Source organism: Heptranchias perlo, chromosome 34 (assembly GCF_035084215.1).
Source record: "Heptranchias perlo isolate sHepPer1 chromosome 34, sHepPer1.hap1, whole genome shotgun sequence".
Lineage (NCBI taxonomy): Eukaryota > Metazoa > Chordata > Chondrichthyes > Hexanchiformes > Hexanchidae > Heptranchias > Heptranchias perlo.
This window is the reverse complement of record NC_090358.1, coordinates 9919224-10063402: the sequence shown is the minus strand read 5'-3', so window position 1 is coordinate 10063402 and position 144179 is coordinate 9919224. Positions and strand designations below refer to the sequence as shown.

Below are 144179 nucleotides of genomic sequence, written 5' to 3'. Positions count from 1 at the left end.
GACCAGGATCCCATACAAACGGTTTCTAGGAAAGTGTGTCAGAGACTGCAGATATGGTGGCATGGCCAATCAGGGTATATTGGAGGTTGAGATGCCTGGCAAACCTTATTTGATGCAGTGCCACTGAAAGAATGGCGGGTTTCTCTTCAGCCACTGAGGCCGCACACTCCCTCCCTAAACCCCTCTGCCAATCCACCTCCCTTCAAACCCACATCTTTATCCCAGCTTTTGGTCATCCCTCCAAATATCTCCTTCTTTGTCTTGGGAGTCCATTTTTTCCTTACATTCTGTGAAGCACCTTCGGGCGTTTTTCTTTCCTCATTAAAGATACTATATAAATGCAAATTGCTGTTGATACATGCAAACCCTCTTAAAGGGACCCAATGTTAGCAACACTTGTGCCTGCTGTGGACTAGCTTACAATCTTATTTATTTTTTAAAACAGAATATTGTGAGTGAGGTGATTTAGTGGCGATTGTCACCTCACACATCAGAACTTCCCCCAGTCTGGTAAATTCACTGGTACACTGGCCCCTCTCAGTTCACTAAAATTACTTAGAATTTTACAGCTCAGAAACAGGCCAGTCGGCCCAACAGGCCTGTGTTTATGCTCCACACGAGCCTCCTCCAACCTTACTTCATCTCACCCTATCAACATACCCTTCTATTCCTTTCTCCCTCATGCACTTATCTAGCTTCCCCTTAAATGCATCTATGCTATTCGCCTCAACCAATCCATGTGGTAGCTAGTTCCACATTCTCACCACTCTCTGAATAAAGAAGTTTCGCTTGAATTCCTTATTGGGTTTATTAGTGACTATCTTATATTTTTGGCCCCTAGTTTTGGAGCCCCACCCCCATCCCCACAAGTGGAAACATCCTCTCTGCGTCTACCCTATCGAACCCATTCATAATTTTATTAAGACCGCAATTAGGTCACCTCTCGGTCTCCTCTTTTCTAGAAGTCACACAAACAAATTTCACAATAATAACTTGGCATGTTGTACACAAATGGCTTAATGCCATGTATTGTGACATTAGTAATGAGCGTTTGAATAAAATTCCTTTGCTCACTAACCCATTTTAAATGTTACAATAACGGATGAAGGGATTTCACACAAACCCCGTCCTAAATTCACACAGCCAGGTTCCAACACTTTGCACAAGGAGCTGACCTTATTTTAACTAAAAACTATATTTGCAGGATTGATGTTTTTTAATCGATTAGAATGGGTAATGCTGATGTGAGTTAGGTATTTATTCAACTTAGCATGAGTTAAATAGCTCAGAGCTAGAAGGCAGAATTAACAAGTGAGGCTACAGAGTGGAAGAATTTTTTCCTCACACAGTAACAGGCAGGTGAGAGAGATTCCTGGAAAAAGCAACTGTGCTGATTAACATCTTTAAAAACGAGTTGGCTAAACGTCTGGTAAGGATGGGACTGCAAGTTTCGCTCAATTACCTTCAAGGTGTAGGGAGACATTTCGCAGGATTCCCTGTCTGGACAGTATATCCCACTGGTTACTCAGCACTCTCAGGTGATTAACAAGTGTGGCAGAGTGCAGGTTGAGAAAGCGACTGCTGAGTGTCGTTTCCTCATTCTCCACTTCCTCACTTGTCCAAAGATTCAACTATTTCCCCCCTTCAAAAATTGTTTTGCTGACAACAAGCGGGAAGAAAGTGAGTATGGGCGAAACTTGCTTCACAGCAGCTCATGCTTTTAGTTGAAGCAACTATTGTCACACCACTCCTCTAGAATCAAGACTTTAATAATTTTGCCAGCACCACCACTGCTATAAACATATTATCTCATCTGAACGAGAGACGGGTGCGGATGTACATACTCATTTCACTAAAGATTCACTCCCCCTGGCTAATGGATGGAATCAGCCACCACTAAATCACCCAATGAATTGTGATATGTGCAACACTTACTGATTCCCACAAAAGCCAATTAAGGATTGTCTAGCTGAATGATCCATTCTGCTATATAAATGCACATTCCATTAGATGTTAGCTACAAATGTCTGGAAATTTCCAAGATGACAAAAGTTTATAAAATTAAACATTTCCTTCTTGCTAAAGCAAAAGCAAAATACTGCCAATGCTGGAAATCTGAATGCTCCAATGCTCCCCCCTCCTCTCTTGAAGATACTGACTCATCTTGGAGGGTACAGTTCCACTGGGGTTCTGATGTCCTTCAAAACCTTGTCCATAGGCACCTAGACAGTGAATGACTGCAGGATATTCAACCATCACACTGGGACTGAGCCTGTTTTCACCCCACGTCCACAAGATGTGCAATTTCTAGCTGGGTCACTAGATCGCAATCAGTAGCAGGAAGCCCTCCCTAGCCCAGGGATCCTGAGGCCAATTGTAGCATTCCTACTACTGGCCAAGCTGAAATCACATTTGAATAAAAGTCCCTTAGTGAGGGAAATCACATTGGGGAAACTGGTTTGGAACAGCTGTTTGAGCCTGTACACTGTGAGGTTAGCGCCAGCTTGGCTCAGGATTAACCCTTTTGCCTCTGATTCAGGAGGTGGTGGGTTCAAACCCCAATCCAGGCACTTAAGCACATAATCCAGGCTGTACTTCAGTGCAGTACCGCAGGAGTGCTGTATTGTTGAAGGGACTGTCTTTTCGATGAGATGTTAAAAGGTAGCCCCCATCTGCCTGATCAGGTGAATGTAAAAGATTGCATGGCACTATTTGAAGAAGGACAGGAGCAGGTGATTTGGCGAATATATCTCCCTTACCAACACCACCAAAAACAGATTATCAGGTCATTTATCTCATTGATATTTGTGGGACCTAGCTGTGAGCAATTTTGCGGCTGTGTTGGCATACATGACAATAGTACTAAACTTTAAACTCATTCATTATCTGTGAAGCACTTTGGGAATCCTGAGGATATGAAAGGTGCTATATAAATGCAAGTTCTTTTGTTCTTACCTATAAGTGCCAACTTTCAGGGAACAAAAACAACAAAAAAGAATGAAAAGAAAGATTTGGATTCATATAGTGCCTTTCATGGCCTCAGGATGTCCCAAAGCACTTCACAGCCAATTAAGTTATTTTTTTAAGTGTAGTCACTGTTGTAATGTAGGGAAACAATATGCACACTGCATGATCCCACAAACAATATATAATCTGTTTTAGTAATGTTGGTTGAGGGATAAACATTGGCCAGGACACCAGGGAAAGCCCCCCTGCTCTTCTTCGAAATAGTGCCATGGGATCTTTTAAGTCCACCTGAGAGGGCAGACAGGGCCTCAGTTTTACATCTCATCCGACATATTGAACCTAGGACATCTGCCTGTCTCAGAACCACAGCAGATGGCTGAGCTATTGAGGGAGCTCCAAGGAACATTTCTTAATTATCTTTGAATGAACTTTTCAAAAGAAGTGATTTTACTTCAATTTTGCTTTTGATGTAGAACACTTGTTTCAAGAGTGAAAGATGCTGGAATAAATTGATTGAATAAACATTTTGAACAGACTCATCTAAAGTCACTTGAAAAAACACCACACAAAAAAAAATCTGTCGTTAACTGAGATTGAGACATAAATAGTCAGAGAAGCAGCTGGAAAACATGTTTTAAAATCATTTACAGTGATCACGTGCTTATATTAATCCCAAATAAATATCCCAGTCTGGCTACGCAGCCCCACCTAATGAGATTACAGGCAAAGCCAAGATCATGCAACCTGCTATCTTATTTGATTTGACTTTCAAACCAATGGGATGTCACCTCTGATCTGCAGTCCAGAGTGTCGTAAGCTCATGATTGACAGGATGGAGTGCAAGCAGGCACAGAAATAAACAGAAATCGGGTCCCATTTAGTTCACAAACTGACTGAGGGGAGAACGCAATACAAAAAAAGCTTTTAAATTGTGATTCATGAAGTGTCGGCTGAAAGGAAAAGAAGGAACTGTATCTGCTGAGAATCTGAAATAAAAACAGAAAATGTCAAATACACAGCAGGTCAGTCAGTAAATGAAAGAGAAAGGTCGGATTAATGTTTTAGATGGAGGTCCTTCACCAGGAGCTGAGAGCCACTGTGATCTGCAGGACAGTGCAGCTTAATCTGAATCGTTCTGGCCCAATGAAATGGGGTGAGAATAAGTTGGTTGGCAAAAGGAGCATTCAACTGAATTGCACAAGTCAGGATGCCCCAGGTCTGATTCCCTAGTCTATGCTAATTTCAGTCGGCATGGCACCAGGGGCTACAATTGGCCTCAGTGTCACTGAGCCAGGGAGGGGAAAGAACAAAATCAGCAACCTCCTCCTAATTGTTAACCAGTGATCCCATCTGAAAAGTGCACTTGTGCGGGCATTGGTTGAGTCAAGATTAGGTCTGGGTGTGATGCCCTCCACGGTTCAAGAGCTTGTTGACACTGCCTAGCCTTACACGTGCATAACGGACCATTTGAGAGAGGTACTGGAGGGTTTTATTCTGGGTAAGATAAATATCAAATCCAATAGAAATCGTACCAGAAAAAGTGGTTCAGAAGCATTACTGAGCCCGACCGTGTGAGAAAGAAGACAGGAGTCAGAGCTGGGCTACTCACTGCCTGCGCATGACTGTGAATTGGTGATTATTTAAGTGGAGTTAGAGAGCAACTGCTATATCCCCCGACTTTGGGTCCTCATGTATAGAGAAGCTGGGGTTATTCTCCTTAGAGCAGAGAAGGTAAGGGGAGATTTAATAGGTGTGTTCAAAACCATGAAGGGTTTTGATAGAGTAGATAAGGAGAAACTGTTTCTAGTGGCAGAAGGGTCAGTAACCAGAGGTCACAGGTTTAAGGTAACTGGCAAAAGAACCATCGATGTGATGAGGAGAAATTTTTTTATGTTATGATCTGGAATGCACTGCCTGAAAGGATGGTGGAAGCAGATTCATTAATAACTTTCAAAAGGGAATTGGGTAAGTACTTGAAGGGAAAGAATTTGCAGGGCTATGGGGAAAGAGCAGGGGAGTGGGACTAATTGGTTAGCTCTTTCGAAGAGCCGGCACAGGCACGATGGGCCGAATGGCCTCCTTCTGCATCATTCTATACTGCATATTGAGTCAGCACACTTCTTAATGTTAAAGAATCATCTTTTCAAAAATAAAAAGAAAGATACTTGCATTTATTTCACATCTTATCACATAATCAGAAATGTTTCAAAGTTCTTCACATACAGTCAATTACTTTAACATGCAATTGTTTTGTGAGTCAATGCAGCAGCCATTTTGCGTACGGTAAGATGTCGCAAACAGCAGTGAGGTGAATGACCAGTTAATCTGTTTTTGGTGATGTTGGTTAAATAGAAGTACATAGAAATTACAACACTGAAAGAGGCCATTCGACCCCAAACAGTCCATGTTTGTGTTTATCCTCCACATGAACAATAATCCTAATTCCATGTGCCTGTTCTGTTCTCATATCACATTAATCCCCTTTCCTTCAACCACTTATCTAACCTATTCTTGAATGTTAGCATGGTCTTTGCTTCAATCACCAACTCCGATGGTGCATTCCACAGACACAACCCTCTGTATAAAAAAAGTTTCTCCTGCTCTCCATCCTAAATCTCTTACATTTAATCTTACATCTATGTTCCCTTGTTCTAAACTCCCTCAATCACTGGAAAGTCTCTTTCTATCTATTTTGTGCCATTCCCTCATAATTTTAAACACCTTTATCAAATTGCCCCTTAATCTTCTCTGTTCTAACAAAAACAGGCCCAATTTTTCAAATCTTTCTTCAGAGTTATATTTCCTCATGCCAGGTAACATTCTACTGACTTGTCTCAACATCCTTCCCAACATCCCAAAACTGCACACAGTGCTCCAATTGTGGTCTTACTATGTAGGTTCACCATTACATCTTGACTTTTGTATTCCATACCTTTTGCCATAAAATCCATTATTCTATTAGCTTTCTTTATCACCTTGTCCATTTGACGTGCTACTTTTAATGTGTCATGAACCTGAACCCCCAAATCTCTCCGCTCTTCCACATCACCCAGCCTTCCATGATTCAAAGTATAATTATCATGTTTATTTTTTTTACCAAAATGTACCTCCTCACGTTTACTGACATTGAATTCCATCTGCCACTTTTTGCCAATTCCACCAACTTATCAATAGCCCGCTGAAGCATCGTTTGGGCCTCAGAAATTTACTATGCTTATTTTAGTATTGGCTGCAAATATGGACACGATTCATTCTAACCCTATACCCGAATCATTGATACACACAGTGAACAGAAGCAGTCCCTGAACAGTATCTTGTGAGACATTGCTATCGATTTCCAACCACTCTAAGAAACTGCCCTTAACTCCTACTCTCTGTTGCTTCCTTTCTAACCATTTTTTAATTCAATTTGCTACCCTTCCACTAATTCCATACTCTTTAATCTTCTCCATTAATCTCTTGTGTGGTACCTTATCAAGGCTTTCTTAAAGTCCATGTACACTACATCCTTTGTATTTCCCAATTCACCATATTGGTCATCTCCTCAAAGAGCTCTATCAGGTTTGCCAAGCACGATCTTCCTTTATGAAATCCATGTTAGCTGCTTCTAATTAGTTTTTCTTCATCTAGATATTTAGTAATTTCAACTTTAATTAAAGATTCAAAAATTTCCCCTATCACAGATGTTAAACTAACTGGTCTGTAATTACCCGGGAAAGCTGTTTCCCTTTTTGAAAATGGGTACTACATTGGCCACATTCCAGCCCTCCAGCACACGCCCACTCTCAAAAGAACCCTATGGAATATAACTTCTAGGGCCTCTACTATTTCTTCCCACATTTCCCTCAGAATCCTTGGATGTACTCCATTAGGTCCCGGCACTTTATCCTCCTTTAAATTAACTAATTTCTCTAATACCTTCCTTTCATTTATTATATTATCTCTCGTCTTGACTTTAACCAATTCTGGATTTACCTCCTCTCCAATATCCTTCTCTTTTATTAACATTGAAGCAAAATACTCGTTAAGTATCCCTGCCAATTTCTGCATAACCTCTACTAACTCACTATACTCTCGTCTCAGAGATCCCAATTCGCATTTAACAATTCTCTTTTTACTGATATATTTGGAGAATACTTTACTGTTCTTTTTATTACTTTTTGAGATTCTCTGCTCATGCACTCTGCTTCCTTTCCCCTTATCCCTTTCTTAACCTCTTTCCTTATTTTCTCGTATTCTCTCTTCTTTGTATCATACCTTCGCTCCATATATCCTCTTGTTCAATGTTAGTTTGTTTCTAACTTAATTTATTCACAGCATTCTGAATCTTGAAGGAGTTTCCTTCTTTAAATGATATATTTTTATTTTCAATCTCCTTTTTAAAAATACCATTGTTGATTTGGTATCCTTTTTGCCAATTTCTCATTCCGCCTCACCTTAACTAGCTCATTCATCTTTCTAAAGTCTGATCTATTTCAAACTGGTGCCCATGCTTTTGTACTAACTTTTTCCCTTTCTGTTTAGACTTTAAACCATATCGCATTATGGTCACTACTCCCAAGGTGCTTGGCCTCATTTATATCATCTGCCTGTTCTATTTCATTACTCAAAACTAGATCTGCCAACGCCTGTCCCCTTGCAGGCATGTGAACATATTGCCTGAGGAAGGAGTCCTGCACACTTTAAAGAATTCCATTCCCTTTTCTCTGTGTACTCCCAATAAAATCTCCTAAAACAAATTCATTTTGTCATTTCTACTCATCTCCCTCATCTGTCTACAGATTTCTCTTCTTTTCCCTCCCTCAATTAGAGGGTCTGTGGTAAAACCCACTAATGTAACAATCCCTTTTTTGTCTTTGATCTCCACCCTCCTTCACCAATATTGCCCTCCTCCTCCTTTTTAGAATGTTTTGTCCCTCCTAACAATATTGAAACCCAACGTGTTTAGATTGCACTCCTGCCCAGTTTGCAACCAAGTTTCTGTAAGTGCTATGAAATCTATGGGACAGATTTTGCTGTGGTAGGGCATCTAACGGCATCTGCCATTAGTTAGACTTGCCCTTGCAAGTTTAGGTTATTTAATTTTTTGCGTGGCAAGTTGCTGAAAGTGCGAGCTGATAATGTCACAGCGAGGGAAACAGGGCATCTGGGACCTGAGTGAACAGGGCAAGCAACTGTATATCTCCTTAACCAGTCAGATTGAAGGATTGAGAAATAAACAGTGCTTGGACTGAGAAGGAAGTGTAAATTAGAATGGGTGAATTCAATGTTCAATGTCAAATCAGGTACAGAAGAGGAAATAAAGAGAGGGAAAGAAAGAAAGAAAAGAGACAGAAAGGAAATGTGAAAAAAAATTTTAAAATCTCCAAAACAATTAATGCCTGAAGGAATGAAACTCCGTACTTGTATTAGTTAATTTTCAATGCAGAGAGGTTGATTGGCAGTAATTAAAAATTATCACATCATTAAAGGGTACTTACAATTGTAATGATGAGACTTAGCTTTCTGTGGTATGTTTAGTTTGTATCTACCACGCAAATACAGCAACTTCACGCCGTTCAATGCATTTCAATGGTGAGGCAGACAGCGAGATGCCATTTTCATGAAGCTAATGGCGGGCGGTGTAATCCAGACAGCAACTTTTGGATTTCCGCGTTTAACTGCGCATCTGCCCCTCGCCTGAAGTTGCTGTAACATTTGCGCACAAACAACAGCACATGCCATTAGCCTCACCGTTATTTTGACAGCAAATTCTGGGCTTATATTTTTCTGTGACATAATTGCTTCTAATTATCCCACTCTTCGAGGTTACAACTCTTAAATACATCAAGGAATACTTTTTAATGGGAAGAAAAAAAAGAAACAATTACATTCTATTACGCTGCCCGATTGGAAGACTTAACGTTTGTGATTATGCAAGTGAATTTTAGCGGAAACTTGAACGGTGACCTAGCCAGTGCATTTTAGGCGTAATTTCTTGATTGCGACCAAAGCAGAAACTCTACTCTGCTATGTTTACTGCCAATATGGAGACTAGGCTGTCAATGGTGATAGGTTTGGCACGGTTCAGTCTTACTCCTCCAGTGTTACATACAAATCAGCACCCAAGTGGGAGGGAGCTCAGTTCGCAGCTGTACAGATGCAGCCGTTAACTCAGGATGCTCCTGCAACTGAGTCCTTTCACCAGTCCGTGTCAGCTCGCCTCGACAGCAGCTCTCTAGTTCATGTTGCCGACACTCCCCATTTTTCAAAATAAATATTCAAAAAGATCAGCAAGGAGAGAGTTGGGAAAAAAAAACCTTGAATGTACAACAAACTGGTATAACTCTCACTGTTTTCGCAAATGGGATTCTCAATTGTGACTCCAATTCAACTAAAATGAGAAAAGTGTCAGAAGTACAGGGCAGATCAGTCTGAACTGTAAAAAGGAAAAGAAAGGGTAAAATTTCACGTAGAGGCCCTTCATCAGAGCTGTTCAAAATCTTCATCAAAATCCAATTCAATCTGCCTCGAAGTCTAGTCCATTGAAAATCTGTATGTGACTGAACTGCTAAGTTGGGCAGGAGCTACATGGAAAGCCCCAGAGCAGATGTGATGATGCACGTGGCAGACAGCTCAAGTAGCTGATGAATTTTGATCAATCTCTAACATGGTGTCCTTTACTTCGTTAACTCATTCAGGCTCCTAACACAAGTAGGGGCATTTAGATGATGCTCGTTCCCAGGAGTCGGCTTCAGGGGCCCTGGTTGTTATCATGTGGTATAGGTACGAGATGAGAGCACAAGATCCTATTTCAGCTTTATTTGACAAACAGATTACTGGGAATGGGGTTATAAATGAAACCTTCAGACAGCAGGTGAAACACAGAGACATACGGCCTGTGGCAGGTATCCGAGATTGACTTCGGCTTAACAGGTTGCACATCTGATCTCTGAGTTGATTAAACCATTTGGAAACCCAAGGCCTCATGTTATACTGATTGGTGCCATGTTTACGCCGTGTGCTGGGCCTCAGATATTGTTCCTGACACAAGAAACATCTTTTAGAATTAGTGTCCAATGATGAACGCACCAGCGAGCCGCACTCCGACAAAATAAACTAACTGAAAGTTTTACTCAAGAGAATTTATAAATGCTGAAAAGCCCCAACTAGGTCTATAGATGAATGTAAAATAAGGGTCAAAGAGAGCTGCCCCTGATGGCTCAATGTGAGTTCCCCACCCTGTGTGGGACTGAATCATACAGGCCAAGGAGGTCTCGGCTTTGACCACTGGTCTGTGCTGCGTTAGCTGAACCCAGTTGGGGGCATGAATGTTGGCCTCAGTGGCTTGGGCTTTAAAGTGCGTAAAAAAAAATCAACCTGGATTCCAACTCGTATTGCTATTAGGTGACCCCCTCGCCCCCACCCTCGCCAGAAAGTACATGTATACACATCAGGTGAGGACATAGTTGACTTCATGGTGATGCCCCTTACAGTTGAATAGCCAGCGGACACACTTTATGGGCTAACATATGAAGAATGGCCACTTGGTTGAGTACTAGAAGCCGCCCAGTGACACAGGAACCCATACCCCAGGAAGGGCCAGGCAGAAGGAGGTAAAATTAGAGGGGGGGGATATCTTATAAAGCTTTAGCACATTAAGAGTCAGAGCAGTTGTGGCCCAGCATAATATTCTGAACAGTTTCAGTTCCATTAACATTTTCAAAGCCTTAGTGTTTAATCCCATGGAACCAGCCTTCAGCTCATTAATATCTGACAGGGATTCTGAGCAAATAAAATTATTTTAATCCAGGAATCATTCAGGCATAAAATTAGGATCTTAAAAGAAATCGAATTTTAACTTCACATTTCAAGGATCTGTGATCAGTATTGTTTTAATCCTTCAACCCCTGAGAATTCACAGGATTAAAAGAACACACAAGGAGGAGACAGGAGCAGAGCTGGAGAGAGACATGTCGTGATTCTATAACAATGTCTAAATATACTTATTGCCGAGTAACACATCGTTCCATGGGAAACCTAATGGAGAGCACTGAAGCTGATCTCTGTGTGTCACCAGGGATGCTAGCTCAACTGGCACAGTCCCTGACACTCAGCTCTCCCAGTCTCACCATTGCTGTTGTGTCCAGCTAATTGTCAGTTGTGCTTCTACTAGAATTAATTGGCTTTAGGTTCCAACCATCACACTCATTCTACTCCAAAACAACACCTACAACTTACATTTATTAACACTTTTAACGTAGCGAAACATCCGAAAGCCTTAACAGAGGAGTACCGATAAAGACCAAGACATTTTTGAATTGCTTTTACGTGTAGTTTTCATTAAAAGAAATTAATTACAATGCCCTTCCCCCCCCCCACCCCACCCTCTCCTGAAGGCACTGACTCTTGCTGGGTGCACTGAACATGTTCGCGAACCTCACCCTAGAGGCCATTCTTCAAGTGTAAGCCTAGCTGGTGAGTGTTGGCAGGTTACTTCATCGTGGCCAGGAGGCCTCACAGCCGAGTCTGTTACTGTCCTCACCCAACATCCACACACAAACACACTTTCTGGAAAGCAGGAGTCGGAGCCCCAGTTGATTTTTTGTGGCCCTCCTTAGCCTAAGGACACAGAGGCCAACTATAGCCCCAATCACTCCCCCCACCGAGCCCCCCCCAACCACTCAACCCCATTGCCCTGACTGAAATCAGTTGATTCAACAAGGACCAAGGATTGAAGCTGGAACTTTTCTGGTCTGTAGCATTCAGTTATACATTAGGCGGTGCATTTACCCACAAGAGTATCTTAGGCCCTTGTGATCATGATACAAATTGGCTCCTTTTCCCTGGTAGGAAGATCCATTTAATATTTAAATAACTGACAGATATTAATCAACTAGAGTTATTTGGCCTTTTCTCCAACAATCCATAGCTGCTCTTACCACTGAGTGTTTTTTGAGTTGAAGCTGTAACATATTTATATGTCCTGCTCCTGCAATGAAAACTCCATTTGACTCAAGTTCCTTCTGTACTGAGCTCGTAACTTCCTTCCTTACAAATTCCATGTAGATAGTAAAACATCGAACAATGGTCGTATTAATAAAGCTTTTCTACACAGCCGACGTTCCTGAAGGAATACCCATCCTGCAAGTCACTCAAGGTGGACTTTTTATTGGCCAGTTCACTTCTGGTCAACAAACTCCTTTTCGTTCCCATATTCTGTGTTCCTGTAAATATTTTTGTGATCCTGCATCACATGCAAAGTTTTACAAATTGGGCTGGACTCAGGCAAGAAGGCAAATTCAATTCCAGGACTTAAACGTCTTTCTCCATTATAAGGAGACACTTACAGAATTCTTTTGTCATTGGAGAAAGCAAATTGAGAGGGAACGTGCTGCAGGCCTTTAACATATTGAGAGACAGGGAGGGATGGTGCAAGCAGCTGCTTAACTTCATCTGTGAGCACAAAACCAGAGCGGGCCAGAGGATAAAATTTAACAAACCGCTAGTGTTACTAGCGATTAGATTACCCCCTGGACAAGATAAAGCAATTAATGCTCAATCAATTAACTCCTTTAGAAAAATCACTCGATAAATATCTGATTGAGAACAGGGCTGAAGGTTTATAAGGACACAATGGTTGGTGTTTTCCTTCCTATACTCGCCAGTCCATGAGTTTCCGCCCTGTAAAGTGAATGGAAAATCGTAAGCTGGTGAGCACAGACACTGAAAAGCTTGGCTGAAATTGCTAGCTTGGCTGAATTGCTACCACCCTTGCCTATGAGTCAGAAGGGTTTGAGCCCCACTCCAGCACTTGAGCACGTAAAGGGAGTGCTGCATTGTTGAAAGCGCTGTCTTCCAGATAAGATATTAAGATGAGACTTAATTTCCTGTTCACTTAGTCTTTACGGATCCAGGGCACTATTCGAAGCGAAGCAGGAGTTTTCCCAGTGCCCCGGCCAATATTCCTGCCACAATCAACACAACCCACAAAACAGGTTAACTGATTATTCATCTCGTTGTTGTCTGTGGGATCTCTAGAATGAGAGGCAATAGATATAAAATTAAATGTAAGAGATTTAGGACAGACAGCAGGAGAATTTTGTTTTAAACACAAAAAGTTATGAGGCTGTGGAACGCACTTCAGGAGTTAATAATTGAATCAGGGACCACATCAACATTTAAAATAGGTTAGATAGGCGTTTGAAGGAAAGGGGAATAAAGGGATATGGAAAGAGGGCAGGCACATGGGATTAGGACTACTGCTCATGTAGAGGATAAACATTAACACGCACTGGTGGCATGTTTCCGGGTTGTAATTTCTATGTAATTCTATGTAATTTTGCCATGCGCAAAATGGCTGTCATGTTTGCCTACATAACAGTTAGTGTAATTCAAAGTAATTTAGTATGCATGAAGTGGTTTAAGATATTTCTGTGAAATATGTTGATGCTATTTAAAGGTCTTGTATAAATGCAAGTCTTTCTTTTACTGCAGAGTGAAATAGATCAAGTACTTCCTGAGACACAGTGGTTCCTGCCCCGATTGGGTGGGGACAATAGAACATCACCTGTAGAATGCATCTGAGGAAGTGATTCTTCAGTTGTACAGAGCCTTGGTCAGACTCCATCTGGAGTACTGAATTCAGTTTTGGACACTGTACCCCAAGAAAGGTATTGGCCTTAGCAGGGAGGAGGGGGTACTGTGCCAATTTATTCACCAAAATGATACCAGGGATTAGGGGTTGAATTATGAGGACAGATTACATAAATTTGTTATGTATTTCATTGAATTTAGACAGTTGCAGGTTGTTCAAATCGAGGTATTTAAAATGATTATGGGATGAGGTAGATACAGAGAAACTATTTCCTCTGGTCAGGGTGGGGGTGGAATCCAGAACTAATCTTAAAATTAAAGCTAAGCCATTTAGGAATGAAATCAGGAAGCATTTTTTTCATACAAAGGGCAGACGAAATCTGGATCTCGCACCCTGAAAAGGCTATGGATGGTGGGTCAATTGCAATTTTCAGGATAGAGATCGATAGATTTTTGATAGGTAAGGGTATCGAGGGATACGGATCAAAGACGGGTCAATGGAGTTGAGGTATAGATCAGCCATGATCTAATTGAACGGTGGAACAGGCTCGAGGGGCTGAACGGCCTTCTCCTGTTCCTATGTTGCTATATTCCAATCACCTATCCACTGCCCCTGGATGAACCCACGTAAACAATACTGTGGCAAATCCCATAGCATTGTCAGTGGATAGAAGTAAATGGAAGCAGAATTAGTTTTGTGTATAAATTTTTACACGAATTTATTACATTCTGTACAAATTTAAAGGCTGGTCTGAAATGGCTGCCGGTCCTTACGTGTCCAGCTTCCAGGAGAAAGCTTTTGTCTTTGACTTACGTACAATATTAATCTGCTAAGGAATACAAAAAGGCATGATTTGGGTGGTGTGAAAGGTGTCTTCCTGGGAATTATTTACCTGGAGATGGTACTGCAGAGGAAATGTTAAATTATTAATATGCATTTTCTGATGTACATCCATAACTTGCCTTGGATTCCAGCTAGTTCAAAGGCAATTGAGACAATTAAGGCTCCAGAAAGAGAGAGCTAGAGATAGAGAAATGTAAGGAGTCGCACAACACCAGGTTATAGTCCAACAGCTTTATTTGAAATCACAAGCTTTCGGAGCTTTGCTCCTTCGTCAGGTGACGAAGGAGCAAAGCTCCGAAAGCTTGTGATTTCAAATAAAGCTGTTGGACTATAACCTGGTGTTGTGCGACTCCTTACATTTGTCCACCCCAGTCCATCACCGGCATCTCCATGTCATAGAGATAGAGAGAGAGAGAGACCAACTGGAAAATGGCATGTAGATAATACAATCTTTTAGAGTGGCTTGAAGAATAATGCAGACGGTACTATAGATCTAAGGATTGTGAGAGTCTTAAAGGATAAAAAGTCGCTGCAGGAACAGGAAACTACAGGGCTGCAGATTCTAGTATATGGGGGCAGGGGGGGTCATGAGGTCTACTTATGGGAAGTATGGCAAAGCATTGCAAGAGGGAGTTCCTCATCCCATCATTGCTGGGTTGTCCCAGGTAAATATTATCAAAAGTATTTAATTGGCTGTAAAGCACTCTGGGACATCTTGAGATCGTGAAAGGTGCTATATAAATGCAAGTCTTTCTTTCTTTTTCTTTCTTATTACCTACAGAATAGAATGTGATATTTAATTAGCTATTACAGTTTAATTATCCATCTAATATTTTACATTGTGCTTCAGTGGAAAGGTTCCTTTGACATCACTCAACAAAACATCCTGACTAAGCTGGCAACACAAAACCTTCAATAAAAAAACAAGATTTTTTAGGAACGGGAAAGGTCATTAAATCCAACAGGCCCAATGCTTTTTGACAGACCAATCCCACACACTCACCTTCTCATCATATCTCTCAATGCTTCCCACTCCAGAAACACTAATTGTCTTTTGAGCCCGTTTATTCCATCCACTTCAATGTTTTTCCCTGGCAACTTATCCCACAACCCATTTACCTTTTGGGTGAAAAAGGTTCCCCTCAACTTTCTTTTTTTACTCCTAACTTTGCAATTTTTAAATTTGTGTCCGGTAGCATTTAAACCCTCCGCTGTTATGGATCCATTTTCTCCATTCCCTTCGTAATCTTCAAAACTTCAATTCTGTCACCTTAAAGTATCCTCTTTTTCAAAGGAAAAAAAGACCCAACCTCCTTAATCATTCTCAGATCTTACAGTCTGCAGACTGTTCGTCTCTGTCCCCTCTCAAGGGGAATAACTGCGGTAAATGCAGCACACACTGTACAAACACAGCACCAAATGACTGTCAGCGATGATTGAGTCAAACCATTCTGACATGGCCTGAGCAGGAGTGTCACCATCTCTCACCATTTAGAAGCTAAAAACAAAATTCCTTTGAGGCTGTACTGAATGAATCAGGTGAAGGGGGTAAGCAATTCTCAGATACAGATTCAATTTCATATTAATAAAAGTTCACCAATCTGTTCAGGAATGGAGATATCTTTATCAGAAAATGAGACTTTCATAATAAACCAGTGCAGCCAACCGCAGAGGAAATGGAGGAAATTTCTAACCGTTGTCAATATCAGAGAGGTGTCCTGTCTTTTACATTATTCTGATTAGAACAGTCTTTAAACCAGGCCAGGAACATAGAAGATGCACCTAAGCTTTCCAGGGCCTAAATTGTTCAGCTGTTCTGGCAGACTCCAGCTATAACTCCAGCGGGAGTCCCGCCGAACCATGGATATGTTGGGTTAAGGTTTGCTAGATAGGTGCTTGAAGGTAAAGGGGATAAAGGAATGTGGTAATTGCCTTGTAATTCTATGCCCTGGAGTTTCCTGTGGCTCACCCCAAACAAGGCCACTGATGTGTAATTCCTGTGTCCTCAGCCTCACAGGAATCTAGTGCAAGTTTGGAGGCCTGTACTCATACTGGCATCCTAAGGGGCAGAAATGAACCTATCTTGGGGGGGGCGGTGCAGGGAATCCAAGCTAGGATCACGGCCTGGACCCCCAAAGAATTCAAAAAAGTGATTTTTTTTTACATGCAGCCCCCTTACTTAAAGGGCCATTGGTTTGGAGCCATAGCCTTTTACAGCACAGAAGGAAGTCATTTGGCCAATCAAGTCCGTGCTGCCTTTTTGAAAGAGTAATCCGAAACTAATCCCAATGCCCTGTTCTCTCCCCATAGCCCTATATCTTCGTCTGATTGAAATATTTATCTCATTTTCCCTTAAATGATGCAATGGTCTCTGCCTCAACCATTCCCTGTGGCAAAACATTTCCAAGCTCCAGCAACCCTCTGCATAAAGGAATTTCTCTTAACCTGTATCCTCACTCTCTTAGTAGCAATTTTAAATTTGATGAAAAACCTTCCTAAGGATAAAACTGTGAACAGCAGAAATCTGAAGTAAAAGCCGAAATGTCCGTGCGTCAGTTTTCCCACAGTGACCCAGTAGCAGATCAGGTAGAGGTGGCAGATCCCCTTACCTGAAGGACATTAGTGGGTTTTTACAACAATTCAGCAAAAAGCCAGGAGGTTATGATGAACCTTTATAAAACACTGGTTCGGCCACAACTGGAGTATTGTGTCCAGTTCTGGGCACCAAATTTTAGGAAGGATGTGTAGGCCTTAGAGAGGGTGCAGAAGAGATTTACTAGAATGATTCCAGGGATTAGGGACTCTAATTATGTGCACAGATTGGAGAAGCTGGGGTTGTTCTCCTTAGAATAGAGAAGTTGAGAGGAGATTTGATAGAAGTATTCAAAATCATGAAGTGTCTGGACAGAGCAGATAGAGAAAAACCGTTCCCAATGGCGGAGGGGTCAAGAACCAGAGGACATGGATTTAAGGTGATTGGCAAAAGAACCAAAGGCGACATGAGGAAAAACTTTATTACACAGTGAGTGGTTGTGATCTGGAATGCACTGCCCAAGGAAGCAGATTCAAACATGGCTTTCAAAAGGGAATTGGATAAAATTTGCAGGGCTACGGGGAAAGGGCGGGGGAGCAGGACTAGCTGGATTGGTCTTGCAGAGAGTCGGAATGGACTTGATAGGCCGAATGGCCTCCTTCTGTACGGTAACCTCTCTATGATTTCATGGTCATTTTTTTTCTGGTTCCAGTCCATAAATTACCAGATTCACTGAATTCAAGTTTGCTACGATGTACTCTTGTCTTGTCTTGGTAAACAAATAAACAGAATATTCTGGGACTACAGAGCAGATTGGTCACCATTCGAAAGGGAAAAAACATTAATTGATTCAACTGATACCTTTCATCGGAAACACAGGAAGGATCCCACGTCGAGGCTTTAATCTGCCTCTCCTCTCAGGTGCATGTGAATCTGCTATGTATCTCCGGAATGTTTTGTTTGTCAAAAACATAACAAGAATACATCATATTAACGTATCACTGGGACAAAACTGATGCAGGGACACCCCTACAACTATCCGTCAATGGCCTCCCCCTCCCCCAAGCAGGAAAGAAAGTAAAAAACTTTACTAAAAGCAAAGCTCGGACATTTTGAAAGCCTTTGGTTGTGGTTTGAGGAAGAAGCAGAGACACAGCCTCTCTCATCCTAATTCACATTAAATTTTAACGCCAATGCTTTTTCTGTGTTGTTCCATGAAATAAGCACTGTGCACAGTGCTTATTTCAAACCACAACCAAAGGCTTTCAAAATGTCCGAGCTTTGCTTTTAGTAAAGTTTTTTACTTTCTTTCCTGCTTGGGGGAGGGGGAGGGCATTGACGGATAGTGGCTTCCAATCTTGTAATGTTAATGCATCCCAAGACGGCACAGGAATTAGAAACCACAAAACAGTTTCTCTTCAGTTTGTACTTTCAGTTTTAAAACATTTCGAGAAGTCAACTCATAAGGGCCCATTTACTGAGTCTGCACTGCTGATGGGAGGTCTCGCCCACCAGCTGCATGGAGCAGCGAATCGCACGTGTGCTTCCCATGGTTTCCTATATGCGAGGGACGATTACCCACCAGCAGCATGAACTTGGAAAATTGTTCACAGGAAATTGTTACAGGCCTATGTTTTAAGGTTTGAATTGTGAGCATTAATTATCTACGGTCCTTTTCCTCCACCCTGCTTTCTCACTGTATTGAAATCAAGACTCATTGTCCCATCTTCTTTGCAAGCACGTCAAAATTGTAGAATTCCTTAGCTTCATCAGTCTTCCCCGTCCACCTACAATCTACTGACTTAGTATTACCAAACCACTACTTCCTCATCAATCTCATCTTGTCTCCTAATCTTCTTGACCTGGTGATGTCCTGCATTGTGGACCATGGCCCACACTTGAGTTTTTAGAAAGACGACCTCAGCATCAGGACATCACACGCTGTGGTCAAGGGTGGCTAGAGAAAGGAAACAAGAAGGAAAAAAGTCATGAATAAAAACGTTTTTTTTTTAAATGTGACTGAATATTTTAACCTTTAGCGCATATTATAAAACAACAGTTGGTCTCCCAAAGTTCTCGGGTCTGGATTATATTTCTGAAAGAATCAGCTTTCAATCTAATGGTTTATGAAATCAATCATCTGACTTCCTTGGTTGTTGCCATGGCGCATAACTCATTCCTGCCCTATTACCGTGTCCACTGTCACTCAGCTGGAAGAGTTCTATGGATCAAACCCAGCTGAACCACAACAAGAGATATTTTTGCCACTCTTATAAATTACAAACCCAACCACCCGCTGCGTAAAAAAATTATAGCTTTCTAATCATTAACCATCATCACATCCACCGCACACTACCATTTATCTCATGCTCTTATGAGCCAGGAAGAGGGTTCAGATAAACAAGCTTGTTTCGGATATGTTTATCATTAGAGGGGTATAATGAAAACACATTTACTGTGAAAATAATGGTGAGGCTAACAATGCTCCACCGTTATTTATGCACAAATCGGATAGCAACTTCTGGCAAGCACACATGCATAGTTAAACGAAAAAATACAGATGTTGCTGTCCAAGATGCGTTGCTCCTCCATCAGCTTCATAAAAGCAGCACCTTGCGGTCTGACTCACCATTCAAATGCATTAACGGTGTGAAGTTCCTGTACTTACATGCTAGATACGGACTAAACTCGTCACAAAAAGTTTGGCCTTGTCCATTCCAATCTAAGTACCCTTTTAACAACGTTATAAGTCTTAATTACTGCCAAACAACCTCTTTGGCACTGAAAATTAACTTTCACAAGTGTGGAGTCTCATTCCTTCAGCTTTTAATTGTTGTTGGAGTATTTTTTAAATCAAATAACATTTTTTTTTACTTTTTCTTTCTGTGTCATTTAGCCCTCCCTCTTAATCCAATCTTTCTTTCCCTCTCTTTATTTCGCTTTCTGTACCTGATTTGACATTGAATTCACTATCCGAACTTATACTTCCGGGTTCAGGCTCTGCGGAGTTCATTAACGATTCTTCAATCTGATTGGTTAAGGAGATAGAGAGTTACTTGCCCTGTTCACACAGGTCCCAGATGCCCTGTAGAGGGCGCCGCACAGTTTGGATCGCTAACTTACAACAACTTTCAGCGCAAAACCTCATGGGAAGTCTACAGGCAAGCCCACCATTCGTTCACTGCTCACAGTAAATTCTGGCCCATTGAATCTTTGGTTTAATCCGTATTAACTTTTAACTAATGACTTATATTTATGATATCTTAAAGCACTTCACATATGGTGAATTACTGAAGAGTAGTCCGACTGTTATGTAAGCAAACAACAGCAGTCACCATGCGCACAGCAAGATCCCACAAACAACAACAAAATGAAAGACCAGTTAACCTGTTCCTTGGTGGTGCTGGTCGAGGGAGGAATGTAGGGCCCAGACACCAGGAGAACATGCTGCTTTTTCTTCCAATAGAACCATGGGATCTTTAATCTTCACCTAAACAGGCAAATGGGGCCATGGTTCATCATCGCATCTGAAAGCCAGCCCTTCCAACAATGCAGCACAGCCTCAGTACTGCACTCAAATTTCAGCCTAGAATAAGTGCTGTAGTCCTTGAGTGGGGCTTGAACCCACAATATTCTGATCCAGAGTCTAGAGAGTCGATTTTAACCCCCCTCGCCCAGCAAGAATGATGTGTTGGGAGGGGTTGAGATCAGGCTGAGTCCACTTACCAGCCTGAGGCCGCAGTGTTCCCACTCAGCGAGATCTTATCTACAATCACTTTGAAGTCGGCTGAGGCTCTTGCTGCAGGCAAGCGAGGGCCTCATTTAAATTCAAACGTTGCGTCCCGATGATTTCATCGGTGCCACAACGTAATGTTTACGAAGACTCAGGGGGAGGCCCGCCCAGTGTCAAAGCCGCCAGAGCAACCTGACCACATGCAGCAGAGCAGCCAGAAGAGGCCAAGATAAGTAACATTTCTGATTGTTTGGAGGAACAGACAGAAATCCTCGGGCCTCCTTCGCCCCACCCGTCCCTCTCCTTCCCCACACCAGCATCTGTTTGGGAAACCTCCCCCCCAGCATTTATCTCATGCTGGGAGCCGTTCCCTTACGTCCCCAGCGGCAGCTAGCTCCCGCCTCAATTCCCGCTCCCGCCTGCTGGCCAGTTAATCGATCCGGCCGGCTTCGAGTGGGACTCTGGGAACATTTATTGAAATGAGGTAACGCCCGTTAAGATCAGCCGGGTCTCCACATCCCCGGAAGCCCCAATCGGGGCCTGGAGTGCTACCACCTGAGTCAAACCAACGTAAAATATCAATATACAGTAATTTGTTTAAATGTTTTTTTAAATTAATGTACACAGCTAGCATATTGAATCATTTTAAATAAATATTGGAAAACTTTGCTCATTAATCAGGTTTGGCCATTGTCTCTTTTACATGGGACACATTAGGGTAGATGTTGGTCTGGGGTGGTTTTCGAACCAAGAGGCCCGATGATAGATGGAAATATGTCCTCAGGTCTCCTCAGTATACCTGGTGCTGGTCATGTCTCCACAGGAAGCTCCCCCGAGCTAAGAGATCAATGTCTCCATTAGGGAGTGGGCGCATAACCAGAGGACATTGAAGAACCAAAGGGGAAATGAGGAGAATTTTTATGACACAGCGAGTTGTTATGATCTGGAATGTACTGCCTGAAATGGTGGTGGATGCAGATTCAATCGTAACTTTCAAAAAAGCATTGGATAAATATTTGAAAAGGAAGAATTTGCAGGGCTATGGGGAAAGAGCAGGGGAGTGGAACTAATTGGATAGCTCTTTCAAAGACCCAGCATGGACACAATGGGCCAAATGGCTTCCTTCTGTGCTGTAAGATTCTATGATTCTATAAATGTCATGCTGCCTGCCTCACCAGAAGCAGCCCTCAGGCAAGTCCGGGGAGGGGGGATTGGAGTGGGCTACAGGAGGGGAGGGGCAGCCACCACTCCTATGGAGTCAGAGGCGCACCCTGCTCCTCCTGGCTCGATAGAAATGCTTTTTTTAAATTAATATTAACCTTACCTTTCGTTGGCAGCCACCGGGGCTGCTGATGAATCCTGAGCCAGGCCCAATGTCTGCCTATTGTCTGTGACTAATTTCAGTAAGTGGCCCCTGATTTACATATTTAAAGGGGCTAACACCGGTTATAGACACGTTAAAAAATGGCCCCACAAATGTAGCAGTCCCACTGCTAAATTGGTATGCTTTGTGCCCATTTTACGCCCAAAAAACAGGCACAATGCATACCAATTTCTACCCCATTGTGTTCCACAGGTGTTGAGAAATCCTGCAAACAAGTCAGTGGTATTGCAATTGCATCATCAGATTTGGCTTTGCAAACTCCCAAATGTTCTCATAAAATTAAATTCTCCTTGATGGGAATCATGCCAGATCTCTTACGTCTGTTTTCATGTTCTGCCTCTTGTTGGCTTGTCGTCAACTGTTGCTTTTTTCCCTGAATCAGTGATAATTATTTTATAATACATATACTACCATCCAACCAGCCCCTATAATTTAGCTCCAACTGTAACACCCTCCGGTGAGTCATGTGACATCATTGAGGCCTCCTGCAGGCTTCAATCAATGAGTTTTCAGGAGTGCTTTTAACTCCCATTTTAATTGCTTCCATTTTAATGGAAGAATAATATATATCATTAAAAAATATGGCAGGCAGAGAATGAATCAAAGTCTGCAATTTAATCTGATAGTTCAAATTACATTCAGAGACTATAACAGTTTTGCAGCAATATCTGACTCCTTCAGTACGATTATGGCCCGGTTACTCTAGAATTCTGTACATCATGTTATTGAAATGTCTGCTGAGCTGCAGGTCTGCCAAACACAATCCAGTCCATTCACAGAAAGGAGAAAGTGACGGATTGAAAAGCAATCAGAAGGATTAGCACAAACACAAATATTACTTCTTATAATGCCAGAGATTTTTTTTTTCTTATTGATAAACCCCAGGTGAAGGGACATCAACTAGATTGAGAAGGTTAAAAAGGTCCGGGGACAGACCGAGTTAGAGTGGCAGACGGCAGACGGTGCTATGGGCTTGCAATTTCAGGACCAGCACTCCCCACAAGCGTCACCCCTCCCTGGGAATCAGGTCTTTTATTTTACCAATGAGGAAGGTGGAGAGGGTTATACTGATGAAAAATAAATTAATTAATTACTCTCCCCACATTAATAATATTTATTATTACATCATCATTTTGATTAACACAAGACTTGGAACTACTAGCAAAAGTTGATGGACCACTAACTTTAAATATCTGCTCATTCCTACTCCATTACCTCAATGAACGATGCTTTCATAGGAGACACACTGAAACCAATCACAGTGCTTTGATTCAAGACCCCTCTCTAGAGATGGAGATGTAGAGTGTGTATCATTGTCCTTTTTAACATTTTAGGAACATAGGAACACAGGAACAGGAGTAGGCCATTTAGCCCCTCGAGCCTGTTCCGCCAAACAATGAGATCATGGCTGATCTGTGACCTAACTCCATATACCTGCCTTAGCCTCATATCCCTTAATATCTTTGGTTAACAAAAATCTATCAATCTCAGATTTAAAATTAATAATTGAGCTAGCATCAACTGCCGTTTACGGAAAATTTCTACCACCCTTTGCGTGTAGAAGTTTTTCCTAACTTCACTCCTGAAAGTCCTGGCTCTAATTTTTAGGCTATGTCCCCTAATCTTAGGCTCCCCAACCAGCGGAAATAGTTTCTTTCTATCTACCCTATCAGTTCCCCTTATTATCTTGAAAACTTTAATCAAATCACCCCTTAATCTTCTAAATTCCAGTGAATACAATCCAAGTTTGTGTAATTCTCTTTATTTTGTATGATTCAGTATCAAAGTCTTGGATGAAAGGTGAGGTCATTCCTAACGAACCTAATTGAATTTTTTGCAGAAGTGACTGAAGTAATGGACAGGGGAATGTCTATGCATGTTGTTTATATGGACTTCCAGAAGGCATTCGATAAAGTCCCTCATAAGAGACTGTTAGCTAAAGTTGGTGCTCATGGAATTGAGGGCAAATTATTGACCTGGTTAGGAAATTGGCTGAGCGGCAGGAGACAGAGAGTAGGGATAATGGGCAGGTACTCAAATTGGCAGGATGTGACGAGTGGTGTCCCACAGGGATCTGTGTTGGGGCCTTAACTATTTACTGTATTTATTAGTGACTTAGATGACAGGATGGAGAGCCACATATCCAAGTTTGCTAATGACACAAAGATAGGCAGCATTGTAAGCAGTGTAGATGAAAGCATGAAATTACAGAGAGAAATTAATAGATTAAGTGAATCAGCACAACTGTGGCAAATGGATTTCAGTGTAGGCAAATGTGAGGTCATCTACTTTGGACCTAAAAAGGATAGATCAGTGTACTTTCTAAATGGTAAAAAGCTCGAAACAGTGGAGGTCAAAAGAGGCTTAGAGGTCCATGTACATAGATCATTAAAATGTCATGGACAGGTACAGAAAATAATCAAAAAGACTAATGGAATGCTGACCTTTATATCTAGAGGACTAGAATACAAGGGATTAGAAGTTATGCTACAGCTATACAAAACCCTGGTTAGACCACACCTGGAGTACTGTGTTCAGTTCTGGGCACCGCATCTTAGGAAGGATATATTGGCCTTGGAGGGAGTGCAACGTAAATTTACTAGAATGATACCTGGACTCCAAGAAGAGATTACACAAACTAGGGTTGTATTCCCTGGAATTTAGAAGATTAACGGGTGATTTGATCAAAGTTTTCAAGATAATGAGGGGAACTGATAGGGTAGATGGAGAGAAACTATTTCTGCTGGTTGGGGAGTCTAGGACTAGGGGACATAGCCTAAAAAATAGAGGCAGGACTTTCAGGAGTGAAGTTAGGAAACACTTTTACAAACGAAGGGTGGTAGAAGTTTGGAACTCTTTTCTGCAAACAGCAGTTGATGCTAGCTCAATTGTTAAAGTTAAATCTGAGATTGATAGATTTTTGTTAACCAAAGGTATTAAGGGATATGGGGCGGGTGTATGGAGTTAGGTCACAGATCAGCCATGATCTCAGTGAATGGCGGAACAGACTCGAGGGGCTAAATGGCCTACTCATGTTCCTGTGTTCCTAAATTGGCTGGAGGGAAGGAAATAGGTTTATAGTGCAGATATTACCAGGCTGCTGTCATGTGCAGACCTCATCTCCTCCCACACCGCCCCCCCACTCTCAAACTTCAACTGCTGAACACAGTGACCATACGCCTTTATGGAAGATCAGCCAATGCAAGAAGCCATAAGGCCTGGCACAACTCGGGGCCTTTAGGAGAGGACAGAATATCAGAGGGCAGAGAGAAAGTTTTTGTTGATAACATACTGTCAGCCATCTTGGAAAGTGCTGCTTTCAGAATAAAATATTGCAATAATCCGGACTCCTCCTCCCAACTGAAAATCTACCTCCATAAGGGTGCTTACAATAACAGCGAGGAGAAAATCAAGGATTCAAAGTCAATCAGAAGGATTAGCACAAACACAAATATCACTTCTTATTGTCAGGGATTTTTTTTTTCTTCTTGGAAAACCAGGTGAATGGCCAGGGCCACCAACAAGGTTGTACAGATCAGAAAAGAAGATTAGCTAAACCATAAATTAGGATCTGGGTGACACCAAGTTTAGGAATTAAAAGCTTGTATATTGTAAGAAGCTCACACCGAGACGGAGAGAGAGAGACACACACACAGATTTTGCATTTTTTTTTGTAGTTCTGTGTGAGTAGAAATTATTTTATTTAATCTACAATACCCAGTTTTGCTTGGCTGAAGCAGTTTCGCAAGTATGAAAGGTACGAGATGCTGGAATCAGAAAAACAAGATTCTACCCAAGTGAAAGAATATAAATAATTCACCATGACCACCTGTTTTCTTTTGATTTTTTTTAATTCATTCTAGAATGTAGCTGGAGGAGGTTGCTGGTGATTTGCTGCTGTTAATTGTGCTGCTGGAGAGTGAGAGAGGAGTTCAGCCATGATGGTGAATTAGATCCATCTTTTGACAAGTGTGATAGCTTTTCATGTTTGAAAGGACATTTGGAGATCGCTGTCACTGGCCCTGTGGCTCTGAGCACAAGCTTGGACATGAGCTTTATCATTCCTTGAGTATAATTGTCCTGAACGTGTTTATAATGGTTAAGAAAGAGTTAACATTATACGGACTGCAGCACGCAGATACATGGGGGGACTTTTAACCCCCGGAATAGGTGGGAGAGGGGCAGCAGGGGTTAAATTCTTAAAATGTGAAACCCGAACCCAACCCACCGCAAACGCGCCTACCTCCAGTTTAACCGGGGCGGGTAGGGGGACGGGCGAGCAGGGGGACGGACGAGCAACCTGCTCTCGAGATTCCCAGGGCTCAGGAAACCCGGCCGCTTAAAGGTGGCGAGAACTGTCGGATCCAGCAGTATGTACTTTTCCAGCACTGCTCGTGGGTCAGGAGGAGCAGGAGTGCTTCCCCCCCGGACCCCCAAGCAAACCTGCCGTGATCGGCCTCCCTCCCCGCGATCCGTGACGCCCCACACCCCTCCCGTGATCTGATCCCTTCCTATGATCTCCAGATCGACCCCCCCCCCACCATGATCTAATCCCCCCGCGGTCTGATGCCGACCTGCGATCTCCCCCCCACCTCCACCGCCATCTCTTCTACCCCCACCTGATCTCTCCCTCCCTTCCTCCTCTCCAGTGGGGGATTTCCTCTGGTAGGGGAATGGAGAACAAATCTTAAAATCTTAACATTAGAGCTAGACCATTTACAATAACAGCAACAACAAATTACATTTATATAGCGCCTTTAACGTAGTAAAACGTCCCAAGGCGTTTCACAGGAGCGATTATCAAACAAAATTCTTCCCACAAAGGTTAGTAGAAATCTGGAACTTTGTCCCCCAAAAGGCTGTGGATGCTGGGATAATTGGAGCTTTCAAGACTGAGATTTTTGTTAGGTAAACGTATCGAGGGATATGGAGCAAAGGCGGGTAAATGGGGTTAAGGTATACACCAGCCATGATCTAATAGAATGGCAGATAGGCTTGAGGTGCTAAATGGCCTGCTCCTGTTCCTGTTTTTCTATGGTATGTACTTATGCAGCCCAAAAAAAAGCTTGAACATCCCTCGAATAAGAGACACCCTCCTGAAGTAGAGATGGAGATTACTCAAGGTGGAGCTCCTCACAGTTAGACCCTTGCCACACCACCCTTGGGTTTCTTAAGGCTGTTACTGGGTATAAAGTTAACATTTCTTTTTCCATTTCCTCTGCCCAATTGTCCCGAAACTTGATGATATAAAGCTGAAGCCAGACACTCGTGTGGAAATTCTTTTTATCAATTGATCATTGATTAGCTCAGAGACTGGAAACACACAGAGAGGAGGTTCCAGCACAAATGGGAACTCCAATCACTGAGGTGATCTTAATGAACAATTATTCCATGAAGTCTTGCTTTAAAGGCATGACATTTTTGCAAGACAATTTTTTTTAACTAAAGCTACAATTCATCTCCTCACTTGGAGCAGAAAATAAAACATCAAACATTCAACAAAATACTCAGTCCAAACAATCAGTTCCTGATAACGGTTCAGATGACCCGGTGTCTTTTTTTGGCAAGAGTGGGGTCAATATTAAATTTAGACTGTGTACTCAATCAACGGTTCAATGAGCAGATTAATAAAGATGCCAATAGGCTGCATAAGGGATGTTGTACATATATTATGACACCAATAATATTGTAATAATTTGATAGCTATTGGCAAAGATATTGGGCCTTTGAGAAATGAGAAACCATTTGGGTGAACCACAGATTGTTTCTGTTCTTATCTATGATATAGGTGAGATTGTAGAAAAGTTAAACCTATTCAGTTCTTGATGTCATTCCTGGGACAGTTGCTAATGTCACTCCTGCACAGTTCCTAATGTCACTCCTGCAACCGTGCATAATGTTACTCCAGGAACAGTTCCTAATGTCATTCCTGGAACATTTCTTAATATCACTCCTGGAACAGTTCCTAATGTCACTCCTGGAACAGTTCTTAATATCACTCCTGGAACAGTTCCTAATGTTACTTCTGGAACAGTTCTTAATGACACTCCTGGAACAGTACCGAATGTCACTCCTGCAACCGTGCATAATGTCACTCCCTGGAACAGTTCCTGTCACTCCTGGAACTGTTCCTAATGCCACTCCTAGAACAGTTCCTAATGTCACTTCATGAACAGTTCTTAATGTCACTCCTGGAACAGTTCCTAACGTCACTCCTGGAACAGTGCGCAACATTAAATCCGTGAAGAATAGAGTCCATGATATGCTCTGCCCTGTATCAATCGTATTTACCAATTGGCTTGTCAAACAGATAAAGCCTCTAATGTGATGCTGCATACATTTTCCTCGTCACCACTGTGTCGATTTGGACGTACATGTTGACAGTTCAGAGGCTATAAGTTTCAGACGAGTGAGAATGAATGTCTGATGACTTTTCAGTTTCTTGTTCAGTGGCCTGCCAATTCACATTCTTATCCTTTAATTGCTTCCCAGCTACCTTTCACTTATAGTTCTATTTTGGTTGAACATCACTTCTGGCGGGGACCGAAAATATTAGATTTGAACTCAATTTCACCTTAGAAAGTATACGTTTCATGACTGAGTCACACCTCACCCAATGTACCTCTATCTGACTAGCAGATGTAGTCAGGGGAAGACCGACAGTCATTTCACATGTCTGGATGTTTTATCCTCTATATACCCCTTTTCTCCCCTTGAATAGTGCCATGGGATCTTTTACATCCATCTGAATAGGCATTTGGGGCCTTGGTTTAACATATCATCTGAAAGATAGCATCTCAGACAAGGCAGCACTCCTTCTATACTGCACTGAAGTGTCAGCCTATATTATGTGTTCAAGTCCTGCAGTGGGGCTTGAACCCATAAAGTCTGGATTCAGGAGGTAAGTCTGCTACCACTGAGTCGAATAGACTGAGGACACACCTGTACAGGCTTGTTTTTTTTATTTAAACAACTTCATTACTTAAAATAAAGTTTAGATCTTGCAAACCACAACAATAAAAAGGGGGAATAAAGAAACAATGATTCTCAAATGGTGACAAAGTTCCAATTATACTACGTCCAGTATTAACAATATCAACAGACGAATTGAAATTATTCTCAAACCAGTAAGATTCATAAATCCCTCTGCACCAAGAGCACTTAGGCATGGAGTCTCCAAACAGGCTGGGCTGAATCAAAACACAACTGACAGCTCCTGGGAAAAAAGGCAAAATTTTACATCTATTATATCCATCTATAATATAAACCCATTGCAAAGTTTCCTGTCTGTCACACCTCAAGTGTCATGTTCACATTTCCATGTCATATTTCAAAAAAGGTATAAAGAAACTCTCCAGAGACACAAAATACTGGAGCCAGAGTATCTGCAGTTTCTTAATTAACCTCTATCTCTCAGCTAGGGGTGAAATTCCAATGGCCCTACCGCATTATTGGAAGAACAGGGCCTAAGCCTGCTGACTCAGAGAATGCCAATCCCATGCCAAATTGTGGGGACTAGGCTATTAGCATGATCAGGGCAGGCACATCATCTGTGCCCACTCCAACAGAGGCTTGAAATGTTGTAGCAGTGCCAGGCTGCACTGAGGTCTCCCATTTGCCAGTCTCACTTGATGAGCAAAAATTCATAATAAGAGTATTTGGAAGATTAATTGAATAGTTTACCATGCTCACTGATGCTGTATGATAATGTTCCCCTTGGTACTTTGGGCTTATCTCAAAGTTACTGCTATACCCAGGAATATGAGTAGCATTTCATCCTTCCCCAAACAGTAAAGAGTGCAAATAACAGACAGAAGTTCTGTCTCTGTATCATAAACTAGTTAGAACAAAGTGCACAACTTCACCCAATGACTCAGTGGGTAAAGCAACCGCTCAGTGCTGGACTAAGCCACACAGACCAGCAGATCTCAGTTTTTATCCAAGGTCTTTGCTGAGTTAGCTGATCTCAGCGGGATGGCAATAGGACCATCACAAATGGCCTCACCTTTCCTCAAGGGAGAAGAACAGCCAAAATTCTGGCTTCTGATCACTATTCGGAGACTCCTGCTGGAAAGTGCATGTAGGAGAGGATAGGATCAGGCATAGCTGTGATACTTTCGCAGTCAAATAGGCAAGAGTCACTGTCTAGTCTCACATATGATAAATGGCCTCTTGGGCGCCCAATATCCTTGGAATTATACTGCAGCAAGAATCAACAGCTTCAGGAAAATGGGGATAAAATTAGGGGGCGGAAATCAATATGCAAGTGGGAGGCCAATTCTGAGCTATTTTTCATGCTCCACTGTTCCCTGATGTGGAAATCGTAATTAGCAATTCAAATTGTCAAAAGTCATCAGGCACTTCCACAGATAGGCTGATTGTTCTTGACACACATAATGATGAATTTATTAACCTACATGGAAATATCCAACATGATAGTCATTGTTCTGACTGATTTGCCTTCCTCTCTTCTTTCTGAGCTCCTCTCTCCCCCTTTGCGTGAGCATGTACATCAAAAGATAACATCCATGTGAATGGAGAGAACATGGTACAGATCTGTTGGCTTGTGCAATGTACCCAGAGAAGGCTCCTTGGAGGATCCAGCAACAGATCTGGTCATGTCTGAGGGACTTTGCTGTCATGTTTCCTACTTCATTGGCTGTGCTGAGATCGTGAAAGGCGCTAAATAAATGTAAATCTTTCTTGTCAAAACCTCCCGCATCCAGAGAGTAGATGGGGAGGTTGACACTTCCAACATATATCTCATTCATTAAAAGTGTAAAAAATTATAGAATAAAATTCCATATTCAGCCCCTTGAGCCTGTTCCTCCAACGGACCATCTATAATCTGCTCCACTGTGCCTCCTCCACTCTAACTCTTCCCTTGTCTGGTCTCAATAAACTCTCTGTACACATCAACAATTCTCTTTTAAATATGCATCACTGCGATGAGGTGTGATGCTGCAAGAATTGTACTTTATGTCAGCTGCCAATAACGTCTTAATTTGGAGTCAAAAATCCAAAAGGAAGGAATCAGCAATAATTCAGCGCAATTAAAAAATGGACGGAGGACACTGAGAATTACAGAGCAGAAAATAAGTAGCACAAGCCACACTGGTATTTAGGGCACCAGACAGGATCAGTACCCAGCAATTAGCTGACCCATCTGCACTATCAGTGGTGTCCTGATGGTATGAAAGTTTCAGCATTGAAAATCCCTTAATGGAGCTCTTCCTTTTCTGTATCATGTAAGTGGGTGATGCATGAAAACTCTACCCGTGGTAGATTTCTACTGGCTTGTAAAATTTCGCAAAAACATTTATTAACATCTATATAGATTTTCAATTAATTTCTTCTAAGCTTGGGTGTGGTGTCTAGTTTATTGTTGCTATTGCTTTAAGAATATTTCATGATCATTACATCCTGTCTAGTTGTTATATCAATAATCTACATAACTGAGTATTTCCCTCTGTACTAGCTTAATCCACAGACAATTATCCTTTGTGTGAAAAAGTTCTGCCTGACCACCCTGCTCACTCCTAGTCCAGTCATAACTGAAACAGACAAAGAGGCTAAATCAAAAGCAAAATACTGCAGATGCTAGAAATCTGAAATAAAAACAGAAAATGCTGGAAAAGCTCAGCAAGTCAGGCAGCATCTGTGGAGAAAGAAACAGAGTTAACGTTTCAGGTCGAAGACCTTTTGTCACAATTGGAAGATGTGAAAAAAGTTAAGGTTTTTAAACATGTGCAAAGCCAGGGAAAGGGCGGGGAGGAGAGGAAAGAACAAAAGGGAAGGTCTGTGATAGGGTGGAGGGCAGGAGTGATTAAATGACAAAAGGGATGATGGTGCAAGGCAAGGAAGGTGGTAATGGGACAGGTTAAGAAACAAAAGATTGGTCAGGCGTGGCTATAAATGGCAGCAGCAGAACCATTACCAGCACTGGCTGTCCAATCTAAGAGTTGTTGAAGCTTCCTTTCAGGTGTCAAGGACCGCAAGCTTCAAAAACTCTTAGATTGGACAGCTAGTGCTGGTAATGGTTCTGCTGCTGCCATTTATAGCCACGCCTGACCAATCTTTTGTTTCTTAACCTGTCCCATTACCACCTTCCTTGCCTTGCACCATCATCCCTTTTGTCATTTAATCACTCCTGCCCTCTCCCCTATCACAGACCTTCCCTTTTGTTCTTTCCTCCCCTCCTCCCCCTTTCCCTGGCTCAGTACTTGTTTAAAAACTTTAACTCTTATAACATCTTCCAGTTCTGTCGCAAGGCATTCGACTTGAAACATTGGGGGCGATTTCAACCCTCAAGAACGGGTGGGTTGGGGGCGGGTGGAAGTTATAAATAGTTCGTTTTTTTGGGTCGCAACCGCAAAATTTTCAGACTTTGCATTCCCAGTGGGAAGCCTATACTTTTACCCGCCCAAGTTAAACCCGGAAATAAAGCCGGGTTATGGTCGCAGCCCAAAAAACAACTATTTTCAACTCCCACCCGCCCCCAACCCACCTGTTCTTGGGGGTTAAAATCACCCCCATTAACTCTGTTTCTTTCTCCATGCTGAGCTTCTACAGCATTTTCTGTTTTTATTTCAGATAACGAGGCTACTTCCTTTAGGCCATTATACTGCTGCGAATGGCAGCACCAGACCAACTAGTACCACAACTAAAGTGTCAGCTATGGCTCAGATGGTAGCACTCTTGCCTCTGAGTCATGAGGTTCTGCGTTCAATTCTCACTCCAGAAGCTTGAGCACAAAGTCTGGGCTGGTACTCCAGTGGAGTACTATGATGTTGGAGGTGCTGTCTTTTCGATACAATATTAAACTGAGGCCCTCTCAGTTGAACGTAAAAGGCCCCATAGCACTATTTTGAAGAGGAGCAGGGGAATTCTCCCCGGTGTCCTGGCCAATATTTATCCCTCAACCAACATCGCTTAAACAGATTATCTGGTCATTATCCCATTGCTGTTTGTGGGACCTTGCTGTGCAAAGCCCACTCCCTCCACAGACCATGTTGGGTTGCGACCATTCCTCACTTCATGCTTTCTTATCTTCCTTGGAGTCCAAACAATGCAATAACTTCCTCGACCCCTCTGGAGTGTGATGCATTCAGAGGCAGAAGCGTTTTGTACTTGCATTGGGTATAAAAGCGTCTTTGCTTATCTAAAAATCACACAAGATCCATCTGCAAGAGAAGAAAATTGGAACCTGTTCATTTTCTTTGAGCCAGGTTGAAAGATATTGGTGATTGCCAGAGGTGAGTTTCAACTGAAAGCTTGGAACCAGAGCCCATAGGTGACAGTGAACGTTGCCACGTGTTAACAGGTACAGCCGCTTTAGCTAATGAGTTGTTATAAGCCTGATAATCAGTTGCTGCTCTTTCATGGATCTACAACATTGACTCCTGAACATAGAGTTGAGGAGGGGACAGCTTGAGAATGAAAATGGAGAATGTTTTGAGAATACAAAGAAACATCAGTCACCTGAATTTACTTAACATTGTTCATCTTGTTCATTGCGAACAAAAAGAGGTATTACATAGAATTACATACAATGTATAGCACAGAAACAGATCATTTGGCCCAACTGGTCTATGCCAGTGTTTATGCTCCACACAAGCCTCCTCCCACCCCTCTTCATCTAACCCTATCAGCATGACCTCCTATTTCTTTCTCCCTCAAGTGTTTATCTAGCTTCCCCTTAAATGCATCTATGTTATTCGCCTCAACTACTCCTTGTGGTAGCGAGTTCCACATTCCAATCATTCTCTGAGTAAAAGTGACAAGGAGTATGAGAGGCCATATAATACCTTCACCAGGTACCTTCTGGCACAGTGTTACATACAATATTGCTTAGTAAGCAGCAGCAACTATCTCTGTGGTTAAAAATTTTTGGGTCAAGCACATATCAGTGCTATAGCTCACTAAAATGAAACAATTGATTGTCTGCCCATCACGCGAGTCAATATTACCGGTAACAAAACCTCTTGAAACCTTTCTTGTTTATTGTTGAAATTCTATTCATTTCAGGCAGCTGCAGGCTTAATATGTTCAGAGAGCATCAAGTACCTGGAGTGTAGAGATGTAATGGACAGAATGGAGAGAGAATAGGAACGAGCACATAATGAAGATGTGCGCTGTTACAGGACATAAACCTAAGCTGTTTCCATTGTAAACGTTAAAAAAAAACTGGATGTACAGGTAATCTGAAGCTCCTGCCATTGAAACACACCTGCAATTAAGAAACATGTTGGCCGGTTTAACAGAGTACAAGAAAACACGGGGGGAAAGCTCCATTCGGCCCATCAATACCACTGCTTCTGCACCTGATGTACAATCTGCCCCATCATTGACTCTACTTGCCTGTTTAATTACCTGAAGGAAAATTGTGTCAAAATACTTCTTGAACCTCAAAGGTAATCAAGGAAAACTGCAGAATATTCATTCATCTCACATCTCCATTATTCAACCATGGCCTGCTGCTCTCCATCAACATTTGTTCCCCTCCTCGCCTTTATGTCCTTGCAGGTCAGGGTCCATTGTGTTGCAGGGAGTATTTGATCATCTTAGTTTGTGCTGATCCCTATAACCTCCAATTCCATTCCCTAACAGAGCCTAGAGATTCCTGGAGGCCTCTTCCACCTCCAGAAGCACAGTGGGTCAGGTCTCCCTTCCCCCGCCCTGGGAATGACCCCATCCCAAATCGCAGGGAGGGGGGGAGTGCATTTGCACAATAGGGGCAGGCACCCACACCATTTATAGTGTTACTATAATCCTCCTTAGATATGGGGGTGGTGCCAGAGGACTGGAGAATTGCAACTGTTACACCCTTGTTCAAAAAAGGGTGTAAGGATAAACCCGGCAACTACAGGCCAGTCAATTTAACCTCGGCGGTGGGGAAGCTTCTAGATACAATAATCCAGGACAAAATTAATAGTCACTTGAACAAATGTGGATTAATAAAGGAAAGCCAGCACAGATTTGTTAAATGCAAATCATGTTTAACTAACGTGATTGAGTTTTTTGATGAGGTAACAGAAAGGGTTGATATGTGGTTGATGTTGTGTATATGTCCTTTCAAAAAGCGTTTGATAAAGTGCCACATAATAGGCTTGTCAGCAAAATTGAAGTCCATGGAATAAAAGGGGCAGTGGCAGCATTGATACTAAATTGGCTAAGTGACAGGAAACAGACAGTAGTGTGAATGGTTGTTTTTCGGACTGGTGGAAGGTATATTGTGGTGTCCCCCCGGGGTTGGTACTAGAAGCACTGCTTTTTTTTGATATGTATTAATGACTTGAACTTCAGTGCACAGAGCACAACTCCAAAATTTGCAGATGACACAAAATTTGGAAGTGCAGTAAATAGTGAGGAGGATAGTCATAGACTTCAAGAGGACATAGACAGGTTGATGGAAAGGGTGGACACATGGCAGGTGAAATTTAATGCAGAGAAGTGCGAAGTGATACATTTTGGCAGGAAGAATGAGGAGAGGCAATATAAACTAAATGGTACAAATCTAAAGGGGGTGCAGGAACAAAGAGACCTGGGGGTATATGCGCAAAAATCTTTGAAAGTAGCAGGACAGGTTGCGAAAGCAGTTTAAAAAGCATACGGGATCCTGGACTTTATAAATAGAGACATAGAGTACAAAAGCAAGGAAGTTATGTTGAACCTTTATAAAACACTGGTTCGGCCACAGCTGAAGTACGGTGTCCAATTCTGAGCACTGCACTTTAGGAAGGATGTGAAGGCCAGAGAGAGGGTGCAGAAAATATTTACTAGAATGGTCCCAGGGATGAGAGACTTCAGTTACTTTGGTAGACTGGAGAAGCTGGGGTTGTTCTCCTTAGAGCAAAGAAGGTTAAGAGGAGATTTGATAGAAGTGTTCAAAGCCATGAAGAGTTTAGATAAAGTAAATAAAGAAAAATCGTTCCATTGGTGGAAGGACACAGATTTAAAGTGATTGGCAAAAGAACCAAAGGCGACATGAGGAAAAACTTTTTTACGCAGCGAGTAGTTATGATCTGGAATGCATTGCCTGAAAGGGTAGTGGAAGCAGATTCAATCGTGGCTTTCTAAAAGGAATTGGATGAATACTTGAAGGGAAAAAATTTGCAGGGCTACAGAGAAAGAGCAGGGGAATGGGACTAACTGGATTGCTCTTACAAAGAGCCGGCATGAGCTCAATGGGCCAAGTGGCCTCCTTCTGTGCTGTAACTATTTTATGATTCTATGATTTTATTAATGACATTTCTGGGCCTAGGGTTAAGCACTAGTGATTCAGTACTAATTCTAAAGCATGTTGTTAGGTTGTTGACTGTGTAGGGGAATCTTTACTCTGCATCTAATCTCAGCTGGAGCTGAGTTTGAAGGGACAGTGTAGAAGGAGCTTTACTCTGCAACTATCTCATGTTGTAACTGGCCTGGGAGTGCTGGACGTGGCAGTTTGAAGAGAGCTTAACTCTGCATCTAATCCATGCTGTACCTGAACTAGGAATGCTTGATCTTAACTCTTTGCATCAGGTACCAGTTTGTGAAAATAGCAGGTACAGACATGTTCATCTCATTTGTTATTTGTTTTCCAATTTCCTCCCCTGAAGGTGTTGACTCCTTGTTAAGATATGGGTTCCAGGGGTGTAACCTTTTATGCTGTAACCATTCTATAATTCTACTGAAGGGCCCCACCCTTTGGGAGCACTGGAATTCTGGAGTGGCATTCCCATTGGTGTTGGGGGGGGGGGATGTGGAGATGCGGAGAGCAAGCTTGTCTGGCCAACCTGGCCGAAGAGCAAAAGTTTTCTGGCTCGCTGTTCCTGTGACAATTTGCAGCTTTCCTAACGGCAACCAATTCTATAAGATCCGCTGGCGTGGGATATGGCAATGTGGGCCCCATTTACAGCTGTTGTACTAGAAAGTACATATATATAGCGCATCATATAGAAGATAAATGTCTTTATAGAGAACACATGGTCCGTGAGATCTCATGGATTGGTTTCGATCGTCTGAGGAGGTCAGAAAGGAATTTTCCAGAGTGCTTTTTCCCTTTTTAGCCCTGTTTTTTTCCCTCCGTTTTGTTGCTTTTCCCTGGAGGTTACTTGGCGGGGCTGGGGGAGTAGGGGTGCGAGGGAAGGGAGGGAGAGGGGAGTGTCTAGTCATGATGCTTCAGCCATCGATGGTGTGTGGGGCAGGTTTGATGCACCAGCTGGTCTGTCCCTGCCAATCAACTGCGCCTGCTGCATGTGTCGTCAGATGGAGGGGAAGTGGGCAGGAGAGGGCCCGTCCCCTATAAATTTCCCAGAGGCGAGAAAGAGGCAGAAACAGGTTCCGCCCCAAATCCCTTCTCCCCTCCCCGCCCCGTGCCCTCTGCTCAAATAACACCAATTCCACGCCGAAAATGGGCCGGGGCAGACTTTTTAGCTTCAGATATTTATCCACCTTTTCAAAGAAATTGTTCAGCCTCAGCTGCTCTTGCTGGGAATATGATCCATGGGGATCGAACAGTCTTTTACTCTGTCGTCTCAGTTGAGATGTGTTCACTTTAAACCTGTGCCTCTAATACAGTGTTCACAGTCTGAGTTAAATACCCTGCTTACAACTACGTCTGACAGCCATGAGTAGCTGCTTTTATATTGTGTTTGTCACACGAGTGCCACTGACTCCCACAACGCAGGCCTCATGTAGGCAGTTGCACCAACATAAAATTCTTTGATTTGCCAAGGCGGGTAGCTGGGGACACCTGTGTTTTTTACTGGGTTACTTGACGAATTTGGCAAATTTACTATTGTGTTGCTAACTGCCGTGTGAGATCTGCACACCAGGAGCCAGCAGCACCAGGACGGCACGATGCCATATAAAAGCAACTTATGTCACTGAATCTGGTTGTTGAACATTAAAGCACAGCTTAGCAATTTCAGCAAACATGAAAAAGGTAATGAAAATGGCAGCCAGTGGAGAAACATGGCAGCATCTCAGTCAACTCATCAACCTCACACATTCCCAGAGAGAGAGAGAGAGCGGGAGGGAGAGAAAGGCAGAGTGGGAGGAAGAGAGGGAATGAGAGAAAGAGAAAGTGGGAGAGTGGGGAGAGAGAGAGAGGTAAGAGAGAGTGGGAGAGAGAAAGTGGGAGAGAGAGAGAGGCGGGGGGGGGAGAGTGGGAGAGAGAGAGAGAATGAAGGAAAGAGAGAGTGGGAGAGAGAAAGTGGGAGAGAGAGAGAGGCGGGGGGAGAGTGGGAGAGAGAGAGAATGACGGAAAGAGAGAGTGGGAGAGAGAAAGTGGGAGAGAGAGGGGGGGAGAGAGAGAGAATGAAGGAAAGAGAGTGTGGGAGAGAGAAAGTAGGAGAGCGAGGGAGGGAGACACTGATATTCAAACAGAACATTAGGGGCCTTAAACAATAAAAAACATATGAATTGAACAGTGATTGTTTAGAAGTTGTACACTTTATACGGAATGACTACAGCGACATGATTGAACAGACCCCCCGAAGTGGCTCAGTGTTAATTATAAGGAAATGAGTGATGAATCCATGGTAATTATGTAGTGATTCTTTGGTAATTTTCTACAGCATGAATTGGGAAATGAGATGATAATGCAGACATGTTTCTGTGCTAACCATGAAGTAACCTAGTGGTTTTAGTCCAACAAAAAAAAAAGAGATAGTGCTGCATTTAGTTCTGGGAGGCATATAAGCTCCAGTACCCCTTCCGAGTGACCACCGTGCGAGCCGATGCAGCAAGTGTCAGTAGGCTATTTGACTCCAGGAGTCATCGCAATTGAGTCTGATCTTGTCCTCACCAGACACGTACTTTCTAGGAAGTGCAACCATGGTTAATGTTTCCTCTGCCTAATCCAGGGGTGCAGAGGTCAAACACCAGCACCCCTGCTACTGCCCCAGCTGAGATCGGATAATTCAGTACAGGCTGGGTGTTGGAAACCTGGACCTTCCCAGTCTATATGGTTCACTACCTCACCGGATGGTGCAGTTAATAATTTGTATGGCTCAGTACCTCACCAGATGCTGCAGTTAATGATTTGTATGGCTCAGTACCTCACCGGATGGTGCAGTTAATAATTTGGATGGCTCAGTACCTCACCGGATGGTGCAGTTAATGATTTGTATAGCTCAGTACTAACACACTGAAACACTGGCAGAACGCAACATTGACTCTCTAGTTTTAGATTAATAAAGGAATTCAGAGAGGCAGGTTATAGCCTGTTATTTATTACTGGGAAGGTGTTACCCCTTTAGTGTGGCATTATGCATAAATTAACAATTGAAATTGATTCTTCGGGATATACAGATTGAGAGTAAGATTATCTCACTGGCCTGTACACTTGGGCCCTCCCCATGCGAACCTAATTGCAGTAGTATTCACGTGACAAATTCATTTTCTTGGTATCGCTGAAGGATAATTCATAGCCAGCGCCATTAGGGATCGTTACATTAAAATGAGGGCAAGGTCCTGCAGGAATGCCGCAGGCCGAATTATGCAGAGGGCGTCTGAAGATTTCAACCTGTCTAATTCTCTGGAAAGGACTCGGGAGTAATCAGTGATTCCAGGAACCAGAAACCAGTGGGCCACAAGAAAGGATAACGGGAGCTGCTAACTGTGCCCAGAGGCAGTGAGCACTCAGTTTGATTGGTAAGGGGGGCAGTGCCTGCAGACAGTTTAGACAGCGCCTCTGCTGATTAGGGTCATTATCGATTAATCATTCAGCCAGGGTTTGTGTCAGGCGCCGGGCTGACTGAGGTGAACAACCTCTAAAAGTAGTGTCTGAAGGGGGAAAAAAACGAACCCTATCATTAGCTGGAAAAACCTTAAGAGCAAGTGTTTCTAACAGAGCTTGACCGTCATCCGCAAAACGTGCTTAATTACCCACACTCTCGAGCTGCTAAACAGTGTGGGAGAAGAGAAAAAAACACACAGCCACTCAGGTCAGCAACGTGGAAATGGATGTTGTCAGCCATCAACCTCCCCCTGCAACCTCGCGGGCCCCATCAATAACTCCACACCAGTCACCGAGAGCTCTATTAGCTCCTGCCTTATGCTCCAAATAATGTATAATTAATGTCATCTAGAAAAAAATATATAGGACCAGAGATTAATTCCCTTCAGAAGTTTTGATGGCTTGTTTTTCTGAAGGGAATTCTCTGCCTCTTTACAAGGGTGGTTGAATTCATTTATGGTAAAACTGTGGTGGGGGGATGGGTTGGAGTTTGAGGGTGAGAGGAGGGGAGGGATTGGGGGTGAGGGCATGTTGAAGATGGGGATTGGGGTGAGGGTGTGTGAAGATTAGGGTGAGGGTATGGGAAAGGGGGGTTGTGAGGGTGGGGATTAGGGGTGTGGGGATTGGGGGTGAGGGTGGGTGGAGATTAGGGTGAGGGTATGGGAAAGGGGGGTTGTGAGGGTGGGGATTAGGGGTGTGGGGATTGGGGGTGAGGGTGGGTGGAGATTGGGGGTGGGTGGGGACTGGGGGTGAGGGTGGGAGATTGGGGGTGAGAGTGTTGGAAGGGTGGGTGGGGATTGGGGAGAGGATGGATTGGGGAGGGGGGTGAGGATGGGGATTGGGGTGGTGCGAGTTCCCCCAGTTTTTTCTCCCCTCCTTTCTCGAGGACACTGACTCTTGCTGGGGTGCAGTTCAGCAGGTCCCAGCCATCCCTCCCTGCCAATTTGCTGGCCTTCCTGTGTCAGCCTGGACAACGATTGTCAGCAGGATATTTTGTAGTGACCATCAAATCTAGTTTCAAACAAATTAGCCATAAGCAGATGAGTATGAGCAAAGTACTGACTGAAAGGGTTACAGTAGCCTATCGTTGTGATTAAAATTGTTGATTCATTGTTTTAATCCTCTGCAAGCCTTCAATCTCATGCGTTGGCCGTGTAATGACCTGCACTGCCCTCTGGTGGTCAGTCACATCAATAATTGACTTACAACTGAGCATTTCATACTTTGGGTTATTCAGCGCTGTTGAAGAGACAGGACGGGTCAGCACACTATAAGTAGCAGATACTGAGACTTTCTGATGAATTTGTTTCTAGGTAATTTCCTTTTTGAAACTGGAATTCTTTCAATGTTTTTGCTATATTTCTGAAAGGCATGGCACGCCATCAATGATGGAGTTGCCCTGTCTGCAGTAACATTACCCGCTGTTGGCTGATAGTCAGATGATGTCGTATCAGTGGCATTCATTCTCAGAAAGTCACAGGTGGGCCTCTGTCCATCTATAGTGCAATGACTCTCCTAATTTAGCAATCTGTGATCCTCCAGTTTGAGGCTGTTATATCCCTTCCTCATCTCTCTTCGCACCTTTCTCTTATCACAGCACTGGATGGCTCCATGTGTACATGCACCTTCCAGTGTGGTACTGAGCCATGAGGACCAGAAAGGTCCCAGATTTGATTCCTGCTTTGTGCTGAGTTAGCTAATCTCCGCCAAGGGTTTGGTGGAGGTACTAGAATTGGCCTCAGGATCCTGGGGAGGGGGAGTGGCAAAAAAATCAGGCCATGTTCCCACTCCTGGTTATTATCTATTGACTCCTGCTGCAAAGTGCTTGTGTGTGGACATGAGATGAGAACAGGACCAACCTCGGCTGTGATGCCCCCATTCAGTGTTGAATATCCTGCTGAAACTCAATGTCTCAGCTCACACATCAAGAATGGACACTGGGGCGAGGTATCGGAGGGCAATTGGTGACAGTGGAGTTGTACTGCATCAAGGGTCAGTGCCTTCAGGACGGCTGTGGAGAAATTTGAGGGGGAAAAGTAGAGAAGGAAACACAATGATGGAGTTGCCCTGTCTGCAGTAACATTACCCGCTGTTGGCTGATAGTCAGATGATGTCGTATTAGTGGCATTCATTCTCAGAAAGTCACAGGTGGGCCTCTGTCCATCTATAGTGCAATGACTCTCCTAATTTAGCAATCTGTGATCCTCCAGTTTGAGGCTGTTATATCCCTTCCTCCTCTCTCTTTGCACCTTTCTCTTATCTCAGCCCTGCTTGCTCCCTCCCGTGGCTGCTGGTCATTGCTTGTCGAGCTCCACACCAGAGGAAACAAAACATTGCAATCCTTATTCCTTCCTCGAGAAAGAGCAAATGCTGATAAGAGGAAGTTTTCATGAATAAACCGCAAATGATTCTTCCCCCAATACTCTGTAAGCGCTGTCCCCAACTGCGACTATCACAATGTTAAATCATTGTACTTGGGGAGAGAGGGTTAATGTTGGTAACAGGATGAAAGGATCAGTGTAAACATTGCATGGTATGTGTTTCAAAGATCTTGCTGCTAATCAACTCTTTTTTTTAAGAATTTAGACATAATGCTGTTGCTTTGTTTGAATTAAAATGCCTGAAGTCTCTAATCAAACTGCAGATGTGAGCATGAACAGTGGGCTTCACCGTGGCCTAAAAGACAATTAGGTGCCATAAACATCTCTGATGGAATTTATATGCTGCTATAAACTGAGACGACAAATGGGCAGGCAGGCAGAGAACTGCTCTGTGCTGCAACGTTGTAAACATATTGAAACAGAATGTGTTTATGATGTTGTTACACACAGTGAACAGAAAACTCCGCCCCCCAACACACATTAAATAGCAGAAAGTTCCCTGCACGGCGATATTTTAAAGAATATTTATTCTTTCCCCCTAGCAGAAGTATGGTAAGCTACGCTAAATCACACACTCACCTCAAGGTCTGCCAACATTGATTATTTAACTTATTTCATTGGTCCATGTTGATTATTACTTGCCTAAAATAGAAATGTTGATTTTTAATGATTTAATACAATTCTGTTCCTAATAGGCAGTAAAATATTATTCATGAATTCTGAACGCTTTTTTTTCATAGCTTTGTCTTTCAGATGAGACATTAAAGTGAGACTCAATCCGCCCTCTCAGGTGGAAGTAAAAGATCTCTTGACACTGTTTGAAGATCTGATGTCCTGGCCAACATTCATCTCTCAACCAACACCATCAAAAATGGATTATCTGACCATTTATGTCATTGCTGTTTGTGGGACTTTGTTCTGCACAAATTGGCTGCCACATTTCCCTACACACCAACAGTGAATAGCAGACATCTCAAAGCACTGCACAGGCAATGAAGAAATTCTGAAGTGTAATCACTGTTGTAATGAAGGCAAACGCAGCAGCCAATTTGTGCACAGCGCAATCCCACAAACAGCAATGAGCTAAGTGACAAGATAAGCTGTTTTATTTGAAGGATATCAGGAGAATGGTCCTGTTCTTCTTCGAATAGTGCCATGAGATCTTTTATGTCCACTTGAGCAGGTAGAAAAAGCCTCGGTTTAACATCTTATCTGAAGGACTTTAGGGAGAGAGTCTGCATACAACTTATTTCTGTGCATTAACAATCAAAATGCTGCAGATGCTGGAAATCTGAGACAAATTAGTTTTTTGAACTGCATTCTGTAGGAGCTTGATGGCAGGATCAAAACAGGCTGGCCAAACAAGTACATAGCATAATATGTCTCAGAATGAATAATCAGAGCAATCAGCTGATCAAACAACAACAACTTGCATTTACATAGCACCTTTAACGTAGTAAAACATCCCAAGGCGCTTCACTGGAACATTATCAAACAAAATTTTACACCGAGCCGCATGAGATATTAGGACAGGTCAAAGAAGTAAGTTTTAAGGAGCATCTTAAAGGAGGAGAGAGAGGCACAGAGGTTTAGGGAGGGAATGCCAGAGCTTAGAGCCTAGGCAACTGAAGGCACGGCTGCCGATGGTGGAGCGATTAAAATTGGGGATGCGCAGGAGGCAAGAATAGGAGGAGTGCAGAGATCTCGGAGAGTTGTTGGGCTGGAGGAGGTTACAGAGTTAGGGATTGGAAAGACTCAGCAGGTCAGTCAGCTTTTGTGGAGAGAACAGAACAGTTATTGTTTCAAGTTTGCACCCTTTTAGAGAACTGAAAAAAATTAAAAACATACCGCATTTAAAGAGGAACAGAATGCTGTTATGTCACTTTTCCCTCCCCTTCCCTTATTCTATTCTTTTATAAATGATGTTCATCTGTAATTTTTTCCAGTTCTGATAAAGGATCCACACCTGGAACATTAACATGTCTGTTTTCTCCACGGACGCTGATTAACCTGCTGAGTGTTTCCAACATTTTCTGTTTTTGTTTTGTTTCTGCTTAACTCCATAAGATCAATGACAGCAAATATCCTGAAGTATAATCATTTGCCTAAAATGGTGATTTCCAAACACCTGCTAAACACAATCCTCAGCAGGTTATAATCATAGAATCATAGAAAGGTTACAGCACGGAAGGAGGCCATTCAGCCCATTGAGTCTGCACCGGCTCTCTGCAAGAGCAATCCAGCTAGTCCCATTCCCCCACCCTTTCCCCGTAGCCCTGTAAATTTTTTCCTTTCAAGTATTTTTCCAGTTCCCTTTTGAAGGTCATGATTGAATCTGCCTCCATCACCCCCTCGGGCTGTGCATTCCAGATCCTAACCACTCGCTGCGTAAAAAAGTTTTTCCTCATGTCACCTTTGGTTCTTTTGCCAATCACCTTAAATCTATGTCCTCTGGTTCTTGACCCTTCCACCAATGAGAACAGTTTCTCTCTATCTACTCTGCCTAGACCCTTCATGATTTTGAATACCTCTATCAAATCTCCTCGCAACCGCCTCTGTTCCAAGGAGAACAACCCCAGCTTCTCCAGTCTATCCATGTAACTAAAGTCCCTCATCCCTGGAATCATTCCAGTAAATCTCTTCTGCACCCTCTCCATGGCCTTCTCATCTTTCCTAAAGTGCGGTGCCCAGAACTGGACACAATACTTCAGTTATGACTGAACCAATGTTTTATAAAGGTTCATCATGACTTCCATACTTTTGTACTCTATGCCTCTATTTATAAAGCCCAGGATCCCGTATGCTTTTTTAACCGCTTTCTCAACCTGCCCTGCCAACTTTGATGATTTGTGCACATAAACCCCCAGATCTCTCTGTTCCTGTGCCCATGAGATACAGGGCATAGTGACTTTGTGCGCTGCAGCATAAAATGTGGCACAAGCCAGGATCCAGCACTCTTATAATAAAGACGGAGCTACAACTGAGAGTCTTTAACAATGCTGTGTGTATTTACAATAATGTGACAGTTTAGAGCTGACTAAAATGGTTACAGTCCCATATTTATACCAGTTAATACTCAGCACACAGGTGAGCAATCAAGTGGTTTGTATTCATGATCATGAGGGAAGGGGTCAGACGGTGCAATAAAATACCCTTTTGAGGAAAATGCCCATGGTACATCTAATGGATCAGCCCGTTATTTAAATTAGGAAGGAGGCAGGATATTTGGCTTAAAAACTCTATGCCCTTACCTAGCACTTAACCAGAAAATACTCACTATCTGAGCTTACACACTAAGAATGGCTCAGTCCTGTCCACACACACGCACTTTCCAGCTGGACTCAATGGATGATAATCAAAGCAGGATCCCCAATTGATTTTGCCCCTCCCTTATCTTGGGTACTTGGACCCCTTGTACCTGGAGGTAGCATTTGTGACTCCTGACTTTCACCTGTAGTTTCTTCTCCCCCTCCCCCCCACTCTTTGTTCAGTTCTCTCAAGGGGGCATACTTATCTTGCACGTTATGCAGAGTATACACCCTAAACATTAACTTGTCTTTTGTCTCGCAGACAAAAAAATAGATCATGGTCTCCCCACTATGGTTTTAACCATGTCTCTGTTTAATCACATCCGCCTTCTCAATGATGATTTAGCCCTCAGGATGTCACACCTTTCTCCTCACACTCCTGCTGTTTATAGGTGTTATAATGGTCCTTGCACAATTTGATTTATACCTTTAATGTCTCAGATTCTTCATCCTGAATCTTTGCCCCATTCTTATATTTTGTTTCTGTTTTCACCCCCTCCTTTCCTGAAGGCACTGACTGACTCCCTGAGTGCTGGTAGCTTTCTGACCCTAGCCGAAGAGGTCACAGCCATAGGGCTGGAAGCACAATCCCTGAAAGAACTGAGAAATACAAGGAGTAACATGGACTGGCCAAGCTCAGAAGCAGCTTGCAAAGGATAATAGGATTGTTTTTTAAAATATAAAATCGACCAGCAAATCCCAACCAATGCCAGCAAATAACCATGAACCACCACAAACCCCAACAAATCCCCATAAATCCCAACAACTCCAGAACACCCCCATAAACCACAACAAACTCCAGCAAGCCCCCATAAACCACAACAAACTCCAGCAAGCCCCCATAAACCACAACAAACCCCAGCAAGCCCCCATAAACCACAACAAACTCCAGCAAGCCCCCATAAACCACAACAAACCCCAGCAAGCCCCCATAAACCACAACAAACTCCAGCAAGCCCCCATAAACCACAACAAACCCCAGCAAGCCCCCATAAACCACAACAAACCCCAGCAAGCCCCCATAAACCACAACAAACTCCAGCAAGCCCCCATAAACCACAACAAACCCCAGCAAGCCCCCATAAATCATAACAAACCCCAGCAAGTCCCCATAAATCATAACAAACCCCAGCAAGTCCCCATAAACCACAACAAACTCCAGAACACCCCCATAAACCACAACAAACTCCAGCAAGCCCCCATAAACCACAACAAACTCCAGCAAGCCCCCATAAACCACAACAAACCCCAGCAAGCCCCCATAAACCACAACAAACTCCAGCAAGCCCCCATAAACCACAACAAACCCCAGCAAGCCCCCATAAACCACAACAAACTCCAGCAAGCCCCCATAAACCACAACAAACCCCAGCAAGCCCCCATAAACCACAACAAACCCCAGCAAGCCCCCATAAACCACAACAAACTCCAGCAAGCCCCCATAAACCACAACAAACCCCAGCAAGCCCCCATAAATCATAACAAACCCCAGCAAGTCCCCATAAATCATAACAAACCCCAGCAAGTCCCCATAAACCACAACAAACTCCAGCAAGCCCCCATAAACCACAACAAACCCCAGCAAGCCCCCATAAATCATAACAAACCCCAGCAAGTCCCCATAAATCATATCAACTCCAGGAAATCGCAGTAACGCCCGTAGCCACTGTGAATATCACAACCAACTCCAGCAAACCCATGGAAATGTCCTGAGTGCAGGAATATTTCACAACCTTTCAGATTCTTTCTCCTTGTTCTTTGGGAGAGCAGAAGGGAACAGTGACTGAATTTTTTATGAAGGTAATTTTTCAGTTCATTGGAAAACAATCACACTAAATAAGCCTCTGCATATGATATTTTAGGCTGAGACGGTGATTCAATGCTATCATAATTACATTTTTACAAGGCTGCATAAATCAGTTCTTAGAACTACTGAAGTCGAACACTGCCTCCATCCCACCTCCATCCTGAGGCTCCATGTAATTACAATGGCAATGTACAAACGAAACTGGTTACATCAGTGAATTAGTGGCTGTGACACAGAAGGGGCCTATTCCTCCCTCCTTGTCGCCATGTCCTTGTCATTTTGTTGAACCTAACCAGGCGATTGACGAAGTTTCGAATATCATGTGCTCCTCAGTGATTATGGATGATTTTTTTTTTTGTTTGAATTCCTGATAACTCAACATCGATTGACAAAGGAAAAAGAACTTATTACAATTTTTTGTTCAGTAACTCACTGCTATCTTACAAAACTCTACTTTGCAGACTGACCTGTCCACATTGCTGCAGGAGTTCCTTAGGGCAGTGTCCTAGGCCCAATCGTCTTCAGCTGCTTCATCAATGACCTTTCCTCCATCATAAGGTCAGAAATGGAGATGTTCGCTGATGATTGCACAGTGTTCAGTTCCATTCGCAATCCCTCAAATAATGAAGCAGTCCGAGCCCGCATGCAGCAAGACCTGGACAACATCCAGGCTTGGGCTCATAAGTGGCAAGTAATATTCGCGCCAGAGAAGTGCCAGGCAATGACCACCTCCAACAGGAGAGAGTCTAACCACCTCCCCATGACATTCAACGGCATTACCATTGCCGAATCCCCCACCATCAACATCCTGGGGGTCACCATTGACCAGAAACTTAACTGGACCAGCCATATAAATACTGTGGCTACAAGAGCAGGTCAGAGGCTGGGTATTCTGCGGCGAGTGACTCACCTCCTGACTCCCCAAAGCCTTTCCACCATCTACAAGGCACAAGTCAGGAGTTTGATGGAATACCCTCCACTTGCTTGGATGACTGCAGCTCCAAAAACACTCAAGAAGGTCGACACCATCCAGGACAAAGCAGCCCGCTTGATTGGCACCCCATCCACCACCCTAAACATTCACTCCCTTCACCACCGGCGCACAGTGACTGCAGTGTGTACCATCCACAGGATGCACTGCAGCAACTCGCCAAGGCTTCTTCGACAGCACCTCCCAAACCCGCGACCTCTACCACCTAGAAGGAAAAGAGCAGCAGATACGTGGGAACAACAGCACCTGCACGTTCCCCTCCAAGTCACACACCATCCCGACTTGGAAATATATCGCCGTTCTTTCATCGTCGCTGGGTCAAAATCCTGGAACTCCCTTCCTAACAGCACTGTGGGGGAACCTTCACCACACGGACTGCAGTGGTTCAAGAAGGCGGCTCACCACCACCTTCTCAAGGGCAATTAGGGATGGGCAATAAATGCCGGCCTCGCCAGCGACGCCCACATCCCATGAACGAATAAAAAAAAACCTGGATGCCTAATTGAAACATTGCCACAGCACTTCCTGGTGTTATGGGAACATCCCTAAGTTACTTACTCAAACTGATATCTAATTATTTTCGATGTCTCAATGAATGTTCAGTGTTACCTTATTTCTGTTTCCTCCCCCACCAATGCTGACTCTGGCTGGGGTACAATTTCATGGGTGCTGGGCGCACTTCACCCATGTAATTATTCTTCATGTGTCTGCCACAAATCCCAGCTGACCCTGATCCTATCCTCACCTGATATCCACATACACGCACTTGATCAGGAGGTGGGAAGCCTGGCTGATTGTTTTGGCTGAGATTAGCTAACTCAGACCAAGGGTGAAACATGGGGCTGTCCGGCTCAGTCACACACCGGGTGGACCATTTACCAACGGAGCCACCGAGTGCTATTTTCTTTTCCCCCTCAGATTTCTTTATGTCTCTTGCAACTGCACATAAGAACATAATAGGAGCAGGAGCAGGCCATACGGCCTCTCAAGCCTGCTCCGCCATTCAACTCCACTTTCCCACCCGATCCCTATAGATCCTGAATAAAAGAGCAAAATGTAGCCTCGGGTGATTCAGCAATCCTGTCACTCCGGCTATATATTATAGTAAGTCACCCGTGCCTTGAGAATCGATAGCTCCTGTGAGCAGTTTTCCCAATAATGTCAGCAACACTTAATGTGCAAAAGACACTGTTTTTAATATCGACTCAGAAGACCCAACGTTAAATCTGAATTCTGTCTTGTTTGTTTATTTTTTTACTGGGGTCCTGATAGGTGATCTCCTCTAAATAATCCATTTCTGTTCTGTGACTCCATGTCCAGCTGCGTATTACAGGACCGCAGTCTTTAATGTGAAGTTAGGAGTCCCGCATCACTTCCATCGCAACTACATTGTCGCCATGTTTTGCCAAACCGCAGACAAGGGCAGGATAGTGATGGGGATCTGGAGCTCTTGAGGTTTGCTTTTCTGATCATTAAAATTCATTGGAAGTATTAATCACGTGGGACGCGAAAGCAAACTGCAACAGAAGCTGGACTTTTTGCATTTTTAATTGGAAGGAAGAAGTGATAGGTCACAGCGTGACACTCGTGACAAATCCCACCAGTTTCACCTGACGGCAGCGATTTCCCCTGTTAGTTTCTCCTCTCATTTTAATTTTAATCAGCGGTGTGTTCTAACGTGCTTGCCCTCCTTCCTCTCTCTCGTCCCAACTGAAGGAAGTTTCCAGCTGGCCACTGTAACACTTGGCCGTACAGTCGGCTTGTGTTCCGCTCAGCCACACCGTTTAAAAATGAGATTCAGAGTGAAATACCCACACCTGGTTGAAAATTATCTCCCGGAACGGACCCGTGATTTTCAGCATTCTTTGCTGTGCTAAATCACTTGCCCCCGGATCGTCAACAGGTGTTTGGTGTCCAGTTTATGTTTTACTAATTTCTGGACAGTTCACTCAAAACCCGAACAGCTCCTGTCCCACCCAAAACCGGAGATAGAATTACATAGAATTTACAGCACAGAAACAGGCCATTCGGTCCAATCACTCCACACCAGCCTCCTCCCACTCTATTTACTTCAACTCACCCTATCAACATAACCTTCTAGTCCTTTCTCCCTCACATTCACATCCAGCTTCCCCTTACATGCACCTATGCTCCAGTGGAGCATAAATGCTGACATAGAGCAGTTGGGCCGAATGGCCAATTATTGTGCTGTATACTCTATGTAACTAAGCTATTCTCCTCAACCACTCCATGTGGTAGCGAGTTCCACATTCCTTATTGGATTTATTAGTGACTATCTTATATTTATCTTATAGTTTTGGACTCTCCCAAAGGGTGGGAGAGACCAACCCAGACTCTAAATTGGGTTATTTTCACTCAGGATTTATTTTTACTGTTTGTGTTGCCATTTTACTTTGAAAATAAAGCTCACAGAAATATATGTTACATTTACTATGAAAATGGCCAGGTGTGAAATTAAAGCCGCAAGATTATGTCCTTAAGCTCCTTCTCGGGGAAAAACCTGCTGTGTGAGAAGTAGTTTACAGTATTTGGATTAATCTGAATTTAACTGGATCGGCTGGAACTCTGCAGCAGGAATCACCAAGCATTGAACATCCATTTGCAGTTCTGAGCTAATTGTATCAGCTCCTTAAACTAAACAGTGCACAGTGTAAATGGACCCTGTGAACCGCGCCATGCATTGCACAAGAGAGCTGCAGGCACCAAACACATTTCAACAAGGAAACTTTGAAAAGTATTGCAGATTACAGCTTCATGTTATGTGTGGAAGCTTTCTGGTCTCATGTGTAACACACAGAGGATTGCAAAGGATTAGGTCTCCATGGGTTAATAAGTTTAAATTTTCCCCCTCCTGTTTGCAACACTCTACATCTAACCTGTGATTTTTCTGTAGGGAATTTATGACGAATTCACTAGAGCTCCTTTATATGTGGGTGGCCATTCCACAGTGATCAGGTGGCACATCATGGCTGCTACATCAATTTCAATCCACCATCTGACATGAATTATGAATCAAGATGTCAAGAAGTTGAGTGTTTATGAACTGAAGATAATTTAAATTTAATTTGAAAAGATATTAACATCTGAATTGTTTGTTCAGCAGAAACAACTCACCTCAGCCTGTAAATCAAAGCTCCTACTTTTTTACATAGAAAAAAAATCAAAGGCATTTTGACCCATCAGGCCTGTTCCTGTAGAATTCTACCCGTAGGCCTATTGAACTTGTCCTTTCAGGCACCCTAACTCTCAGTCATTGTGTTCGTCCCTCTTGTATCCTAACCCTTGGTGGAACAGGCTTGAGAGTCTGAAAGCCTACTCCTGTTTCTATGTTCCTGTGTTCCTTGGCTCATCAAGCTTGTTCTAATATCCTAACCCTCAGCCCATTGAGTTCGTCACTCTGGTCCGCTAATTCTCCCAGAATTGCATCCAGCCATATTTTGAATGATCCTAAAGTTTTTGTCTCTGCTGCCCAGCCTGGCAAATGCTAATTGCGCCGCATAGAATAAATCTAGAGAAAGAATGTAAACCTTAAATGGTAACATTTTAAATGCAGCAGAGGAGCAGAGGGAGCTTGTTGTGCAGACACACAGGTCATTAAAAGTAACAGCGCAAGTTGATATGGCCATAAAAAAGACAAATAATCCTTGGTTTTGTATCTAGAGGCATAAAATGCAAAAGAAATGAAGTAATATTGAATTTGAACAAGATCTTGGGTTAGACCACAGTTGGAGCATTGTATGCAGCTTTGGGCACCTCATTATTGGAAGGATATAAAAGCAATGGAAAAGGCGCTTCATAGATTTACTGTTATCAGTGGTGGAGCCAGTGAGGGTTTGGAGGGAAATCAATTCCCCCCCAATCATTTTGAGGTCAGCCAACACTGCTTCCAGGAACCTCTGTCACCTGTCCTCATTCTCCAGATTCGACCTGCAAATTTATGTGGTTCCCAACTCGGCCTTCAGACTAAGTAAGTCAATTACCCAGTTCCCAGCCGGGTCCCCTTCCTGCCAAGTTGGCCAAATATTGAGATCCACAGCTCCCAGTTGACAAAACCTAACTCCGCAACTGCTGGTATATTACCAGGGATAAGCAGTTACAGTTATGAAGAGAAACGTACAAAATTAGGGCTTTTTTCACTAAAGCTGAGAAGGTTAAGGGCAAACTGATAGAGGTCTTCAAGATGATGAAGGGTTAAAACATGGTAAGTAATGATAGATCATTTCCATTGATCTGCAAGACAGTAACGAGAGGGTACAAATTTAAGGTAATCAAAAGAATTAAAAAGAGAAGTTAGAAAAAATGTCTCTACACAGAGGGTGGTTAGAATGTGAAAATCTCTGCCAAAAGTCATTGTTGAAGCAGAGTGCAATAAGTGCTATTAAAATGGAATTGGGTAGGTGCTTGAAAAAGAGGACTATTAACATGCATGGGGAGCAATCTGGAGAGCGGAATTAAACTAGGTGGCTTATGTGGAGAAAAGAATTGGCACAAAGTTGCTGTTTCTTTGATCTGAATCCCATTCACTTTCAAATGTACTTGGTCATCAGATTGGACATGAGAAGTCTGGTGGTGGTGTTATCTGTTTTTTATGAAGGGTGAATGATTCCATTTCTAAACCATTGTAAAAAGAAGTTAGTTGGTTCTATTATCAAGTTAAATATAGTGACAGGGCACTATACCTGTCACTATATTTACAGGGCACGTGATACTCTGATGATCTCTGCTAGATTGACTGGGGCAGTAGAGGTGAGCCAATCCCCAGAAAAAGTGAAGAAACAGTTGAGAAAGCATCAGTCTTCCATTAACTCACCTGCACCTCCTGGGAAGCTGAAGAACCTCACTGGCAAGATTCAGGTGAGAGGCCACTGCCTAGCCACCCCCTCATCTGCATTGTGCACTGGGGACAAAAGTGGGGTAAATTACATCTCAAAAAAGATCAAATGTGCTTTGGGTGGCCGATGTCACCACATACTGGTGCACAATGTGCTACACTACAGACTAGATAAATCTGTGCTGGGGGGTGTACAATGTGTTACACTGTGGGCTAGATAAGCCTGTGTTGGGATGGTATACAATGTGTAACACTGCGGGCTAGATATGCCTGTGTTGGGATGGTATACAATATGTTACACTGCGGGCTAGATATGCCTGTGTTGGGATGGTATACAATATGTTACATGGCGGCCTGGATATGCCTGTGTTGGGATGGTACACAATGTGTTACACTGCGGGCTAGATATGCCTGTGTTGGGATGGTATACAATATGTTACACTGCGGGCTAGATATGCCTGTGTTGGGATGGTATACAATGTGTTACACTGCGGGCTAGATATGTCTGTGTTGGGATGGTATACAATGTGTTACACTGCGGGCTAGATATGCCCGTGGTCTCCAAAAGTCCTGTCCCATCATTGTATATCTAACCCTGCTCCTTATCGCTATCCAGTGACTCCTGCTAGAAATTGTGTGTGTGTAGATGCTGGATGATAACTTCTGGAGCATAGGCTCCCTAAATATCTTCAATAAACCCTAACAGCTGCTTAACAATATTAGATTGCAGTGAAAGTAAAGAACATTTCCTGACAGCTTCAAACATGCAGTATTCATGAAACAATTTGTACATAAGCTTTTAATATTGTTAATAATCGTTTTGCAGAAATGATGACAGCTAAGCACATTCTTTGCCTACCCTTGCATCCCTTCACCATCTACCCTGGGAGGTGCAGCATTGTGATGCACCGTGATACCATGTATGTAAATATAGAAATGGGACTTCATAGCTTGCAAACAATCACTCTTGAAGAATTTTTAATGACATTTTTATGTACTGTATTACAGAATGAGAGGGAGAAGAGACCCATCTAATACATGACTGGATAAATGTAGGGATTGGAACTCTGGGTTCATTTTTTGTTGAACAGTGAGTGATACTTTTACAGAGATCATTAAATGTATAACTCACTTCTAGCAGAATCTACCATGTTGATTAATCCAAGACATGCATTTCCTCTCTTCAGCCACAAGATGGAGACTGTTTCTAGACTCAGTCAAGCAGCAGACACTTAGTCATTCAGTTTCAGCCTCAAATAAATGAAGGGTTTTTATTCAATGAGAAAAATTCAAGATTTTCCATTTTTTCCCCTCTTCCACAATTATATTCAGCAAATCAACAAAATGTACAGAGCTGCACCTGTCATGGCCTCACCCCTCCCTATCTCTGTAACTTCCTCCAGCCCCTACAACCCTCTGAGATCTCTGTGCTCCTCCAATTCTGGCCTCGTGCGCATCCCCAATTGTAATCGCTCCACCATTGACTGCTATGCCTTCAGCTGCCTAGGCCCTAAAATATGGAATTCCCTCCCTAAATCTCTCCGCCTCTCTCTCCTCCTTCGAGAAACTGCTTAAATCCTATTTCTTTCTGTCCTAATATCTCCTAACGTGGCTCAGTGTCAAATTTTTGTTTGATAACGTTCTGTGAAGAACCTTGGGATGTTTTACTACCTTAAAGGTGCTATATAAATGCAAGTTGTTGTTGTTATTGTTAGGGCTGCATTGAGGAGCACTGGGGCTCAGGGACAGGGGGCTGCAGTGGGACCCTGAGCAGGGGGCTGCAGTGGGACCCTGAGCAGGGGGCTGCAGTGGGACCCTGAGCAGGGGGCTGCAGTGGGACCTTGAGCAGGGATGAGGGAGACAGGGGTCTGAGGCTGTAGTTCTTTGCTCATATCACAAAAGATGGGTTTAAGACAGTTTGCACAGTTCTCCTTCCACTACTGTATCACTCGCTAGTGACTGAAAATGCTTCATTAAAACCATTAAGTACAATATTCTGTTCTATGACACCCCAAGTCACACCGTGTCTACAGCACAGAAACAGGCCATTCGGCCCAACTTGTCTATGCCAGCGTTTATGCTCCACATGAGCCTCCTCCCACACCTCTTCATCTAACTCTATCAGCATATCCTTCTATTCCTTTTTCCCTCATGTGCTTATCTAGCTTCATAAGAACATAAGATCATAAGAATTAGGAGCAGGAGTAGGCCATAGGGCCTCTCGAGCTTGCTCCGCCATTCAATAAGATCATGGCTGATCTTCGACCTCAACTCCACTTTCCTGCCTGATCCCCATATCCCTTGATTTCCCTAGAGTCCGAAATAAGAACATAAGAATTAAAAGACAGCACCTCCAACAGTGCCACACTCCTCACTACTGCACTAAAGTGTCATTCTAGATTATGTGCTCAAGTCTCTGGTGCCTTCCCCTTAAATGCATCTATGCTATTTTCCTCAACGACTTCCTGTGGTAGCTCGTTCCACGTTCTCACCACTCTCTGGGTAAAGAAGTTTCTCCTGAATTCCCTATTGGTTTTGTTCATTTATGAATACGTAGAGGTTGTTTTACACCCCATTACTCCACTCTAGGCTACTGCCCAATGAACCTCCAGTCTTACAAATAGAAATCATATGGGATCGACTACACAGATTGTCCCAACAACTTGTGTCCAACGTGACTGCACCTCAATTCGATTAAGGCCCCTGTCACTCTCCCATTATTCTATATATAAACCATCTGAACCCCCTGATTGGATCATCTCATTGGTTGTTACACACCGTTCTCCACATTTCTTTGCCTTTTAATGGTTATTAAATGACTTCAGTGAACTTTCTCTCAATCGTTCGGTTTAACTCACTGACTCACTGAATTCTGGTTACCTGCAGCAAACTCCTCGATGGTCATCAGCGAGAATGGGACGAGTGTAACGGCCTTGCCCAACACTTTCTGCTTGCTCACATGGGGTGACTGACAGCTGCTGCCTCTGGCATTCCACCTCCGCCCTCCGGACCACCCCAGTAAATAGCCAAATCTCTCGGATGCTGAGCGTGTCTCGTTCCAGCAACGCACAGATTGTATCCAGATTGACATTACAGCTCAGTGCTGAGTGCATTGGTACAGAACAATCTGTGACAGATCAGCTGTGTGATAGATGTTAGAGTTTTACATAGTAAAGTGTCTCAGGAGTGAGGGCCAATTTGCTCTTTGCTTTTTTTCTCTCTCTGGCCAATTTAAGTATGCTTACATTACAAACTGTTCCAGTCCAGCTATTCTCTCAAGCTGAACCAGACCATTTTGCAGACTTGGCATCCTCTTCAACCTTAAGCTGAGTTTTAAACCCCACATCCAATCCATCAGCAAGACCATTTACTTCCACTTGTAACAATGCCCACTTCTGGTACTACCTCATCCACTCCACTGCTGAAACCCTAATAAATGCTTTTGCCACCTCCAGACTCAACTCCTCCAATGCTCTCCTTACTGGCCTAACATCCTCTATAAGCTCCATCTTGACCAAAACTCTACTGCATGTACCACACTAAGGCTCACTTGCCCATCAGCCCTTTCCTCGCTGACCTACATCCCCAAAGTACTAACATCAAAATCCTTATCCTCATCTATAAATCTTGCCATGGCCTTACACCACCCTATCTTTGCAATCTCCTCCATCCTCTCCCAAATGCTCTGTTCCTCTGACCCATCTTTCTGTGCATCCCGCCTGCTCCCTTTGCCCCATGATTGGTGGCAGAACCTTCAGCAGCCTCAGTCTTACTCTCTGGAACTCCCTCCCCTAAACCTCTCTGCCCTTCTCTTCACATTTAAATACCTATCTCTTGGATTAAGCTTTCAATCTCTCTCTTCTTAGCAGTGTCCGTTTCCCTTATGCCTCGTTGTGAATCACTTTGGGACATTACGTGACATTAGAAGCTCCACAAAATGCAAGTTGTTGTTGTCTCGAGTGAGTGACCTTCATGCCAGCTTCTGGGCTGAAATATGTCATGTGTAGACCTAATAATAAGTTGCTTTTTTTATGGCAGGAAACATGCGCTAATGCTCGCAGGTCCTGTCACGCAAAGCTTTGCACAGCCGAAGGAAAGCTCAAAGTGTACATAGAATTACATAGAATTTACAGCACAGAAACAGGCCATTTGGCCCAACTGGTCCATGCTGGTGTTTATGCTCCACACAAACCTCCTCCCTCCCTACTTCATCTAATCCTATCTACATATCCTTCTTTCCTTTCTCCCTCATGTGCTTATCTAGCTTCCCCTTAAGTACATCTATGCTATTCACCTCAACTACTCCATGTGGTAGCAAGTTCCACATTCTAACCACTTCCTGGGTAAAGAAGTTTCTCCAGAATTCCCTAATGGATTTATTAGTGACTATCTTATATTTATGACCTCTAGTTTTGGATTCTCCCACAAGGGAAACATTTTCTCTACGTCCACTATATCAAACCCCTTCATAATTTTAAAGACCTCTATTACGTCACTCCTCAGCCTTCTCTTTTCTAGAGAAAAGAGTCCCAGTCTGCTCAGTCTTTCCTGATAGTTATAACATCTCAGTTCTGGGATCATCCTTGTAAATCTTTTTTGCACCTTTTCCAGTGCTTCTGTATCTTTTTTTTGTAATATGGAGACCAGAACCATGCACAATACTCCACGTGTGATCTAACCAAGGTTCTACATAAGTTTAACATAACCACTCTGCTTTTTAATTCTGTTCTTCTAAAAATGAACCCCAGAGCTTTGTTTGCACTTTTAATGACCTTGTTAACCTCCGTCGCTACTTTTTATACTTGTCAGGTTTGTGAAGGACAAACCTAGGAAGAACCAGTTAAAAAAAAAACAAGAGGCCAGCAGCCCACTTTAGTGAATCTGGCAAGTTTATCTTGAGGTCACTGCCTGCAACATGGAACCCTTGTGTTGGTAGCCAGGGGCATTAGCACAATATGTAACCTGATATATTGGCCTACTATCTTCCATAAACTCCAGTAATGTGTAAACATGGGGACCCAACATTCCAGGGCTGCTTTACAGGAACCATCAGCCTTAACTGACAGCAGATTTGTAGACCCCACTCCCCCTTTTGGGTTCCAGGCGGATTGAGCTGTTTACACTGAGGAATGCAGATGATGGTGGAAGAATGGGCTATCTGTTGTCATCTGCAACGTAAAAGCATCTTCACTCCCTTCCTGCCCAGAGCACCAATGGAGGCAGAAATACACAGGAAACAGGTACATAGAAACATGCCTGGAGAATCTGAATGTTTTTTTTAAATGAAATGGTCACCAAGATGACTTCTTTCCAGTGAATGAAAAATAAAACCTTTTGCAGATTTTATTTTTTTTCTATGAACAGTTAATGGCTTCATTTGCATTCGTTTATATGTCACAGCCATAGGGGGCAATGTGACAAGGGCAGATATTTCTGAAAATTGACCCTGATGGTTGCAGGTAGCACAGAAAGGTCTGGAGACATTACCATGCACACATTCCTGATTTCTGACCGTCTAATGGACACAGATTAATCTAAGCCAGTAGTGGGCGCTACATTTGGCCTACGGCTTCGGGGGTGGGGTGAAATCAGGCAGCATTCTTGCTCCTGATCACGATCCAATGACCTCTGCTGGCAAGTGCACGTGTGGATACTGGATTAGAACATGCATATCCTTGTCTATAATGCCGCCCATAGTCAAATATCCTGCTGACATTCGTTGTTGAGGTTCAGACATGAAGAATGGCCACTCAGATGAGACAATGATAGATCAGCAAGCGATTAGTTTAAATTTCTGTATATGTGAGGTAAGGAAGGAGAAATACAATTCTATAGTTCAGCTTTCCTTTAAACACAGGGGTCATCACAACCTACATCTCCATGGCTGTGCTCTTGAATTTACAGTGGGATTCTCTGCCCTGATCAAATTTCATAGGTAGTATTAATCGCTGGTACAGCAGAGAACTTTACACTCGTATTATCTTATCTTTAGCAAACACCAGTGGGTCCTGTTTTTGCAAGCCCAAGCGCTTTGAAATGAACAGCTTCAAGGTTAACAGGAGCTGTCTAATAATCAGGCCCACATCTGATGGGATTAAACTAGAATCATAGAATGATACAGCATAGAAGGAAGCCATGGGGCCTGTGCCGGCTCTTTGAAAGGGCTATCCAATTAGTCCCACTCCCCTGCTCTTTCCCTATAGCCCTGCAAATTTTTCCCCTTCAAGCATTTATCCAATTCCCTTTTGAAAGTTATTATTGAGTCTGCTTCCACCACCCTTTCAGGCAGTGCATTCCAGATCATAACAACTCACTGCTTAATTTTTTTTTCCTCATGTCGCCTCTGGCTCTTTTGCCAATTACCTTAAATCTGTGTCCTCTGGTTACCGACCCTTCTGCCACTGTATATTCTCCTTATTAACTCTCTCTTTCATGATTTTGAGCACCTCTATCAAATCTCCCCCTAACCCTCTATGCTCTAAGCAGAACAATCCTCTGTTCTCTCCACATAACTGAAGTCCGTCATCCCTGGAACCATTCTAGTAAATTTTTTCTGCACCTAAGGCCTTCACATCCTTCCTAAAATGCGGTGCCCAGAATTGGACACAGCACTCCAGCTGTGGCCGAACCAGTGTTTTATAAAGGTTCAACATAACTTCCTTGCTTTTGTACTCTATGCCTCTATTTATAAAGCTCAGGATCCCGTATGCTTTTTTTAACCACTTTCTCAACCTGTCCTGCCACCTTCAACGACTTGTGCACATATACTCCCAGGTCTCTCCGTTCCTACACCCCTTTTAGAATTGTACCATTTAGTTTATATTGCCTCTCCTCATTCTTCCTGCCAAAATGTATCACTTTGCAGTTCTCTGCGTTAAATTTCATCTGTCATGTGTCCGCCCATTCCACCAGCTTGTCAATGCAGTCTATTACTATCCTCTTCACTGTTTACTGCACTTCCAAGTTTTGTGTCATCTGCAAATTTTGAAATTGTGCCCTGTATACCCAAGTCCAAGTCATTAATATATATCAAAAAAAGCAGTGCTCCTAGCACCAACCCCTGGAGAACACCATTGTATACCTTCCTCCAGTCCAAAAAACAACCATTCACCACTACTCTCTGTTTCCTGTCACTTAGCCACTTTCGTACCCATGCTGCCACGCCCCTTTTATTCCATAGTCTTCAATTTTGCTGACAAGCTTATTAAGCGGAACTTTATCAAACGCCTTTTGAAAATCCACATACACAACATCCATCGCATTGCCCTCATCAACCCTTTCTGTTACCTCATCAAAAAACTCAATCACATTAGTTAAACATGATTTGCCTTTAACAAATCCGTGCTGGCTTTCCTTTATTAATCCACACTTGTCAAAGTGACTATTAATTTTTTCCCGGATTATCGTTTCTAAAAGCTTCCCCACCAGCGAGGTTAAACTGACTGGCCTGCAGTTGCCGGGTTTATCTTTACACCCTTGGGTAACTACAGTCCCTGGGAGCTTGCTTGAGTTTTTTCTGAAATTGGACCCAGGAATTTTTCTCTGCATTTACGTTTCCTACAAGAGTTAGTGGTTTGGGGGAGGGGGGAGGGGAATGTGGTGCATGAAGTTGCAGCGTCAAGCGGATAAGATGACAATGGATGGACCTGTTGGTCATATCTCACCCTTTTCTTCACATGTTCGAAGTTGAGGTTGAAGATCAGCCATGATCTTATTAAATGGCGGAGCAGGCTCAAGGGGCTGTATGGCCTACTCCTGCTCCTATTTCTTATGCTCTTTTATGTTCTTATGTTCACATGAATAGAGTGAAAAGCAATGGGTAAATGATTATAGATAATTGAATGCAAGGAAAGGCTATTTAGACTCATCGTTCTGGTACATTAACTCTCACATTTTGGCGTCATTTGTAGTACAAATAACCCCAATGTTTTTTGCCTCTACTACACTGTCTGGCAGACTATTTCGAACTTTCAGTGAAGACATTTTTCCTGATATTGGTTTTAAATTTACTTTGCACTCATTTCCTTTTATGTCCTCTGCTCTCTACTTCTTTATCTTATTTTGAAGTAATATTCTGGGTTTGCCTGAGTGAATAACCTACACTTTTGTCAGAAAAACCATTTGCCTGTTTCGCCACCCACAGGGTCAGTGCTCGAGATTGGCTTTCGGACTCCTTGTGACAGCTTAATCTGAATTCATCCCACGGGTAGGTCATCACTGAGCAGTGTGAGATGAGACATTTGTTCAAGTAACAATTCATTAAATGTTTTGGCAAAAGAAAAACACAAAAAAAGTGTTAAAAAGCTCCTGCTTCCTCGAGGACAGGAGTTCTTGAACACATTAGTACATTTGTCAGGCAATTTTCTTTTTTGAATAAATGTAAAAGTGACACTCCCTGGGAAAGGGTTGTGAATGTCACTCAGCTAAATGTAGTAAGATGGCAGATTCAGCCCACAGAGTGCTGAGATCTGCATTACCCTCGGACTTGGAGATTTAAGTGGTTTCCATTAAGTAATGCTTTGCTATTTATAACACAATATATTGTGTTCCAGTGCAATCAGGGACCATTAGCGTCACACCAGCATTGATGTGGATAACAAGCATAAATTGACACCCTGCATACGTTATATATGTGTGGAAGAATATTCCAGAACAGGAAAAGGACATCAGGCTCGATTAAGCTCACCTACCCACACTCTCACCGATGTCAATCCCTTCTCTCTACAGAAACACATTTACTTATCTCCTGACCCTATCTATACTGTCTGCTTCAACATCCTTCTCTGGTAACTTAGTCCATAACTCTATAAATTGCTTTTGTACTGCACTAGTGTTAATAGGCCCCCAACACGTGGGTCTCACGCAGCCCATAGCAACACCAAAGCAAACTTGTCAGATTTGCTGAAATGTAATTGAGATGTGATACCATCATCGCTGTATCTCCTACATCACATTTCCAATGTTCTTTGTGAGAAAAAGACCCCCTTTGAACACCACCAGCACAGTCAATACCAGACCTGGGAATAACCTGGGCAGATTTTTACTTTGTTTATTCCCTCCGGTTCTAATTAAATCATGTATTTTTAATTATTGGGAAACCCAGGTGAAGACCATTAGTGTGACTCCTGCTGAGCTTCCAAGTGTGTGTTTAACCCCGAATGCTGTTTTCCTTAAATGTTAAAAATGGTTTAAAAAAACAGTGGTTTGCTGAAATTCAAGTATTCAAAAGAAAATTCACCGAAAAGCCATTTAATTTACTGAAAAATAAGCTTTGTGTGAATTATGAATTCCAGCATTACGTATCAGATTTTTAACCCCTTATGTACACTCAATTTCTTTCTCTTATTTTTCCAGTTTTCTCCCCTCTCGAAGCTGCCGACTCTCGCTGGGGTGCTGTTTCACCTTCACCAGTTGCCTTCTTGTACCTCACCAATTGGCCATTCTCCAAGCATGAGCTTGGACGCAGCCAATGTCAGCAGGCTATTTGGCCTTTGTGGGAATCACAGCTGTGCCCAGTCCTGTTCTCACCGAATGTTCACGCACACACACCCACCTCACACACTCACTATCCAGCAGAGGTCACTGGATGGTGATTATAAGGTGGAATCCCGGTGAGTTTTTTTTTCTTCCTTGACCAGCAGTGTTAAGTCTAATTCAACAACAACAACAACTTGCATTTATGTAGCCCCTTTAATGGAGTAAAATGTCCCAAGGCATTTCACAAGAGCATTCTCAAACAGAATTTGACACCAAGCCACTTAAGGAGATATTAGGACAAGTGACCAAAAGCTTGGTCAAAGAGGTAGGTTTTAAGGAGCGTCTTAAAGGAGGAGAGAGGTAGAGAGACGGAGAGGTTTAATGAGGGAATTCCAGAGCTTTGGGGCTAGACATCTAATGATGGAGCAATGAAAACCAGGGATGCACAAGAAGTCAGAATTGGAGGAGAGCAGAGATCTCAGAGGGTTGTGGGGCTGGAGGAGGTTACAGTGATAGGGAGGGGCGAGGCCTTGAGTGATTTGAAAACGAGGATGAGAATTTTAAAATTGAGGTGCTGCCATGCCTCCTTTCTGAAGTCAGGTAACTCAAACTAGAAAGCCCAAGGACCGAACCTGGGGCCTTCTAGCCTGTCTGGCTCAGAACATTTACCCACCAAGCCACTAGAGGAATATTTTTGTCTAAAAATATATCATGTTTCATACATGCAAAGGGCAGCAGCTATGTCTGAAGTAGAACCTAAAGACGAAATGACAACATATTACAGTAGAATACAAAAGGTGCAAATTAAATGCCCTAAGATGATATCAGGGATGAGCAGATATGGTTAATAATAAAGACTTAAAAAAACTAGGGCTCTATTCACTGGAACAGAGAAGTGTTCAAAATTATGAAAGGGTTTAAGAGAGCGAGAGAGTATTTCCACTGATTGGTGAATCAGTAGCAAGGGGGCATAAACTCAGGATTGGTATTAGAAGTATAAAGGGTGAGGTTGAAAGGAATTTTTTTCATGCAACTGCGTAATAGAATATGAAATGCGTTACCATAAGCAGCTATTGAAACTGCTAATTGTGGCATTTATGAAGGAATTAGATAAACACTTGAAGGCAGACATCAATGTGTACCGAGAAAGAGCAGGGAAATAGAATTACATGTGGAGGTGGCACCAGATAGGCTGAATGGCCACGTTTTGTGCTGAAATTTCTGATTCTGTTAATACATTACATTTACAAAAGAAGATGAGGTAAATGAAACACCTAGCTGTGTAACTATAACAGATAGCTACTAAGAGGTGCATAAGACCCTCCTTGACTTGAGCCTCCTTAATTTTGACTTTGGACGATAGTTTAAAATGTGAGATTAGCTCAGCCACCTGTTAAACACCTCTCCTGATTTCCGTTTCCCTCAACTCATCCCAGATCCATTATTATACCCTCAATCACAGCCCCGCACTTTATTTAATACATTTTCTTGCTCTAACATGGTGTTTGTTGTAAAGCTCAAACCCTGCCATTTACTGCATAGCAACAAAAGGCTTGCATTATATAAGCAGCCTCCAATCGCCACTGTTGAAGATAAATTGAAAATCTATTGCATTCATATCTCCAATCTATTGGCACAAAAAGCCCACTGTATTTTATGCTGCAGTCCTGTTTCACATAACCCTACATGAGTCACTAAGCCTTCATTTTTATTTTTAAATTTGTTCAGCCTTGTAGTGTAACAATATCTCAGCAAGGCTTAAGTGTACTGATCAACTCCAAGAGGGTCAAACAGCAATTGGAAGAGATTTGGGTGATTTTTGTTTTACACGTCAACTGTAAGGAGGACACAAAGAGTCTGAAAAGGGATATAGATAGGTTAAGTGAGTTGGCAAGGTGGCAGATGGAGTATAATGTGGGAAATATGAGGTTATTCGCTATGGTAGGAAGAATAGAAAAACAGAATATTTTTTAAATGGTGAGAAACTATTAAATGTTGGCATTCAGAGAGATTTGGGTGTCCTCGTACAAGAAACACAGAAAGTTAGCATGCAGGTACAGCAAGCAATTAGGAAGGCAAATGGCATGTTGGCCTTTATTGCAAGGGGGTTGGAGTACAAGAGTAAGGAAGTCTTGCTACAATTGTACAGGGCTTTGGTGAGACCTCACCTGGAGTACTGTGTATAGTTTTGGTCTCCTTATCTAAGGAAGGACATACTTGCCTTAGAGGCGGTGCAACGAAGGTTTACTAGATTGATTCCTGGGATGAGAGCTGTCCTATGAGGAGAGATTGAGTAGAATGGACCTATACTCTCTGGAGCTTAGAAGTATGAGAGATCTCATTGAAACATATAAGATTCTGAGGGGGCTTGACAGGGTAGGCACTGAGAGGTTGTTTCCCCTGGCTGGAGAGTCTAGAATTAGGGTGCATGGTCTCAGGATAAGAGGTCAGCCATTTACAACTGAGATGGGGAGGAATTTCTTCACTCAGAGGGTTGTGAATCTTTGGAATTCTCTACCCGAGGGCTGTGCAAGCTCAATTGTTGAGTATATTCAAAGATGAGATAGATAGATTTTTGGACTCTAGCGATATCAAGGGATATGGGGATAGGGCGGGAAAGTGGAGTTTAGGTCGAAGATCAGCCATGATCTTATTGAATGGTGGAGCAGGTTTGAGGGGCCGAATGGCCAACTCCTGCTCCTATTACTTATGTTCTTATGTTATGCTGAAAAGTGCATATGTGAACATTGGATAAGGGCAGAATAGAATCAGGCTTATCTGTAACACCCCCATGGTCAAATAGCCTCCTGACAATCATTTCTAGGCTCACATATCAAGAGTAGACAATGGAGCAAAGTACCAAAAAGTGTTGCCGGTGTCTGCAGAACGTTAAATGTCATTTTGGCTCATTTATACCAGCCTCATCTCTGAGTCAGAAGATAATGGATTCAAGGCCCACTCCAGAAACTTGAGCAGATAATCTAGATTGACACTTCAGTGTTAAACTAAGGGAGTGCTTAATTGTTGGAGGTTCTGTCTCTTGAATGAGGTGTTAAACTGAGGCTCCATCTGCCTCTTCAGGTGCACATGAAAGATTCGACGGCCTATCTGAGGAGGAGCAGGGAATGTGAGTGCCAGAAGTGTGGATGAAGCATTTTGCAGTCAGAGGTAAAACCTAAATTGAGCAACAAATATTTCCAAACTATGACATCACTTCCAGATGTTCCAACTGGATAGTGTAGGTTTTCAAAGTGGGTTACACATGGCCATTAGATTTCTGGCCAACATTCCTCCCTCAACCAGCACTACCAAAACAGATTAACTAGTCTTTCATGTCATTGCTGTTTGTGGGACCTTGCTGTCGGAAACCAGCTGCCACATTTGCTGATATAAGAGTGACTACACTTCAAAGTAATTCAGTGGATGTGAAGCTCTTGGGGATGCCCTGAGGATATGAAAGGTGCTCTGTAAATTCAAGTTCTTTTTCTTCTTCTTTCCCATTAGAAAAGCCAGTACCTGCAGAAGAGAAGTGGAGATAACGCAAGGGGAGAAAACTTTTTAAGAACTGGTCAAATCAGTGAAGATTACAGGAGAATATAACAAAGAAATGGTTTAGCACAATAAGATAAAAAGAAAACAGAAAGACTTGCATTGCTAAAGCATCTTTCATCGCGTCCCAAACACTTTACAGCCAATGAAGTATAGTCACTGTTGTAATGTAGGAAATGTGGCAGCCAATTTGCACACAGCAAGGTCCCACAAACAGCAATGAGATGATGGCCAGATAATCTGTTTTAGTGATATTGCTTGAGGATTAAATATTGGCCAGGACACCTCCCCTGCTCTTCTTCAAAATAGTGTTTAATGCTTTATCCAAAGGACAGCATCTCTGACCAGTGCAGTAATCCCTCAGTACTGCACTGGAAAGTCAGCCTGGATTTTGTACCCAAATCTCTGGAATTGGATTTGAACCCACAACCTGCTGACTCAGCGGCAAGAGTGCTATCCACTGAGCCACAGCTGACACCTAAATAACACAGTTGCAGCAATGTGAAAGTTCACCTGCAATACCCGAGATCATGTCAGTGCACAAGCTGCACCTGCAACTTTACAGTTCATTAAAAGCTACAAAGTACAGCCTGAGTCCTGGAACTTTACAGTTTAAAAGAATCATGAGCCTCGATATCATTGCACACACTGTTACCAACACAGCAAACTGTTCAAGTGACTGACACAGATGAATGTAACACCGACAGGGCTGACACTTTAATTTCCTGGCTCTTTTTCCCCCAACCTTAATGGAATTTGACAGCAGAGGCTCTCCACTTGTATCACAAGCTGACACTTTCAACACAAACACCGGTGGTTCCAATTCTCTCAGCTTCTGCAAACATCCATCAGAACCACTTGCAGTGAGATCATTTCTAACCTCATTCATCTGCACCAAGTGAATGCCCTGAGGATGGATGAGGATTTTAAAATCAATGCACAGGGGGTAGGGAACCATCTGAGGCTGGCAAGTACAGGGATGATAGGTGAGCAGGACATTGCAAGAAAGGATGTGAGTGCCAGAATTGTGGATGAAGCATTTTGCAGTCAGAAGTAAAACCTAAATGGAGCAGAAAATAATTCCAAACTAGAACATCACTTCCAGATATTCCAATTGGATAGTGCAGGTTTTCAAAGTGGGGTACACATGGTCATTAGATTTCTCTCTATCTGGTGTCAGGCATGATGTGCACCTTGAGATTTCTATTTGTTGACGTACTAACATGATTTCTGCTGATGTATACTAATATTAAACACATTTTCTGTGACAATATCCCCACCGCTCTCACTGCGCTCTCTCCGCTGCTCCTTTATCGAGGAGAACAGGGAAAGGAAAACCTGGAGTCCAACAGTATTAATGGGGTGCCAGGTTTGACAGGCTTGGGGAAGTTGAGGGAGATCCATAACAGCAGGGCTTATGGCCCCTTTTGGTCAACACACCCATTCCCATCTGTCATCCTCCTCCCATAACCAGTCCGTTTTAGGGTATCGTGAGCCCATCCACTGCATTCTCAGTCATTTAGGTTCCTGCTTTGGCTCGGTTTCCATTTTTGTCTGATTACACCTCAGGTGAAGCACTTTCGGATGTTTTACTACAATAAAGACGCTATATAAATGCAAGTTGTTACCTTAAAGCACTTAGTGCACTGTTAGTGTATTTATTGAATTAAACGCCAATGAATATAAATTTCCATACAAAATAAATTATCTCTAAAAGCTCAAAAATTAATTGTTTATGCACTTACCAAATTTTTATTCAATGTCTTTTACATTTAACCCCAAACATCACACATTTATTTAACAGAAGAGATTATTAATTAGATTTGGAGCCAAAGTGACGATGGGATAGTAGCTAATCGGGGAACCAATAATTCAAATTCATCTTCTTTAAATCATTTGGAAAAAAAACAAATTGAAATATTCTAACTGTCCACTGAGAAAAATAAATCCATTTTCAATAATCAGTCTTAGTTTTACTTTCAAAACATCAACAAAAGAAACCATAGGTACTTTTAATCATAAGTGCTGCCAGACCGTGAGTTAAAATTTGAGCAACTTATACTAGAAAAGGAGCAGTTAATATTTTCAGTGTGCAACTTACCTGAGATAAAGCTTTGAGAATTCAATCTCCAGGTTATTTCAAAGGCTTTTGAAAGAAGCAAAAAACACTCACAGCCTTTCACAGGATGAAGAGAGTCAGCCTTCTTCTTCAACTCAGAGAAACCAATTAATGTAAACTGGGAAAAACTGCCAACTGCAAATTATACTGATAATTCCTCTCAATTGCTCCAGTAGAAAAAATATTCATCTGCAGCTTAGGCTTTTGAGACAGACCAAGACTTTGAAGCAAAAACTTTAGTGAAGATATTAAAAGACACAGAAGACAATTCAATCAGTAAATTTAATCATATTATTGCAAAATTGGTTATTTTTGACATTTTTATTTTGTTTAGAACATTACTGAGAAAAAATAGCAAAATGCACTTGAATGTTTTTGTGGGGCAATTTGATCGGCTCACCCTCCCATTTCTTTTAATCATGGTTTCCCCTGACTGGTCATTCAGAATTGGTTATTTTCATTAGCCTTTAGTGGTTTCTCAGTGGTCGTTTTTTAGCCGCCTTCCTTGCTTTTGATTCGTACGTTCCCTACCTCATTAGTTCTGAGTGGCTCAAAGTTAAACAGTGGCAAATCAACAAAGTTTGACAGGGTAGTGTTATAGGAAGTGTGACACAGAAAGTGTGTGCTATCTGCAAGTTTTAATATATAATTAACGTTACATGACAGCCCAATTGGCACCTTGACTGAATCCTCAAGCTAAGCAAAGTGGCAGAAAGGAAAATGTCAGGAGAAGCTCCCTTTTTATCAGTAAAGTAACCAACTGAATGCAACTTGGACAACCGCAGAACAGAGGAAACTATGCAGTGTTGGACCCAAGGGAGATTGAAATTGAGCTGGAAACGGAGCCCTAAAGAAATACCTCAGAAGGGAAGATTGAAATATTAAATTTGAAAATAAACACAGGATGTCGGTAGCCTGATAGTGGCAGAGAGGTCTTTAGAAGAAACATCTTGAAAGGTGCTGCGCAACCCCTGCAGGAACCATTGTTACAACAGTGGAGATTCATCGCCCACAAATCTAAGCAAATATTTGGTCACCAACTTCACCCATGCTGAGCAAGTTGTCCTCCCTGATCAACAAATCTTTGTCCACCTTCCCACCCACACCCCTTTTTACCCTGTCCCCTCATCCTCGTCCCTGATGAGAAAAGTTTCACCCCCTACTCCCCTCCACACAAAAAGTACATCCAAAAATTATGATAGATGATGGCTGGCAGCAATCTGAAGCCCTGAAGAAACAGGAAATAAAATTCCACCCGATGCCTGCACCTCTCCCTCTAACCTAGACCCCCTTCCCCACTAAGCAGGAATCATGGACCTCCACTCCCCATAAGCAGTAAGTCACGGATTGCACTCAAAGCCCTACTGGCTCAAATTCACATTCGTTCACTGCTGGCTGTATACCCCCCACCCACCTACCCACTCCTGCCAGCAACATTGACTGTTCCAACCCACCTGCTGCCTGCCAATTGGCTGGCTGACAATCGCTTCCCTCCACTGGCTGCAGTTCCCCTTCACTTCCCCTATTACAGTAACATCTCCTGACAGCATTTCCCATCCACACCACCCAGTCCTCTGGCCGGTATTCTCCAAACTAATGACTGGCTGTCCCGTGCCTCAGCCCTCCCTAGTCCTGCTGATCTGAATTCCTCTTCCTCAGCTTTTCCTGCACCCCACTGGCTGAATTTTCTAGTCATAGGCATCACTCCCACTAAAAGGATTTACCGGGCAGCGACACAGTCCACTGAACAGCACCCTACCTGTGCCCCTCTCCCCACATCTTCCTGTCCCACCCCCTTCTTCTCCCTCCTATCCCCCAATTGACTGGTATTTTCCTCCTGGAAAAATGTAAATGAGTGGCCTAGCTTCTTATATTTTTACCTCTTACCGTTTTTCAAAGCCCAGGATGCACAGGAAGATGGGAGGCAACCGTGAGTTGCTATATGGCATTTATCAGTTGTAATGAGGAAGCCGTGTTGCGTTTAATAGCAGTTATGGTGGTTGTTCTGCTTTGATGGCATTGGGGTGGTTTTGCTGTATGGCAGTATTGCAGAGCAGGAATCTGGCCTTCAGTACCACCAAGGGGTGGAACGTGGGATTTGTTTTACTGGATGGTTCCTGGGACACCACGGTATTGAGGGGGGTGGGGTGGGTCCCAGTGTTTGGTAGTAATGGAGGGAGTCCCAAGGTCAGCACTTGGTGCAAATGATGCCTGGGTGTGGCAGCACAGGAAAGGGGTGCCAGGGTCTGGAAGCATTTGGAGGAAAACAGTATCCCAGGGTATGTCAGTACTGGGGGTGACATATGTAAGGAATCTTACAACACCAGGTTATAGTCCAAAACTGTTGGACTATAACCTGGTGTTGTAAGATTCCTTACATTTGTCCACCCCAGTCCATCACCAGCATCTCCACATCGGGGGTGACATAGGCAGCATTGGGGACTGAGGTAATAGATCTGGTACCACTGATTGAGGGGGTAGTACTAGTGAGGAACACTCAGTGTGGAATTGCTAGAGAAGAGCTCTAAGAGCATGGTAGAACTGTGGAGGCCGGGGGGGGGGGGGGGGGGGGGGAGGGGGGAGGGGGAAGAGAGAAAAAGAGATTCCAGGATCTTGAAGCATTGGGATGTCAAGGTCAGTGCAACAAAAATTATGCTTTTATATCTATGCTAGATTATTTATTGGATGATTCTTGCTGGTTAAAGCACATACTGGATGTCAGTTACTGCTAGCTGTTTCTGCAAGTTGCATAGCATGTGCACTGGATTCAGGATAAGGAAGAAACAGTTATAGGATTGGAAGCCTTGCTTTGCATGATTTGATTGTTGCCATTGTACTTGGACGGGGAGCTGTATAACAGGTCATTCAAGGTATTTGATACAAATCGACGAATCAACCCATTCCATTTAATTCAAACATCCTTTGTAATTGTTATATAGTTGAGAGAAACAGTTTGTAAATGTCCTTTGTTTCATTGTATCTTCAAAGGATTTGAAATGGTGCATCTGCAGCTAACTTTCTCCGTGTCTGCAGTCAGTCTGAAGCTAGCAGATACTGGGCTCTGTGATAACATTTCAGCATGTAACAAGTGAATGTATTTCAAGGATCAGGTTTATATTGAAGGTTGGTATGGGAGCACTGTCTCTTATTTTGAGATTGAGAAGCTTAGTAAATTTTGTAATTCCTGTATTCATTTGTACTGAATACTATTCATTAACATTAAATAAATTTATCTATTGTTTGTAGCCTGAATCTCAGTCTGGTAAGAGTGCATACATATCCACCTTCTGATCACATTGTGGCACGTGTTATGTGCCAGTAAACACAAGTACACCGGCAAGGAGTCTCTATTCGACCCTGGGTCTCGGTAAATTCACATATATATTGGGCGGGAAAGGCTCAGGTTCGTTCGCGTTGGACACGAGGCCTGCTTATTAGAATGGCTAGTGACGCTGAACGCACAAAGAATAACTGGCATAAAAACCCAGACATGTATGAATGGGATCTGGGAGCATTGTTGGGGGTGGGTGCATTGGAGTAGGACTCCAGAGAAAGTAACTCAAACTGCACCCCCCACCCAGCCTGAAACCAATTTTTAAGTGCAAAATGCATGATTACAGTATTTGCCAATTATACATTGATATATATTTAACAAATACAATATTTAAACAATTTTTATGCTTAAAAATCAGCTTCAGTTTAGGAACTAGGCTGAAGACCTCGGATTTTGTTGGAAGGGGAACCACCCGATGGCTGGGAACAGACAAGTGTAGGTCGGGGAGTGGTTTTCCCTGACTGCATGTTTGAGGGCATGAACTCTGTACAGAGAAATTACAGAAACGGAACAATGTCCTGGACTTGGGATTCCCCCCTTTGAACGTGGGACCTTCCCAGTCAGAGTTTTGATCATACAGGAACTAGTCACTTATTAGATTTTTGGATACTAAGGGAATCAAGGGATATGGGGATAGGACAGGAAAGTGGGGTTGAGATAGAAGATCAATCATGATCTTACTGAATGATGGAGCAGGCTATAGGGGCCATATGGCCTATTCCTGCTCCTATTTCTTTTGTTCCTATGAATTAACATAACAAAAGACTCAGGAACTCCCCAAAATATTATGATTTGAGAGAACGTAGTGGGAGAAACATAAAATTCAGTATATAATTTAATTTTCACAGTTATTCCATTTTAACAAAATAAAACAAATATTCTACACGTGCATTGCTGTGGTATCAAAGATGAAGCGATTAACTTGCTGCAAGTATTTTGGTTTGAGGTAGTCCTTCAGTTCGCTCTTAGTTACCCACACGTACTCTCCCTTCTTTTTTGTCTTGAGGTCTCCACTTATCAGCAAGGCTTTAAAGAAAAACACTTTGGCCCCCACAATGTTGGCAGTTCGCGTGGCCTTGGGATACTTGTATTTATAGAAGCCAGCCGGAGCATTGCCCAGAAAAACAGCTTGTAATTCATTTCCTACAAAATTAAAGAGGTGGGGGAAAAAAAAATTAAAAGTTATATTCCAAAGGTGGCGGCTACCTTTATAGTGAGAGGAAACAAACTTAAATATGTCAGGAACAGAAATAATTAAGGAGGAAAGACATCTGTTCTTTGTGCAGGTACAGAACAACTACTAGTCCCGTTTGATGTTAGGCCTGGAGTGATGTTTGACACATGTTCTTATCATGGGCGTTCATCCTCTAGTTCCTCCTAAATTAGAGATAACTGTGAACATTCAAGTTAGCTCTGGGTCAGAAGGTTGTGGGTTCAAAACCCACTCTAGCACTTGAGCACATAACATAGGCTGATACTTTAGTGCAGTACTGAGGGAGTGCTGCAATGTCGCAGATGTTCTTTGGATGAGACTAGTCCCATTTGCCTATCCCAGTGGTTGAGATGGATATTAAAGATCTGAAGGCATTCAGAATGACCACTGTGTTCACATACATAACAGGATTCACTGCACTTCAATAAAGTAACTCATTATATGTGACTACAAATATTTCTTTAAATGCAAGTATTTTAACTCAAACTCTACAGTACCCTTATAAATCATGACCTTAAATCGGAGAACATTGACCTAAATTCCCCTCTCCCCTGGGAAGAGGTAACTATGCGTTGCATTTCATTTTTTAAACCGCAACTCATTCTAGATAACTTAGTTTTCTCTCCTGGGGATACTTTCCAGGTGCCCTGTACCTGAGTTTAAGTGTCAGAGTATTCAGCTGTAGGCTGACTCTATCCTCATCCAACATCGCCACAGGTGCAGTTCCCAGGAAAGATCACTCAATAGCAATCAAGAGCACTGAGGCCAGATTTAGAATCCAAACTTCTACCTAGCATTAGGAAACCCAGTTAAAGGATGAGATCCCTATTGCAGGATTTTACCAAGGTTAAGAGAAGACAAGACAAATCAAGAAGTAGGTGACATCAAGCTTGGGTTTGAAAGCCTATTGACCGTAGAAGGAAGATTGAGGGAGGTAAGGAGTTCCAAAGTTTTGAGGTCCTGGTAAATAATCAGTTAGGGTAAGAGACTCTGTGATGAGTCTTGATTTCAACACAATGAGGATGCAGGGAGGAGGGTGTGTAGGATGGAACATTTGGAGATAAAGAGAAACAAAACTGGAAACTTCGGAGGAGAAATTACTGTAGTTGTATTGATAAAAGTGACAGGAGAGGTTGTGATAGTGTGAGATGATTGAAGGCTAGAAATGAGAGGACTGCCTAACAAGCAACAAACTTTTTCAATTACACAATTTACTAATCAAATTTAACAGAACATATAAAAAGCTTCTAAAAACGTTGTTACCAGACAGTGCAGAGAGGGTGCGCTCTGCAGTTTGCCTCATTGCTTCCCCGGGCTTCCATTCACTCTGTGGCAGCAACCAGATCTCTTCATCCCCCACTTTTTCCTTTATTAATAATGTCAGCTTTTCTTCCAATCGTCTGTTCAATGTTGATCTGTCCTTCTTCTTGTCATTTTCTAAGAGACAGGTAGAAAAAAAAACACACATATTTTGAACAATGGTCTAGACGGCCGTTGGCCCTGTTACAAGAAACGATTGAGCAAATTTTACTCGGGATATTTTCCAACGAGGAAGGGTACACATAAAATAATCCAAAAAGATCATGAATAGTTCCATTTTCTTCCAGGGAGCTGAGATTTCTTGATCATTATTGCACTTTCACTTCTAACACTTAAATCTAAACATTAAGTTTTTTTACTTCAAAAGAGAGGAAGAGAATGCTTTTCTCCCCACAGGTGCTTACTGTTGCTGGGGTACAGCTTCACAGGTGCTAGCCACTCTCCATTACCATACCCAAGTAGTCATTCTTCATGCGAAGGCTTAAGCAGTGAGTGTCAAGATATACCATCGTTGAGTATATCACAGAAAAGTCTAATCTGGTCATCGGTCAACATCCACCTGTGTTGTTTGGTGGATTTAGGAGCAGGAACCTGCTGATTATTTTTATCCTCCCTAGCCCAGGTACACTGATGCCAATTATACCAGCTCTACTGCGACCTTAGGCGAGCAGTTACCTCAGCACAAGCTATTGATGGAATGGGTACCTTCCAGGTCTACATGGCTCAGTACCACACCGCAGTGTTATTTACTCACTGAGCCATCTATATTCAAATTTGAAAATGATGCAGCAATGAGTTTGTATCTTGTATAAACTCCCAACAATTAAACTATTGGGAAAGCTTAGAAAAGGGAAATAATTTAAAGTAGGTGAAATATGAAGAAAAATTATGTTTGGGACTTTGTTTACAGACTTTCAGGATTTGCAATAACTATTATAAGAGTCATTCTTGAAGTTGGACATAACATCAGAACACTTCAATAGTGTCCCTGCCATCATGTATTCTCTATAATAATGACAGCACTTGCCTCGCTCCCATGCGGTCATTCAGAACATCTGACTGAAAGAATAAAATTAAAAACGTTCCGTGGTTGTCAGAGGCAGTTTTACAAGCCAAATAAATCATTACAATCTCTCCCCAAGCACCACTGAGATTACAAATCCACAATGATGGACAGTATATATTTCCAGCAGGCAGGCTGCACAACGAACAGTATGATATTAGAAGAGCCCGGCAGCAAACATAAAACCTCCAACCCGGTGTTTCAGAAGGGCCTTTTAGAACACTCTTTAATATGTGTAACTGTACCTTAAACTGAGTGCTGAGACACATGCAATTACTTAATGCTGAAAGTTCCTCCAACTCAAAGCTGCATTCCAGCAGGAATTTTGTTATGAAATTCAACAACATTGCAGCCTTCTCCCCAAGGCGATTTATGTGAAAAATCAGTGAGACTGCAATTTAAAGTGTGCCGTACTCAGCAAGATGTGACTGCATTGTAAACATCAGGAATCACATTCTGTTGAGCACCAGCCACTTTAGACTGCAATCCCCCCAACACAAACAGACCGCTTCTCAATCATTTTTTTTATTATACAGGAACCTAGGTAAATACAGTACACTGCATGAAAGTACTGCCCTGAACCACACTACTTTATTCTGGGAAAACCTCAAGGGTTAATACTGGAATTCTAGGAGAAGCAAGGTCTCATAGGAAAATGGAGACAAAGGGATTCACAAATGTTAAAACTGAGGTTGGTGCTACAAGGGTGAGAAACCTGTCAAAATGGCATGTTTTGGAGGATAACTGATGGATCAATTTGTTTGTGAAAACAGATGTGAATATAGAGATGAGCTTTTAAGACAACATCAAAGTCAAGATAATGACACTCTAACAGTAGTTAATTATTAAGAAATGTTAAGAGGTCCAAAACCCTTTAACATGTAAAGATGGGATGTTGGAAATTCCAAGAATATATTCCGACATGTTGGATGTTTTTCTATCAACTATTGCAATCTTACCCCACCGCCAAGAGTGAAATGAGTAGGACAGAAGATGAGAAAAGTGAAGAGAAAGTGGTTAGGTGACACCAAGCTTTAGTTGCAAAAGCCAGGATTGTATGAGGAACGACTGAGGGTGATAAGGAATTCTACGGTTTTAATGAATGAGTTGAAGTAGGAAATGGGGCGATCATGTAATAATCAGTGAAATTAAATTGTGTAGACTTTGATTCAAATGCAATTCATTTTCGTTCAAAGAATAACTTTGGGCAGCATATACTGCATCCCTGGCAAGAAACACGGTACTAATTAGCACTTTATGTCAAATATGGAATACTGTTGAGCAGAAAAAGACACAGACCTAGTACTCTATCAGCAGCTCTAAACTGTTTGAGTTTCTGTTCCCACATATCTTCCAGATCTTGGCCAGTCACAATGTCTTGGCCAACATCATCTTCTTCGTCCGAATCATAATCGACTGCCTGCCTCCGACGAATCTTTTCTTCATCTTCAAAGACTCGGAGCTCGTGATCAGAGTAGAGGCTCTTCTCCAGTTCTATCTGTAAAATGTAGAAGAGATCACTTGCACTTCAGGAAACCAGCAAGGGCTGAACCTGCCAGTCGGCTTTCTAAACAGTAGCCTCTAGGTCAAGTGTTTCACAACAAGCAGAATAAAACTTGGAAAACACTAAGAATGATTCAAGGCACTCACTGCACTAGTGGGCAATATTTTTTTTTAAATCTGTAAAACAAAGCCAGCAATTCCCCAATTAAAATGTTAGAGTAGGACACATGCTGCTTCAAGTCCAAGATTCAAAATCCAGAGTGTCTGCACATTACTAGGTATTTTAACCAGTCATTTTCATAGAATCATAGAATCATAGAAGTTACAACATGGAAACAGGCCCTTCGGCCCAACATGTCCATGTCGCCCAGTTTATACCACTAAGCTAGTCCCAATTGCCTGCACTTGGCCCATATCCCTCGATACCCATCTTCCCCATGTAACTGTCCAAATGCTTTTTAAAAGACAAAATTGTACCCGCCTCTACTACTGCCTCTGGCAGCTCGTTCCAGACACTCACCACCCTTTGAGTGAAAAAATTGCCCCTCTGGATCCTTTTGTATCTCTCCCCTCTCACCTTAAATCTGTGCCCCCTCGTTATAGACTCCCCTACCTTTGGGAAAAGATTTTGACTATCGACCTTATCTATGCCCCTCATTATTTTATAGACTTCTATAAGATCACCCCTTAACCTCCTACTCTCCAGGGAATAAAGTCCCAGTCTGTCTAACCTCTCCCTGTAAGTCAAACCATCAAGTCCCGGTAGCATCCTAGTAAATCTTTTCTGCACTCTTTCTAGTTTAATAATATCCTTTCTATAATAGGGTGACCAGAACTGTACACAGTACTCCAAGTGTGGCCTCACCAATGCCCTGTACAACTTCAACAAGACATCCCAACTCCTGCATTCAATGTTCTGACCAATGAAACCAAGCATGCTGAATGCCTTCTTCACCACCCTATCCACCTGTGACTCCACTTTCAAGGAGCTATGAATCTGTACTCCCAGATCTCTTTGTTCTATAACTCTCCCCAACGCCCTACCATTAACGGAGTAGGTCCTGGCCCGATTCGATCTACCAAAATGCATCACCTCACATTTATCTAAATTAAACTCCATCTGCCATTCATCGGCCCACTGGCCCAATTTATCAAGATCCCGTTGCAATCCCAGATAACCTTCTTCACTGTCCACAATGCCACCAATCTTGGTGTCATCTGCAAACTTACTAACCATGCCTCCTAAATTCTCATCCAAATCATTAATATAAATAACAAATAACAGCGGACCCAGCACCGATCCCTGAGGCACACCGCTGGACACAGGCATCCAGTTTGAAAAACAACCCTCGACAACCACCCTCTGTCTTCTGTCGTCAAGCCAATTTTGTATCCAATTGGCTACCTCACCTTGGATCCCATGAGATTTAACCTTATGTAACAACCTACCATGCGGTACCTTGTCAAATGCTTTGCTGAAGTCCATGTAGACCACGTCTACTGCACAGCCCTCATCTATCTTCTTGGTTACCCCTTCAAAAAACTCAATCAAATTCGTGAGACATGATTTTCCTCTCACAAAACCATGCTGACTGTTCCTAATTAGTCCCTGCCTCTCCAAATGCCTGTAGATTCTGTCCCTCAGAATACCCTCTAACAACTTACCCACTACAGATGTCAGGCTCACTGGTCTGTAGTTCCCAGGCTTTTCCCTGCCGCCCTTCTTAAACAAAGGCACAACATTTGCTACCCTCCAATCTTCAGGCACCTCACCTGTAGCGGTGGATGATTCAAATATCTCTGCTAGGGGACCCGCAATTTCCTCCCTAACCTCCCATAACGTCCTGGGATACATTTCATCAGGTCCCGGAGATTTATCTACCTTGATGCGCGTTAAGACTTCCAGCACCTCCCTCTCTGTAATATGTACACTCCTCAAGACATCACTATTTATTTCCCCAAGTTCCCTAACATCCATGCCTTTCTCAACCGTAAATACCGATGTGAAATATTCATTCAGGATCTCACCCATCTCTTGTGGTTCCGCACATAGATGACCTTGTTGATCCTTAAGAGGCCCTACTCTCTCCCTAGTTACCCTTTTGCCCTTTATGTATTTGTAGAAGCTCTTTGGATTCACCTTTGCCTGATCTGCCAAAGCAATCTCATATCCCCTTTTTGCCCTCCTGATTTCTCTCTTTAAAAAAAAAATCAATTTTCTCTCTTTCTGATGACACCGACTCGATGGGGTACAGTGTCACAGGCATTAGCAGCCCTCCCATACCTCACCCTAGTAGCCATTCTTCAAGTGTGAGTCTAGACACACTGAATGTCAGAAAGCTATTTGACTGTGGAAGCTATCACAGCCAAATTCGATATTTTCATATATATGCACTTTCCATCAGCGGTCACTGGATCAGAAGCAGCAACGCTGGATGATTTTTCCCCTCTCTGGCCCAGGGGCACCCATATTGCTGCTCCAGCTCAGATCAAATAACTCAGTACAGACAAGGGTGGAACCTGATGGACAGCCTAATATCATGCCGCACCAGGTATAGTTTTTAAAAAAAAAAGTGGCCTAGTCATGAGCCATGACTGATCAGTGTATAAGACAAGGTAACAAAATTTCCATTTGATTGGTGATGTTGAGCTTATTTCACTATACACCAGTGACTTGTGTTAGGGGCCATGAATAATTTTCACAACAGGATAAACTGTACCAATATAGGTAGATTAATGGTTATGTGCAACGCTTAAACAATATCCGCTAGGGATTTATGCCCAACGTGAACTGCTTTGTACTTCTGTATACAAATGAGTTTAATGGACAGTCCCTTTTTGAAATACTGCTCAGTGGTTCTGCACCTTCATTTCAAGCCCTGGTATAATTGATTAAAAAAAAAAGTTCATACACTCTCTCCCCTTTTGGATTGTCAATACCAGCAGGGCTAATATCTGAACGTGTTCAATGATTAATGATGAAGTGACTGTGGGATACTCTGACTTTGAGATCAAAGTTCCTGCTTCCTTCCCAATAACATACTAACTTGTTAATGACTTTTCCAACAGGGTCCGCACCTTCCTGTAGCTTTGCCCACTAAAAGTGAATTTCCCTCAGAGTGCATTAGTAATTTATAATTATAATTAGCAACTTGAGTGCAAAATCTGGGCTGACACTCCACTACAGTACTGAGGGAGTGCTGTATTGTCAGGGGGAGCCATCTTTCGGATGAGACGTTAAAACAGAGTCTGTCCTCAGATAGATGTAAAAGATCCCACAGTGGAGTTCCCCTGGTGTCCTGGCCAATATTTAACCCTCAACCAACATCACTAAAACAGATTATCCGGTCACAATCACGTTACTGTTTGTGGGACCTTGCTGTGCGCAAATTGGCTGCCGCGTTTCCTACGTTACAACAGTGACCGCGCCACATTGGCTGTAAAGCACTTTGGGATATCCAGAGATGATGAAAGGCAAGATTTAAATGGAAGTTCTTTCTTTTCTGTACAGATGTGTTGTATTCTGAGGATGTGACCTGAAATGCTTGACAGAGCAGTGTAGAGCGAGCTTTACCCTCTAACACTTGAACTAACTGACTCCAAGTAAGCCTGATGGACAGCATGGTATAGTGCCACACCAGGCAAATGTTGCATTGCTCTACACCAATGTCTCTCATCTTAAAAGAATACAAAATTCACAATTAGGGATAACAAAAACAAGGGGGCGCGATCTTAAAATTAGAACAAAGCCATTACGGAGTGAAATCAGACAACTTGCATTTATATCGTGCCTTTAACATCGTAAAACGTCCCAAGGCACTTTATCACACAACGGGTAATGGAAATATGTGAAACTCACTCCCCATAAGGCTGTGGATGCTGGGTCAACTGAAATATTCAAGGGTGAGATTGACAGATTTGTGTTGGGTAAAGGTATCCAGGAACATGGAGCAAAGGCGGGTAAATAGGGTTAAGGTACAGATCAGCCATGATCTAATTGAATGATGGAACAGGCTCGAGGGGCTGAATGGCCTACTCCTGTTCCTATGTTCAAGGAGGGGCCCCCCCAAGTGCTCCCGCCTCTCAGGCGCGCACCCTGTAATCTCCAGGCGCGCCCTCGTACTGTTCCTACGCGCGTGCCCGCGCCTACCTGTTCCAGCAGTCGCGCGAACGCGCTTTCCATCGGGTTCATCTCCCGCGATACAACGGCCGCTCGCTGCAGACACAGCGCGCCACAGCATTCCCAACCGGACACCCCCGGGCCCGGGCCACCCGTCGCCCTCAAGGAATGGAGCGCCGAACCTCGCACCGCTCCCCTGAGCCTGAATCCGAGCTCGGGTCCGGCGAGAAGCCCAAACACGGGGAGCCGACGCAGCGCGGCCGCCATCTTACACCAGCGCTACCACGCGCACATGGAGGGGAGATAACTATAATCACGCACGATTAAACCCGGCATAACCTCATTATCTCACACTGTGACACTGTAACCTGGAGCAAGTCTACGATATCGAGGGCTGCCGGCAATCACCACACGGGGATAGCTGAAAATCGTGCCGTATTCAATTGGAAATTGTTTTAACTTCCCCTAATAAATAAGTGGAACAGCCAGCGCAGGACGGTACTAAGTGCCGTGGGGAGGAAGGGTGTCGCCTCATAGAAAATGTTTCAAGATGATCCTAACCCTAACCAGTAAAGCTGAATATTTATAAAATATAGAATCATATGTTAAACATAATCCGGCTTTTTTTCCTATAGGAGTGTTCAACCTAAAGAAATACGTGTACTTGTATAGCCAAGTACCAAACCCCCCCCCTCCTCCCTGTATTGGTGGCAGCTGTGGGGTTACTTTGAGTTCATTGGGCCTGGTAGCGTGAGGGCCCAACTTGAGGAAGCCAGGGCCTAGGAGCTGGGTTAGAGCCACGGGCGTCCGATCAGGGAATGTTGGGGCCACGGAATGTGCTGTGGTCGCTGGGCCGGGGGCTGCTGCAGGCCATGGGCTGCCGGTTAGTAGATGCGCCTTCCTCAGAGGGCGCTGACCGCTGCTGGGTTACGTTTCCATGGGCACCAGTCGCCCCTTCCTGCCCTTTTACGGCGCAGGAGGCCATTCGGCCCATTGTGCGCTGTCTGTCTGGCTCTGTGTTCATTTAGTCCCACTCACTTTCAGTCACCAAGACCGCTTATGTCCACCGCCCGCCTCCACCCATTCACTGCTGAAATCGCTACCCACCCCTTTGTCACCTCCAAACTCTACTACTCCCAATATCTGTCCTTGCTGGTTTAACCAACATCACTCAAAGCAGATTATCTGGTCATTATCTCATTGCTGTTTGTAGGACCTTGCTGTGTGCAAAATTGGCTGCTGCATTACAACTGTGACTAGACTTCAAAAAAGTGCTAAATCATATATGCAAGTCTTTCTTCCCATCTTCCATAAATTCCAATTTATCCAAAGCCATATACATATGGTGTTCTACATCCACCCAGCATCCCTGTCCTTACTCACCTACATTGGATGCTAGTCCTTCAAAGCTTTGCTCTTGTCTATCAATCCCACCAAGGCATTGTCGTCCATTCTCTGCAATCTCCTCCAGCTCTACATCCTGTCCCAAACACTTCAGCCTTCTGTGCATCCCCCTTTCATTTACCATATCATTAGCAGCAGGGCCTTCAGCCACCTCAATGCTAACTCTTGCAACTCAGTCTCTAAAGCTCCTCACCTCTCTTTTAAAAAGCCATCCCTGTGACCAAACTTTTGGTCACCCCCTCCTGACTCAGCATCAGTTTCCTTATGCCTAATTCAAATGGTGCTATTTAAGTACAAATTGTTGAATGACCAATTAATCTGGTTTTGCTGTTGTTTGAGGAAGAATGTTGGCCAGGGCATGGAGACCTCTCTGTTTGCCTTACAATTGAGCCATGGGATCTTTATCATCTGCCTAAACCACAGAAACAGACATGTGGGGCTTTGCTTTATTGTCTTACCCAAAGGGCAGCACCTCTGAAAATGCAGGACAGCTTTCAGTACTGACATATAAAGAAAAGAAGTGCAAATGTTTTGGCTCCATGTGCTTAACCAAAGTAGTGGGGCTGAAACCAGGAGTTCAGTGATATAGGAGGGTGGGAATGAGGTCAAATCTTCATTGTTCACTGTCACAGGGCCATTGTATGAGTTCTGGTTATTGCAGTCATTAAAGTAAATTCAGTCCATTTAAATCTTTAATGTGTGGCATTTGATTTGTATTCATACTAACTTGACTACATTTTCTTCTCCCAGTCCTCATGTTAGTTTAGTGGAGGCCCAGTGCCAACGAGTACACACCAGTTTACAGAGACTGCAGGAATTGGCAGAAAAGGAGAGCAGCTCCACAGAGCTAACACAAGCCAGGCATTCAGCAGACTTCAGGTATTTCACCTCCTTTATCAGCTGCACTGTTTTAAACTAGATAGCTGTTGAGGGCAACCAAATGTCCAGTTTTGAACCAGACAGTCCAAGTTCAGGAGTGGCCACCCAAAAATTGTGATGTTTGAAAACTGAACAGGAAAAGTCCTGTTTTCTGAGACAGGATCTTAATAAAGGCCACAAGCAAAATGATCTGGCCTTTCATGTGGAGCCAAGCCCCATTTTGCACATTGGCAATCTGATTGTTTCACACAGGTAAACAGTCTTTTTTTAAATGCCCAGTCTGGCTTTGAACTGGACAAAAGGTGCCTAACCTTTTCCTGTTTGGTAATAGTACAGAACTTTTCCAGATACCTTCTGTTTAGCAGGTTTTGTAAAATCTGGAATGTGTGATAGGTGGCACTACTATTGACTTCAGCACCTCTACAATTGACTTCAGTGCCTCTAGGCTAGAGAGCAGAAAAATTAGCCAGGGTTTCTATTCAGGCTCACTATCCACTGACCCTTGTTGGAAAGTGGACATTGGTGAGAACAGGATTGGGCTTGATTGTGATTTCCCCACTTGTTCAAATAGCTTGCTGACATTCACTTTCTAAAGAAGAAAGAACTGGCATTTATATCGTGTGCTCAGGACATCCCAACGTGCTTCGTGGCTAATAAATTGCTTTTGACTTGTAGTCATTGTTTTGCAGGCAAACACAACCAATTTGCACACAGCAAGGTCCTTCAAAAGTAGTGAGATAAATGACCAGTTAATCTGTTTTGGAAGCATTTGTTGAGGAGGAATGATTGCCAGAGCACTGGGAGAGCTCCCAGTGCTCTGGCAATCACCTGTGAAAAAGTGCCATGGGGTCTTTTATGTCTACCTGGACAGGCAGATGGGGCTTAGGTTATGTGGTCAAGTTCTGCAGTGAGTCTTGAACCCATAACTTTCTGACTCACAGTTGAGAGTGCTAGGAACAGAAGTAGACCATTTAATCCTTCAAGCCTGTTCCACCATTCATGGCCGATCTGTATCTCAACTTCATTTATCTGCCGTTTAACTGAGAGTGCTTTCACTTAGTCAAGCTGTCAGTTTGGAGAATGGCCACATACATGAGGAACCAGGGGCTACCTGTGTCCATGGAACCATACTCCAGCAAGAGTCAATGCCTTAAGAAGGTGAGGAAATTTGGGAGGGCATGGTAAGGAATCTGATCTGTAAGTCTAAGTATAGAGCATAAACCTTATGCATTGGTGTGACTTGAAGGAATTTAGCAGAAATTGGTATTGTGAATCACTCTCTTCCTTTCCATCTGGCTTTGCAGTGGGTGTTGTAAAACTTTCACTTACTTCATGCTTACAAATTCTTCACAATATGTTAGCTATTGCAAAGATCGGAAGGATCACTTATGTGGCTAAATAACTGCAGTTAAACAGGCACAGCTAGGTCTTAGTCACATATGGTATTGAATGCTGTAGCCTCTCAGGACAACTGGGTTTACCATGCAGGACAAGGAGGGATGCTGATCCATGATGGACCTGCTGCCTTCATAAGCAGAGCGGTATCCCAATTAGAGAAGACCCAACATAACAATCCAGTAGACTACTGGATGTTGATAAAAGTGATGAAATTTCCAAACGAGATTAAATAAGGGCTTTATTCAATGTATAGGAGGAGTACTTTCCACTTGCCCTCCCAAAATAATGATTCTCTTCATTGATCATTCCTCTGAGCTTGTAATTACTTGTTTATGGTGAATCATTGGAGCAGGAACTAAGTACATTGTCATATGTACAATTATAAAAACGGGCGGCCCACAGCACCAATGTATTGGACTGAAACGCAATGGGCCAAATGGCCTTTTCTCATCCACAGGTTATTCATACTGTTGAATGACTGGAGTTCTTTATTTGTGTGTCCTTCACAGTATCCTACCTCCAATGCCAGGACAGGTGAGCCCTTTGCGCTGGGGAGGCATAAAGTATGAAGATCTACACATAGTGCACATCAAGGCAACATATAATAAGTAAGTATCTGATGCAGTGATATTTAGTGACTAATGTGGAATTCGCTTATCTGAGGCGGGTGGTGGATGGGGCACTATAATTGGCCTCACTGCCCGGGTTAAGAAAGGGGAAAAAGTTAGCTGGGATTCCGACTGCTGATCACTATCCATTGACTCCTGGAAAGCGCACGTGTGGATGTTGGTCGAGGACAGGATTGAGCTTGGCTTTAATGCACCATATGATCAAATAGCTTCTGGACAATCACTGTCCATATGAAAAATAGCCACTTTGGTGAGGTGCTGGAGGGCTGCTGGCACCCAAGCAACAGTCAGTGCCTTCAGGAGAGAAGTTTGACGGGGGTGGGGGGGAAATGGCAGCGAAAAATCAGAATGCTGTGCAGAAAACTTAAAGCTGGTGTAGCAGCTCTAGTGTCAACAGCATCTCTCACTAGAGTGAACATTCGAATTAAATCAATAATTCATTCAAAGCTTCGCTGAATTTGAGTATGTGGTGGTTGAAGCAGAAAGCATTACATTTTGAAATTAGATCTATAAAAAATATATAAAGCACCAGCAATACTTGAGGCCTTGAAAAACTTATTACGTTTTTGTTTTTTTTTTAAAAATCAATACATTCAGAATATAGTAAGTTCATTTTCTGAAAAATACCAATAACTCCTTCCTAACCAAAGCAACCCTAGATTTAAGTTCGTTTTGAGTTAAAAATTAATTATGTTTTTCTGCTTCTCCTTGCCCAGCAAGCCAAACCTCCATCCAGTTTACCCTCTTCCCTAGTCCTGAACACACATCTCTCTCTAGTTTCTCTCCTCATCCCTTCTTTGAGCTTGTCTCATCCATGAGATCCAACTTTTTTTTTTATTCGTTCATGGGATGTGGGCGTCGCTGGCAGGGCCAGCATTTATTGCCCATTCCTAATTGCCCTTGAGAAGGTGGTGGCGAGCCGCCTTCTTGAACAACCGAGTGGCTTGCTGGGCCATTTCAGAGGGCAATTTAAAAATCAGCCACATTGCTGCGGGTTTGGAATCACATATAGGCCAGACCAGGTAAGGACGGCAGGTTTCCTTCCCTAAAGGGCATTAGTGAACCAGATGGGTTTTTACGACAATCCAGTAGTTTCATGGCCACCATTACTGCTACTAGTTTTTTTTAAATTCCAGATTTTTATTTAATTAATTGAATTTAAATTCCCCAGCTGCACCCATGACCCCATTCCTTCTAAACTGCTCGCTACCCAACTTCCCTACCTGGCCTTCGTTCTATCTGACTGTAAATGGTTCCTTCTTCTCTGGTACTGGTCCCCTCCCATTTAAAACTGCTTTCATCAATCCCACCTCAAAAGACCCACCCTTGACCCCCGTGTCTTTGCAAAGTACTGCCCCATCTCTAACCTTCCTTTCTTCTCCGAAGTTCTTGAATGTGTTGTCTCCTCCTAAATCTGTGGTCATCTTTATCATAATTCCCTGTTTGAATCTCTCCAATCAGATTTCTACCTCTGCCACAGCACCAAAACGGCCATAACCAAAGTCACCAACGACATTCTCTGACTGTGACCGTGGTCCATTATCCCTTCCCATTTTCCTCGATCTCTCTGCAGCCTTTGACATGGTTAACCACACCATCCTCTAAAGCCTCTCCTCCATTGTCTAGCTCGATGAGCTGACCTCCCTTGGTTCCACTCTTACCTATCTGATCGTAGCCATAACATCTCTGGCAATGGTTTCTCTTCCCACCCCTGCAACATTACCCCTGTAGTCCCCAAGGATCTATCCTTGGCCCCCACCTTTTCCTCGTTTACATGCTGCCCCTTGGTGATATCATCCACAGACATGGGGTCAGGTTCCATATGTATGCTGACGACACTCGGCTCTACCTGGACACCACCTCTCTCGTCCTTGTCCACTGCCTCTGTGTTGTTGGACAGCTGTCTGACATCCAGTATTAGATGAGCCACAAAGTCTTCCAGCTAAACATTGAGAAGATTGAAGTCATCATCTTTTTCCCCCCCACTTCAAACTCTACAACCTTGCACCCATTGAATCCCCCTCCCCAGTCACTGTCTCAGGCCAAATCACGCTGTTCTCAAGACAATGTCCTGTTCGACCCGCAGCTGAGCTTCCAAAACCATGTCCTCTCCATCATAAATACCGCCTACTTCCACCCCAGTGACATTTCCTGCCTTAGCCCATCTGCCACTGAAACCTTCATCTATGCCTGTCATCTCCAGACTCGAATATTCCAATGGTCTCCTGGCTGACCTTCTAACATCCACTTCACCTCATCCAAAACGTTGCTCCCTGTATCCTATCCCACACCAAGTTCTGCTCACCCATCATTCCTGTCCTGACTCGTGTACATTCCCCTCCCCACCCCTCCCTTTCATCCCATCATTGCCAGCTGTGCCTTCAGCCACGTAGGCCCCAAGCCCCGGAATACCCTCCCTAAACCCCATATCTTTTCACTATTCTCCTTTAAAACCCTCTTAAAACTCATCTCTTTGACCAAGCTTTTGATCACCTCACCTAATATCTCCTCCTTTGCTGTGACACCCATTTTTTGATTACGCCTTTATGAAGCAAGTTGGGGTGTTTTTCTATGTTAAAGGCACTATATAAATGCAAGTTGTTGTTGTTGTAGTTTTAAAAATTGATTAGAGTATTCATCCATGGGGAGGACTGGGTGGAGGAGTGAGTTAGATGCTGGCCTTTGGTTTCTAGGTTTAAATCCAGCTCAGACTCTCAGGATGAAGATCGCTTCTACTGGCTGAAATGATATTACCCACAGGTAATGTACCCACAGCACTAAACTATACCTGGTTCGGCAGTAATTGGCAATCTTACCCAGAGAGGTCCCAGTGTGACTTTTGTGGGAAATGGAGAAAAATCCCAGTAGTATGGGAGGAGGGCTCTTCTGTGACCCGGGCGGAGTGGAGAGAGCTTTAGTCTGCATGTAACCTTACTGTATTTAACCTGGGATTGTTTCAAGTGGCATTGTGTATCAGCATTAACATTCTTTAGCTCGATGAACACCATTTAAAAGAAATGTGCAGTAACTGAAAGTTTATGAAAGATGATTAGCAAATTTCCAGTGATTCTTTCCCCCTTTTTTCTATCTCTTACACACTAATGTTTTTCTCTAAGCACACACGTTCAGGTTACTACCCACGAGGGGCAGAGCATGGTGCGGACTTCGTGTGGTACCGAAGGGTTTAAGAATACAAAGAAGGGGACCCCAATTGCAGCTCAGACTGCTGGCATTTCAGCAGCAGCGGTAAAGCAGCTTTCCTTTTTCAGTATAAATGCTTAGTTTACACCTGTTTAATGGATTGGCTCTGTTATTCATTTTTGCATCTGGAAAACCTTGCAACACCTAGTACAGGATTTTAGCTGTACTAATCCTCGTGCACAATTCACTAAACTGCTTTTAGATGCTCAATTGCACAGTGGCTTAAAACAGTGTCCTTCCAGCTGAGGAGTTCAATCAACCCAAACTGATATGGTTTTCTCTCTCTGCTGACTATATGGATTCGACATGAAATGAGTTTGGGCAGTCTCAGTCCAGTTAATGGTCTCGCAGGACTAAACTGCCTCTAATTTGACATTCATATGGCGATTTTAGAGAAGCCATGAAAATGGCTGTTGTGGGAAATGGAAATGTCACACTTGTGTAGTAAAGATTGTTTCATGATTTTGGCATTGACACATCGTTACCATAGGAGAGATGGAGTTGATGTGCCCAGTCCTCCGTACATCTTGTTTTTCCTGTCTGATTCTTCATCCTACTTCCCCTCCGCCACAGCACTAGTTAAACTTCCAGCAAGGACATTGGTCCCAGCCCTGTTGGGGTGTAACCCGTCCATCTTGTACAGGTCCCTCCTGCCCCAGAACTAGTCTCAATGCCCCAGGAATCTGAAGCCCTCCCTCCTGCACTGTTTCTCCAGCCACGCATGTTAACCTTACGGTTAATCTTATTGTTCCTATATTCACTAGCATGTGACAGTGGGAGTAATCCAGAGATTACTATCTTTGTGGTCCTGCTCTTTAACTTCCTCCTTAGCTCCTGAAACTCTCTCTGTAGGACCTCATCCCTTTTCCTACCTATGTCATCTGATGTAATCTGCCCCAAGCTGCCGTTAACCAAGGAAGCAGGTGTATTAGCTCTGTCACAGTTACCTGTATGGCAGAAGAGATGTGCTTTTGTAACTTATACTTCATGGAGGCCTTTTTCCAAGTCTGGATTGCGACCTCTTGTTGTTCAAGCAAAAATGTAGTCTTGAGATGCTGGCAGTTGAAGGAGCACATGCACAGTGACAGACTTGTGCCCAACAGGCCAACCTTGTATTTGTAAGTGATCCCACATGGGCTGAGTTACAATGCCTTGAGATGGCTTGCCCATGGAAGATGTAAACGTGGCAAGACTTTTAATTGTACCTTGCATCTTGAATGTGTGCTTTATGGATTACATAGAAATTACAACATGGGAACAGGCCACTCGACCCAACCAGTCTGTGTTGATGTTCATCCTCCACGTAAGCAGTAGTCCTAATCCCATATGCATGAGATGCAATAAAGGAGCTGTAAGTTTGTGTGAGGGCTTGGCTTAAGTGAACTGTAAATGTGGATTAGATCGATAGGCAACTCTTGATAGTACCATGTATGGTTAGATGGTCCTAGATTGCAAGCTGTCATGTTGTTACCTTGCCAGATTCCTTAAGTGTTCCATCACCTTCTGCATCTGTTCCCAGGTCCTGCAGATAGTGTGCATAGCATTGAGCATGGTTAACACCTGCAGCCAAGAATGGTGCACTGCTGTATTCTGGGGAGGATGCCATGAAGTGCCAAACAAGGCAAACCACCTTGCACCCACCTAATGCAGATGCACAACCACTTTGCCATCCACCAAACAGCAAGTCAGGTGCCATACCACTTTGTTACTTGCCCACTGGCTGTGTTTGTGTTTTGCGCCTCCACATTGGGTTTCCTTTTACTTCTTTTCTGTTCTCTTTCTCTTCCCCCCGCCCCCCCCCCCCCACAACCCCCGCCCATCAGCCTTGGCAAAGGCTGACGTATTTAAAATTGAAAAGGACCAGATAAGCCACTGTAAAAAGTTGCCAGATGGGAAAGAATTAAACTCAAATGAAATATGATATTGGACAGGTCATCTTAACCATCCATATGCACTGAAATTAGTCTGGGATTAACTTGAGTAATTGGTTATTTGTTACAATGGCGATATAAAAACACATGATTCTTGAATATCTAATTGGAGGTGCTTTAATACATGTAAATTGATCGGATCGAAACATGAGAAGAGTCCACAATTTTATATAATTATGCTTTAACTCTATTTAGAAATGTATGCTATCTTTCTGCAACCTAATTGGTTTTCTGGTAAGAACATGGTGAATGTCACTATTTGTCAGTGAAATGAGGGGCTGCATTTTCCAGTGGTTTTATAAATGTGCTCAGATTGTACCTTAAAGAAAGATCTGGATGATTGTGCCTTAAAACAGGATCCCGCTGCAAAGGGATATAGACAGGTTAAGCGAGTGGGAAAGTAGATGGCAGATGGAGTATAATGTGGGGAAATGTGAGGTTATTCGCTATGGTAGGAAGAATAGAAAAACAGAATATTTTTTAAATGGTGAGAAACTATTAAATGTTGATGTCCAGAGAGACTTGGGTGCCCTGCTACAAGAAACACAAAAAGTTAGCATGCAGGTACCGCAGGCAATTAGAAAAGCAAATGGCAAGTAACATTCGCGCCAGAGAAGTGCCAGGCAATGACTATCTCCAACAAGAGAGAGTCTAACCACCTCCCCTTGACATTCAACGGCATTACCATCGCTGAATCGCCCACCATCAACATCCTGGGGGTCACCATTGACCAGAAACTTAACTGGACCAGCCATATAAATACTGTGGCTACAAGAGCAGGTCAGAGGCTGGGTATTCTGCAGTGAGTGACTTACCTCCTGATTCCCCAAAGCCTTTCCACCATCTACAAGACACAAGTCAGGAGTGTGATGGAATACTCTCCACTTGCTTGGATGACTGCAGCTCCAACAACACTCAAGAAGCTCGACACCATCCAGGACAAAGCTGCCCGCTTGATTGGCACCCCATCCACCACCCTAAACATTCACTCCCTTCACCACCGGCGCACAGTGGCTGCAGTGTGTACCACCCACAGGATGCACTGCAGCAACTCGCCAAGGCTTCTTCGACAGCACCTCCCAAACCCGCGACCTATTACACCTAGAAGGACAAGAGCAGCAGGTACATGGGAACAACACCACCTACACGTTCCCCTCCAAGTCACACACCATCCCGACTTGGAAATATATCGTCGCTGGGTCAAAATCCTGGAACTCCCTTCCAAACGGCACTGTGGGAGAACCTTCACCACACAGACTGCAGCGGTTCAAGAAGGCAGCTCACCACCACCTTCTCAAGGGCAATTAGGGATGGGCAATAAATGCCGGCCTCGCCAGCGACGCCCACATTCCATGAACGAATAAAAAAAAAAAATGTTGGCCTTTTTTGCAAGGGGGTTGGAGTACAAGAGTAAGGAATTCTTACTACAATTCTACAGGGCTTTGGTGAGACCTCACCTGGTGTACTGCATATAGTTTTGGTCTCCTTATCTAAGGAAGGATATACTTGCCTTAGAGGCAGTGCAACGAAGGTTCACTAGATTAATTCCTGAGATGAGAGGGCTGTCCTATGAGGCGAGGTTGAGTAGAATGGGCCTATACTCTGGAGTTTAGAAGAATGAGAGGTGATCTCATTGAAACATATAAGAATCTGAGGGGGCTTGACAGGGTAGATGCTGAGAGGTTGTTTCCCATGGCTGGAGAGTCTAGAACTAGCGAGCATAGCCGCAGGATAAGGGGTCAGACATTTAAGACTGAGATGAGGATGAATTTCTTCACTCAGAGGTTTGTGAATCTTTGAAATTCTCTAACCCAGAGGGCTGTGGATGCTCAGTTGTTGAGTATATTCAAGATGTGGAGATGCCGGTGATGGACTGGGGTGGACAAATGTAAGGAATCTTACAACACCAGGTTATAGTCCAACAAATTTATTTTAAAATCACAAGCTTTCGGAGATTATCTCCTTCGTCAGATGATTGAATGAAAAGGTTCTCAAATCGCATATCTTATACGATGTTGGGACAGCATCACACCAATCAAAAGGTGTCGTTGTTATTCAAACAGGCCAGTCACGGAGAACAGAACGTCCCAGTACACTCGATATACATTGTGTCTTTTACACAGGCAAGCAGAAAGAAACTTAAAATGGCAGAGAGAGAGAGAGAATTTTAAAAAACATATAAATTTTTTCCCCCTTTTTGCTGGTGGGGTTACGTGTAGCGTGACATGAACCCAAGATCCCGGTTGAGGCCGTCCTCATGGGTGCGGAACTTGGCTATCAACTTCTGCTCGACGATTTTGCGTTGTCGTGTGTCTCGAAGGCCGCCTTGGAGAACGCTTACCCGAAGATCGGTGGCTGAATGTCCTTGACTGCTAAAGTGTTCCCCGACTGGGAGGGAACCCTCCTGTTTGGCGATTGTTGCGCGGTGTCCGTTCATCCGTTGTCGCAGCGTCTGCATGGTCTCGCCAATGTACCATGCTCCGGGGCATCCTTTCCTGCAACGTATGAGGTAAACAACGTTGGCCGAGTCACAGGAGTATGAACCATGTACCTGGTGGGTGGTGTCCTCTCGTGTGATGGTGGTATCCGTGTCGATGATCTGGCATGTCTTGCAGAGGTTGCCGTGGCAGGGTTGTGTGGTGTCGTGGACGCTGTTCTCATGAAAACTGGGTAACTTGCTGCGAACGATGGTCTGTTTGAGGTTGGGTGGCTGTTTAAAGGCGAGCAGTGGAGGCGTGGGGATGGCCTTAGCGAGGTGTTCGTCGTCATCGATGACATGTTGAAGGCTGCGGAGAACATGGTGTAGTTTCTCCGCTCCAGGGAAGTACTGGACGACGAAGGGTACTCTGTTGGTTGCGTCCCGTGTTTGTCTTCTGAGGAGGTCTATGCGATTCTTCGCTGTGGCCCGTCGGAACTGTCGATCGACAAGTCGAGCGTCATATCCCGTTCTTACGAGGGCGTCTTTCAGCGTCTGTAGGTGTCCATCGCGTTCCTCCTCGTCTGAGCAGATCCTGTGTATTCGTAGGGCCTGTCCATAGGGGATGGCCTCTTTGACGTGGTTGGGGTGGAAGCTGGAAAAGTGGAGCATCGTGAGGTTGTCCGTGGGCTTGCGGTAGAGTGAGGTGCTGAGGTGCCCGTCTTTGATGGAGATTTGTGTGTCCAAGAAAGAAACCGATTCTGAGGAGTAGTCCATGGTGAGTTTGATGGTGGGATGGAACTTGTTGATGTTATCGTGTAGTCTCTTCAGTGATTCTTCGCCGTGGGTCCATAGGAAGAAAATGTCGTCGATGTATCTGGTGTATAGTGTTGGTTGGAGGTCCTGTGCAGTGAAGAAGTCGTGCTCGAACTTGTGCATGAAAATGTTGGCGTATTGGGGTGCGAATTTGGTCCCCATGGCTGTTCCGTGTGTTTGGGTAAAGAACTGGTTATTGAAGGTGAAGACATTGTGATCCAGGATGAAGCGGATGAGTTGTAGGATGGCGTCTGGAGATTGGCTGTTGTTGGTGTTGAGTACTGAGGCTGTTGCAGCGATGCCGTCATCGTGGGGGATACTGGTGTATAGTGCCGAGACGTCCATCGTGGTGAGAAGTGTTCCTGGTTCAACTGGTCCGTGGGTGCTGAGTTTTTGTAGGAAGTCTGTAGTGTCGCGACAGAAGCTGGGGGTTCCCTGTACAATGGGTTTCAGGATGCCCTCGACGTATCCAGAGAGGTTCTCACACAGGGTTCCATTGCCTGATACGATAGGACGTCCGGGTGTGTTGGCTTTGTGTATCTTTGGGAGGCAGTAGAAGTCTCCCACGCGGGGAGTACGTGGGATGAGAGTGCGTAGGATGCTTTGAAGGTCTGGATCGAAGGTCTTGATCAGTTTGTTGAGCTGGTGGGTGTGTTCTTTGGTCGGATCTGCGGGTAACCGTCTGTAGTGTTCCTGGTTGTCCAGTTGTCGGTATGCTTCTTTGCAATAGTCCGTTCTGTTCTGTATGACAATGGCTCCTCCTTTGTATATTCAAGGCTGAGATAGATAGATTTTTGGACTCTAGGGGAATCAAGGGATGTGAGGATCGAGCAGGAAAGTGGAGTTGAGGTGGAAGATCAGCCATGATCTGATTGAATGACGGAGCAGGCTCAAGGGGCCATATGGCCTACTCCTGCTCCTATTTCTTATGTTCTTATAAGGAGCTGGATCAGCTTAAATACTTTTTCTTGCTTTCTTGTCCTCAGTTATGTAGTTTTGTGCTGTTCCTGCTATAGTGTCTATGTTTGCAATGAAATGTGCTGTTAAGCCTTACAAGCTCATTTTTCAGTGAGACTTACTCATTTTATGTTTGTTGCAAATATTACAGCAAACAGCTAACATTTTAATAATTTGGTGTTGCTGTTTCCATTTTTTAAAATTTAAGTCCTAAATATTCAGTTATAAAATCTATGCAGCAGTACCTTCTAGCATTGTAATCTATTTTATTAATAAACTTTACTAACACTTTAACTCTGCCAAAAAAAATGAAACTCGCTGCTATTTCTAAGTTGCTGTTGGTGTAAAGCAGAGATTTTTATACTATGTTTACTTACCATTAAGTTATTTCTGTTTCTATATACTAATATTAGCATTTTATTTTTTTTCAGTATCAAACACTGTCAGAAGTTGGATAAGAGGGTTCACGGTGGTGTTTCAGTATTTTGCGAGGGATCCTGGGAGTGTGTCACTATTTATAGCCGGACCCATTCCCCTCCCCTACGCCCCATCCCACACACAGACACAAAAGGCTTGAGAGCCGTAGGGTGTGAACGGTGCATTAAGAACCCAAAAAGCGGCCATGAATTTCTTCGTTGAAAGTTTAAAATCTGTTCAGATACTTAGCTGAAATTTTTATCTATTGAAATGTTGCCGTAGATATTTTGGTGGTTCTTTCATTGGTGACACACTTTAAAAATGGTGGGACAAGGCAGGTTTAATATGAGTTGCATTATAAGGAATAGCTCCAGCAGGGGGTGCTATTACCATATAAACATGAATTAATAGGGAACAAAGGTACACACACTAAACAGTGCAAAGTGAAATAGCGATTCATGTGTATCTATACATACTGTTACAAGTTTTGGGTCTGTGATAGACACTGTTGAGTACAATAGTACTGTTCACTCCTGTAAGCAGTCAGCACCTTATGTTCAGGAGCATGCCCATATTCAAAATATAATTTTACAATAGTGTATCCCAAGGTTGTAACAGTAGGACCCACTTTGATCAAAACTGGATTGCATGTCTTTCACCCATGCCTTTATGCACTTCTCAAGTCTTTTTGAAGGTGGACTGAGAAACACTCAATGAGATGAAGCCAGATACGAATCGTTAAACTGCTTTATTTTACAGACGGCAAGTAAACAGTCAAAGCAAATTCCATTCGCTTCACTCAATCTTGCTTGTCTCAAAAAATAATAAACCACGCACCCAGTCCCTGGCTTGACTTGTTTTTGGCATTACTTTTCTTTCTAAACAACTTCTAACTGCAAAATCTGATCTCCTGTATTTTAGCTTCCAGCTGCGGGCCCCAGGCCTACACCTGGCAGCCTCTTGCTTAAAATTCGCTGCCTCCGCTCGAACAGCAGAATAATACGTTGTATATTACCTGGTATAGCACGCGTCCTTAGAACACCAGACTTACCATGAGCAACGTCACTGCCAATCCACCAGCTTATTTATCATATCTGCCTGTAATAGTATAAATCTTTATATATGTACACATGCCATGTTTTGAAAATGTTTTGACCATTTTTCCACAGAGAGGATTTTGGGGGGGGGGGAAAAGTGTTAAATTTAAGGTTTGTGTTTTAAAGCAAAGTGTATTCACTCACGTTTTTAAAAAGCACCGAGACAAAAGATAATTGACTGACACCTCAAGCCCATTGTGTTGAGTGGTCCCTGAACCTGAGCGCTCATCAGTCTGATGCAGGCCCTTCCCCCACTTGTGAACACATGGACGTAAAAGACAGGGACAGAGACAGAGACACACAGTCAGGTTTTAAAACAGAAAGTTGCAAAGACAAACTTTTGCCAGGCTCAGAAGGAGAATTAAGGATGGTAGTTAGGAATTTAAAAAAATTCAAATGTGATATGGGGAAGCATACACTGACAAGTTGCACTGATGGAATTAAGTGCGTCTAATCATAACTCTTGCGCTGTATGTTCGCTTACTATGAAATAAAGCAGCTTAAAGATTCCTTCTGGCCTTAGTTTGCCAGGTATCCTGTTGGCCCACCTTCACAAGGATTGGAGAGACCTATGGGGGCACGTGTGAAAGACATGAATATCTGGTTCAGATCACAAGGATGCCCCACTGGGTTACATTATTGTACAAATAGATATTGAGCACTGTGATCCTTCAGCATGTAAGGGGCATGGGATCCATGTACAGGAGTGACTGATGTCACTGAACCCGATAAAGTATCTACGACAGACCCAAATTTATAATGGTGCGCTTCCGGTTTGTCACATACTAACCAGGACAGATTTCTGTGGCCACTTTTAAGGCAGACTTGTGCCCAACCTACAGGCCAACCTTGTATCTGTAAGTGATCACACATGGATTGTGTTACAGTGCCTTGAGCTGTAACGCCCTTGGAAGATGTGAATGTGGCAAGACTTTTAATTGTACCTTGCTTTATGGGTGAATGTGTGCTTTAAGGATTACATAGAAATTCCAACATGGGAACAGGCCATTCAGCCCAACCTGTCTGTTCCCCGGTCCTGCAGATAGTGTGCATAGCATTGAGCATGGTTAACACCTGCTGCCAAGAATGGTGCACTGCTGTACTCTGGGGAGGATGCTATGAAATGCCAAACAAGGCAAACCACCTCGCACCCACCTAATGCAGATGCACAACCACTTTGCCAGCCACCTAACAGCAAGTCAGGTGCCGTACCACTTTGTTACTTGCCCACAGCCTGTGTTTTATGCCTCCACATTGGGTTTCCTTTTACTTCTTTCCTGTTCTCTTCCACCATTCCCCCCACACCCCCACCAGCCTTGGCAAAGGCCAACATATTTAAAATTCTATTTGTAGTTTTGTTACGGCTGAAACAGTATTTGTCCTTAGAGGCAGCCATTTAGCTTTAAGTGTTCACATCCCTTTAAATTTGAGCTGAAGGCCAGATTGTGCATCCCACATAAGGTTAGCTCTTTGGTCAGGACCAAATCTGTGATTCAGCTATGAATAATTATTCTGATGAACAAACCCCACAAAATTGCAGGCAGTCTGCTCGCTATGTTGGCTAGCTTTGTACCAGCAACTAAGCAGGAAAAACTTAAACGTAACTGAGATTGCAAAGGACCAGAGAAGCCACAGCAAAAAGTTGCCAGGTAGTGAAGAATTAAACTCAAATGAAATGTGATATTGGACAGGTCATCTTAACCATCCATATGGACTGCAATTAGTCTGGGATTAACTTGAGTAGTTGGTTATCTGTTATGATGACGATATAAAAGTACATGATTCTTAAATATGTAATTGGAGGCACTTTAAAACATGTAAATTGATCAGATGGAAATATGAGAAGAGTCCACAATTTGTATATAATTATGCTTAACTCTATTTAGAAACATGTGCTGTTTTTCTGCAACCTGATTGGTTTTCTGGTAAGAACATGGTGAATGTGACTATTTTTCAGTGAAATGAGGGGCTCCATTTGCCAGTGTTTTTTTAAATGTGCTCAGATTGTGCCTTAAAGCAGGATTTGGATGATAATGAGCTGGATCAGCTGAACTACTTTTTCTTGCTTCTATGTCCTCAGTTACGTAGTTTTGTGCTGTTCCTGCTATAGTGTCTCTGTTTGCAATAAGATGTGCTGTTAAGCCTCACAAGCTCATTTTTCAGTGATACTCATTTTATATTTGTTGCAAAAAATACAGCAAACAGCTAACATTTTAATAATTTGGTGTTGCTGTTTCCATTTTTTAAAATTTAAGTTTGCAGGGCTACGGGGAAAGGGCAGGGGAGTGGGACTAGCTGGATTGCTCTTGCAGAGAGCCGGTATGGACTCGATGGGCTGAATGGCCTCCTACCGTGCTGTATGATTCTATAAGTCTTAAATATTCAATTTATAAAATCTATGCAGCAGTGTCTGCCTTCTAGCACTGTAATCTGTTTTATTAATAAACTTCACTAACACTTTAACTCTGCCAGAAGAAAATGTAACTCGCTGCTATTTCTGAATTACTATTGGTGTAAAGCATAGATTTTCAAACTATGTTTACTTACCAGCAAGTTATTTCTGTTTCTGTATACTAATATTACCATTTTTTTCTTTTGGATATCAGACACTTGTCAGAAGTTGGATAAGAACATGGTGGTGTCTTGGTATTTTGCGAGGGATCCTGGGAGTGTGTCACTATTTATACGAGGACCCACCCCATTCCCCCCACACACACAAAGGGCTTGAGAGTCATAGGGTGTGAAAGGTGCATTAAGAACCCTAATAGTGACCATGAATTTTTCGTTAAAAGTTTAAAATCTGTTCAAATGCTTAGCTGAAATTTTTATCTATTGAAATGTTGCCGTAGATATTTTGGTGGTTCTTTCATTGGTGACACACTTTAAAAATGGTGGGACAAGGCAGGTTTAATATGAGTCGTATTATAAGGAACAGCTCCAGCAGGGGGTGCTATTACCAAATAAACATGAATTAATAGGGAACAAAGGTACACACACTAAACAGTGCAAAGTGAAATATTGATTCATGTGTATCTATACATACTGTTACAAGTTTTGGGTCTGTGATAGACACTGTTGAGTACAATAGTGCTGTTTTTCACTCCTTTAAGCAGTCAGCACCTTATGTTCAGGAGGTTGCCCATAATGTTCAATATATAATTTTTACAATAGTGTAACCCAAGGGTATAACAGTAGGACCCACTTTAATCAAAACTGGATTGCATGTCTTTCGCCCATACCTTTGTGCACTTCTCAAGTCTTTTTGAAGATGGACTGAGAAACGCTCAATGAGATGAAGCCAGATACAAATTGTTAAACTGCTTTATTTTACAGACAGTAGGTGAACAGTCAAAGCAAATTCCACTTGCTTCACTCAATCTCACTTGTCTCAAAAAATAATAAACCACGCACCCAGTCCCTGGCTTGACTTGTTTTTGGCATTACTTTTCTTTCTAAACAACTTCTAACTGCAAAAACTGATCTCCTGCATTTTAGCTTCCAGCTCCGGGGCCCCAGACCTACACCTGGCAGCCTCTTGTTTAAAATTCACTGCCTCTGCTCTAACAGCAGAATAATACATTGTATAGCACCCATCCTTAGAACACAGTGTATCACCAGACTTACCATGAGCAACGCCACTGCCAATCCACCAGCTTATTTATCATATCTGTCTATTATAGTATAAAAACTTTATATATGCACACATGCCATGTTTTGACCATTTTTCCACAGAGAGGATTTTGTGGGGGGAAAAGAGTTATATTTAAGTTTGTGTTTTAAAGCAAAGTCTATTCACTCACATTTTAAAAAAGCACTGAGATGAAAGATAATTGACCGACACCTCAAACCTATTGTGTTGAGTGGTCCCTGAACCCGAGCACTCATCAGTCTGGCACAGGTCCTTCCCCCACATTGATATAAAAGATAGGGACAGAGACCCACATAGTCAGGTTTTAAAACAGAAAGTTGCAAGGACAAACTATTGCCAGGCAAAGAAGGAGAATTAAGGACGGCAGTTAGGAATTTTAAAAAATTTAAATGTGATATGGGGAAGCATACACTGACAAGTTGTACTGATGGAATTAAGCGCATCTAATCATAATTTTTGCACTGTATGTTTGCTTACTGGAAAATCAAGCAGGTTAAGGATTCCTGTCTGGCCTTATCTTGACAAGTATTCTGTTGGTCCACCTTCAAATGGATTGGAAAGGCATTTGGGGGCACGTGTGAAAGACATGAATATCTGATTCAGATCACAAGGATGCACCACTGGGTTACGTTATTATATAAATAGATATTGAGCACTGTGATTCTTCGGCATATAAGGGACATGGGACTGATGTCACTGAACCCGATAAGGTATCTATGACAGACCCAAATTTATAATGGTGTACTTCCAGTCTGTCACATACTAACCAGGACACATTTCTGTGGCACACTTTTAAGACAGACGTGTACAATGCGTAAGCTCCAGCAACAGAAACCGAGGTCATATTGGCACTGACTGCCCTGGTCTCCTCCTGCCCCTGCTGCTATCCTTGGGGTCTGCAGTACGCTGACCCAAGCTGTGCGTCCCTCTTCTGCCAAACTTCATGAAGAAGTACTTCTACTACTTCATCTGTGAATCACAGAGCTTGGTGCCCTGCTGCAGATCTCACAGACATTCTTTAAGAATGAAAGTTTTAAATCTTCTGGCTGAATATTTTTTGGATGTGCTGTCTCCTTTAAGCTGCTGCAGGCCTCTAAATCCTGTAGCACGTTATGAACACCTCAGTGGGAGGTGGTACTAACACCTAAAGCTTGCCATTAATATTGCATTTAGGCCGATACCAGAAACTACAGTGGGGTCAGCCCACTTTCAACCAAGTGGACACTGGGAAAATTTCCTTGCTCTTCCAACAGTACCATGGGATCTTTAACAGGCAGATAAGGCTTTATTGTGCTACCAATTGAGCCAAGCAGACAATAACAGATTGGTTTGTGTTCGAGAGAAAATCAGAGGGAGAGCATTTCAAAAGCTGCTGTTGTGCAACACCACGCAGTTGTAACCACGCAGAATTGAATAAGGTGGCATCAATGACGTGAGAGACCAGTGGACGGGAGAAAAATAATACAATTTTAAAGCATTATCATTACTTTTTTTTTTAAAAGATCCTAAATAAAATGTTGCTGTTTTTGTTTTGTTGGCAGAAAGCGACTGATCGGGGAATATCCTTTGTGCGTGTGGTGGTAAAGGGTTTGGGGCCTGGCAGGATGGTGAGTTACAGAATTCAGAATGCTGAAATGGATCCTGCTGTTCCCTTCGCACCTCTTGATTATTTTCACTCTCTGTGTCTCATGCAGCAATACCAGTGTGAAGGAAAATGTTTTACCAACACATCCCTGAGGTCACCACATCTATTTGCTCAGCTACCTGTTGCTATATATTTGAATAATATTTTGTTCTGAAGTGCTTATTGCGGTGGGCACCGATACACAAAATAATATATAAGATTAATTCCGCGGGACTATTCCAGCTGGACAACAACCAAGTTATTTAGAAGCCCAATTTACATTGAAAAATAGCGAGTCCTAAGGACTCTGAAACAAAACTCATCTTGTACTAGTACAGTCCAGGAACTTGCCTTAATACTGAACATAATGAATTGTTGCACTGAAAATCTGCTTGAATATTTTTTTTAAAATCTCCCCCAATGCTCTGCTTTCTCCCCTCCCCTCCTGAAGGTACTGATTCCTTGCCAAATAAATGTCCTCCAATACCTTGCCTGAGTGGTCATTCTGCATGCATGAGCTTGAACAATGAGAATCAGCCGGCTATTCAACCACAAAGGGTATTACAGTCAAGCCTGCTGCTCTCCTCACTTGAGGTTCAACATGCACAGGTGCTGACCACAGGTGGATATGGCAGCAGGCTTGACTGATGTATTCTGTGGTTGAATAACAATTGGATAGCGGAACCCTGGCTGATTTTCCCCTCCCTAGCCCAGAAGCACTTGATCGCATTCGGGAGCTAATTTTCCATTCCCTAACTCGGGATTTCTGAGGTCAATTAGCTACCTGTATTCTTATAGATTTTGCCACTGTTTTGCATGGGCCATCTCTATTTCCTCACTGGAGCATGCATAGAATTAGAAAGAAATCATGCAGGTCAAGATTGTCACCGGTTACGGTCATTTTGCACTACAGAAACTAAACAAGTTCAAGAGCAAGGAAATGAAGTCTGTAGTGTAAAAGGACAGTAACCAGTGACAGTCTTGTCCTGTGGGAGGATAAAGAATGTGCTGTTTATGAAGAAGTTACAATCTTGTGTAGTTTGCACTAGTTCTTGATACAAAAGTTTAGCAAATGTGAAATGAGAGCATTGCTGACACAAACGTCGTTGTGTGTCTTGTGAGGTTCACTTCCTCTTATCAAGTGCGTTTACGGTTTCACTAGGAATACTGGCCAAAGGAAGTCATCCTCACTGAGTATTTAACCCTTTGTATAATAAAATTTTGAAAGGAGGAAAATGCACACGTTGGACAGGGGGGACACAGAATCACAGTTGCAATTAACCAATATGACCCATATCATCAGAGAGCTGCTGAAAGATGCTAATTTATGCCACATGGGGTGATAAAGCTTAATGTAAGAAAGCATGAAGCAAGAAAATGCCAATTGGCCCAACAAGCCTGCTCTCTCTGCTCCTCGATGCTTCAAAAAGTTTATTTGGCTCTCTGCATCCCTGAGACAGCGTCTCAGAACTCTGCACACAAACAGTTATTTCTTATTATTATCCCCCAGGCTGCCCAGAGATTAATTTTCAACAAATTAACTTAGGGGGATGTTTATGTAGAAAATCAGACCTGATGCTGCATCTACTGATGGCATTAGGCTGTTCACTGTATGATCTGACTGCTGTTAGTCTCCATGCTGAGTTTTATTCTCCCCTTCTTGACTTTAACCCTTCAAATACTTGATTTTCTCTAACTTGCTTGTGATGACTGATTTGTGGGGTAATGCACTATGTACATTTATAGAATTATAGAAAGCTCAGTACAAGAGCAGGCCATTTAGCCCATTGTGCCTGTGCCAGTGCTCGTTCCATGTTAGGGCTTTGTACTCTCATCCTAATTCACTTTCATATTTTTCTCCTTCAACTGTTCGTCTAATTCCTTCTGGGTTTAGATAAATTACCATGAGCATCGTGTGTTGTTATGAGTGCATTAGGACTGTTGCGACAGAAGGCGAAACCGAGGAGGCGAACTATTCAGAAGTACACTTACAGCACGCATAAACAACAGACAGCTTCAGTCCTCTTTTTCTCTACTGTTTTGTTCCCTGTATTTCCATCTGTGGTTTAAAAGAGCAAAGGGCTGGCAGAGAGGGGTTGGAGGGTTCCCTGCTGCATGTATTCAATCCCAGGGAATATAAATTGCTGTCACCTAAAATAAGTCAGCACAACCTAAAATTATTTAAAGTGTTCTGTAATTCTTAGCTTGTCTTCTACAAACTGTTGTTAGGCTTGGATCCAGCCCTTAGTCTTTCCTAATGCATACTGCTCATCGTGTAATACAAAGATTAGGATCGGGGTATGGGCAGTTTGCAGCCGATGTGGGTTGAGATTCACTGCGGTACTCCTGCTTGTTCTCTGTCTTATGAAGACATATAGGTAAAATTTTACCCCTAACCATGATCTAAGTTTGCACCTATAACTGTTCTATGTTCCTGAGTGGATCTGCAGTGCCAGGCCCAATGGTTGTTGGGGGAGGAGTGAGCAGGAGACCACATGACATGGCACATGTGGATAAGTGTACACCCATTAGTATACGGGATTTCAGTGGCCTATCTAGTTAGGGCCCACATCAAAAATCAGTGAAGCTCATTCACAGTGTAAGTTCCTACCTTGAATGTTATTTGGTCGGAATCGGACCTGCAGCTTAGCTCTCTAGGCTAGAGCAGCTCGCTAATCACAAGTGATTTTTAGACTAGAATTTATTTTTCATTTTTTTCCATATTTGCCAGAAGACACTGACTTGTTAGAGTTGCATAGGTGCCAGTTGACCACTGATACTATACCCAATGCAGTCATTGTTCATGTGTGAGCATAAGCAGCAAGTGCTGGTAGAATATTTAACCGTAGAGGTAAGGTATTCACCGTGCCGAGTGTTATCCTCATTGTCCACACGTGTGGAAGCAGGAATCACCGGATAGTGATCAGAAGCGGGAAAGCTGTCTAATTTTCACCATCGTAGTCAACGGGTGCTAAGATCAATTGGAGCACCCCAACTGTGTTCAATTAACTCAGCACAGACCAGGGATGGAACCCGTGACCTTCCTGGTCTGTGGTTTAGTACCACACCAGGCAGAGCAGTTGCTCACTGACCACTGGGTGGAGCCTTCTCCTTTCTGTAGCTCTGAAAGTCATACCAGAACATCTGAAGTGTTAAAAATATTTTTGGAATTGTTAGCAACTCATTGTGAAATGAGCAACTCTAGTTTAAAGTGACTCCCCAGCATTCGATAAAGTCCCTCATAAGAGACTGTTAGTTAATGTTGAAGCTCATGGAATTGAGGGCAAATTATTGACTTAGTTAGGAAATTGGCTGAGTGGCAGGAGACACAGAGTAGGGAAGTTGGGCAGGCACTCAGTTGGCAGGATGTGACCAGTGGTGTCCCACAGGGATCTGTGTTGGGGCTTCAACTATTCACTGCATTTATTAACGACTTAGATGGTGGGATAGAGAGCCACATATCCAAGTTTGTCAATGACACTAAGATAGGCAGCATTGTAAGCAGTGTAGATGGAAGCATAAAATTACAGAGCAAAACTGTGGCAAATGGATTTCAATGTACGCAAGTGTGAGGTGATCCACTTTGGACCTAATAGTGGAGGTAAAAAGAGGCTTAGCGGTCCATGTACATAGATCATTAAAATATCATGGACAGGTACAGAAAATAATCAAAAAGGCTAATGGAATGTTGGCCTTTATATCTAGAGGACTAGAATACAAGGGGGTAGAAATTTTGCTACAGCTATACATAGCCCTAGTTAGACCACACCTGGAGTACTGTGTTCAGTTCTGGGCACCGCACTTTAGGAAGGATATATTGGCCTTGGAGGGAGTGCAGCGTAGATTATACTAGAACGATATCTGGACTCCAAGGGTTAAATTATGAGGAGAGATTACACAAACCAGGGTTGTGTCCCTCGGAATTTAGAAGATTAAGGGGTGATTTGATCTAAGTTTTCAAGATATTAAGGGGAACTGATAGTTTCTCTCTATCTACCCTATTTCCGCTGGTTGGGGAGTCTAGGACTAGGGGACATAGTCTAAAAATTAGAGCCAGGACTTTCAGGAGTGAAGTTAAGAAACACTTCTACACGCGAAGGGTGGTAGAAGTGACGATCCGGATTCTTTCCCCTCAGTCTGGTTCAGTAATAACTGAAGTCGAATACATTTTAAAGTTCAACACATCTTTAATAGCAGGGTTCTTAGTCTGCAGCATTGATTTGGACTCCTGATAGAGTCCCTCTATGCTGGCAGAGCAAGAACAAAAACATACAGAAATCCACACGTTTTTATACAGATGAATAGGGGTTGGAACATACTTAACGAGGGTCAACACCAATCATAAGCCGGGCACAGGTTGCCATGCGGGGTTACATTATTTCCGACCAATCATAAATCGTCCATGTGCTGATCATGCTGCTGTTAGACATCAAAGGGGATAACTTCCTCACTTTCCAACTTGGAATGTTCTTCCCTGTTCCTTCTGTTCCTTATCTCCCAACCTGGAATGTCTTTCAACTTTGGCTAAGCTCGTTACCTATATTGATCTGCCATAAACATGGAGACATTCAGACCAGTCCTTGACTCACATCAAAGACCTATCATTGATAAGACAATGCAGGCCTGCTGACTAAGCAAACATATGGCCCAGCAGGAGGGCCAGGCCACTTGTACCAATCTCAGTTACTAACTAATTAACCCTTTCTAACCATTTTGCATTCTGCTTCTTTGCCACGTAGACATTTTAATATTTTACCGAAAACTGACCACGTAGGGATTCTCAGAAGTTTGGAACTCTCTTCTGTAAATGGCAGTTGATGCTAGCTCAATTGTTAATTTTAAATCTGAGATAGATAGATTTTTGTTAACCAAAGGTATTAAGGGATATGGGGCTCCGGCGGGTATATGGAGTCACAGATCAGCCATGATCTCATTGAATGGCGGAACAGGCTCGAGGGGCTAAATGGCCTACTCCTGTTCCTATGACTGATGACATACATCCTCAACCTACAGGCCTCTTGAATTTGTAGCACAAATCAGTAATTCAGATAGACACCTTCTAACCTGAGGGGGCAAGAGGAAGGGGAGACCTGCCTGCATTTGCACCACACAGCACAACTACCTCAGCAGCAGAGTGTAAAAGTTAGATTTATTTCTTCTGATCTGTATAGCTTCTGTAAAAGAACACATTTTTATTATCTGGATTAATTTAATATGTGGGGGAGCTGGTGCCAATAAATCTGCTGCATATTGATTTAAGCTACAGTTTAAAACACTGAAATATATGATACCTGTCATGTTCTCAGCTGCTATGATTATCTCCTGGAGCCATGTTTACTGGGCACCTTTCAGTTGAACTATTTTTAAAGAATTTCTTTTTAATATTCTGAAAGCAACCTCATTTAAAACATAGTGCTTAAAAGTTTTAAATCTGAATCTGTTTGCAGAATAAAATATTTTCAACATGATGCTTCTCAGTTTGTGTAGGACCTGACTGATGTGCCAGAAAAGATCATAGCAGAGTTTCAACATAAATCTGACAATAGAAATGAGTATGAGACACTGGAATGATTGCCAAAATATATTTTACATAACTGGTGACTAAGCTAGGGGATGCACTGTGAAAGAAGTTTGCCTATTTGTGAGTTTTGGTCTTTTTTGCAGCACACTGTCCTGGGGGTCTAGAACTTTTGGATCCTCATCCTGTTTCTCTGGAAGTCAGGTCTGTCTTAGATGGGAGGTCTTAGTGTCACCCTCTGAGCTGACCCCCTGTCTTAGCTGTCTCTGGCTTTCCCTCCCCTCGTCTAGGGATCTGAGGGGTTTTTTTCCTCCTCCTCCTCCTATTGGCTTTGGTTCTTGTGTAAATAATTTGTCCTTTGCAGTCCCTGAGATAGTTCTGTACTTATTCACAGATCCTTTGTTGTACTCATTTATTGCAAGATTTATTTGCTATTTGTAATTTGTCTGATTGGTTGTTACTCTTGTCTGATGTTATTCTATATCTGATTGGTGCCACTCTTTAACTGATTGATATTAACTCTTGTTTGATTGTTACTCTTGCCTGATACACTTTTGATTGGTTTTTACTGTTTATGATATTATTGTCTTATTGATGCTACTCTATAGCTGATTGTTCTGTATCTGATTGATGTTAATCTGTCTGATTGTTACTCACATTGGTCTTACTCTGTGTCTGATTGGTATTACACTGTATCTGATACTCTTGTCTGATTGATGCTATTCCGTATCTCATTGCTCTGTATCTGGTTGGTGTATAATTGATGTTACTCACATCAGTGTTACTCTGTGTCTGATTGGTGTTATGCTGCATCTATTTGTACACTTCTCCCTCCCTGGTTTTCTCTCCTGTCCTGAAGGCACTAACTCTAACTGGGGTACAGTTCCACAACTGCCTGTCGACCTTCAGTGCCTCACCTAAGTGGCCATTCTTATTTCTAAGCCTAGACATTGAGTGTCAACATGCTATACAACTGTGGTGAGTTTCACAGCTGATTGTGTCCTCGCCTGACAACCACATGTGCACTTTCCAGCAGGGGTCACTGGATAGTGATCTGGAGCAGGAACCCTGGTTGTTTTTTTGCTCCCGATTCCAAGAGGGCTGATGTCAATTTAGTATTCCTACTGGCACCTCAGGTGAGATCGGGGGTTGGAACTTGGGACCTTTTGAGCAGAGCTATTGATGGGATAAATAAAAAGCAAAATACTGCGGATGCTGGAAATCTGAAATAAAAGCAGAAAATGCTGGAAAAACTCAGCAAGTGAGGCAGCATCTGTGGAGAAAGAAACAGAGTTAACGTTTCAGGCCGAAGACCTTTCGTCAAATTAAAGGTCTTCGACCTGAAACGTTAACTCTGTTTCTTTCTCCACAGATGCTGCCTCACTTGCTGAGCTTTTCCAGCATTTTCTGTTTTTATTATTGATGGGATAAACTCGCTGAATTATCAGGGAGCTTTGATGATTTTTTTGATAAAATGTTAAAAATGTGTTTTTTAAAAAAAAATATACACTGGAGGATGTGGGTGTAGCAAATGTGAAGCTTCACTGTTGTGTTCCTAGCTTCAGCCCTTTTATCTTCTATTGCAGTCGGCCATAAAAGGATTAAGCATGGGCGGCCTCCAGGTGGTTTCAATCACAGACAACACGCCTATCCCCCACAATGGCTGCCGACCACGGAAAGCCCGCAGGATGTGAAGCTTCACGATGCGTAACTGATAAAAAGGAATCAACAGAACCAACCACTTGTTTCAGAATGTCCTCTATTCAACACACACCAACACTAACTGCATTCAAATGTTGGAATTCAAATTAACCTGTTATAAGAGGTCGACTGCAGCAATAAAAACAGACTGCGCTGGGTAAATACCGAGGAGACAGGTTCCAATTTTATATGTTCATGTTGAAAGCCCTGAAGTAGAAAGTGTTCACCTTAATGAGCACAAAAAAAAATCATAAGAACCTGTCCTAAAATAAACTGAAAAATGGAAAAATCCAACTACTATTGCATTCTATAACTTCCTGTTTGTTTTCTGGCAACAATTTCTTCATTGCAAACCTGAAAATCTGAACGACAATACCCTTTTAAAAAAGCAGTTGCTATATTAACTTACTCATAATTTGGAGAAAACTTTGACACTGATTCAGGTTTCATAAAAATGGATTAAAATCAGGTGCGTGCAACAGTCTGGTTTGTTGCTCACCAGCCTGAACGTGTGTCCTGCTCTAATCTGTTAATGTCCAACGTGTGCCCATTGCGGTTTGAATAGTAAGAGCTAATTCAGCTCAGAGCAACAACATTCATATTGATTTCAGGTGGTAGTGTGAATGGCTTATTGTTCATCAAAGGCCTTTAATATTAATTAAAGCCCTCCTCTGCATTCAGCAGGGGGGCTGCTGAATGCAAAGATTCAATCTATCCCAGCAAACTTACCACTTATATGTAAAACCTTCAAGAATACATTAAAGACATTAACGAGCATTTCCTCCAGTTCCTAAATCACTATCAGACAATGATTGCAGTTGCAGATTAGATGAGGTGCTGTTTGAAATAAGATAAAGGACAGCAGGGTTGGGACCAAATTTCTGACCTCACGTAAGTGCTGATTGCGGACACACACAGCTCGTTGCTACACCGCGCACTGTATCCACGCACTAATTGAGCTGTGGAAGGCTCTAAGGACAGCTCCCCATTGGGATTAAATCAGCGGGGATCTGGTACCAGAGTGAACAAAAACATTTCTGCTGTAATTATGTTCCAAAAACAACTACTTGGTATTTACGCCGAGTGCCTGACTGGAATGCCAGTTTAACCATAAAATAAATTATGTTTTTACTCTCTTGTTTTCTACTAGACTCACTTTTTCTTGAGAATTATCTCCTTTAGTACATTATTGAGTTTATTTCCCAGCTTTTAAAATGCAATAGGGTGGGTTAATATTTCACACTATCTTGGCTGTAATGATCCCACATGAAATGATTTGGGTAGGGTCAACCCCTCTCTTTCCCCCCCCCCCCCCCCCCGCCCACTCCCAATTCAGTAATAAACTGGTAATGTAGGAAATGGAAAAATGCCACACTAATGTAATAGGAGCACCCTGTGAGGCTGGGCTGAGGCGCATGGGATTGCTTGCTGGGGCAGTGTAGAGGGACCATTTCTCTGTATTTAAATCTGTGCTTTACCCAACCTGGCAATGCTTTCTGAAGTAATGTAGAGGGTGCTGCACCTGATCTGGGAGTGCTTGATGATAGCATTTAGTACAAAAGCTGAAATAAAAAGTTTCATTTCCAGGCAGATTTTTTTTTTAAAATGCTAACAGAAATCATATCCTCTCTCACCGTTTACTTTTCCATTAAAGAACGATCAAAATCCACGACTCTCTTCTGCCCAGTCAGGACAAGCCTTGCTAGTTTGGAGATGGATATTCATTCCTCAAAAGAAGCACAGCGACCTTCCCTTTTTTGTCCACTGTCTTCTCCCCATCACTGCTCCCTAAGGGTAGAAAGGGGATGCTTGGAGTAGAAGCAAAACAAAAATTGTTGGATATTCAATCAACAGAAAAGAGAGATTAACATATCAGGTTCTAACCAAGTAGGTCCAACTGGAACATTAAGTTGTTTTTTTCTCTCTCAGATGCTGGCTGACTTACGTATTTCCAGCATTTTCTGTTTTGCTTTACTGTGAACATCTAGCATTCATGGTCTTACTTTTACTCTACGAGTCAATCTCCTGTGATGTTACACATAGGGAGTCAAGAACAAGTGTAATCTAAAGATAAAATGGGGTTAATGGCCAGGGGATAACTGGAGCAGAACATGAGTTCCCATTTTAAAGTCATATTCTGTCTATTTCTATATTTCCATTGTAATATCCTATTTCCACTTTATAATGGAAACAGCCTACATAAACTTGTCATACTATAATTACACCCTCTTGCCAGTAGTGACACTGCAGTGCTGTTAGTGGGGGTAGAATGTAATTACAGCCAAGTTTACATAGGCCGTTTTGATTATAAAAGGATCTAGGAATTTAACACAAAAAAAGTTCACAGGAAGTCCACAGAGTAATTTTTTAAATATATATGAATGTTTATAACAAAGCAGCCACTGAGGGACAAAATAAACATTCTCCTCCCTCCACTCCTTCTTGAAAACGTTTTCCATCAGATACTTTATGCTGAAACTAGTATTGAATAAAACTGTTCTCTCACTCACCCCTGCAGAGGAAACAAATTCTGAAATTATTCAACAGTGTTATGTTCTGAAGAAACAGACGATTTCACTGCAATCATTGTATTTGTTGTTTACATAATACACTCTGTTCACTTTGCATTATGCCTGCATAATTAGCACTCACTTTGGAAAGGCTCGCTGCAAAGTTTATAATCGGCGGCCAAATAGCCAGAACAGTAGCTTAACTCATTCTCCTTGCCCTTTATATTTGATATCCCTGCGCCCCTCAGCACGTGTTTGTCAGAAAAAAAACCAAAGAAATAAAAGAAGGGTGAGGATCAATTTACTTAGAGTACAAAGTGCACTTAGAGCTTTTCATCCTACCTTTCCCTTATAATTAAAGTACCTTTTCAGCTCTTGTTAAGCACTGCACTTGAGTACCTGGTGCACAAAATTGCAGAGTAGGTTTTAGCTTTACAGCCAGTGCACCCACTAAAGAATGTGCTTGATGTTCAATGAGCTTTTAATGTACTTATAGCTTCTATTTCACAGAGACAAGCACTACAAATATTTAAGTGAATATGCTTTTATTTCAGATTTCCAGCATTGTCAGTTTTCCTTTTTATCACTAATATGCTCTCTGTTTCCTTTCATTTTTCCCCCTTGTTCTCACCAACTTTAACCTTTTCCTCTCCTAAAGATGCCAACTTGGGCAGGAGTATGGTTCCACAAGCACCCTCTGGTACTCCACTCAATTGGCCACTCTTTGTGTAGGAGCCTAAACTGTCATCAGACTATTCATCGAAGGAGGACATCACATCCAAGCCCAATCCTGTGCTCAACTGATGTCCACACATCCTGTCCAGCAGGGGTAATCAGGAGTGGAAACCCAGGCCAATTTCCCCCCCACAACCGTTTCCCATCCTTGTACAACAGTAAGGGCAAAGAGGGCATTTATAGTGCTCCTGTGGCTATACCAGACTGAGATAAGCTAACTCAGCATAGTTGGATCTCTTACCAGTCTCTGTAAAAGCGTGCAGGGAAATGTGATTAGACAGCTCCAGTGGAAGAGCTAACACAGGCTTAATACCCAAGACTTTCCTGGTCTATATGGATCAGTACCACAACAGGCAGTGTATCTACTCTCTGAGCCATCAGAAGAGCAATTGATGTTATTTATAACCAGCCCAACTAATGTACATTTTAACATGAAAAATCACTGCAGAACATGGAAAATTCAGTGTAATTTTTTTTCAAAGTCTGTATGAACTAATTGCCTGGGAGACTGTCTCACACAGCCCTCAGTATGTCCGCCAGTCTCACTTAATCACCTCTTCCTTCTAAAGCTGGATGTCTTCCCAGTCAGTGTCAAAGGATAGAGAGAAATGAGCTCCAGCTGAAGAGCTAGCACCAACACAGGCATGATGGGGTGAATGGCCTCTTTCTGTGCTGTAAATTCTATGATTCGCTGAATATTTTTTTACTTCAAAGGAATTAACAGTAACAAAAAACAGGACGATTAGTTTCATTACCAAACCTCGCAGAACGGTTGAAGACTAGATCACAGCCCAGTGCTGAATGAGAGCACAAAAAAAAGAATTGGGAAGTTAAAAAGAAAAAAAAACTATGTTAACTACGTGAAATTCAAAACAGAGAAAGCCAAGAATACACAACAACTCTGTTAAGTGTCTGAAAAAATAAATGGATGAGGGAACTAAATGTAACATTTCCAAGTTTGCATTCGAACAAAGCTGGGATGGAATGTGAGCTGTGAGGAGGATGCAAAGAGGTTCCAATGTGATTTAGACAAGTTGGGTGAGTGGGCAAGAACATGGCAGATGCAGTATAACGTGGATATATGTGAGGTTATCCACTTTGGTTGTAAAAACAGAAAGGCAGATTATAATCTGAATGGTGATAGATTGGGAAAAGGGGAGGTGCAACGAGACCTGGATGTCCTTGTACACCAGTCGCTGAAAGCGAGCATTCAGGTGCAGCAAGCAGTTAGGAAGGCAAATGGTATGTTGGCCTTCATTGCAAGAGGATTTGAGTACAGGAGCAGGGATGTCTTACTGCAGTTATACAGGGCCTTCGTGAGACCACATCTGGAGTATTCTGTGCAGTTTTGGTCTCCTTATCTGAGGAAGGATGTCCTTGCCATGGAGGGAGTGCAACAAAAGTTTACCAGACTGATTCCTGGGATGGCAGGACTGACGTATGAGGAAAGATTGGGTCGACTAGGCCTATATTCACTAGAGTTTAGAAGAATGAGAGGTGATCTCATCGAAACATATAAAATTCTAACAGGACTAGACAGACTAGTTGCAGGGAGGATGTTCCCGATGGCTGGGGAGTCCAGAACCAGGGGTCACAGTCTCAGGCTACGGGGTATGCCATTTAGAACAGATGAGAAATTTCTTCACTCAGAGGGTGGTAAACCTGTGGAATTCTCTACCACAGAAAGCAGTGGAGGCCAAGTCATTAGATGTATTCAAGGAGATAGATATATTTCTTAACGCTAAAGGGATCAAGGGATATGGGGAAAAAGCAGGAACAGGGTACTGAGTTAGACGATCAGCCATGATCATTTTGAATGGCAGAGCAGGCCCGAAGGGCCAAATGGCCTACTCTCGCTCCTACTTTCTATGTTTCTATGTAAGTTATTGATTCAAGTGGAGACCATTTGTCAGGTCTCAAGACTCTACCCAAAATGTTAGCCTCTCTTTTCTCTTTCCAGATGCTGTGTATTTCTGTTTTTATTACAAAAACAGAGAGATAAATTTGAAGCAAACATCATTTCAACAATCTCCATTACACTGTTCTGGGTTGCCAAGACAACAGCAATTAGTAGGCTGCTCAATTCCGAAAAGGAAAGAGTCCACCTAGTCACTCAGGTCATTAGATCCTATTAAGCCTGTCAGCAGAATACAGCATTTTTGTCATTCTTAACTGCTCAGTTGGCACAGGAACTGCAGTTACTTAGTGTTTCTTTTCCCCTTTGCCGTGACACACACAAACTATGTTTCAAAAATGAAGACTCAGGGGAAACCTTAGCGATGATTTCAAGATTCTAACTAGTTTGAAACAGCCACAAACTCACTGGGGAACACAGACTCAAGCTCAAAGAGGTGAACTGATTAACTACTTCACACAGAGGGTGGTGAATGTGGAAAAGACTGCCCAAGGAAACAGTGGAGATGGATAGTGTCAGTAATTTTAAAAGGGAACGCATTAGCTTTTTGGTGAAGGAAGCAATTGAGGGGTATAAGAATATGGGATTATTGAACGATGGGGCTAATATCATGAATCACAATGGTCTTTTCTGTTCCTGAACATTCCTGTGTTCATAAAAGAACAAGCACCATCAACATATATGTTTTAAGGACGATGAAATTTAGCACAGACCAGAACTGGAACCCAAGATTTTCCTAGTCTGTACAGATCAGTACCCCACCAGGTAGTGCATTCAATCATCAAACAATCGGGGAGCAATAGGCATTAATTGTAACAGTTCCATTGCAAGAACACTCAATTAACTTCAAGGGGAAAAACAGCCTGAATGATGGAAACTTTGGTCATTTACCTTTTGATATTACTTTCACAGATCTCAGAAATGAAAAGCATCTTTCATTGTGTAAACAGAAACTGGGAGAGCAGTAGACTGAAGATCTAATGGATTCTGGCACTTGTCCATGAAGTGTCCCCATATATAGGCATGTGTTCCTGAACTGTTCCTATAATGTCTCTAATGTCCCTCTATAGCATGATAGAGTGCACATGTATAGGTGAAATAAGAAATCAACAGAAAATGAAACACATCATTTTCTAAAAATTTTATTGACACAGTTGATGTGATAAATTCACACATAAAAAGGTGTTTTCAAAATGTAGCGTTTTCATATGAAAAAATAAGTTTAAAGCCCATGTAATATTTCATTTGTAAAATTAGAAATCCATCATACAATAATTCTTATATAAAAAAACAAATTTTAAGAGTTGCATTGTACCACGGACACTTCCACATAAAATTAAATCTGGTACAATAAATTCACATCACTGGTGAAATAAAAAGAGGATACAGTACCTTAAATTGGACAGAGCTGGTAATTTACACCCAGTGTCAGTTAAACAATACTCAAAATACTGGAAATAAAAGACAGGTTAACATTTTGGATAGGACCAACCTAATGATTGGAAGCTTCCAATAAAAGGCTATTAATCTGGATTTTCTCTTTCCAAAATCAGACCTGCTGTGTATTTCCAGCATTTTCTGTTTTTATTACTGATTACACTAGCATTCTCAGGCTCCACTCCCCCCCCCCCCCCCCACCCCGCCCCAGGATCATTATGAGACTCATCCATCAGTGGTTCCCAATTTAAAATGGTACTTATTTTCCCCAAAATGGCAAAACTATAAACAAAGTTTATTGCACGGAGTCCATCATTTTCTACTCGGCAGTTAACCATTCGAATGACCAGGTCTGCCTGCCATTGTTTTAACATCTAATATGTAATGAACTGAAAATGAATGAGACACACAAGGATAAGGACAACACTCCAGACACACCACATACATAAGGTTTACCGTTTCAGCTGAGACAACTGCTGCATTAAAGCTCCTGATCATTCAAAGACTAATCAGAGGCCTGAATCTGACATGCCCCTTTAAGGGGTAGTTACTAGAGTGTTACCACTTTTGACTGATGATCTTCAAAGCTCTACCTTTGGTAGTTTCAGAGTTTTATAAGGATCCCTTCGTGAGGCCCCATAAAAAGTACGCAGCGAAACCGAACAGTACAAATGCTCGTAGATTGCACAATGTCTTCACACACACGTGTGCCGCATGTGGAAACTGACCACATACTCTGCGTTAGTCCTCTGCACCGATATGGCAAATGGCTCAAAAGGATGAAAAGTGAAAGCTACCAGGCGTCGCACCGTGTGGTTAATTGGCCGTCCCAGCAGCCCTGCTTGGATTTTAAACTTAAGTAGACCCGAGTCCCGAGCGTAAAATCTAAACAGAAAGATCATATTTTCTTGTAAAATTCAGCAGCAGTAGGTTAGCAACACAATGATTGAAATGTTAGTCACAGGTTTGAATTCGGCAATAAATGGAGCTGGAGCGTGAGGGTAAGTGCTCCCCTGGTATGGCACTAAGCCATATAGACAATTAACTGACCCACCCAGTGTGGCACTGAGCTATACAGACCAGAAGGTCCTTGCTTCACTCCCTAGTCTGTGCAGAGTTAGTTTCTCTCAGTTGTGCTGCTACAACTAGCCTCCCTGGGTTAGGGAGGGGGCAATCATCCAGGGTTCCCACTCCTGATCAGGATCCAGCAACTTGTGAGAAAAGGCACATGTCTGTGGACATCGGATGAGAGAACAGGATTGAGCTTAGCTATGATGAATATACCTTACTCATTAGCTAGGCTCACGTCAAGAATGACCACTTGGATGACGTACTGGAGAGTAGCCAGCATCTGTGGAACTACACATCAGAAGCAAATCAGCAACTGCAGGAGAGATGGGGAGAAATCTTGGGGGTGAGGAGGAAAGACACAAAAATAATAGGTATGGGGGAGTCAGTACATGGAACGCTCTACTAGATTGTGGTGGAAGTAGAATCCATATAACCTTTTAAAAGGGGTGTGGAGAAATATTTGAAAAAGAAAAATTTTAAAGGGTAAATGGAAAGGATAAAGGGAATGGGACTAAGTGGATAGCTTTTTCAGAGAGGCACCACAGGTACAATGGGTCGAATAGCTGTAAAATTCTATGAAAGGGAATCCCTGCACAGCCTGTGCTTGTACTATAACTCTCCCTAGTTTATATGGACTAGAAATAGTTAAAACCAGTACCCTGGAAAAAGAAAAAACTGTATATGTCACTTAACATTCAACCAGGGAATATCAATTTCACCCGATGTTCCGCCTTGTCCAAGTGGAGTGGATTACATTACCTGATGGGGTGATCACCGCAAGTCTTGGGCCTCTCCATGACAGAGACCCACTTGTCATCATAGCTAAAGAGCGAGAGATCAAGATATGGGCTGCTGCTGTAGGACTGCGCACTGATAGGCAGCTGCCCGAGGAGTCGTCTCACTGCCTCAGTGTGACCCCCATACTTGGCATTCACAATAGTGTCTTTAAACCTGAAAACAAAGGACAAGGTTTCACAGATTGGAACCGGTGCTGCAGTTTGTAGAGACTCAGTCTACACTGACTCGGTGAACGTCTCTGACACGGGCTAAGGATTTAAAATGCAATGAAGGCTAAGCAAAAACTTAGAAATAAACAAAAGTTGTACACGTGAACTCTGCTGCTGAGAATTTGATGGGCACACATTTTTTTTTAAAAAGGCTGACCACTGGATTCACAGAAATGGGGGTCAAAGTCACCAGCAAGACTGTAGCAGCTACACTACCAGCAAGGATTAAGGAGGGTGGGAATGAGGATACACAGCTCCTTATTACATCTCTCCTAAACATTTCAAAGGGCTTCACGTACAATGAATCACTTTGAAATACAGTGACCATCTTATGTAGGCAAATGCTTCAGCCATTTTGTGACAGCAGGATCCCACAAATAGCAAAGAGATCCATGACCAGATTTATAGAACTGCCAACTCTCCCAGAATGGATGCTCGTTCTCCCAGGCGCTGCTGCTGGCGACCTGGGAGAAAAGTAATTCCACGTTCCAGTTCCCGCCTCTGATGGCCCAAACGGTCAATTCACGAATATAAAAAGTATTCCAGAATATTCTGTCCTGTAACTGTGTGTAAATATGTACACAGTCATAAAACAAACAGCTTCAGTACGGAGAATGTCTTGGGTTATTACCCATAACAGTGTCCCAGGTTCACGATGGGATGCTACTTATTGCAATAAATGTTCAAAGCCATGAACTATCAAGCACAGTGCATTGTCATAAATCTGCCATACCAGCAGAGATAATAACTGAATTCAGCTGAAAGGCTAAAGTTAGTGATAAACTTAAATTGTTTCTGATGGCCAGCAGACAACTTCTAATGACCAGCACCCAAACGAGGGAAGAAATATAAATGGACATTTAAAAGGTAGGCCATTCATTTCTGCTGTACAATGTTAAATGAATTAATGTCACATGACCAAATGTCATGCAGCCCAACCTACAGGAATAGGTCCAACCAGAGCTGGCAATCCAACTAGTTAACCTGTTTTTGGTACTGTTGACCGAATGAAGAATGTTGGCCAAGACACCAGGAGAATATCCTGATCTCTGGTGATTGACACCCTTCCAAACAAAAGAGCACATTGTTTGCCTTCCCCTAATCCAGATCTCTGTCTACCTTTGTCCCAGTGTCTGCAGCTCTCCAACAGGCTGGTATCCGGCATTCTCTGAATCTCTCAGAAGTAGTGGTTTGGGGAATTGCCATAACGGGATCTCTCACCACAACTCTTCATAAGAACATAAGAAATAGGAGCAGGAGTAGGCCAATCGGCCCTTCGAGCCTGCTCCGCCATTTAATAAGATCATGGCTGATCTGATCCTAACCTCAAATCTAAATTCATGTCCAATTTCCTGCCCGCTCCCCGTAACCCCTAATTCCCTTCACTTCTAGGAAACTGTCTATTTCTGCTTTGAATTTATTCAATGATGTAGCTTCCACAGCTTCCTGGGGCAGCAAATTCCACAAACCTACCACCCTCTGAATGAAGAAGTTTCTCCTCATCTCAGTTTTGAAGGAGCAGCCCCTTATTCTAAGATTATGCCCCCTAGTTCCAGTTTCACCCAACCTTGGGAACATCCTCACCGCATCCACCCGATCAAGCCCCTTCACAATCTTATATGTTTCAATAAGATCGCCTCTCGTTCTTCTGAACTCCAATGAGTAGAGTCCCAATCTACTCAACCTCTCCTCATATGTCCACCCCCTCATCCCCGGGATTAGCCGAGTGAACCTTCTTTGTACTGCCTCGAGAGCAAGTATGTCTTTTAAGTATGGACACCAAAACTGTATGCAGTATTCCAGGTGCGGTCTCACCAATACCTTATGTAACTGCAGCAATACCTCCCTGTTTTTATATTCTATCCCCCTAGCAATAAAAGCCAACATTCCGCTGGCCTTCTTGATCACCTGTTGCACCTGCATACTAACTTTTTGATTTTCTTGCACTAGGACCCCCAGATCCCTTTGTACTGCAGTACTTTCCAGTCTCTTGCCATCAAGAAAATAACTTGCTCTCTGGTTTTTCCTGCCAAAGTGCATAACCTCACATTTTCCAATATTGTATTTCATCTGCCAAATCTCCGCCCACTCACCCAGCCTGTCAATATCCCCTTGTAGGTTTTTTATGTCCTCCTCACTCTCTACTTTCCCTCCCATCTTTGTACATTCTGCAAACTTCGATATGTTGCACTCGTTCCCCTCCTCCAAATCGTTAATATAGATCGTAAAGAGTTGGGGACCCAGCACCGACCCCTGCGGAACACCACTGGCCACTGGTTGCCAGTCCGAGAATGAACCATTTATCCCAACTCTCTGCTTCCTGTTAGATAACCAATCCTCCACCCATGCCAGAATATTACCCCCAATCCAGTGATTCTTTATCTTGAGCAATAATCTTTTATGTGGCACCTTGTCGAATGCCTTCTGGAAGTCTAAATACACTACGTCCACTGGTTCCCCTTTATCCACCCTGTACGTTATGTCCTCAAAGAACTCAAGCAAATTTGTCAGACATGACTTCCCCTTCGTAAAGCTATGTTGACTTTGTCCTATTAAATTATGTTTATCCAAATGTTCTGCTACTGTCTCCTTAATAATAGACTCCAAAATTTTACCCACCACAGATAACTGGTCTATTATTTCCAGCCTTCTGTCTACTACCCTTCATTCTCATGGCAGGACTGAGTCCATCACCTGTATGAGTGCCATTCTGGGGCCTGGCGGAGCTGCTTCCCAAGGACATGACAATTATGTTCTGATAGGAATCAAGTTGGAACCCTAAGGATTTGGGCCATCGCTCACCTCATGGCTCATTGCCGGCTCCATCCATGCAGGACACCCAGTCAGACCCAAACTGTTCAGCATTAACATTCATAACATGTTAAAATACATGTGGCAAAAATCAAAATTCCTGTCCTCTTTCAGCTACAATTTGTCAAAGAAAATGTGAAGCCATTAAATGAAAAAGGGCATAACAATCTATATTTTATTAAAAATCTTGCTTGAAGGGCACACCCCTTGACCACACACCTTACACAGGAACAGGAGTAGGCCATTCAGTCCCTCAAACCTGTTCCGCCATTCAATTAGATCATGGCTAGTCTGTATCTTAACTCCATCTACCCGCCTTGGTTCCGTTACCCTTAATACTCTTACCTAACAAAAACCTATCAATCTTAGTTTTGAAATTTTCAACTGACCCCCGGCCTCAACAGCATTTTAGGCGAGAGAGTTCCAGATTTTCACCACCCTTTGTGTGAAGAAGTGCTTCCTGACATCACCCCTGAACAGCCTAACACTAATTTTAAGGTTATGCCCCTTAAAATTTAAGCTAGGCCGTTTAGGGGTGATATCAGGAAGCACTTCTTCACACAAAGAGTAGTGAAAGTCTGGAACTCTTATTTCCCGTTGTCACAACTTTTGGTTACGCTTTGTATCGACATCTAAATTGTTATGTCAACATTTCTGCTGAGCAAGTTTCTGAATCTCCCAGTGTCACTGTCTTTATTTATACAGAATCTATACTTCAGTTGTAGATTAAGAATGGTTTTGTATAGGGAAAGATATCAGAGAATCTCCAGGAGGACCCCTTTGAAGGTTGAAGCCACACTGTGCGCTATTAGTCACGGATGTATTAACATCATTTCCAGCAGTTTCAGTTTTTCCTTTTTATGTAAACAGCGATGTGCATTCACCTGGGAAACATCAGTGTGGAATATGAGGGAACATTTCCATAGCTAATCTGTAACACGCATGTTCACATTACCGGCACCGTTAGCCTTCCTCTGGCCAACAAATACAGACAGAAATTGAAAATATAAAGTAGTGTTTCAGGGAGCAAAAGGATCACTCACCTTCGCTGGATTTGTCTGGCAAAGTTATTGCTGGATGCAGAGCACGGGAACTGTACGGCCTCACTGTGCAATGTGGCGTTTCGATAGAGGTCACAGAAATTTTCAAACAGCTGTAAAAGCTCGTCACAAGTGTTCTCAAACACAGCCAGGACCCGGGTGGTCACCATGTTGTACACGACAAAGAATGACGGCTGCAGGGAGCAGAGGCAGAACAGCACAAAGAGGGGAAAAATGAGCCTGAGGACAGCAAAATACCAATCAATGAACATTCACAGACAGTCAACTATTAACATAGGACGTCGTCTGGAGGGAATTGCAACACCTGTGGCGTGGAAAATCTGGCCGGTGTGTGGAAGCATCTTAGTGACGCTTGCCTCTGAAACACTGATTCCAATTGTGTATGTGTGTGGGGGGGCGGGGGGGCAGATATCTGCAAGCACTTTAAAATTTTATTTTAAAATGCAAGGGTTTCTTCCCCTCCTCCACATTTTCTCCCCACCTCCAGTACAAACCTGGACAGTCAGTGTCGGCAGGATACAAACAACTTGAATTTGTGTATTGCAGAGAAAATGATCCAAGGTGCTACACAGATAAGCGTTAGGAATGGGCCCAGGAAAAGAGAGATGAGATTATAAGGCAGAAAGTGCAGGTGGAGAGGTAGATGTCTTAACCACTGTCCTGATTGAGAACAACTAACTCCACATAGATCTTCCTAGTCTGTACGGTTCAGTTACACCTTCCCTTTACCAAATGATCCAGGCAAAAGTTGTTAACTTCTAAAGGGTCAAAACCTAAGCCTCTTTCCTCCTTAAGATGCTGACTGACCTACCATGTATCGCCAGCATTTTATGTTTTCATTTCAGAATTTAAGAGTAAAAACAAACTGCTTTCTCTATCCCATGGAGGAGCATCTTTCTGAATTACTCTGAATATTTAATTGCAATGATGTTTATACTAATCGGAGCATATTAAACCCAACATCAATCAAATCAATCTTGAGTGTCCAAAAATTTGTGATTATAGATGCTGACACAGTGCAGGAGCATTAATTTATGGATGTGGGAATGGTTACAATCTGTGTCTGCTTCTTTAAAAGGTAGCCATCTTTTGATGCCTCCTTTATCGAGCTGAGCGATATCTTTTTTGGTAAATTATCCTATTAAGTGTTACTTTTACAGCATATGGTATATGATGGATGAACCCCTGAAAACATTTTCACATTGATTATGTTGGATTATTTTACTGAGGGAGAGGAATGAAGGATACTACTACTGGTTTTGATTTCTTCCTCCCCTCTCCACTACCGAAGGCACTAACTCTGGCTGGGATACAGTTTTAACGGCCTCTGCTATCTTACCCACATGTCCATTCTTCATGTGCGCTACGACAGCAAGTGTTGGCAAGCTGTTAAACTGCAGGGGCCATTGCTGCTGAGCTCGATCTTATCCACAGATACATTTTCCAGCAGAAGTCACTGGACAGTGATCAGGAACAGATACCCTAACTAACTTCTCATCATAACTCAGGGACACCGAGGCCAGTTGCAGCACCCCACCATAGACTGAACACAAACCACGGACTAAATCTTGGACAACAATCTCCGACATTTTTATAGCACTCCCCACATACAAGAGGTCTCAGAGCAGTGAAGACAAAAACAGAGAATAGTGAGCAGGAGGGAAAACAGAAGAGGTTGAAGGGAGCCTGAAGGCATGATCAAAGAGAAGGATTTTAGTTTCTAAGACAGGGAAGACAGAGGAGTCTAGGGAGGGGTCTTCTGGTCTAGCAGTTTAGTACGACATCAGTCAGTGCATTTACCACAGAGTTATCGAGGAATCCAAGGGCTTGTGCAGAACAAGTGCATAAAATATTTGGAATGCTGCAAAATACACTCTAGCCCACAAATTCCTGGGGAGGGATCTTGGGCAGAGCAAAGCTTCCAACTGTCCAATGCAAGTGTCACTGACCCCATCAGAAATCCCAGGGTCAAGGTAATTTAAACATTAAAGGCAGGTGCCTGCGCTGTTTCCAACTGACTGGGGCAAGGGATCAATTAAACTGCGACACACTGTTGCAGTATTGGCAGTCCCACAGGGCTCTGGTGAGTAGCCTCAAAAATTTTAAAACTTCTCTGGTGCCCTCCTGACAGTTTTGGCGATACAATCGATTGCTCTGTGATCAGTTACACTCCAAAAACCAGCCTTTCAATGCAGGAATCCCCTCCCGCTCATGGCTCCAGCAACATTAGACACTGGACTCAAAGACGTCCCTGGAGTCCAGCATTGCTAAAGGCGTACATAAGATTATAATGCACCCATCCATTTTTGGGCGAGCGGTTTTTAGGCCTTGCCACTATAGGGCTAGAAAGGGAAGGAACCTGGATCTGGCCACCCATTCCTACAGGCATTGTACCACAAAGCTAACCTTCCCCATTCCCGGAACTTCAGGGCCTTTGTATCAAACAGTTCAACGTGTCCTTCCACTGAGCACTTTAAGCGCCATTATACTGGGGTGGAGAGGGGCTATAACCTGTTCACCAGTGCGTGTTGGTTCTGTACCTGGGAGGGGTCCGTGACCCGGAGGGTCACCACGTCCTCACTCGTGTACTTTATCAGGAGGTGGTTCTCATCCAGGAGCTGCATCTTCCACATGCGCAGTTGCTGCAACTGGTCGAAATACTGAAAGAAACGGCGCTTAGCTGCGGCGCTACCATCGTGCTCTGCCCTTTGCCACAGATACACCAGCAGCCTGTGCTTCAAAGAGTTCAGTGTCTTCTCCTTAAAGGGCCGAGAGGTGGCGTTCTGTACGTCACCCTGCACCTCAGGATACACAGCCGAGACGGTAAGGAGATCATCTTCATAGCAGAAGCGCCCAATGGTTCGAACATCAATGAAAGTTCCTTCAGGGGTAACCTGGAACACGTGAATGGTCTGATGCTGTACGGAGAGAATAGCCAAGATATTTTTATACAGGTAAAGCCCTTGGTTGTGCGAGAGAATGATCTTGTCGCACTTAAAGGTCCTCGTGTCACAGAGACTACCTGTGTGCAGGTCAATGATGTGCAGAGAATAATCTTCTAATGGAGAGCGAGGGTTTGGCGTAACGGACTCATTGTTTCGGTAAACCTCGAAGAAGAGGGGATGAGGTTCTTCAGGGAGGTAAGCAGCAGAGCCAACGATGACATACCGGCAGTCATCGGTGAACAAGCTGCACTCACGATTCAGGTGCTCCCCATTCGACGCCACGCTGGTGACGTGCAGCAAGACGAAGAAGCGTTCAAACAGTTTGCCGCGGATGTTGACGGACTGCAGGTCATTGGCACCATTCAGCATGATCTCGCCATCGTACCCCTGGAGGAGATCCTCGGCCGCCTGGCAACCCTGGTACTCATAGATCTCCAACGAGGTCTGGTCCAGGGAAAACGCAATGAAGTAGCGTCCATCAGGAGAGAACTTCCGCAGGAAACATGGTGGCTTTTCTACGTTAACAACAGTGAAGTTGGGGAATACGTTCTGATGCAAGCAACGCACCATGTACCAGTGAGCACCCGGCCTGCCAGAATAGATCCTCCGCCGCTCGAGACGGTAAACAACATTCTGATTTTCAATTCGACGAGGTTTGATGGTAGGTTCATCATCACCCATTCTTAGCCATCACCACATGTTGTCTCTGCAACAGCACACAGAACATTGAAAAGCAGAGAGTCAAGGCCTGTCTGCCACTTGGTCAGTACTAGTGGTACCAGACCGAAGTGTCACAAACAACATCATTACGAGCATGATTCTCACTGAATTATTACCTTAGGTATTTATTTACTGGTTATTTCTATACTTCACGCTTAATGTTGCTCCTAGGATTTAATAAAATCTAATATGTGGGTGTGTGAAATGTGTATACTATGTCCACTTGAACTGTAAAATAAGACAACTATAAATTCTGGCTTCTAAACTGGGAATGTTCTGGAGGGAGCATTTTGAACTGTATAACACAAGAGTGAAGTACTGGTGGGTACAGGTCTATCACTGGTGGTGGCAGCAATGGAAGCAACGAGGTTAGTTAGTTAGAGTATCCTGTGCCTAGTGGCACTTGAGGCAACCCATTTCTTTCACTGCTGTCTGTCCAGAGTAAGATATTTGACTTCATTATATCGTCTTGCCTTACATCCAGCAGATCGTGGTTTTCCGCAGTTGATATTTATTTTTACATCTGTAACAGACTGGTTTCCATAAGGAAAGGCATTTTTACGTGACCAGGTCATTAGTCTGACTCACAACGTCCTACTAGGAGGACCAGTGGACTGCCTTTAGGCTGGCTCCGACTTTCCACCTGTCTGGCTTGAGTGGCCCGACCAGGAGTTATCGTCCCATCAGTACGCAAGGCTTCCTACCATGTTGTGGTCCCTCGGGATGCAATTAGAGGATTGATTATGAATATCACATAAGAAGAGTCGCACAACATTAAAATGGTTTAAGTGAAATATTTCCTAAGGCACATCGATACCAAGGACATCAAACCATAGAGTATAGACCATTGATTCATCAGGGTGATGCCAGGGACGTGAAACTACAGTTATGAATACAGACTTTAGATACTGGGACTATCTCCCATATAATATTCTATATCTATCTAAGGGGGTAAATTTAGCCTAACTGGACGGGCGGGAAACCCATGGGATCAGGTGGAATGCTGGTTTTACACCTCGCCCAATATTACTCTCTACTCACTTCAACGGAGAGTAAAATCAAGTGGGTGTAAAACCAGCGTCCTGATCCCGTCAGTTTCCCAACAGGGGGGGGGGGGGGTGTGGTTAGGTTAAAATTGGCCCCTCGGTGTTTCATCATCCCCTCTTTCAGAGATATCGTCCAATATTTCACTAACAACAACTGCTAGGCTCACTGGCCTATAATTCCCAGGGTTATGCCTTTGCCCCTTTTTAAGGCCAGTATTATATTAGCTACATTCCAATCCTCAGGCACTACTCTTGTTTCTAATTTTCCCTTCGATGAAGTTCATCTGGGCCCGATACCTTAACTTCCTCAGCCTATGAGTGACTGCCTGATCTGAAATTTCTCTTTCCTTTAATACTTTCCTCAATCCTCCCATGGAATTTAACTTCTGTGCTGGAGACACCACAACATAGTCTATTTGGCTGAAAAGTAACATAGAAGCTTATCTGTAGAACACAGTAGAGGGAAATGTGTGAATGGGATAGTAATGGCCTTTTGGGCATGACTGAGCTGCCCATGAATAACAAGGAGGGACACAAATACTGGCATTACTCTGACACATGCACCCCTCCAACCATTACTGTGTTACAATATAGGGCTACATCAGCACTGTAAATGACATTATTTCATTGCAAACGAGCAGTGATGCAACAGCTGCTTCAAGCCATCTAATTTAAGACTCTGCGAACATGATCACTGAAAAATGGTCAGACAGAAGCAGGCTTTGAAGGACATAATAGTGGAGCAAATTTGTATCATGCTTAAAAGTATCCCCTCAAATTAACACTTTAAAGTAAACTGAAAGTGGGCAGCAATGACAGAATTAATGATGCTCAGATACACACAGCTCCGCTTATTGGGGCTCACAATACCGTATCCAGGTTCATAGCAACCCGTGCCCATCGCCAGTCCCTACCGCCGAGGCCCCCGTGCCTGTTTTCAGGGACTCCTTGGGAGTGGGCCCGTTGCCAGGGCGCTCAGTGGCCGGCTGTGGGTCTACCTTTGTGTCTCGGCCTAGCTGTGAGCACCGGTGCGTCCCCGGGCTCCATGCCCGGCCCCGCGCTCACTCTGCACTTACCTGATACACGGTGTAAGAGCCAGGCCTTCCGCTCACTGCCCAGCACCGCGCCCAGTACTCAGCCGGCGACTGGCGACCTATCCCACACTGCACCGCGCCCGGTACTCAGCCGGCGACTGGCGACCTATCCCACACTGCACCGCGCCCGGTACTCAGCCGGCGACTGGCGACCTATCCCACACTGCACCGCGCCCGGTACTCAGCCGGCGACTGGCGACCTATCCCACACTGCACCGCGCCCGGTACTCAGCCGGCGACTGGCGACCTATCCCACACTGCACCGCGCCCAGTACTCAGCCGGCGACTGGCGACCTATCCCACACTGCACCGCGCCCGGTACTCAGCCGGCGACTGGCGACCTATCCCACACTGCACCGCGCCCGGTACTCATCCGGCGACTGGCGACCTATCCCACACTGCACCGCGCCCGGTACTCATCCGGCGACTGGCGACCTATCCCACACTGCACCGCGCCCGGTACTCATCCGGCGACTGGCGACCTATCCCACACTGCACCGCGCCCAGTACTCAGCCGGCGACTGGCGACCTATCCCACACTGCACCGCGCCCGGTACTCAGCCGGCGACTGTGATCAGTGCTGATGTTTCCTTCTAGCTGTTTAATGCACGAAACAGGTTGGTTAGTGAGAGTTTGTAGCCGGCCAGCAGCGCGCCCGGGCTGGAGCCACGATCTGTGAAACTTAAAACAGGTCCCGTTTCCTACCAGGATTCGCGGGGACGCTACCCTGCAGTTACCGCGCTTTGCCTGTAGAGGGAGCTTTATACCCTGTAGTTACCCCGCTCTGCCTGTAGAGGGAGTTTATACCCTGCAGTTACCCCGCTCTGCCTGTAGAGGGAGTTTATACCATGCAGTTACCCCGCTCTGCCTGTAGAGGGAGTTTATACCCTGCAGTTACCCCGCTCTGCCTGTAGAGGGAGTTTATACCATGCAGTTACCCCGCTCTGCCTGTAGAGGGAGTCTATACCATGCAGTTACCCCGCTCTGCCTGTAGAGGGAGTCTATACCCTGCAGTTACCCCTCTCTCCCTGTAGAGGATGCGTTATATCCTGCAGTTACCCCGCTCTCCCTGTAGAGGGAGCTTTACCCCCTCTCTGGGTGTACCTGACTGAGGGGTTGTAACCCTAATATTTAATGAGTCTGAGAATTTATCCAGAATAAATAAATAATAGTCATCTCATTTTATGTTTTTTGGCCATTTTCTATCCTCCTCCCCCAAAGACACTGACTCGTACTGGGGTACTGCACTGTATCAAGGGCACCGTCCAGTACCTTCCCCAAGTGACTATTTTCATGTATGAGCGAGATGATGAGTATCGTCAGGATATTTGACCTTGGGGGCAGGTTGACCAGATCTGATTCTGTCCTCACCCTGAAATTCACACGTGCATACTTCCCACCTCGAGTAACTGGATAGTAAATTGGACAAGGAACCCTGGAGGTGCTGAGGCCCATTGTAGTCTCTACTGTTGGATGCACTCAGCATAGACCACAGGTCAAACCTGAGATCATCTGGCCTTGAAGGTTCAGCTACTCACTGGATAAAGCCACTGAAATACAACGTGAGACTATACTCTTATATAACTCTTTCATTTTTCTGCCCACATTTGTATGAATCAACTATGACAATATCACCAGATTGGTCTGGACAAAGAAGGCCATTTGATTCATCCTTCAGAATACCAACTCTACCGTCTCCACTGCCTCTGAGTTATCAGACTACTTGTCTAACATCCAGTCTTGGATGAGCTATAATTTCCTCCAGCTGAATATTGAGAAGTCTAAAGCCGTCGTCTTCAGCCACCGACACAGTCTCTGTATCTTTGCCACTAACTCCATCACCCTCCCTGGCCAATGTCTCAGACTGAACCAGGTTGTTCGCAGCCTTGGCATCCTGTTTGATCTTGACGTGAGTTTCTGTGCCTTTGGCCTCTCCATTACAAAAATCACCTACTTCTCCCTCTGTGGCTTCTGCTCTTACCTCAGCCCATCTGTGGCTGAAACCCTCATCCAAGCCTTTGTGACCCCCCAGACTTGATGGCTCCAGTGCTGTCTTGGCTGGCCTCCCATCCTCCATCTTTCATAAACTTAAGCTTATCCAAAATCTGCTGTAGAATCCCATCCCTCACCAAGTCCTGTTTGCCCATCACTCCAGACCTCACTGACTGACATTGGCTTCCGATCTCCCAAATTCCAAATTCTTATCCATTTATTTAAATCCTTTCATCGCCTCGCTCCTTCATATCTCTATAAGCTCCTACAACCCCCTACCATTAGAAGATGCTTTCTTTTAACTTGCATTCCGCCTCCTCCTTCACCCCATCATCGGTAGCCCATGCTTTCAGCCATCTAGGCCCCAGCACTCTGGAATTCCTTTGCTGAACCCCTTGGCCACTCTACCTCGCCTCCTTTAAGACTCTCCTTAAAACTTATCTCTTTGACTAAGCTTTTGGTCACCCCTCCTAATTCTTCCTTGGTTTCTGTTTTTCATTCTGCCTCTGTGAAGCACTTTAGGACATTGTTCCATATTAAACACGCCATATAAATGAAAGTTCTTGTTGATGTTTTCCCCACTAGTTTGAAGGCTCACCTGAACAGGCAGATGGGATCACAATTTAATGTCCCTTCCGAAAGCTGCCAGCTGCGGCAATGCCGTGCTCTCTCAGTACTGAACTGAAGTGCCAGCTTAGATCATGAGCTCGAGTCCTGGCGCAGGGCTCAAACCCACAACCTTCTGACTCAGAGGTGACAGATCTACCAACTGAGCCAAGCTGAGACTCCAATAATAATAATGAAAATTTAGTAACAATTTCAACAGCTGCCGAAGCAAAAACATGTCACTCATCACTTTCAGGGGTCATAAACTTAAACTCAGGCCTCCAAATGGGCAATAATTAGAAAAATGCAATGAATTGTAAATCAGTTGAGTTGTAAAATTTAAACGGATATCGCAGGTTAAGGGCCTATGATGGCCTCATGGAAAATGTATAAGAAAAATATAACCAGGCAGCAGGAGGGTCCATCTCTGTCTACCCCAGTCTGTGCATTATTCAGTGTATAATACGCTCAGCCTGTGCGTTATCCTGTGTGTTATCATGTGTGTAACACATTCTAGCCTTTGTGTCATCCTGTGTAATACCCTCCAGTCCGTGCATTATCCAGCATGCCATTCCATCTTGTGCGTTATCATGTGTGTAATACACTCCATTCTGTGCGTTATCCTGTGAATTATACACTCCAGCCTGTGTCATCCAGTGTGTAATGCCAGCCTTTGTGTTCTGTGTGCAACAAACTCCATCCTTTGTGCAAGATGCTTCATCCTGTGCGTTATCCAGTTGCAATATATACTCTAGGCTATGTGTTATCTGGTGTGTAACATGCTTTCCTGTGTCCTTATCCTGTGTTGGCTACAACAGTTAGGGCAGAGGCTGGGTATTCTGTGATGATTGGCTCACTTCCTGATCCCACAGAGCTTCTGCACCATCTACAAGGCTCAAGTCAGGAGTGTGATAGAATACTCACCACTCACTAGGTTGGATGCAGCGACAATAACACTTAAAAAGCTCAATACCATCCAGCATAAAGTCAGTTTGATTGGCACCCCTGCCACTGACCTCAATCTCCACCCCCTGCACCACTGGTGCACTATGGCTGCAATATGTACGATCTGTAGAATGCACTGCAGCAACTACACCAAGCTCACTTCAACAGCACTTCCCAGCTTTGCAACCTCTACCACAGAGAAGGGCAAAAGCAGCAAAGTCACGGGAACGTAACACCGGCAGATTCCCCTCTAAGTCACACACAATTCTGTCTTGGACATATATCGTCGTCCTTTCACCTTTGCTGGGTCAAAATCCTGGAATTCCCTACCTGTCACAACTGTGGGAGCACCATCACGATGAGGACTGCAGCAATTCAAGGAAAAGGACAACCACCACTTTCTCATCTAGGGTTCAGCAATAAATACGGCTTTGCCAACATCCCAAGAACGAATACAAAATGTCTCTTCTGTGCATTCTCCAGTGTGTAACACACTCCAGTCAGTGTGTTATACTGTGGTAACACATTCCAACCCGTGATAATTGGCCTCAGTGCCCTAGGGTTGGGGGGGGAGGGGAAACCAGCGAGCATTCCCACCGCTGATCACTGTTCAGTGACTCCTGCTGGAAAGTGCTTGTGTATGGACATTGGGTGATGACACGATCAGGATTGGTCATAATGTCCCCACAGTTGAATAGCCTGCTGATACAGGGGCCAAAAATGTGATGCTTGGCGCCGATGCAATTCGGGCACCAATTGCCCACATAATGAGGCACCAAGTACTGCTCGGTGCCCCGTTACTGTAGCAGTGATAAGACCCCGACAAAGCACCTGGGCTGATCAGAGCCAGTGCATCTATGCACTAGGTTTATGATGACACCAGTTTCTATGTAAGTGAGGGGTCGGCCCCATAATGTAGCTGTTCAGACACTCCCAGTGCATAGTGCCAATTTGAAAGGGTCACCCTCCTGCCTGCCACTTCTCTTCTTTGGCCTCCAGTGACCAAGTAATGAAAGAGGCCCTCGTGCTCTGATCCTTTTAGCACAGGAAAAAGTGGTGGCACGAACGAGCATCCAGCAGCCCTTCCATTGCTACTGGCCTCGACATTCCTGTCCCTGACCCCCTCCCCCGAGGGGCCGTCAATGCGCTAAGCCGCTAAAATATTTAAATGAGCCGACCTCGGATTATGGTCCACGGTCAACTCATTTGGGGGATGGGCACAGTCAACATCTGAGGAGCAGTGACCCCCTCAACGGCCCCTCAACGTCGAGGTTTACATGAAGACTGGTCACCTGGGTGAGGTACCAGGAGGTGGCTGGTACCGATGGAACCATCCCAGGAAAATCAGGAGACGAGGGGGGCGGTGGGGAATCGGGGCTCATTCATCTCTTAGTTCTCTCTCCATCCAACGCACCTTTTACTAGTTTGGCTGAGAGCTGGCCATTTAAGGACTTCTGGGCATGAATGTGTGTCGTGTCGCAGTGTGTTCACGGGCACTCTTAACTGGCTCGCTCTCCATCACTGCCTCTAGAAATAAAAAGCATTTTGTTCAGACAATGACCCGAGCATCTCACTCCACTTAAGCCCCATTCACCTTCCTGCATTAAGTAAATTGAGGCAGAGAGAGAGAATGAAAGGACACCAAAACGGTATCTGACGTGAGCAGCTACTTCAGCTCCATGCCTTATACCTTGCTCCTGATGCAATTGCTAAAAGGATTTTGATGAATATTATGGTGGGTGCAGGCACTCAGTCCAGGGTCGTGTTAGTAATGAGCCCGAGTATTGCATTTATTTCAGAACTGTGGAGAGAGAAAGGGGGGAGCGAGAGCTAAGGCAAGAGAGAAAGCTGAGGGTGTATTCAATAATCTTTATGGAGAACAGGATGCACTTTCAGCTTTCAATTTGCAAGTATTTCCTCTCATTAACCATCTGCAAGAAATTATTTTATTTCTGTGATTGTCTAATGGTGAGGTATTCTAAGCAGACCCAATGCACAGACCAGCTCGCAGCAAGAATCAAATCCAATTATGTTCATTTTTTAAAAGGGAGCTTGCGACACAAGAAACTCAAAAACAACGTTTAAACAGCACTGCGTGGGAAGGTTTACAGTGTGCCATACGTGACATCATTAAATTGCATAAATCAAACTGCACATTTCTACATTTTAATAAACAGCAACTATCAGTTATGTGCTCTAAAACCTGCCTTTTTGACCAAGCTTTTGGTCATCTATCCTAATTTATCCTTATGTGGCCCGGTATCAAATTTTGCCTGATAACGCTGCTATGAAGCACCTTGGGACATTTTATTACGTTAAAGGTGTTATATAAATGCAATTTTGTTGTGCTGACGTCAACTGGGGCACTATTCAGTGAGTAGTGTTGCCTTCCCGTAACCTCACCCAAGTGGTTATACTTCATGCATGAGCCTTCATGATGAATGCTGGCAGACTACTGTGTTCCTGTGTTATGTATGTTACTATTTGACCACAAAGAGCATCGCAGCTGAGCACGAGCCTGTCCTCACCTGAAGTCCACACTTCTAGCAGGAGGTAAAAACAAACAGGGACTAAGAAAAGAATATTGGCTTGTCTGAACCCATTCTCCTCTCCCATCCATAGAGTGTCTAGAACTAGGGGGCATAATCGCAGGATACGGGGTCGGCCATTCAAGACTGAGATGAGGAGGAATTTCTTCACGCAGAGGGTTGTGAATCTTTGGAATTCTCTACCCCAGAGGTCTGTGGATGCTGAGTCATTGAATATATTCAAGGCTGAGATGGATAGATTTTTGGACTCAAGGGGAAATCAAGGGATATGGGGATCAGGCGGGAAAGTGGAGTTGAGGTCGAAGATCAGTCATGATCTGATTGAATGGCAGAGCAAGTTCAAGGGGCTGTAAGGCCCACTCCTGCTCCTATTTCTTATGTTCTTATCCCTGCACCAATTATATTCATTCTATATATTTATTTTGGAGTTAGACATTCCCTTCAGTATCATCCTTCACCATTGCACCCATGTATGTGACCGACCCTCTCGAGCTCTCTTTCTATCCTTCTGTTCTCTCCTGATTTAAGTAGTGTTTTGCCCGGCTCTTCAATGAATACGGATTTCCCATTCATAGGTCAAAGCAGTTTACTCCAAACATCACCAATTCTCTGCAGGATTCTCTGTTTTGTCTGAATCTTTCGCAGTCCTGTGTTTCAGAATGTTGCACCCTGTCCGCTCGTCCCATGGATCAGATTTAATCCAGAGATAGAAATGAACTTTAATTATTTGAACTCCTCATGCAGCTCTCTGTATTTCTTCCTTTTCTCTGTGGAAAGTGGCCTGACAGCAAGGAAATCACTGCAGATAAAGGAGGAACAAAGAGAGGTAAGTGATGGGGAGATGAGTGAACAAAATAGATTTAAAACATATTTCAATCAAATAAGAAGAACAATGTGGGATTAGGGCAGTTAGCTCTGATGAGGAGCTAGCACTGAGACTGACATGACGGGCCTTCTGTGCTGTAATTTCTATGATCTTCGGAGCAATACTTATAAATCAATAATCAGATGGGCAGATGGAATTAGGTCATGGGTCATCCTGAAGTGTCTGGCTGCATTTTGTAAAGTTTGCTGTCTTTCTATTGAGCCTTGGGGTTGACTGCAGGAAAGTGGAGAGAGGCTGGGAATGAACAAACAGGGCTGATCGCTTCATTGGGAAAGCACTCACTGCTCAATCGAAAAGCAAAGCTCTTCAAGCAGTGCACACTAAACCACTCATCTGTCAGATACTTTAAATTAAAGTCCTTTATGTTGTTTTCCAAAATTACTACGTTACTGCATTGAGATTTTATCAGAAGAAAAATTCAACCAGCAGACAGTGACATCAGGAGACCATTGAATATTATAAATCGACCTCATCCATCTGGAGACCTCTTTCAGCAGCAAACTCAATTCCTAGTGCTCAGTGGTTATAAAATCTACACTACATCAGGATCTGGAACGTGGCTCATTTCAAAAAAAAAAATCTTGATGCTATTTTTTAAAAACTCTGAATAAAAATTGAATACTCTCTCCCCTGAAGGCACAGACTCACACTGGGGTATGGTTCTACGGGTGCCAGCTGCCCTCTGTTTCCTCACCTAAGTGGCAATTATTCATGTAGCCTAGGCAATGAAGCCTATTTTCCTCCGCTGCAAGTTGCCCATTGTAGCGGTGTGAGTTGGGTGACTATTAGCAGCAAGGGGTCAGGAGTTCCATCCTGCCAAAACTCCACCCACATTGTACCAAGGTGTATTTTCCAGGGTTGGGGACCAGCGGCGTAGGAAGTACCTGCCTCGTTATTTACAGATGGGGATGTCATGCAAACCATTTCCTGAAGTTCTGGTGTGCAGGACATGAAAGGTAAGTCATGGTCACGTGAAATGGGTGTCCAGGGTTGCCATTTGGCAGTAAGGTGATGTAAAGGACACATTTGCACTGTAGTTATTAAGCTTAGCTAGCTCCCTGTGCAGTAGAACATAAATAGTTCACGATTGCTGTGCTAAACTATGATATAAGTAATATTCTTATCTAGTGCTTCCTTTCTTTTTCTCACCACCTGTGGAATCTATCTGACCTGACTAACTCCCTTTGAAGGCTTCAGGCAGATTCACTGAATTCAAAAGGTCAGGCTGATAAATAGCTTCAAAAGTGACCAGGACCAAGCAGAATTTAAGTAATTGTCTTTAAATTCATAAAGAGCTGCCAAATAAATGCATATTTGAAAAAGTCAAACAAAATGTTTGTATTTGAATTGAATGGCCCCTTCATAGGACATCTGTCACCAGATGGCTTGTTACAATGATTGTGATAAAATGATTTGGAACATTCTTCTGTGTGTCAACCTGGTTTCTAGCCCCTTATCTATAGAGAGAGAATTAAAGGAGCCCATATCCAGCTAAATCTTAGTCAAAAATGTTTAATTTTTGTCACACCCATATCTATGATGTTCAGGTGTCAGCTGTCGCTCAGTGGTACCACTCTCACCTCTGAGTCAGAAGGTTGTGGGTTCAAGTCCTACACCAGGGACTAGAGCACAAAATCTAGGCTGACACTCCAATGCAGTTCTGAGGGAGCGTTGCGTTGTCGGAGGTGCCGTCTTTCGGATGAGATGTTAAACAGAGGTCCTGCCTGCCCTCGCAGGTGGATGTAAAAAGTCCCATGGCACTATTTTAAAGAAGAGCAGAGGAGTTCTCCCCAGTGTCCTGGCCAATATTATCCCTCAACCAACGTCACTAAAAACAGATTATCTGGTCATTATCACATTACTGTTTGTGGGAGCTAGCTGTGCACACATTGGCTGCTGTTTACAAAAGTGACTACACTTAAAAAGTAATTCATTGACTGTTAAGCACTTTGGGACGCCGTGAGTCGTGAAAAGTGCTATATAAATGCAAGTCTTTCATCCATACAGTACCGAGAACTACCTCCAGTTCAGCAACCATCAATTTACGTTGCCACCACCACCCCACCCACCCCCCACCCCAACTAGTGTGCTCCCTGCACCCATCCAAACCTGCACCTGGACTCTATTATTGAACAGACCTTGGAGAATTCGGTACAACTGCACACTTCTATTTGAGCCTCTAAAACCCACCATCAGCTATTTGGATATAAACGGTGCCATAGCAAAAAAATGTAGGCCTGAGTGTTGGCAGGCTCCTTATTCATGTAGATCATCACAACCTGAACATGTCCTTACTGACTTCCATATGCACACACAATTTCCAGCAGGAGTCACTGCATCGTGATCAGGAGCAGGGCCCCTCCTTTATTTTTCCTCTCCCTAGCCCGGGGTTCCTGAGATCAATTGTAGCATCTCTACTGCCACCTTGACTGAGATTAGTTCAAATGTGGGATCGTCTTGATCTGTGTGGCTCAGTGCCACACCAGGCAGTGCATTCATCCGCTGAGCCACCTGCCACCTTAATGCGCCTGGAGAAAAAACAATGTGAAATGTGTGAATCTGCAGTTTGAAACACGCCTTGTAAGCTACGCCTTACAAGCTGACCAAGTAATCACACTGTTTAGGAATCTGGAAAAATTGAAATTCTACATCAGATATCAGTGTAACCTAGCGGGAGTCAGAACGTGATCTCTTATCCTGAGTTCCCAAAGGATGGAGACTTGCTGAGTTAGCTAATTCTTCATGAAATTGCGTGTGTAAAAAAAATGTAACATTTCAAATTAACCCAAATATTTATGTGAAAGCTTCCAACTCAATCGGCTTTCATCACAGGGGTTTAACTATTTTCAAATACATTTTGAAATTAAGATACTTAGACAGAATTTTCCTACTTACACAAATTAGCTCCCGCCCTGCTGCCAATTACTTTAGCCCACAAATGACAGTTGCTGATATTGCCTGCTCCTGAGGGCAGAAGTTGACTGAGGACAGAATCAGGCTCAGCTGTGATAATCCCCATGGTTAAACAGCCTGCCAACACTCACTATCTTGACTGATACATGAAGAATTGCCACTTGATTGAGATGGTGGAGGATGGTCAGCACTGGTGGAACTGTGCCCCAGTGGAAAACAAGCCTTCAGGAGAAGAGCAGACAGTGTTGGCAAAATTAAAATAAAGTTAAGTTAATTTCAGACCTGGGAGGGAGAGATTTCCATTTGTGTGGAACATGTATTAAAATTGTAAATAGGTCCTTTATAAACACCTTCATGCATCCTGTCCTTTGGATGAGACATTAAACAGAAGCTCTCTGCCTGCTCCCATGGTTCAGGTGGGTGTTTGAAGAGGAGCTGGAAATCCCCAGTATCCTGGTCAACATTCCTCCCTCAGCCAACTTCACCAAAAACAGATCGGCTGATCATTCATCTCATTGCTGCTTGTGGGATCTTGCTGTGCACAAAACGGCTGCTGTATTTGCTTACATAAGAACAGGCCACTGCATGTCAAAGTAATTCACTGTATGTGAAGCACTTGAGATATTTCTGAGAAATGCAATAAAGTGCCCTATAAATGCAAATCCTTCTTGCTTTGCATAGCACAAGAGAAAACCTTCCTCCAGTATTATTATCTCCACCCCCTACCTGTGTTTGTTTATGTGTAGTTTTAAGGGTTAAGTGCACACTCCCAGTAAGAAGCCTTGCCCAGTGGGAGTAACTATCAGGGGAGCACTTCCGCAACTTCCCAATGTACACATCCATGAAGGCAGGGCTCCCTGTTGGTAGCACACATTCATAAAGTTTGCTCGTTTTCACAATTTGGGAGTCATAAAATGTATCAGCAGCACTGTACTAGATTAAAATATCCACAGGTTGTAACTGATGGTAAATTACCTTCCACTATAATTGTGTTTCAATAAAAGGCCAGGGACACACTCGATATCAGGTCCGATTGTGATTCTAAGGTTCACGATTTACCTGAAAAGAGGGGGGAGGAGGGGTGTAAAGCTCAGTAACGAATCCATCCTTTCCAAACTCTTAGTTATCACTCTGTGATCTGAGCTGGAGAAATCTAATCAAATGCTTGCCAGGATCCTGCAAATAACTGTCTGTAACTTAGCACATTATGCTCGATGCCTTCTGTACGGGACTCTGCGTTTGATAATTGAAAATGATATTCCTCAGCAAGTCAGGCGTGAAGTCATGTGAGTGTTTAACAGAACAAGCAGCGGCTTACACTGTATGATCAGGACTCCAGCTTCAATACCACAACCAGCCCCACTTCCCCACAAACCAGGAGTTTTCTTTCCATTTTTCCTATTGTATCTCCTTCTCCCTGAAGTCGCTGGCTCTTGTTGGTGTGTGGGTTCCACACTGCTCACCACCCACTGGTACCTCAACCTTGTGGCCATTCATCACGTCTGAGCCTAGGCAGTGAGTGTGGGCAAGATATCTTACCATGGATCCTGTCCTGACGTGACAGTTCCAGCAGGAGCCATTGGATAGTGGCCAGGAACATGAACACTGGCTGATTTCAGTGCTGAGATCATCTAACTTGGCATTTGCTCCTGATCAGTGTGTGCAGTGTGCACGTGTCAGGATGCGAGAGGACTCATATGTGATGACCGCCCCCCACCCCACAGCTGAATGTCCCACCTAGGCTCACGCATAAAGAATGGCCACTTGAGTAGGTAGCTGAGGGCTGCCAGTTCCTGTGGAACGCATACCCCAACAACAGTCAGCACCTTCAGGGGAGGAGGGGAGAATAAAAGAAAGATAATGTGAAGCCACAGAATATTAACATCATGAATCTTGGATCAGTTCTAACACAGACCTTCTTCACTCACGCAGTTTCATGGGGGCAGGGAGGGAGTTGCTCTCCTGTCTACATCGAGGCCCCTCCGATCCTGCGCAGCAGGTGTTCGAGAATGGCAGGTGTGGGTTGAACCGTGGCTCGGTTTGATGACGATACTGCAGTTACAGGCTGTACAACTGTTAAATGCAGCCACTGCGGTTTTCCCAAAAGGGCACTCAGTTCTTAAAGGGGATTCACACCTATTAGAGTAGGTCCTGGGATGTCCTCGCCCAACATTCACGCATGTGCACTTCCCAACATGGGTCACTGGAGTGTGATCAAGAGCGGGAACCCTGGCTGATTCTTTTCCTCCTCTAGCCCAGGGTGTTGAAGTCAAGCGTAGCCCTCCCCACCCCCAATTGCCAACATGACTGAGATGAGCTAACTCAGCACTAACCAGGGGTGGAACCTGGGAAATTTCTAGTAGGATGCTCGGGGAAAGGCAGAACACGCTGCTTCTTTTTAAATTAATCTTTTGAGTCCTATTTTCAGCCTTTGTGTCTGCACTGGCGTTACAACTCCCCATCTCTCCCACACCCCAGCTCTCCCTTTCCACTTCTCTATTCGGCGGTAATCTGTCTCACAAGATAATTACTGAGTGGGAAGGCCATTCGGCCTTTCTTAATTCATGATGTGGAGAAGCCGGTGATGGACTGGGGTTGACAATTGTAAACAATTTTACAACACCAAGTTATAGTCCAGCAATTTTATTTTAAATTTAAAATAAAATTGCTGGACTATAACTTGGTGTTGTAAAATTGTTTACAATTTCTTAATTCATGCATCCCATCTGTATGGCTCAGCACCACAACTGCGCCATTTAGGGGAGAGGGAAGAGATGAAACTCATCAATCAATTAAGCAATGATATAAAGAGGTTTGGGCGCTGACTGAAAAATTGAAACATGGCACAATGAGGTGCGGGGCGGGAACAAGCCTGTTCTGGTCACGTTAAATCAAACATATATTCCCTGTTACTTTATAGAATGAATTACACATGATCTGTTAAAACAAACAGGGGCCCATTCTGCCTATATTTGTTTAACACTGATACAGACGAACATCTGTTTCCTGGACCTTTAAACCCTGTGCTGTGTAAAACGGTAATGTTGACCTTCTCATTGATTTTGCTGCCTGGTTAATCTGATTATAGCTTGCAAGTATCGTACAGGGTTTTTTTTTCTTCCTCTCCCCTTGACGATCACCCACTCAATAAGCAGCCCATGGGCCCTAATCTGAAGATCGGTATTAACCTAGTTCATGAACGATTGACAGTTGGTACAATTTACATGCGTCTCTACTTAGAAAAAAAATTAGTACGAAATGAAATTGTCTGATTGTCTCTTTCGTGAATAAAGTAGGATGCTCGGGGAAAGGCAGAACACGCTGCTTCTTTTTAAATTAATCTTTTGAATCCTATTTTCAGCCTTTGTGTCTGCACTGACGTTACAACTCCCCGCCCCTCCCACCCCCCAGCTCTCTCTTTCCACTTCTCTATCAGGCGGTAATCTGTCTCACAAGATATCACAAGATAATTACTGAGTGGGAAGGCCATTCGGCCCTTCTTAATTCATGCAGCCAAAGAGATTCTTACATATCCTTATTTCAGCATCCAGTTGTTTCTCAAAAAAATTCAGGGATTTTGGCTCCACTACTCTTGAAAGCCTATTCCATACGTTAATCATGCCTTCTTTTAAATTAATTTTTTTTGTTTCAATCTTAAATTGTCTTACTAGTTTGAACCAGTGTCCCCTTGTCCTACACCCTCAATTTAATTTAAAGTAATAAATTTACTATCATATGTCTCAGTAAGATCACTGCTCAAACATCTCTTTTCTGATCAAGGTCTCCCATCTGTTCTTCAATCGTCTGAAAATGATTTGTTTCATCACTATGAAATGCTTTTCCAAAAGCCAAGCTCAGCGCTGGGAAATCAGTAAGTTAAAAGCGGAACTACCTCCAAGAAAAAGTGTTTAGGAATTTTTAAAATGGGGGCTGAGGAGGGAGAGGAGCTAGAAGAGCCAGAATTACATCACCGCCCCCAACCCCTCCACACACACCCAGTAGGCTCTGTGGAACCGCACTGGTAACATTCTCCCAGGGCCATCCTGTACCACTATCCTCTGGGTTCTATCAATCAACCAATTATCTATCCATCGCTTTTTTATTTTCAGTACCAGCTTTTCCTGAGGAACTATATCAAAGACCTTACTGAAATCCAAGTGCATCAAATCCACTTTCTTATCCCTATCAAGCTCTTTTGTCACGCCCTCAAAGAAAAACTAGTGAGTTAGATTGGCAAAACCTCCCCTTCATGAATCCATATTGGCTATCTTTCATGATTTTATCTCTATCTAGAGGCCCCAGGATGTTTGTTATCTTTAATAAGGGTTCCCATAATGGACATCAAGCTCAAGGGTGTGTTAGATGTTAGGTGACCAGTAAAGAGCAGCAGAGTAACAATAATAATCAGCACCCGTAACCACAAACTTCTCAGGTGCTCCAAGTGTTTCATCAGTGGAAATGAGAAATTATTACTTTATTGTTCTCCTTCCTTCCAGACCAGGAGATTTTTTTGAACAGGTTTTGATGTTCAAAGCAGCTGCAAACAATGTTTATTTTCCCTCCCCAAATGAACAATGTGCCTCCCAAATGTTAACTCTTTCATTTCAATTTGAAGGAAACAATCTTCCAGCCATTTTTCTCTCTTCCCTTTTTCTTCTTTCCTTCATTTTCTTCCTTCGATCTTTTGTTTCATTCTTTTCACTCTTTTTATTCCTTCCTTTCCTTTTCTTCCTTCCTTTGTTGTTTCTTTCCTTTCATTCTCTTTCTCCCTCTCTCAGTTATATATATATATATCTTTATTTATTTATAAAATCTGTTTCAGTGTTCCCAGCTTCCAGCCTGTCAAACGCTGAACGCAGATTAAAAATTCTGAAAGCATCGCAGTCGAGCTGATCAAAAGGAAAACACTGAATGTTGAAATCTTGAACAACAATAGAAGGTTCCTGCATCAGGTCAGTCAGAGAGTCCACACCTGAAATGTTGATCTGATTCTTTTCTCTCCATAGATGCTGCCAGACCTGCTGTGTATTTCCGGCACTCTTTGTGTTTTATGCACTCATGTTGTTATGTGTAGCCCATCCCTGCTAAGGTGGGGTGGTCACACCCACAGAAATGGAAGGAGGGAAGGGGTGCTCTGGTGCAGAGAAAGTTTTCCTACGTGCATGGGAATCTATGTGGTATCTGGGAACCATGACTCGGTAACACAGGACGCTGTGCTCTACGGGCTGTTCCCCGGGACGCACACCGAGACAGATATCAACTGCTGCTGGAAGACCATCAACTCGGTGAGAAAAAGCCCTTCGGTCCGCCCGAAACCTGCTGGTCTTCCAGTTGACGGAGCTGTCCACGACCGAGTGCTGCTGACTGGCACGCTCCAAGGTCCAGGAGTACGTGTTGCGGGACGCACTGAAGCGAGGTGCAGACTATGCAAAGGCTGTCGTTAAATTTGGCAGATCCTCCACGTTCCCGACATCTCAGGGTTGTCCCCGCGCTTCCCCCCCTCCACCCCCAGCAAACACACGGCCCTGCCCCCTCCCTGACTCCCTGTAAATATCAAGACCATGATGTCCATGGAGACATACCCAGCCAAAGTGAGCAGCATTAAGGGAGAAAATTAGTGAAAAAGCACACCGCGCAGGGAACGATGTCTGGTCTATCCTATTTATATTTAGAATTGATTTGCAAAGTTTTCAGGAAACCTCTCGTTCACTTATGTTGAGTTTTGATTGAATCCAGTCACCACCTGGAATCAGTTTGCTCTTTCTAGACATGATTGCTGCTGTTTATGGGATACAGATATATGTTATTTAAATGAACACTGACCTCACCATGACATTTTAGAATAATTTATCGCTGCTTTGAACGTCTATCTGAGCTGCAGAACTCCATCTGATGGGCAGAGACTGGTTAAAGTCTGCTCGTGTTTCCATATTGAGTCGGAGACACGTCTGTTCTAATTACTGTGGAGCATCGATCAGTGTGAAATGACCTGAGCTAGTGATGGAACCCCTTCCATCAAAGCGAGGAAATGGATTTGATTGTATGCAGCGCACCTATTATTTTACAGCTAAGTAGGGACAGGAACGCTGTGTCTTCCGACTGTTTAGCTTTGCTGCACACTTAATGGCACAGCGTCATGAGCGTGGGGCAGGCTTGATGGACCAGCTGGTCTATTCCTGCCTGTCATTTTCATATGTTTGTCCAAAGATTCACTGGGCAGATGGTTTGCTTGTTGTGGGGGCCATAGTAACGTCCCACTTTCAACCAGTAACAGTTTACCTGCTGTAATGGGCCTCAGGACCCACAAGCCAAGGAGGGGAATAATTTTATAAGGTGGTTGTGCTGGTGTCAGGAGCGCACATCGGAACATTCAAAGGTGGAAATAACTTATTTAAATTAGGATTCTGCACTTCTTGCCGGAACTGTTCTAGATTTTCGATCACCCCAGCACTTCACTCGCCACATGCTGAACTCACACAGCATAATGTGGTGCTAAGCGGCAGGAAGGGCCCCCCCACCCCACCATAGATACCTGAATGTAGAGCTGGGAGGAGCAGGAGTGCTCCCCACTGGCCCAAGGCCCGATTGCTCCCCCTGATCACCCACCCCAGCCAACGATTGCCCATGCCAGCCATCGATCCCACCCCCTGGTCACCGATCATTCCCCACAAGACCTGTTTGCTCCCCCACCCTAGTCACCAATAACTCCCCCCGGCTACCAATCACATCCCCGCCCCCCACCAACCAGCCAACAATCTCACCCCCCCTGGCTAGAGAACCCCCTCCCTCCCCCCAGCAAGCAATCCCATCCCCCGACTAGCGACCCCCACTCCTCGGCAACTGGCTTCCCCCCTTCCTTACTTACCTGAGGGCAGCTGCTAGAATCTCAGCGGCCCGATCTCGAGCAATGCTTCGCTGAGCAAGCTGCCTCTTACTCTCCGCAACTCGCCCAGAAATAAGACCAGAGGCCCAATATCGGCGGGGTGGTGGGGGAGGTCTCGAACCTCACCATTGAGACACTGGGATCGTACCCTGCACCCCCACCCACCCCATGCACCCAAAATCACACGTCCACATTTTTAGGCTAGTGTACCTCATCTTACTCTCGTAATTTAAAATAAACAATGTGCGCCCCAACCAAAACTCGGTTGGGATCAGCTAACTCATCACAGACTGGAGATGGTGTCTGGGAGCTGCCTAGATGGTATGGGTCAGTTTCAGGCTGGGAGTTGTATTTGACAGGAAGCTTGTACTGACTGTGTTAATAAGCTGCCCCTGTGACAGCATGAGAAATATCATCGGGCTGCAAATCAACTAAGGAAAGATGACGACCCGAGGGCAGCTTGTTTTATCTGAGAAAGTCATTAATTTCATCTGATCTGCAGTATTTTGCTAAAGCAGCCTGAAGCTTTTGTTCTGTCAATCAGAGCCCTGAGCCAGGTTAATGATGTTACATGCTTCATTTAGAGCCAGGGCAGATAGTTAGCGTCTCGGGTAACAT

At 43.4% G+C, this 144179-nt stretch overlaps 3 protein-coding genes across 5 annotated transcripts; 1 reads left to right on the top strand and 2 right to left on the bottom strand.

Moving 5' to 3' along the window:
* Positions 1–72401: 72401 nt before the first annotated feature.
* Positions 72402–81098, bottom strand: mrpl46 (mitochondrial ribosomal protein L46). The gene is made up of 4 exons (XM_067971406.1): positions 80829–81098; positions 76475–76673; positions 74056–74229; positions 72402–72722 (listed from the first exon to the last, which is right to left on the bottom strand). Exons 1-4 carry the CDS (start codon positions 81063–81065, stop codon positions 72460–72462), a joined length of 873 nt encoding a protein of 290 aa, XP_067827507.1. The 5' UTR covers positions 81066–81098; the 3' UTR covers positions 72402–72459.
* mrps11 (mitochondrial ribosomal protein S11) lies at positions 80912–109573 on the top strand. 3 transcript variants are annotated; one of them, XM_067971408.1, is made up of 6 exons: positions 80912–81367; positions 82953–83081; positions 84989–85087; positions 88225–88354; positions 101134–101199; positions 108321–109573. In XM_067971408.1, the coding sequence occupies exons 1-6, from the start codon at positions 81339–81341 to the stop codon at positions 108426–108428; spliced, it is 561 nt and encodes a 186-aa protein (XP_067827509.1). In that variant the 5' UTR covers positions 80912–81338; the 3' UTR covers positions 108429–109573. The 3 variants fall into 3 exon arrangements, with proteins under 3 accessions (XP_067827509.1, XP_067827510.1, XP_067827508.1); XM_067971407.1 differs by lacking the exon at positions 80912–81367 and adding an exon at positions 81521–81681; XM_067971409.1 differs by lacking the exons at positions 80912–81367; positions 101134–101199 and adding an exon at positions 81520–81681.
* Positions 109574–114737: 5164 nt separating this feature from the next.
* Positions 114738–127147, bottom strand: det1 (DET1 partner of COP1 E3 ubiquitin ligase). The gene is made up of 5 exons (XM_067971405.1): positions 126770–127147; positions 123523–124633; positions 120965–121155; positions 116863–117054; positions 114738–115917 (listed from the first exon to the last, which is right to left on the bottom strand). The coding sequence occupies exons 2-5, from the start codon at positions 124606–124608 to the stop codon at positions 115728–115730; spliced, it is 1659 nt and encodes a 552-aa protein (XP_067827506.1). The 5' UTR covers positions 124609–124633; positions 126770–127147; the 3' UTR covers positions 114738–115727.
* Between the last annotated feature and the right edge of the window lie 17032 nt (positions 127148–144179).

Coding starts and splice junctions, on each gene's coding strand:
- det1 (XM_067971405.1), bottom strand. CDS start 124,608: ATGGGTGATGATGAACCTACCATCAAACCTCGTCGAATTGAAAATCAG. Junction 117,055..120,964: donor GCCAGACAAATCCAGCGAAG/GTGAGTGATCCT, acceptor CTTTGTTTTCAG/GTTTAAAGACACTATTGTGA. Junction 115,918..116,862: donor TGCGGTGATCACCCCATCAG/GTAATGTAATCC, acceptor CTTTCTGTTTAG/ATTTTACGCTCGGGACTCGG.
- mrps11 (XM_067971407.1), top strand. CDS start 81,617: ATGTTGGGGCCACGGAATGTGCTGTGGTCGCTGGGCCGGGGGCTGCTG. Junction 83,082..84,988: donor AGGCATTCAGCAGACTTCAG/GTATTTCACCTC, acceptor TGTCCTTCACAG/TATCCTACCTCCAATGCCAG. Junction 101,200..108,320: donor GTTTGGGGCCTGGCAGGATG/GTGAGTTACAGA, acceptor CTTCTATTGCAG/TCGGCCATAAAAGGATTAAG.
- mrpl46 (XM_067971406.1), bottom strand. CDS start 81,065: ATGGCGGCCGCGCTGCGTCGGCTCCCCGTGTTTGGGCTTCTCGCCGGA. Junction 74,230..76,474: donor AGCTGCTGATAGAGTACTAG/GTCTGTGTCTTT, acceptor CCTGTCTCTTAG/AAAATGACAAGAAGAAGGAC. Junction 72,723..74,055: donor CACCCTCTCTGCACTGTCTG/GTAACAACGTTT, acceptor TTAATTTTGTAG/GAAATGAATTACAAGCTGTT.